General features: G+C 42.9%; 1 protein-coding gene and 2 long non-coding RNA genes across 6 annotated transcripts; 1 reads left to right on the top strand and 2 right to left on the bottom strand.

The window, feature by feature from the left end:
* The first annotated feature begins 36,548 nt into the window (after positions 1–36,548).
* Positions 36,549–105,764, top strand: TMEM150C (transmembrane protein 150C). Of its 3 annotated transcripts, XM_078068835.1 has the most exons (9): positions 36,966–37,056; positions 83,969–84,365; positions 89,641–89,730; positions 90,544–90,597; positions 90,716–90,748; positions 91,175–91,242; positions 97,745–97,872; positions 101,145–101,322; positions 103,565–105,764. In XM_078068835.1, the coding sequence occupies exons 2-9, from the start codon at positions 84,304–84,306 to the stop codon at positions 103,771–103,773; spliced, it is 822 nt and encodes a 273-aa protein (XP_077924961.1). In that variant the 5' UTR covers positions 36,966–37,056; positions 83,969–84,303; the 3' UTR covers positions 103,774–105,764. The 3 variants fall into 3 exon arrangements, with proteins under 3 accessions (XP_077924963.1, XP_077924962.1, XP_077924961.1); XM_078068837.1 differs by lacking the exons at positions 36,966–37,056; positions 83,969–84,365 and adding an exon at positions 36,549–36,795; XM_078068836.1 differs by lacking the exon at positions 83,969–84,365 and having other exon boundaries at positions 36,935–37,056.
* Positions 81,138–88,693, bottom strand: LOC118520123 (uncharacterized). 2 transcript variants are annotated; one of them, XR_013446400.1, is made up of 4 exons: positions 88,667–88,693; positions 84,934–85,053; positions 83,376–83,558; positions 81,138–81,959 (listed from the first exon to the last, which is right to left on the bottom strand). It is a non-coding gene; the product is annotated as an uncharacterized LOC118520123 (long non-coding RNA). The 2 variants fall into 2 exon arrangements; XR_013446399.1 differs by lacking the exon at positions 88,667–88,693 and having other exon boundaries at positions 84,934–85,387.
* On the bottom strand, positions 100,525–101,187 carry LOC118520130 (uncharacterized). Its single transcript, XR_004909553.2, has 2 exons — positions 101,060–101,187; positions 100,525–100,767 (listed from the first exon to the last, which is right to left on the bottom strand). It is a non-coding gene; the product is annotated as an uncharacterized LOC118520130 (long non-coding RNA).
* Positions 105,765–117,250: the final 11,486 nt, after the last annotated feature.

Below are 117,250 nucleotides of genomic sequence, written 5' to 3'. Positions count from 1 at the left end.
TTCTGGAAGAAAATGACGTTATGTGTATCAGCATTTAAAAGGAAGTACAGTTGACCCATGAACAATGTGGGGGCTGGGGGTGCTGACCCCCTGCACAGTTGAAAATTGGCCATAGAACTTTTGACTCCTCCAAATCTTAACTACTATTGACTTGAAGCCTTACTGAAAACATAAATGGTCGATTAACACATATTTTGTATGTTCCAATAAAGTAAGCTAGAGAAAAGGAAATGTTATTAAGAAAGTCATAAGTTGGAGCACCTGGGTGGCTCAGTTGTTAAGCATCTGCCTTCGGCTCAGGTCATGATCCCAGGGTCCTGGGATCGAGCCCCGCATCGGGCTCCCTGCTCTACAGGAGGCCTGCTTCTCCCTCTCCCACTCCCCCTGCTTGTGTTCCCTCTCTCGCTGTCTCTCTCTCTGTCAAATAAATAAATAAAATCTTAAAAAAAAAAAAAAGAAAGTCATGAGGAAGAGGGGCACCTGGGTGGCGTAGTTGGTTGGACATCCAACTTGGTTTCAGCTCAGATCGTGATCTCAGGGTCGTGGGATTGAGCCCCGCATCAAGCTCCACACTCAGCACAGCGTCTACTTGAGGGTCTCTCACCCTCTGCCCCTCCCCCTGCTCGCTCTCTCTTTCTCTCTCTCTCTTTCAAATAAATACTTAAAAAAAAAGAAAATCATGAGGAAGAGAAAATACATTTGCAGTACTGTATTATATTGAAAAAAATCTGCATGTAAGTGGATCTGTGCAGTACAAACCCATGTTGTTCAAGGGTCAGCTGTAATCAGAGAAGCAGCTCTATCTTCAAAATCTATCTATAATCTGTCCATTTCTCATCAGCCACTGCCACCTTCCTGGTCCAGGCCACCATCACCTCTTGCCTGTTTTTCCAAAATAGCATACAGGTTGGTCACCCTTGACCCTTCAAGTCTATACTCAACAAGCAGTCAAATGATATCTCGTCACAAGCTCTGATGACTTCTCATCTTTTTTGAATGAAAGCCAAGACCTCACCACTGTCTTACAAGGCTCCCTCCTCCCATTTCCTTCCCCCCCACCCCCCAATCTCTCAGAGTCATCTTTTGCTTCTCTCCTCTTTGCTGCGTCCACTTCAGCCAGATCAGCCTCCATGGTGTTCCTGAACTCACCAGGCATGCTTCTGCCCCAGGGCCTTTGTACTTGCTGTTCCCTTATCCTAGACAGCTCATGCCCTCTCTGTCCTACCTTCACCCCTGGTTTCATCAACTTCAAATCTTTTCTCAAAAGTCATCTTCTCAGTGAGGCGAGGCTTTTTTTGCCTGCTCTAACATCACAATGTTCCCTCACTTACGATTCCTCTTTCCTGCTTTTCTCCCCAGCATTTATCAACTTATCATCCTCTGACACCCTGTATAATTGACAATTTTTATTTAAATAACATAGAAAAGAGCGATCCCCATAACTCTGGAACACCTAGGGAGTAACTAGGCAGCTGATCTCTGAGTTATATAAACTAATAAAAGAATTCATACATGTCATTTAAAAATCAATTTGCTTGCGTTTTAGTTACCTCTCCATCTATAAATAGCTATAATTGATATTTATATATGTCATGACTAATCTCTCCAGAAGAGAAAAACAATTAGCCACTATGAAAGATAATCATTCGTTAGTTCAACGTCTTCTTATATCTTACTGATGGGGATCATATCCTGGTGTTAGATGGGCTCTGGATCTTTCTGCACAATGTGAGTTGTAAGAAATGTAAATTTTTTTATTTTTAAAGATTTTATTTATTTATTTGAGAGAGAGAGAGAGAGAGAGCACGAGAGGGGGAGGGGCAGAGGAAGAAGCAGGCTCCCTGCAGAGCAGGGAACCTGATGTGGGACTCGATCCTAGGACCCCAGGATCATGACCTGAGCCGAAGGCAGTCGCTTAACCAACTGAGCCACCGAGGCGCCCAAGAAATGTAAATTCTTATGCATGCAAATTAAAACATACTATAATTAACTAATACAGATAAGTCATCTTCTACAAATCCTATTTAATGAATTTAACCATTTGCTTTTCTGGATAACTAAATTGCATGGCATTAACCCCATGTTAATTCTGCAGTATTATGACAAATGTATTCTTGTTTATAGCTTTCATTAACTGTAAACTTCTCAAGCCCAAAGCATATGTGTGTGTGGAGGGGAATGAATCTTCTCTTTCCCTTAGTCTATCTGGCAGTCAGAAATTCAGTCCACAGATATTTCCAGATGACTTCATGTCTACTGATGCTGGGGACGCAGCATTGGGCGAGCTGCATAAGGACCCTTCCAGTGTAATAAGACAGGTTGGCACAGAGCCGTGAGTGTTATGAAAGTGAGCAGAACGAGCCCTTGGCATGTGTAACAGAGAGGGTCCCTCGGGTGGGGTCGAGGGTCAGGAAACACCTCTCTGAGAAGTGAGGTTTAACTCTTGAATTTTCTTGGCAAATGCAATGGAGAAGGAAGGACTTTTCAGGCAGAGGGAACAGTATGTGCAGAGAAAGACCCTAAAGTGGCAAAAGGATGATATGTTCCAGAAGCAGAAAGAAAACCCATAAGATGGGGCACCTGGGTGGCTCAGTCAGTTAAGCATCAGCCTTTGGCTCAGGTCCTGATCCCAGAGTTCTGGGATGGAGCCCCGAGTTGGGCTCCCCTGCTTCTCCCTCTCCCTCTGCCCCTCCCTCTGCTCGTGCTCGCTTGTGCTCTCTCTCTCAAATAAATAAATAAATAAAATCTTAAAAAAAAAAAGAAAAGAAAACCCGTAGACTGGAAAGATGGACACAGTGGGAGTCCAGGCGAGGACTATTAAACTTGATCCTAAGGGCAAAGGAAGGCAGTGGAGGGTTTTAAGTCAGGGATCGGTTTGCTCTGTGCCCTGTGGTCAGCTGGTCTCCGCAGTCTTTTGATTTTCTGACCATGTCCTTGCCTAATTGCTGTGCTGTTACGTAAGAACAATTCCGGACTCATTTTCCAGGACTTTAGCGAAACACGTTAAATCCATTTTACTCTCTATCATGCTTATTTGTAGGATATAAAATAGGTTTTCAATAACACCTAAAGAACCTAATTGCTAAGTCCTTAGGGAAAAAGTGTAAATTTCACCTGTAGTACCTATAGTGTCTACACTCTTCCATATTCTCCTACCAGGTGCAATGCGAGGCAGTGTGGCAGAGCACTTAGAAGAGAACGGATCCTAGAGCTGGGGTTCAAATCCTGCCTCTGTCATTTACCTCCTTGTGTGAATTTGAGCAGGTCACTTAATTTCCCTGTGCCTTGGTTTCCTCATTTGTGAAGCAGGAGATAATAATAGGAACTCATAGGCAGGGTGACCACATAATTAATCATCCAAACTGGACATTTGGGAGACAGAAGGGGGGCCCAGCATAGGCCGATGTGCGTGGAGCACTTAGAGTGGCGTCCGGCTCATAGTAAGGCTAGTGTCGTCGTTCCTGAGATGCTTTCACTGATTCCTGAGAAGACTAGAACCACCAACTGATTTTAAGCATCAACATGGTTGGAAGGGAGAACCAAGAAATATTTAAAACTCCATGAAACTGCGTCAGACTCAAAAGTACTGTGACTTGAAGAGGATTATCTTTTCACAGAAAACTAAACAAAGAGATAAAAAAAAATCTAAATAAAAGCAAACCATAGTTGTTCTCAGAAAGACAAATACTTTTGGTGGGCAATATTGGTTAAATGCTAGTGTAAGTACATTTTAAGATGGGATTTAAAATGATCTGACTTACAGACGTGGGGGTTAGGCTGTCAGAAGTATCAGTTAGGGGAGCACTTCATTTAGTTCTGATTATGAAAGTAATAGCTGCTTGTTATAGGAAATCTGAAAATGAAAAAAAGAAGGAAATGAAAAGTCATTCATTCTCCTACCACTAAAAATAACCACCAGGAATGTTGGCTATCTGCTCTCATGTGCAATACGCCAATTTTCCGTATGCTCTCTCTTATGCATACACATGTATGTGGATAGATCGATCTATCTATCTATCATCTATCTATCTATCTATCTATCTATCTTTTCAAAAATAAGGTAATTCTATAAATGCATGTGTATTAGTTTCCCAGACCTACCATAACAAAGTACCACAAATCGGATGTCTTTAAAAAATAGAAATTTATTCTCTCAGTTCTGGAGCCTAGAAGCCTGAAATCAAAATATTGGCAGGCCCATGCTCCCTTTGAAGATTCTGGGAAAGGATCCTTTCTTGCCTCTTCCAGCTTCTGGGGTTGCGAGCCATCCTTGGCCTTCTCCCTCTGATCTCTGCCTCTCTCTTCACATAGCCTTCCCCCCTGTGTGTCTGTGTCTCTGTGTGCCCACATGGCCTTCGTGTAACGATACCCCTCACTGGATTTAGGGTCCAGCTTCATCCAGTAGGACCTCTTCTTAACTAATGATATCTGCAAATACCCTATTTGCAAACAAAGTCATATTCGGAGGTTTCAGGTGGACTTGAATAGTTGGGGGACACCATTCAACCCAGTACAGCATGTGCTGAAGCCATCCGGCTATCCCGTGTAAGATGTGGTAGGCTTCCTCATCCTGCGATACCCCAAATGTAATATTTGAATCTCCTCTTACTGAGTCCAATGTAGTTCCTTCCATACTTCCCCCGAGGAATGTCTGCTTTCTTTCTGGGGCAGGGTGGGGGTGTTTCTGACATCATCCAGGACCCAGGGAGAAGAATCCAATCTCCCTAGAATCACGGGAACTATAGCCTGCGTTTAGCCCCTTCACGGGGTGAAGTGTGACCTAAGAGTTAACCACCCAACGCACCATTTTCTCAGGCCAGCATTCACACAGCTACTCCCCGAGCACATGCCTGCCTCCTAAGCCCTGCCTTAGCCTAGACTCATGTCTTCATGCTCATGGGCCTAGAATGATCACTGACACTGGTTGGCTCAGGATACAACAGGCTACTACTAGTCCTATCGCTTTCTGACCTCAAGGTAATTTTATTTTGAAAGACCCTTTGCTTTAACCTGACCATAAGCCATAGTCAGGGCCCTCACAATCTACCGCAAAAGATTTGTCTAATGTTAAGCTTCAGGTACAAGTTATTGGAGTCTTGTCACTTCCCCTTCAGAAGGCCCCTGGGCTCCGTATGCAAATGAGAGCACCTCCTTCCTGGAACGATTTGCACTAGGAGGCACTAGGAAAGATACCTGGGCTCAGTCAGAGAAAATGTACTGTCCCACCCTCAGGCAACGGGTGCCTGACTGCCTTCTTAATTTCAGAACAAGTGAACGACTATTAAATAATCCTTCCCATAAAAAGAAAAGTGTGTGTTGGGCGGCTGGTGGTCTCCTATAGACCTAGAGATATCTGGCATCACTTCAAAGTCCCCCCAGCATCACCCATGGGCTGCTTTGGAAACAGCATCCCATCATAATTTGCATACTATCTTATCCCATGGATGTACTATAACTTATTTAACTGTTCCCATATTTTGATACGTTTAAGGTGATTTCCCATCATTAGTTAACTGGGATAAAAATCCTCATTCACTTAATGAATATTTATTATGCATTTACCAGGTCCCAGTCAATGTTTTAGGCCCAAAGAGTCTAAAGTTCTTGTTTCTGGGGGCACCTGGGTGGCTCAGATGGCTAAGCACCTGCCTTCGGCTCAGGTCATGATCCCAGAGTTCTGGGATCGAGTCCCACATCGGGCTCCTCCTTGCTCAGTGGGGAGTCTGCTTCTTCCTCTCCCTCTACCCTTCCCCCCTGCTCATACACTCTCTCTCTCTCTCACTCTCGCTCTCACACTCTCAAATAAATAAAATCTTTAAATAAAATAAAATAAAGTTCTTCTTTCTGAGGAGCTTACATTTTTGTGACAGAGAAGGAAGACAACAAACAGTAAGTGTAAAATGTATGCCTTCATAATTACAATGAAGAAAAGTAAGGCGGAGCAAGATTAGAGAGTTAGGGGGTTGCTATTCCAGATGGGACAATGGGAGGGGCCTTATGAAAAAGCTGGTGTTTGATATACCTGCCCAATTTGGTGAACTGGATAGGTTCTTTATAAAGCCCAGGAACACTCCGGTGAAGTTCTGTCTTTTCTGTTTCTGTTGTTTGTTTGCTAACTACGTCACATATGACTATAAATAAAATGGACATCTCTCCATTAAGTAAAATCACCACTCACATGCAATTTACACCAGCACATGATGAATAAACTGGATTAAAAAATCAATGGTTGCTCATAAAACTACAATTAATATTATGTCTCCTCCGTGAATTATGGTGAGTCACCAAATGAAAGGAGGACATGGAAAACCATGAAAAGTGGCCACCAATCAGCGTTCAGTTTTGATATGACTGGATCTATTTGTAGCATATTCTTTTTTCTGAAGAGATTTGACAGTCTTTTGCCCTTCAATAGTTTGTCAACAAAAGTGGTACCAAATGAAGACTAGCAGAATGATGTGGACTCTAAAAGTGAATCTTTCACAACTTATCATTACAACTTACTTACTAAAAAGACCCAGTCTGTGTTTACAATGCTGTCTTGAATATCAAATATTTAAATATTTTTGTCACACTGAGAACCAAGCTCTTATACCTTAGTTTTATCATGCTGCAACATTTTAGGTAACCAGATGTTTAAATGTCCTGCACTTAATTTTTAAGTTGTTTGTGTGGGGGGGGAGGCATGTGCACTCTGGTTACCTAAGTAACCATCCATTAATGCTAAGTTTTGTTTGTTTGTTTTTTAAGTAGGCTCCACCCCCAGCATGGAGCTCAACACCGGGCTTGAACTCAAGACCCTGAGATCAAGACCTGACCTAAGATCAAGAGTCAGACACTTAACTGAATGAGCCACCCATGTGCCCCCGTTAATGCTATGTTTTAAAGTGATATGAACAGAGGACATAACTTTTAGAGGGAAAATCTCATTTTGGAGACTTTTCTTATGTTAATACCAAGTTGTTCTTACCTCTTAGAAGCTTAAGATATCTTCCTTCCCGGAAACTCCTACGTATTTGAACAGCAAAGAACGGCCATTTTGCCATGTAGCTTCTGGTGAGACACAAAGTGGACTAGGAGCCAGAAAACCTGGGTTAGCATCTCAGCCACTGACCAGCTATGTGATAATAGCTAGTTTTTACTGAGTCCTTACTTGCCACTCCACACCCATCGTTTCCATTCTGTTGTTAATTCACATTTTACAGAGAGGCTTAGAAAAGGTCAGCAACTTGCTCAGGCTCAAAGAATAACAGAGGTGGGATCTTACCCAAATCATCTTGAGGCTCCATTTTCTCCTCTGTCCCATGGAGTTAGTTGTCCAAGTTCAGTTTGTTTCACTGGAGAATAATTTATTAAATGCTCAACAAACCACTTTGAAAACATTTCAAATTCTAATCACAAAAGCCCTTGAATAGATAATCCATATTCATGGCTCAAAAACCCAAACAATATAAAATGGTGAAGAATCTGTTTCCCACTCTTATTCCTATTTATCTTACTTTCCTACCCATTTTTTTCTGTACAAGGAACCATCCAATTATTATTTATTTATGCAAATAAATAAATAATGAGAATAACTCCCCCTTCTTTATATGTTTAATCTCTATGGAAGGTATTCTTGTGTCAGCAAATACATAGCTTCCTTGTCCTTTTTGACAGTTGCCTAATACCTTACTGTGTAGATGTACCATTGTTTATTTAACAAGCTCTCTATTGGTGGACATTAGATTTGTTTCCCAACCTTTTGCTATTATAGACAATCAAGCCCAGAATTTTATTTTTGTGGAAAAACAAAGATAGAGTGCCTATGTGTGTATATTATGAGAGGAACAGTAACTAGGAGAACCTCTTAGGTCCCTGTTTTGTTCGGTGCTGTCATTCCTTACCCATTTTTGATATTTAACACAAGACGAAGTTCATCAAGCTTAACTAAAGGAACCTATATCTTTTTGGGGCACCTGGGTGGCTCAGTCAGTTAAGCATCTGCCTTCAGCTCAGGTCATGATCTTGGGCTCCCGGGATTGAGCCCCACATCAGGGATCCCTGCTCAGCAGGGAGTCTGCTTCTCCCTCTCCCTCTGCCCCTCCCCCACCACTCGTGCTCTCTCTCGTGCTCGCTCTCTCTCTCTCAAATAAATAAATAAAATCTTAGAAAGAAAGAAAGAAAGAAAGAAAGAAAGAAAGAAAGAAAGAAAGAGAAAGAAAGAAAGAAAGAAAGAAAGAACCTATACCTTCTTATGGAGTCTTCTCATCCAGGAGCCCTGAGGGACCAGAGAATTAGAGCCCCATGGATGTATCATTATCACTGTCACTTTTTACTAATCTTGTCTTGGGTTTGCTTATTTTAAAACTCTGCCTATACAACTAGATCCTTGTGAACATATTGTCCAAAGTCTGATATATTAGAAGAACTGCTTCTAGAAAAATATATCCTGGAATATGTGTTTCCTTTATCACAGTCTGAGCAATCATAAACCTATGCTGATTGACTAAGGACGTAGCCCAAAGACATCCATGACAGCTGACACAAAAAGAGGGAGGTAGGGAGGTAGGAGGAAAATCCAAGGCAGAAGGCAGGTGTCTCATGATTTTAGAAGGTCAGCTTCTCCCTACTTTCTTCTCTACTCTGTCGCAGATGAGGAGGAGATTCTAGAACTGACCTTTAGTAGGTTGAGTTTGTTGTGGCCTAAGTGGGTGATATCAAAGACATCCCCAGATTTCCTTCACCTCTCTTCTCTTAGTCACTGTGTGGAAGTCTTCACTTTTACTTCTCTTTGTCACTGCCTAAAATTCCACCAATTACAGATTCATTTGGGTTAAAAGCATCTCATTTAAAAGGTAAATCTCTTCAGTCATTCATGCCTTAAAGTAAATTGATTTACTCAGTTACCCTGTCCTAACAGCCAGTGTGGATCAGCCACGTACTAAGGGCTGGTGTGGAGGGGTCGGGGGCGGGGGGGAGTGAGGCGGGATGCTTACAGTAATTTTGGAATGGGGTGGGAGCAGATGAGTGGGAAGGGGGCAGCAGGGAGAAAGACTCTGGAGTTCCAGAGGTGGAGAACTCTCAACACTTGAAGAGAAAGAAGCAGGGAATAGAGACACACAGAAGCGAAGTCTGCTGGGCCCCAAAAGGGACATTGTCCTTTCTATAATCTCACCCAAGAGCAGCCCTGCTTATTTGGACATGTTTACCAAGAATGCATCAGTTGCTTCACTCTGGATCTTTCCTCTGTATTGTTTGTTTTTGTTTACTATTCCAGCTGTAAATTGGAATATAAAGCTGGTGAAGAAGGTACAATCAGAGAGTAATTACTGGTATATGTGGTGTTTGGCTGGTGGCATCCTCAATGACAATAGCCCCCTGGCACTGTGGTTTAACCACAGAATATTTTGTTTCATGGTCTGGATTCCAAAATTCTCAAGCATATCATTATGCCCACTCCAAGAACATGAAGAAACAACTTAGACTGGAGCGAAGATTTTTTTTTTTAAAGGGACACAGTGAGGGGAAGAAAAGCGATACATGCATTGGCAAAGAACTAAGTTAATCATTTCCCACATGATTCAACGGAACAGAATCTCAGCTTCAAGCACATCTTAGTTCCCCATCTTCCCTCTGCAAAGACTCCCCTAGTGGCTCAAGTCTTTAACAGAAGATGCCAAGCTGCCCCGTGAATGGCAAAGCAGCCTAATGCAACATCTGTATTTTGACAGATCAACTTCTAGGAATCAGGAGAGAAACATCATGTAACACCATGCGCACTGAACCCTTTGTGAGCCTGACAGATATTAAGCAATAGTGTGTCCTGCTTCCCAAACTTCTCCTGTCAGAGTTTCTGTTTTCAATTTTGTTTTGTTTTGACATCTGCATTATCCTCCGGGTCTCCTTCTGGTTTTCACTTCACCCCTATTTAAGTGTTTCTTCCTGGGGCGTCTGGTGGCTCAGTGGGTTTAGCAGCCGGCTCTTGATTTCAGCTCAGGTCATGATCTCAGGGTTGTTGGATCGAGCCCCGTGTCAGGCTCTGTGCTCAGCACGGAGTCTGCTTGTCCCTCTCCCTCTGCTCCTGCCCCCACTCTCTCTCTCTCTCTCTCTCTCAAATAAATGGATGAATAAAATTTTTAAGTGTTTCTTCTTCTCCTGGCCATAGCAAATACTGTACATGATCCCATCTTCCATTCTCTTCCCACAAACCACAAATGGTATTTCTCCAACAACATCAACTCACCTTCTATTTTATATTTACATTGTACCTCATTCTCATGTCCCTCTGGAAGACCCCATGGCTGAGCTGCAGGAAGCCAGATGGTGGGAAGTGCTTGCGGGGTATTTTAAGTAGCACTGGTGCACACTTCCAATGGCTTCTGACCAGGACTGCTTGGGTAAACTTGGTAATGGCATTTCATTTTCCTGTGCCTTGGTTTTTTTTCTTCTATAAAATGAAATTCTAAGAAGTATATCGCTTAAAAATAGTACTTCACATATAGCACTTATGCATGCACTATCTCATTTGATCTTAAAACAACCCAATTAGGGTGGGTATTTCTATCTACAAACCAATTAGACCAGGTTTGCTGCAAATGTTCCTGATTTAGGGCACTGTGAGGGCCTGCAGACACTACTGATTCCTCTACACTTTTCCTTCCTTGCCAACTCTGATTTTCCAGGTGTCCCTCCCTGGAGGAAGAAGACCTTCACCCAGCTCAGTAGTAAGCCCTGAACAACCCAACTCAATCATGACTTTATTCTCTTTGCCAACGATGTTCTCGGGGTGGCAAATGACCCAGTTCTAGCTAATGAAACAGGAGACCAGGTCTGCTGAGAGGCTTCTGGGAAAGTCTTCTAGATCTTAGAAAGACACGGGGACGAGACAGTCCTTCCAGACCTCAAGCCTGAGGTTGAGGCTTAGAACTATGGAAGCCATCTTGTGACTATGTAGGAAACTAGCCCAGAAGAACACCAACAAGTTAGGATAATACAGGGAACAGACAGAAGAACATAAGACTTTGATGATGGAACCACAGAATTAAGCAAGCCTAGATCCACCCTACCTTAGGCTTTCATGTTATATGTGGTATGTTTGAGTATTTTGGCTCCAAAGGGACTACTCAGCTTGCACCCATATGAATTTAGGTACTCACCTAAGGTCTCAAGAAACCTTGCCTGTGCATTAAAATCACCTGGGGTGATTCAAGACATGTTCATGCCTGGCCTTCACCTGCAGAGGTTCTGACACAATTCATCTAGGCCAAGGTCTGCGATTTGATATTTTTTTAAAGTTTCCCAAGCAATTTTAATGTGAGCACCATTGGTCTAAAAGCTCCAAAGGACAAAGAAGATATATTTTAAGACACATTTTCCTTCTTGCCATTGTCCTGCCTCACCCCCACCTCTCCTACCATGTTCTGAGCATCTCCCAAACATAGAGTGACCTGGGACAATCTTAGTTTATAACTGTTGCCATAACATAATTCTCAACTGCAAGCCCCCTTACCCTAAAAAATATCCCATTTTGGATGATTAGTCGCCTTACCTAAAAGGACTGTTAGTGCAGCTAGTTTAATCAAGACTCTTAACACTGCCTCTCGCCTATTTTGGATAAATGCATGCCTATCCCAATGTTGATAGGAAGCCCAGGTTTGCCGAGGACTCAGTTGGCTTGCTGGAGTTTTTAATAAGTGCTTCAGTCCCAACCCTGGAGGCTTTCAATTTCAGGTGGAAGATTGGGGGTTGCATGAGAATCTCAGAAGTCTTGTGGAAAGTTAAGTATTTCCTGAGTTATTTTTATGTGCTAAATTATTTGTTACCATGCTGGTGTGCATGTAGTCCCATCTGAAGGCAGGGGAATGGTCGGAATGATTTCCCTAGCTTCCCCCCAACCCCAGGATGCTCTGATAATGCACATCCTGCTGTAGCCCTTCAGAATTGGAAGAGGAAATTACACAGTGGGAACCGTTGAAGCAGAGGAGATCTCTTGATTTAAGATGCTGGAGTGATATTCAGAGCAGAAAGCTGAAGCATAGAGCAAAAGAAATTGACAGGTAGGGAAAGCAAAACCAAGGGAATGATACTGAGTTGCTTTACTGTGACCTAATGAAGGTTTTAAACCTTGCCTGGGATTAGCAAGGCACTTTGGAAATCATGCAAATAGCTTAGATGTGGGCATCAGAGGGGGGCAGCCTTGTCTACCAGGGCAGCCAAATGGAGTCCCAATTTCACAGAGATCTGTCAAATCTTTGGGGGGAAAACAAAGAGGATTTAGAGGATTGCTCCAGGAAGTTATATGAAGATTTGTAAACAGGAAGGGGCCATCAGGGCTACCCTCATTCTCTCTGGCAATGCCTTAGATGTTTAGAGAGATCTAGATTGCTTTGTGGGAGGGCAAAGCTAAAGGGCCTGAGGACTCTCTAAAAACACTGGCCAGTTGTTGAAGAAAGGAAATTCTTTAGAATGAGAAAATTAAAGGTGCCACTTAAACTCCTGGGTTCTTTGACATGAGTCAAGAAGGAATTAGAAACTGGAAGAGCAATTTTCTTGCTGTTGCCCCAGAGGCAAGAGATCTCTCCTCTACCTCTAGGAGAGAAGCAAGGTCAACTTTGGGGATTGTTTCAGCTATACACTGCGATGTAACAGACTATCTCAAAACATAAGGGCTTAAAACAAGAACCATTTATTCACAATTTTATTATTTATTAGGTCAAGATTAGTCTGGGACACTTATCTTTGTCCCATGTAGCATCAGCTGGGAAAACTTGACCAACTGAGGATCTACTTTCAAGTTGGCCTACTCCCAGAGCTGGCAGGTTGGGCTGGCTGTCAGCTGAGAACTCAGCTGGGCCTGGAAGCCAGGGGCCTTGATTCTCTTCCACATGAACCCGTGGCTCCTGAGGCGCACTCACAGCATGAAGGCTAGGTTCCAAGAGAGACAAAAGAAGCTCACAGTCTTATTTTTTTTTTAATTTTTTTATTAACATATAATGTATTATTTGTTTCAGGGGTACAGGTCTGTAAGTCGTCAGTCTTACACAATTCACAGCACTCACCATAGCACATACCCTCCACAGTGTCCATCACCCAACCACCCCATCCCTCCCACCCCCTCCACTCCAGCAACCCTCAGTTTGTTTCCTGAGTTTAAGCGTCTCTTATGGTTTGTCTCCTTCTCTGGTTTCATTTTGTTTCATTTTTCCCTCCCTTCACCTATGATCCTCTGTCTTGTTTCTCAAATTCTTCATATCAGTGAGATCATATGATACTTGTCTTTCTCTGATTGACTTATTTCGCTTAGCATAATACCTTCTAGTTCCATCCACGTTGTTGCAAATGGCAAGATTTCTTTTTTTGATGGCTGCATAATATTCCATTGTACATATATACCACATCTTCTTTATCCATTCATCTGTTGATGGACATCTAGGCTGTTTCCATAGTTTGGCTATTGTGGACATTGCTGCTATAAACATTAGGGTGCATGTGCCCCTTCAGATCACTACATTTGTATCTTTGGGGTAAATACCCAGTAGTGCAATTGCTGGGTCATAGAGTGAAGCTCACAGTCTTATTAAAGGCAAGTCTCAGAACTGGGACAGCATCATTTTCTCTGTGTTCTGTTGATCAAAGGAGTCATGGGCCCAGCCCATATGCAGAGGAGTGGAGAAATAGAGTCCATCTCTCAGTGACGAAAGTGACAAAGACTTGCCGCCATCTTTAATAAACTCCATGAGCCTTGGAAAAGGTCAGCCTTAAAATGTCAGAACAAATGGCTCTCGAAGTAAAACTTGAAGGCTGTCAGTGAGAAAGTGTCTAGAAGAAGGAAAAAGAAATTTGGGAAGTTCAATATTCCTGGTGATTTGCTAGGGAAGAGGTGACAGAGGCGATTTTTGTTATCACGGCTACCGTAATTCACGCTCCTGGTCTCACTCCTAAATTTATGCAGCCAGGGAAAGAAAACATACATATCTATAGCGGAAAGCTTCAAAATTTAGGATTGACGTGTGTCTTAAATTATTTAATTCAAAATTCTTAAGTTAAAATATTTACCATATGCAAGACAGTATAATACATCTTATATTAATTAGAAAGGTTTATAAAACATGATTTCTGTCTTCAAGGAGCTTTCCGTTGATTTAGCAAGCATTGGTCAAGCACATGCCAAACACTGTGGGAGGAGCTACCAGCTAGTAAATGCATAGATAGAAAACATCACTGCCTCTGCCTTCACAGAGTTCAGAGTATAGTAGGGGAAAGAGATATGAACATAATATTACAATGTCATGTAACAAGTCTGACCCAAGCTCTGTAAAGGATAAATAACACACATGTATAATAGAAGAAAAAATGAAAATATGCAATTCAAAATGTTAATTATGGGATTACAGGTGGACTTTTGTTTTCTTCTTTATACTTTGTTTTCAAAAATTAACATTACTTGTAAGATAGAAAAATGACACATATTATTTTTAAGCACAATGTAGTGTTTTTATAGAGAAATGTCCATCATGTGCTGGGAACTGAGATGGAGTCCCTAGTTCCTCCTGGAAAGAGAAGTGAGAAGTTCACATCACCCTCTTAGAGAGGTGACATCAAAGTAATGGCTTGAAGGGTAAATAGAAGTTGTGGCTATTATTTGTCTTTTGGGGAGTGTCATCTTGCCTAACCCTCTTATCTGGGGGTAGTTCTTTATTGTGTGTGGTCCTGTTGGGTCCATAGAGCTTTGTGCCCTCAAGGGAAGTCAGAGAGGTAAGAGGCTCCGTTTATACTTCTTTCTTTCCTAGAAACCAAGGCGTGAGTGCAAAACCTGGATTTCGCCTGTCAGACTCCTTGCCCAGGATATTGAATCTGGCGCTGGAGGAATGAAGACAGGATGGGCAGAAAGCATCTATAGCAGATGTGAGAGGGTGTGATGGTGGGGACCGGGGTGGCGAATGGCAGCAATGGCAGAATCCTGTTAGATAAGAGCTCTATCTCTTGTTCCTCCTTGGTCCCTTGTTCCTATCTGTATTCTAATCTTGGTTCCCTGGCCTCCTATTATTTTGTGAGTCCCCAGAACCCTTCCAACAAATTCCTTAAAAAGAGCCAAGCTTGGGTTGTGTTGTTTGAAGCGACTGAATGACACAAGAGTTAGCCGGGCAGGGGAGGAGGGTTGGTGAGAGAATCATAGTATCTGCAAACACAGAGAAGCCTGAAGGAGTGCATGCGGGGCCATCTAGAAGGAGCGAGCACACATACTCAAGTATATATATGGTGGGGGGGAGTACAGGCCGCATATTCTGGGGGTGCAAAGGAATCACTTCCTGATGGGTTCATTAGCAAAGATGCAGTGGATGAAATGGAATTAGCTTGATCGTGAGAGAAGAGGTAAGAAAAGAGTAGTTATTCCAGGCAGAAGGAAAAGTACATATACTCATTGAAAATACCCATGTATATTTAGGAATCTAGTAGTCAAGCAGTTAAATTTAGCTGCAGCAGAGAGGAGAAGCAAAGCAGCCGTAAGGTTGGTAGATACTAAATTCTACTGAGGTTTTATGCTAGGACATAGACTTTGGACTTTATTTGGTCAGTAATAGGGAAACATGGAAGGTTTGTGAACAGGGAGTGTCATCATGCAAGGGGCACTTTAAGATGCTAAATTCGGTGGCTGTGGATGGAACGGACAGTTAGGAAGCTGCCAGAATAAGCTGGGATGAGTTGCTAATGTCCTGAATTAGGCTGATGGCAGTGGGAATGGAAAGGACAAAGCCCAAAACATAAATAAGGATTTGTAAACTCACAGCTCCTCTGTTTAAAAAAAAATTTAAAAAGCTAGCTTTAAACACGCATATGCACATAATCACCGTGTTTCTAAATGGGCTCTATTTGCATATATACAGAGTACAACACACCACATATGCTGGCTGTAATTCTCTCCAACTAATAGAGCAGTGAATTTATTCCACACATTATGCAAAACAAATAAAATAAATATAGCCAGGCAAAAATGCTCTGTATCATTCCGTGGCAGTGCTTGGGCTGCATCTGTGTGTGTGCACGTGTGCGTGCGTGCAGGTGTGTGCGTGTGTACTTGGAATACAGTATGCTGCGAAAAGTTTAGACTATACATGGAATTCTCAAATTCCTCTGAAGAATCACACTGTTTTCCATAACTCTGCTCTTACTGCATTTGGGATTAATGATGAACAAAAGGGACTGTTGCTGAAGTAGGCGGGACTTCACTGGGTTTGCATATAGAAAAAACTCTGATCGTTCCAAGGACAGTGAAGTTTAGAAGGTATTTATTTATTTATTTGAGAGAGAGAGAGAGAGCGAGAGAGAGCGAATGCAAGTGGGGGAGGGGCAGAGGGAGAGGGAGAGAATCTCAAGCAGACTCCACACTGAACACAGAGCCTGATGCCGGGCTCAATCCCAAGACCCCAATATGATGACCCAAGCAGAAATCAAAAGTCAGACCCTTAACCAACTGAGCCACCCAGGTGCCCTACAAGGTTTCTTAACAAATACAATGAGCTAAGGCAATTATGTGATAGACTGAGATTCAATTTACAACCCTCCTTCTATTATCCAATCAAGCTTATTGATTCTACCTCCTAATTATACTTGAAATCCATACCTTACTCTAGTCTAACCCTTCACTATTACCCCCAAACTAAACTCAAAACCACCTTCCTGATCATGGTGTCCTAGTCAGGGTTAGGTCTGCCGTTAGGTCAGCCAACTTGTCTGCTTTCATAATGCCCCCTTGCCAACAAGTCTGTCCCCAGTGCCCCTTCTGAGTAAGCACACAATGAGCTTCATGACTCTGCCCCCAACGACATATGGACCTGACTCAAGACTCACCTAACATATTCTCTTTCTTGGGAATTTGGAATTAGGACCCAGTGACTCTAATTAAATGTTAAGTGTTGGATCTGAAGGTCATGTAGAGTCTGGGGCTTGGTACCATCTGAGGGAAGCCACAGTGAACCATGCGAAAACAGAGCAATGGGATTAGTCTACTGGGAGAGGGAGAGGAATAGATGTGCCAAGGGAAGTGGAGATGAGATCCCATTACCCTAGAAAAGATGAGAGATACAGAGATAGAGAGGGAGAGAGAGAGATGAGAGACTATTAGCTACTCTGGTTCTTAAGGTTTTTTGGGTTTTTTTTTAAGATTTTAATTTTAAGCAATCTTTACACCCAACGTGAGGCTAGAACTCACAACCCTGAGATCAAGAGTCGCACGCTCCACTGACTGAGCCAGCCAGGTGCCCCTACTTCCTAAGGTAGGAACAAGGAACTGCGATTCTTGCATCTTGAGGGGCCAGGGTGCACTTCCTCCTTGTGTTCTGTGATACTTCCCTGCATCTTTATAATGAGCTCTTCTGGATCGCAGCCACTTTGAAGTCATTCCTATTCTTTGCCCCAAACATGCCCTAATTAACCATCCCACAGCACCTATCCCATGCTCTATCTGGGTATTTACTATATCATAGTGTAGTTCTTTATTTGCCATTTCCCCTCCCTGTTGGGCTTTGAACTCCCTTGAGGACAAGAACGTCCTCCTGTTCATCTTCTGTATCCCCAGCCCTTAGGAGAGTCGCGGGAGCATAGCAGATACTCAGTGAATGCTTAAAGAGTACTTTTAGGGACGCCTGAGTGGCTCAGTGGGTTAAGCGTCTGCCTTCAGCTCAGGTCATGATCCCAGGGTCCTGGGATCCAGCCCCGCATTGGGCTCCCTGCTCAGCGGGGAGCCTGTTTCTCCCTCTCCCTCTGCCCCCTGCTTGTGCTCTCTCTCTCTCTGACAAATAAATAAATAAAATCTTTTAAAAAATAAAGAGTACTTTTAGAGTTAGGGGTCAACCCTTTCACAACTTGTGTCGACTCTACCTTATTGTAAACATTTTTCTACTGGGTTTTGACAGCATAGACGTTATACACAAGCAATTGCTTCTGAGCTTTCTAGGAGTCTCAGAGTGTGTCCTAGGAGCTGGAAAATACCAGACTCCTGGCCAGTGGGGACCTTGAAAGGCCATCATTCTATGAAAATCTGAGATAGTTCCATAGTGGAGGATCTGCCACTCTCTTTTTTTTTTAAATATTGTTTAACTTCACACGCACACACAATATTGTAGCAATACTGATGGAAAGCTAAACATTTTTTTTTATTTATCCATAAGGTCATCACTGTAATAAAATAACCTGTTTTCATATGTCCAAATCCCCTTCTAGTGCTTGTTTGTATGCATCTATATAACTTTCACAGGGTTATAGTGATCGTTTAGATGAATTTTTTTTCTTTTTCACTTAACAATTCACCATAACCCCAAGATCATGACCTGAGCCAAAGGCAGATGCTTAACCGACTGAGCCACCCAGGCACCCCTGCCATCTTCCTTTCTTTCTTTCTTTTTTTCTTTCTTTCTTTCTTTCTTTCTTTCTTTCTTTCTTTCTTTCTTCTTTCTTTCTTCTTCTTTCTTTTTTAAAGACTTTTATTTATTTATTTGGCAGAGAGAGAGACAGTGAGAGAGGGAATACAAGCAGGGGCAGTGGGAGAGGGAAAAGCAGGCTTCCTGCTGAGCAGGGAGCCCCACGCTGGGCTCAATCCCAGGACCCTGGGATCATGACCCCAGCCGAAGGCAGATGCATAACGACTGAGACACCCAGGCGCCCTGCCATATTTCTTTCTAAAGAAGGTGCCCCTAGCAGTGCATGAGCACGCTTTGCAATCTCTCCAGCCCCATGTCATTACTAAAAACATTCCAAGGAAAATATTTGCAGCTCTCCTAATCGTAATAATGATCATTTATTGAATTCGTTTCATGTTCCAATAGTTCATGGATCTAATATAATTCCCGCAACAACAATATGGGCTGGTTGTTATTGTCCCATTTTACAGAATAGGAAATAGAAGTTCCAAGATGTGAAGTAACTTGCCAGCCTCACACAACTGGAAAGTCATGGAGCCAGACTACTAATTCCTCCAGTTTAGATATGGAAACACATCTCCTGTGGATAACGCAACGCCATGGCTAGGAGAATCCTTTCCAAACTGAAAGCCTCTTCTCACCGGGGATGCAACACAGTTAGGCTCTGTTCCCTATAAATGCGATGCCTGCTCTCCAGCAAGAGGCTTACAGGAAAGTCTGGTGTTAGGACCCAGTTTTAAGTCTTTTCAAAGCATCTTTTCTTTCCTTTTCAACCCACACCATCGGACTCTCTTCCCAACACTCATCCCCGCCTTTATGGGTTAAAGCAGTGTTGGTTCATCAGATGGTATTTGGCTCATCATTTGGAAGCCTGTTCTCATACAGCTCTGTTACTAGAGTCCTCGTGTGGGCACTGTGGCAGAGGAGAGCCCATTCCTTAGCTTCTTATTACAGGTCAGTGTGATCTTTATAGAAGTAATACCTGTCCCTGCTTCTTTGACATTTCTATTTCCGGTTACTGCCGTAATTGCATACACAAATATTTAAGTATCTATGACTTTACCTATGTACAAACACATCAACATTCTTATAAATACTTCCTAGGTAAGGAATTATTCGCAATGAAACTGCATCTAAATAGGAGAAAGAAGTTGTCTTTGGTTGGGCTCCCAAGAAGGTGTCCTTGAGACAGGGGTTCATGAGCAAGTGATATATTAAGCAAATATTCCCAGGGGGAAGCCAGTGAGGGACAGGGGGAAGCAAGATAGGGAAGTAAGAGGCGCTGAGCGAGGGTGCAATTTCAGGTGCCGGTTCTGCTTCTGCCTGATCCCCAGGGGGGCTCGGGAGTGTTCGTTACACCTCAGAGTTTGTCTCCATCAGAGCAAGGGACTTCGATGTTGGTACCCCTGAGCAGTGAATCACTGGCTTTGCACCATTTTGTGGGGATGTAAGCTCTGTGCACTTTTGGCTCTCTGGGCTGGGGCAAAGCTGACCCAGTAGCCCTCGGGAGTCCTCTGAAGAAAGTTACAGGTACTAGATGCTAGAAGAGTAGCAGGCAGAAGTGGCATGGAACCCAAAAAAGCCATCCCACTCAGAAGCAGTCCTACTGTCCAGTGGGTAAGAGGCAGTCTCTGGAATTAGATCTGGATTTGCATTCCAATTGCACTATGCTAGATATATAGCCTGTCCTCACTAAGCCTTGGTTTTCTCCTTTGTAAAATGGGAATAATATCTTCTGGGGGAGGTGTAAAGGTTTAAGATATTTTATTTGAAGTATTATTTTGCTGACCACCATAGGCAGGTGCTTGATATGGTAGCTATTAGTTTCTGATTTGATATAAAGGTAACTTTTAAAATGTAGTCAGCTCAGCTGGGTCATATACATGAAAAAATCTTTTCTCATATCATGAAATGTGCATAAGTTATATAGAAAAATCACATATTTTTCCTGTCACTTCACCTGTGTAGTGAGAGAGCCATCAGTCTGGAAATCAGAAATAAGCTTCTTTTAGGCATGCAAGCAGGAAGAACTTTATTCTTGCCCACCAATGCTTTTTATTTTTCACTTTTTACAATGAAAGTCTTTGAACATAAACAGAAAGAGAGAAGAGAGCGTAATGAACCCCTGAAGAGTATAATGAACCCAGTTTCAACAATTATCAACTCGTGACCAATCTTGTTTCATCTACACCCCACCATTTCCCTCCCTCCCATATCATTTGAAGCAAATACTCGACTTTGTATCATTTCACCCATGAATATTTCAACATGTATCTCTAAAAGCCAAGGACTCTTTTTTAACTTTAATCTTTGAATTTACATACAGTAAAACTTCCCCTTTGCGGTGTGGATAGTTCCATAAATTTTAACACATGGATAGATTCATGTAACCATCATTACAGTCAGGATACAGAATAGTCCCATCACCCCTAGAGGACTCTTTTAAAAAAAATATCTGCAACCACAATAACATTATCACACCTTTAAAAAAATTGACAATAACAGAGGCACCCGGCTGGCTCAGTCAGTAGAGCATGTGACTCTTGATCTTGACAAAAGAATCATGTTTGTTTGGACCTATTGTCAGTTCAAGCCCCACGTTGGGTGTAGAGCTTCTTAAAAAAAATTGACAATAACATATACACTTTTAAGTATAAATATGATCCTATTTCTCTATAATCATTAGATAACACACTCTAATTCATAGCGTCCCTTTTGCAAAAGAAATGTTCATGTCTAGGCACTCATATGTGCCATACATAGAACATGTTCTAAGCATCCTTCACCCTTGTTTCTGACAAGAGGTCCAAACAAACATGACCCTTTTGCAACAACTCATTCATTTTCTTTTGTATACAACCTTCTTGCCCAATACAGATCTCTTTCTTTGATAGATATTTCATAACATCCTCAGTTCTCCCATTTAGTGGAATTATCTACCTTAACATGACTGTTTAGATGTATAGAAGAATGGGATTGTCTTAATCGGTTTTTTGTTGAATGAAACAGAGTTTTTTTTTTATGAAAAAACTCAAACACTGCCTTTATTTCTTAAGAAAATAGTTTAGAATCTGAGATCCAGAAGGGAACTTAAAAGCCATTCACTTCAATTTTCCCATTTCATGATTGAGAAAAATCAACTCAGAGAAGTTTAAAAGCTTATCGAAGGTACAGAGCTGGTTAGGAAAAGAGCTAGCTCCAGAATGTGGTCTCCTGGTCTTGAGGGCTCTTTCCTTGACACCGTATTATTGGCCATCCTGTTTCCTTCATTTTGTTGTCACCTGAGTGTGGGTTCCATTACCAGTTGCATAACCATGTACTATGAATAGCAATTAGAAATACTTTTAGTGGGGCGCCTGGGTGGCTCAGTTGGTTAAGCATCTGCCTTTGGCTCAGGTCATGATCCCAGGGTGCTGGGATCGAGCCCTACATTGGGCTCTCTGCTCAGCGGGAGCCTGCTTTTCCCTCTCCCTGCCGCTCCCCCTGCTTGTACTCTCTGTCAAATAAATAAAAATTTTTTAAAAAGGAATACTTTTAACTAAAAAAAAAAACTTGTTTATGAAATGTCCAGAAAAGGCAAACCTATAGAGACAGAAAGCAAATTAGTGGTTACTTAGAGTCGTACGAATGGGGACCAGCTGCAAAGTGGCACAAGTTGGAAATGTTCTAAAACTGGATTGTAGTGGTGACTGCACAACTCTGTAAATTTACTAAAAGTGTATGCTTAACACGGGAGCATTTTATGGTGCCTAAATTAAATTGTACCACCATAAAGCTCTTTTAAAAAAAAAGTTACATACAGATATTTAATTACCTCTTATAATAAGAAGTCGGAAAGAAGGTGATTCCCAACTTGGTTCAGCCGCTCCACATGTCATCAGGCTTGTGTTTTTAGTTTACCATCCTGAGTGTGTTGGCATTTTGTGCTCATGTTCATCCTTTCATGATCCCAGTATAGCCTTTGCAACTCCACATACACAGCAAGAAGAAAAATGGCATCAGTGAGTTCTTAGTTCCTGCGGATCTCCTTTGAAGAGGAAGGTCCTCAATGGACTTCTGGTTTCTCATTGGCCAGAACCAGGGCACATGCCCCCTATATGGAAAAAAAGACTGAAGATGTGAGTAAATAGCAACAGAGCATGGAGTTATCAAGATTGGCCTAGTGCTGGGGTGGGCCACATGGCCTTTCTGAACCAGAGAGGTTCTGTTGGTAAGAAAAAGGTGGGGAAGGCTGAGATAGATATCGGGTGAGCAGCCAAGAGCATCTCCCACACCAGGAGACTCAAAATGTGCTAAATACGTTATTATTTGTTCAGAGTTTTTATAGCATAATGGTTAAGAGCACAGACTCTGTAGAGAGATTGCTGGGATTCAGTTCCAGCCCCACCCAGCTCACTGTGTGACCTTAGGTGAGTTCCTTATCCACTTTGTGCCTCTGTTTACTTCCCTGTAAACTGGGGATGATGATGACACCCACTTCACACTGTTCTCATGTAAGAACTAAATGAGATAACCCATGTAAAGTGCCTAGAATAATGCCTGGCATGTAGTAAGCACTAATGAGTGATTTTCTTATGTATGTGTGTGGTTATATGAAAATGTGTTATCTTGGCATGTCTCATATTCCACAAATATTTATTGAATAATTAATATGTGCCAGGCAGTGAGCTAGACACTTGGATAAAACTATGAACAAGATAGACTGTTTCATGACCTTGCTTAGATTCGGATGGGAAAAACCAACAGTAAGTAAGTTAATAAAAAAAAGTTAATAAATAAGTTAATAAATAAATAAGCATTACAGATTGTGGTAAGTGTTGTGAAGGAAAGAAACCAGGCGATGAGATAGAGCACAGAAGGAGCAACTGTCTTAAATGGAGCAAATGAGGAAGAATTCCATTCGATAAGGGGGGAGATTGCATTAATTAATATTTTCCTTCAAGTATTAAGCCAACATGTATATGTACAACAGAAAGATAGGTAGAGCTGCCCTTTTAAGAAATTGGTTCCATTGCTCTAGTCTGTAAATTTTCAGAATGGGGAGGGGGCAGGAGTCTCCCTAAACTCCCATGAGGATGGTTTGGATGGAGCTCCATGGGACGGCAATGGTTGGTTGGGAAAAAGGCCAGAGTGGCCCAACCCCTTGCAGCTAAACCAAGGCCAAGCCAGACCTACTCTTCTGCTAACAAGGACAGTTGACAGTTGTTTGGCAACCTGTGATGCTTCCTCCCCTTTTGGTGTTAGAAGCTTTAATTACTCAACCAAGACTGCTGTTGATGTGATTTTGTAATCAGGTTTCATCTGTGTAAATCTATTAATGGGGAAGGACAGGGGTTCCCACAGGGCCTTACCTCAGCTCCATACTGCATGTGTGACCCTACATCTAAAGTCATAGTCTGTCAGAACTAGATCATCTAAGGTCCAAGCCCTTAATTTACAGCCAAGACTCAGGGAATTTGGCTAGCCCAAGGTGACACGACCAGCTGATGGCATAAGAGCCGACTTGTACTGTTCCCTGATTTGTATGTTCCCTGACAGGAGGTTGCTGGGTGGAGTTTAACTGAAGTGACTCGACTTGACTCCCTCAGGGGCTTCCTTCTCACACAGCACTTGGGGGCCTGTCATGCCTATTTATAATGAAGATGGCCTCTTGCAAAGTTGTGCTTTTGAATCCTGAACTTAAACTTGGTCTCCCTAACTCACAATTAGGAGGAGAGCCAACTGAGCCAGGGCAACACTGAAGACGCTGCAAAGCAAGGAGAGTTCTGTTACTTTCAAGTACTATACCTGGAGTGACAGAAACTGTTAACAAAGGGCAGCCAAGGAGAGGTCGGGCCACCACCCCCGGGGGCCGGGGGGGCGGGGGAGGATCTGGCCAGCCTGCCTCTTGGAGGCTCAGAGGTCTGTGGGTTTGAAAGTGCTGCCTGAGGGGGGACCCGGCAACTGGCACTGGGGAGAGATAGGATCTGCGGAGGCCAGGGGCTGAGATCGCCAGGCGGTAGTGTTGGATGCCTAGCTTTCAATTAATGGATTTGAAGGAGCAAAAGGTGAGAAAGATAATTAAGTGTGTCTATGCAGTGCTGAGCCGCATATAAAGATTGGACAGACTCATGCAGTGGGAGCTGTGGTCTGAGACTCAGGGCCTAGTTCTCAGGGACCTGTTCAGAAATAAACAGTCCGAGATTTGTTATTAACTTTGTGGAGACAGGCCCCAGGAGAGTTTGGAATTCCAGGGTGGATCAGACGCTGTGCTAATAGGCCCTGCTCACCTTCTTTCACAGGTCACTGTGGTTCAAATGAAGGTGGAGGCAGCCTTTAAGGAAAAAAAGGTCAGGAAGAGATGTGGGAGAAGGTAATAAATAGCTTGGAGATAAGATAGGGCTTTGTTAGCAATGGGGCAGTCCCAGCTTATTGGGGGGGGGAAGATGGGTTATTTTAAAAAATAATAACTTAGCTCAACTCATCTTTTTTGAGGCCAGTATTATCTTGATACCAAAACCAAAGACATCACAAGGAAAGAGTTGTAAATGACGGTACTTTGCTAAAAGTTCTTACTCATTTCATATGTTTATTTTCCTGCACGATAGTTCTGTTCCTTCAAACGCACTAATTTATCTTTGCATATATGCAACTATAAGGATCTAGAATCCATGTTTGTGTTAATGTGGCCTTAAACCCCATTTTCTTTAACAAATACTGATTCATCATTACCATCTACAAGGCATCGTACAGCTGACCATGAGAACATTCATCACATCACGTTGAAGCCCTCTCATTATGAGTCGACTCCCCCACCACACAGTAGGTCCTTTAAGGCAGCATTTGTCTCTCACTCATGCTTGTGTCCCCCCAGCATTTTGCACAGGCCATTCGCATAGGAATAGGCATCCGATACATGTTTGGGGAATTGTATGTCAAAATCTGTACACAACTTTAATATAAGGCTGAACATGCAAGAATCTAGTAGAAGCATGGGGATGGGGAGATGCATTTGAGGTGGACTTAGGTGGTAGGTTGTGGGGAGGGACAATGTAATGGGAAATAAGGCTGGGGAGTGGAATAGAGTCAGACAGTAACAAGCCCCAAAAGGCCATGCTAAATGACTATAACCTAGTTTTGTATCCAGTGGAGAAATGGAAGGATCTGGGGACAATGAAAGATCATTTTCATGTTAGTTTTTAGAAGGAAAAGTTTTGAAAAGCCCACATGTGTATCATTTAAGGGGCTTTCCAGTGCAAGTAACAGTAAACCTGATTCCAATGAACTTAAGAAAGGGAATTTGGTGGGTGTGTTGTCATCATCCTCAGACTGGCTTCTCTCCTGGTTGCAAGATTGCTGCCACCTGGGCTATTTGCTATTTCTCTCAACCTTTAAAGAAAAATCCAAAGTTTCATTCCGATTAGACCAATTTAGGTCTCACCCCCCATGAACAAATTCTTTTTTTTTTAAGATTATATTTATTTATTTGACAGAGAGAACACAAGCAGGGGGATTGGCAGGCAGAGGGAGAGGGAGAAGCAGACTCCCCACTGAGCAAGGAACCTGATGTGGAGCTTGATCCCAGGACCCTGGGATCATGACCGAGCCGAAGGCAGCCACTTAACCAACTGAGCCACCCAGGCGCCCCTCCCATGAACAAATTCTTGAGCCAGAGCCAGAGAAATAGGCTTAGGCCAATGGAGGCCACCCCCATGGCCAAGAGTGGATCAGTCCACCCAAACTGCATGGTGACTGCCTGGTAGGAAAGGGGTATTTGGAAAGCTGAGAAGGCAACAAATAACGTTCACAGCAAAATAACAAAATAGATGTGTAAGGATAAGGAAGAAATTTGTGAAAAAGAACAGCAAGGGACAATTTGCCTTACTTTATTAAAATTACCAAAATGGAATGGTGCTGGCCCGAAGAACCCAGAAATAAATCTAAGTTGACATTAAAATTAGTCCATGACAACAGTGGCAATTTGATGATGGTTTATTTAATTAAAAGTATGGTCATAATTATCAATCAAACTGAAAGGAGACCAAGTTTGATCCCTACCTTACAACATAAATAAAAAATTTCAAAGGCATCAGAGAATTAAAAGTAAAAGACAACAAAACAGAAAAACATTAAAAGAAAACTGGGAAAATGTTTGTGTAAACTTGGATTGGAAGAGACCTTCCCCAGTAAGACTGGAAACCTATAAACTATAAGAAGCTATAAGAAAAAGAAAGAAGGAAGTAAGGAAAGGAAGGAATTTTTTTTTAGGGTCGAATATTTCTCTTCGACCTTAGGAAGGAAAGAAGAGAAATATTTGACTTTAAAAAAATTAGGGGCGCCTGGGTGGCTCAGTCATTGAGCATCTGCCTTAGGCTCAGGTCATGATCCCAGGGTCCTGGGATCGAACCCCACATCAGGCTCCCTGCTCCCCGGAAGCCTGCTTCTCCCTCTCCCACTCCCCCTGCTTGTGTTCCCTCTCTCGCTGTGTCTCTCTCTGTCAAATAAATAAATAAAATCTTTAAAAATAAATAAATAAGTTAATTAATTAATTAAAAATATTTTTAAAATATATTATAAAAATATTTTTAAAATATATTATAAAAAATAAATATTTTAAAAATAATTTAAAAATTAATAAATTAAAAATAAATAAAAATATTTTTATGTCAAAAACACCAAAACCAAAGTCAAAAAAGTGATAAACAGAAAAAAAATGTTAGATATATAACAGAAAAAGGATTATTATCTCTAATATATCAAGACTTCTTAAAAATTATGTAATAGACTGGGGTGCCAGGGTGGCTCAGTCGGTGGAGCTCCTGACTCTTGGTTTCAGCTCAGGTCATGATCTCATGGATCTTGTGTAAGGCTCTGCACTCAGCCCGGAATGTGTTTGTCCCTCTCACTCCCCTGCTGCTTCTCCCCCAGCACTCTCCCTCTCTCTTTCTCTCTCTCTCTCAAATAAATAAATCTTTAAAAAAAAATTATGTGACGAAAAACAGAAGTGAGGAAAATGAAAAGAAAGCATCAAATTGGCAACTTTAAAATATTTAAAAACAGGGGCTCCTAGATGGAGCAGTCAAGCGTCCAACTCTTGGTTTTGGCTCAGGTCGAGATCTCAGAGTCGTGGGATGGAGCCCTGTGTCAGGCTCCATGCTCAGAGTGGAGTCTGCTTGGTGTTCTCTCTCACTCTCCCAATACCCCTCCCGCTCATACTCTCTCTCTCTAAAATGAAAGAATAAATCTTTAAAAAAATATTTAAGGGGCACCTGTGTGGCTCAGCCAGTTAAGCATCTGCCTTCGGCTCACGGCTCAGGTCATGATCCCAGGGCCCTGGGATGGAGCCCCATGTTGGGCTCTCTGCTCAGCGGTGAGCTTGCTTCTCTTTCTCCCTCTGCTGCTCCCCCTGTTTGTGTGCTCTCTCTCTGTCAAATAAATAAATAAAATCTTTAAAAAAGTATTTAAAAACAGTGATAACATTCAGTATTGGTGGAGTGTAGAGAAGCTGATATTCTCATACATTGATGGCAATGGTCTAAATTGTTACAATCTTTTTGGCAAGATACCTGGAAATAGCTACAAAAACTAAGATATATATACATTTTGAATCAGAAATCTCACATTTAGGGTTTTCTTTCAGAAATAAAAGCATATATATCCATATATATGGATATTATCCAAAAACATAAGCATATATATCCAACACATTATTTGGGTTTTTTTTTAATTTATTTAAGTAATCTCTATATCCAATGTGGGGCTCAAACTCACAACCCTGAGATCAAGAGTCGCATGCTCTTCAGACTGAGTCAGCCAGGCACCTAACACATTGTTAATAGTGGCAAAAAAATGGAAAGAAACTAAATATTTATAAATAGGGCTTTGTATGTGTTAAATAAATTGTGATACATCCAAATTATGAAATACTAATATTTCATAAACTGTTAAAAAATAACTCAGTGTTTGAGGCCAGTATTACCTTGATACCAAAACCAGACATCACAAGAGAAGACATCACAAGAAAAGATAACTACAAACCAATATCTGTTATGAATATATACCAAAATCTTTGACAACATTCTAGCAAACTGAATCCAGCATGCATGACCAAGTGGGATCTAGCAAACTGAATCCACGCATCATGACCAAGTGGGATTTCTGTCAACAATGCAAGGTTTAATACCCAAGAACTCAATTAATACAATACTTCATATTAATAGAACAAGGGACAAAAATTACATGATTATCTCAATAGAGAAGATTGAACTAAATCCAGCACCCCTTCATGACAAAAGCATTCAACAAACTAGGAATAGAAGGCAACATTCTCAACCTGATAGCAGCTATCTACAAAACCCACAGCCAACATCATGTTCAATGGTCAAAGACTGAATGCTTTCCCCCTAAGATCAGAGCACAATGAGGATGTCTGCTCTTGCCACTTCTATTCAGTTTCCACTGTAGGTCCAATCAGGGCAATTAGACATTAGGGTGGCTATAATTTTAAAACCAATTTCTTTTTTTTTTTTAAGATTTTATTTATGTATTTGACACACAGAGAGAGAGAGCACAAGCAGGGAGAGCAGCAGAGGGAGAGGTAGAAGCAGGCTCCCCACTGAGCAGGGAGCCCGACGCGGGGCTCGATCCCACGACCCTGGGATCATGACCTGACCCAAAGGCAGATGCTTAACGACTGAGCCACCCAGGCACCCCTTAAAACCAATTTCTAAAATAACACAATAACAATCATTGGAGGAGATGTGAAGAAATGGGGACCCTCTCAAATCACTGGCAGTAATGTAAAATGGTACAGTCACTTTGAAAAACAGACTGGCAGTTCCTCAAAAGGTTAAATATAGTCACCATGACCCAAAATTTCACTCCTAAGTGTATCCCCAAGAGAAATTTAAAAATATATCTACATTTTAAAAACTTATACACGAATGGTCATAGCAGCATTATTCATTCATAACAGTCAAAAGGTAGAAACAATCCAAAATGTCTATCCACAGATGAATGGATAAATAAAATATGGTATATTCATTCAATGGAATATTATTTAGCTAAAAGTGGGAACTAAGTACTGATAGATGTTACTTGGATGAACTTTGAAAGCATGCTAAGTGAAAGAATTCAGACACCAAACACCACATTTTATATAATTCCATTCATATGAAATATCCAGAATGGACAAATCCATGGAAACAGAAAGTAGATTAGTAGTGGTAAGGGGCTGGGAGAGGTGTGGGGGAAAGTAGGGAATGACTGATAATGGGTATGAGGTTTCTCTTTGAAGTGATGAAACGTTCTACAGTTGATTATGGTAATGGTTGTATAACTCTGTGAATATACTAAAAATCATTGAATTGTACACTTTAAATGGATGAATTGTATGGTATTGTGAATGACATCTCAATAAAGTTGTGATTTTTTTTTAAAGCGAGTTAGCTTTATATCTATAGACTTGGAGAGATGACCATGGTACACTTTTAAGTGAGAAGAGAGTTCTGAAGTAATATATACTATGATTCCATTTTTCTGTTAAAAATATGAACATATGTTTGTATGAGCATGAAAAAATTGCCAAAGGATATATACTGGGCTGTTAACATTGGGAGGTAGGAAGGAAGGGTGTGAAGACAATGGGAGACTATTAATTTTTACTTTACACAGAAGTGGATTGTTTTCATTTTTTTAAATGGGCATATAGGACCATGTATCCAAAAAAAGTGAAATAAAGGAAGAAAATAAAAATTATTTTAAAGATCTTGGGGAACAGCAAGAAAGGGAATTGGAGGAGGGGAGAGAGTGGAGGCAGAAGGAAGAAATAAGGCAATCGGGCTTGCTGGAGGTGATGAAGGCTTGCCCAAAAGCAATACAAATTAAAAGGAGACAGATTCCTAAGACTTTGTGTAAGTAGAGCAAGAAATAGGACTTTGTTACCAGGTGAAGATGAGATCACTCAAAGAGAAAAGGAGTTGTTGCTAATTCAAGATTCCAGGCTGGTCTAAAAATAAGGAGATGGTCCTAGAATTTGGCTTTGAGTTGGAGGTGTTGGCTGGCTCATCAGACGGAGACCCATGATAGATGAGTGCTTTGGGGAGTCATCTGGAAAGAGATAACATTATACAGAGGGAGAGACCAATGTGTTAGAAAAGAGAAGACCAAGGGCACGGTATTGAAGACCACATTACCATCCTGGAATTCCTGTGAAGGAATATGTGAGGAAGTAGTCAGAGGAAAAAGGGGGAGCAATCCAGGGGATTGCAATGACATGCCAGGAAGGGAAGGAGCGGCCAGTTTCAAAGAGGATAGGGTGGTGAAGCAGGAGACCACAAAGCAGTCAGTGGAACTGGGTGCCTGCAAGGTCATTCCTCGTGCATCCATAAGGGAGCATTTTCAACAGAGTGGGTGTGGAATCCAGATTTTTGGGGGCTGAGAATTAATCAAAGACCAGACTAAAGAGGAAGTAGCAGAGAACACTATGCTTTTGAGAAACTTCTTATCGAGGGGAAGGGAAGTAATGAAATAGGAATTTGACTGAGAAAGCAGTTTGTATGGAAGGCGTTTTTAGGATGGAGGAAATATGCCTGTGTTTATAGGCATTTGAGAGGGAAGGTTTAGACACGTTTAAGAGAGTCTTGGGAGAGGACAGAAATAAGAATAACAACTGGTATACTGAGTTAAGCTTGGAAATAGAACAAGGACTTTCATATTCTAAGAGTGGGGAGAGAGTGAGAGAGAATTATTAAAAATAAAAAGGTGGTGGGTTTTTTTGTTTGTTTTTGGTTTGGTGATTTTTTGTTTTTGTTTTTGTGTTTTTGTTTTTATTTTTTTTGTTTTGTTTTGTTTTGTTTTGGTGAAGAGAAATTGAGCCCCCATGCAGGGGTGATAATTAAAATAGTTAACAAACAGTGCAGAGGGTTGCGCTGCAGCAGGAACCAGTAGGCCCCCAACTCTCTTCCATGTTAACTCTAGTTGCTGGTCCTGGCAAGGTCTAGGGTAGAGGCTGGGGCAGCTGAGAGGCAGGCAGCAGAGTGGGGCAACAAAACTATAGGGCTTGAAGCAACATCTCTTGGCTAGAACTTTAGAAGACTGAATGAGAATGATCTAAATTCCGGGGCACCTCGGTGGCTCAGTTGGTTGGGCATCTGACTCCTGATTTGGCCTCAGGTCATGATCTCAGGCTCATGGGATGGAGCCCCAAGTCAGGCTCCGTGCTCAGTGGGGAATCTGCTTGAGATTCTCTCCCTCTCCCCTTCCCCGTGCTTGCGCTCACTCGCGCTCTCTCTCTCTTTCTAAAATGAATAAATAAATCGTTAAAAAAAAAGAATGATCTAAATTCCTCAAAAACAGTCATTTGTAACAAAAGAATATCATGCTATAAAATGATTCATCTTTAGCTTTCTGATGCAGAATTTTTTTATCAGATAGATAATGGATGGCTTCCATAAACTTAATGCATGTTGGCAAAAGGTCTAAAAGAGAAGGGATTGATTGAAATAAAAACTGGTCACACTTTCTGGCTTATGCTCTCTCAGCAAACAACAATCTCTTAGTTCAAATAGGGGAAATGGGGTCACAGTGAATTTCAAAATACAGAATCTGGTGTTTGTTCAAGGTTTCCCCTCTGAACACCAGTCGTAGACCTCTTTGCAACTCTGCTCTCCCACTGGAGGAAGAGAATGAGATAATGACACCTAGCACTCAAGAGAATACAGACAAGTGCTTGGGGATTCCCACATCCCAGCTGCCAAGTACATGATATGGAAACCGTCACCAAGGTGATCATATCAACCTCAGTCACATGTCAGCCTCCACAGGAAGGCACCCCTGTTTGTGTTTGTTGACATGTTGGAAATCCTTTACCACTCCAGAGCACTGCAGAGCTGCTGGTCTGGTGAAGCAGACTCTGAAAAATTAATATGTCCTTGATCTAGGACATGCTGTATGTGGTTGTAGCCTTTCAAAACATAGCATTTTCTGACTGAGAGATACCTTTTATCTAATCCTAGCCATTTAGAGATGAGGAAAATGTGGCAGCCCGCTCTTTAATAGAAGGTTAAACCAACGTTTAGATCCACTTGGATGTTTTACTCCAGAATCTTCACTTCTTTCTGGTTGGTAAGCTTCAGTTATAATGTATATGCACGTGAAGGGATTTATGGACACATATCACTTATTTGTGATTCAAGTAAGAAGCCAAAATGAGACATCCTCAGACACTTTGAGGTATAAGGTGTAGGGTGGAAGGCATTATTTCTGAATGTATCGCTGCTATGTTGACGCAGCAGGACTCATGGTATAGTCAGAAAACAAAACCAAAAACAAACAAACAAAAGAAAACAGCCTTATTCTCCTCCATCGTGCCTGTGTGAACCTGCTCTGTGGGGCTACTTTGTTTCCTGCCCCTCAGAGGAATTAATGTGTGGGCCTTATGACTCTTGGGGTCACTTTCAAATAACCAAAAGGGTCTCTGGTTACTTTTAGTCAAAAATACAGTCTTAGATCAGTAATGAAGGCGTCATTATAAAAAAACTCCATACTTCCGCGGCAAAGGGGAGTAATAGTTGGCTTCTTCTGTGTTTCTTCCAGCCTGTGGCTTCTCCCCTCCTTCTCACTCATGAGGCTGCCCAATCTTCTAGGGTTGACGCGGGGAAGAGAGAGAGCCAAAGAGGCAGAAAGAAAGGCTTTGGGGGGCTCTAGCAGGCATAGCTTCTCTGGCCCTAGCGGATGTTTCCAACTGACACTTTCTCTCATGGGCAGTTTTATAGGTTTGCCAAAGCCGCCCCTCACCCCTACCACCCTGCTGAGGAATCTCTCGCCACCCATTTCCTCGGCACGAGCAAGGTCATTTTGCCTCTGACTGGTTGCCTCAGAGTCTTCCTCTGGGCCCCGAGCCATGTGGAGGCAAACCTCTGGCTTCTTTCTGCCGAGGTGTCTGCCTTTCCAGGCAAGCCTCTTGGGTAGGATCAAAGTCAAGCCCACACTGTCTGTCTCACTCTCTTTAGACTTGTCTTCCGTGGGAGTAAATTACTTCCCCTACCGTGGTCTCTACCCCGTGTTCAGGCCACTTTTGCCAACTCTGGCCCTTTAGATTTCTCAAGCATGAGGCAGACACAAGCCCATGGCATTCCCCAAACGGCAGGGGACGCATCCCGAGCTCTCCACTGGACCTAAGCTGAGAGAAAATCCCCCTCCGACCTGCCCCTGGGGGTGCATAGGAGGGACCTCTTAGAACACCTTCAGTTCCTCTACAGAAACCCTTCTCTGATCCAAGCGGCCTCACCAGCCTCCACTTCAACCTTTGCACATCTTCCAGGTAAGTGAGATGTTAAGGGGACACCCCTGTGCGAGTCCCACATCACGGTCCTGTGCCTTGCTTGGAAGGTGAGAGGGGCTGACGACTAGTATCTGGGTCCTCTGTCAAAATGGAAATAAAATAATAGCTCCCATTTTAACAACCTGTTACCAAATATATTCTCTTTCTCTTTCCAATTGCCCCTATAAAGGTTCCTAAATAGGTAGATGTTGGAAAAGATCAAATGCCGTTTCAACACACTTTGCATAATTGTGCTGTTTATCAGAGATTACTTGAATTATCGGTGGTTGGAGAAGGGTTGGCAATAACTTTGTGATACAGAGATTTTTATTACAATGAGATATACTGCAACTCAATCCACAGCAAGGATCCCAGAATCCTGGGAGTGCTATTTATAAGTTGTGCTTCCCGTCTGTTTTTCCAACTGAACAAGGGAAGTGATCTGAATCATAAACAACAACAAATTGGCCACCTAAGAGAAAGGAAACGAGCAAAATATAGACTTTCTTTATAATCCTACATGTTTTGTTGTGGTTTCCATTAGATAACAAGGTCTCTTATATCAGAAGAACCATGGCCCCTACTCATATAGATGGACACCTGTGCTCTTCACTGGACATTGGTCAGCAGATTTGGTAGAGCAGCACGGTGTCCAAATCATGGTGCCTCATCGTGGTCCTGGAGAGTGATTATGTCTCTGAGTATTGATCTCCATCCTGCCCCACGACGTCTATGGTTGGCATCTATTGCCAGGCCTTAAATCCTGTTCTTTCTGTACTTAGCCCTTTCCTCAAAGCCTGAAGTGTTTTTGGAACACTGTCAACAAATCATTTAAGACTACAGGACGACTTGGGGCGCCTGGGTGGCTCAGTTGGTTAAGCGACTGCCTTCGGCTCAGGTCATGATCCTGGAGTCCCGGGATCGAGTCCCACATCGGGCTCCCTGCTCAGCAGGGAGTCTGCTTCTCTCTCTGACCCTCCCCCCTCTCATGCTCTCTCTATCTCATTCTCTCTCTCAAATAAATAAATAAAATCTTTAAAAAAAAAAAAAAAAAAAAAAGACTACAGGACGACTCTATGTACATTTTTTAAAAAGACAACCAGTTCTAGGAAAGTATTTCGATCTTACACCCATACATGATTTAAAATATTGAAGGTCGTATTGAGTACACAGTGAACACATTTTAATGGGTGCGATTCCAAGAGCAATAAAAGAAAGATAAAAGCATAGATAAACTTATGTGTTTTGGGTTTTTTTTGAAGATTTTATTTATTTATTTGACAGAGAGATAGAGCACAAGTAGGCAGAGCAGCAGGCAGAGGGAGAGGGAGAAGCAGGCTCTCCACTGAGCAGGGAGCCTGACATGGGGCTCGATCCCAGGTCTCTGGGATCATGACCTAAGCCAAAGGCAGACGCTCAACCGACTGAGCCACCCGGGCGCTCCGATAAACTTGTTTTGTTTGTCATCGTTCTCTTGAAGCTTCACTAGAACTCTCATGACATTAACAGATCTAATGGATCTGCTTACAGCAACCAGCTCTCCTTCATGGCCACTATTTTAACATAATATTTTAGCTGTCAATATCACTGTCAGGAATACAATTTATTTCACACTTCGGGTTTATTTGGATGGACATTTTGGAGATGAAGGTGGCAGTGATTTAATGCTGCTGACAAATGGCGCTGAGCCTGCTATCCTTACAAATTCAAGTTGGTTTCTTAAGCAAAAGTGGGCCTGGCTCTAAGTGAAAATGAAAATGTTCACATAAATTAAACATAGTACAGGGGTTCTCAATCTTTCCGTGGAGAAAAGGACAAGTAAGGACATTCTATAAATTCGGGACCCTTTTTCCAAGAAAGGCAGTGACTTAGTCATGGGCAGGTCAGAATCCCACCTCTCCTCTTCCAGCCCCCCCCCCCCAGGTTCTGACTGGGGGATCTGAGGGGGAACCAGGGATTTGTCTTTTTCTTAAAGCCTTCACTGGTGTGATTCTGGTGTGCAGACAGTGTCGAGGGGATCACAAACTGGAAGGATCCAGAACTTTTAAAAGAATGGACTGGAAGAAAGTCTAGCTAGAGGGTTCCTTCAGGTATTGCAGAGAGAAATGTATGGCATAGAGGGGGGTGGAGTGAGGAGGTCCTCACATCGGAGCTGGGGTTCATTCATGGATGGGACTCAAGCAAGTCTTAACCTTGAGGGACTCACAGATCACTTTGAGAGTGTGATGAAAGATAAAGTTACTCTCCTCAGAATTTCTGAAGAGATTCTAGATTAGAATTAAGTTTTTGTTATTTTAACTAGATAGATGACACTCGCATTCCTTCAGGTAAGGTCCCTGGTCTCAAGAAGCTCACCGTCTAGTAGCCAAGCGGAAACAGTGACAATAAATCAATATACACATAGGTAAGCAAGGATTGCAAGAGTTGTGGGGGAAGGGAGCGTTCTGGAATGTTTCAACGGATGAAAAGAGATGGGCGTGGTACGGAGGCCCCCCAAAGGAACTGCGGTCGTCCTAAGGCGGGTTGATAAAGGAGGTGCTACTGTGGGAGCCCCGCAAGGCTGCGTGTGGAGTAGAAGGCCACAGGGCGCGTGCGGTAAAAATGGCATCGCTCCACGCTGCTGCCCCAGGTCACTGACGTGGTGCCACCGGTAGGCTGAGGTCGGGGTGGGGGAGTATAGTTATTAAAATGCGATGAGTACAGTTTTATCACAGACTCCGAGGAGACACGGGGAAGAGAGCAGGCTGGCGCTGGGAGGGCGGCCTTGGAGTCCGCTGCGCCCCGCCGGGGTCAGAAGTTGGCCCGGTGTTTGTTCTTCCCGAGGACAGAAAACCGCGGGAGAGCGCTGAGTGGCGGAGAACTACATTCGGCCAGTGGGCATGAAAATGACTTTGAGCTGCTATGTGCAAAAACCCTAGGTGTGTGGACAGAAGGGAGCCAGCCAGAAGGTTACAACAGGTCAAGAATAAATAACCACCAGGCGGAGGATCCCAGATTCTGTCCTTCCTTTTGTTGGGTAAGGAGCGCCAGGCACACGCGTCCACAAAGGCTTTGGAAAGAAGCGGTTCGGCAGACCCCACGCGGCTCCAGTCCCGGGTAACTCTTAGGGGCCCCGAGGGGTGCCGGCAGCTGGAGGCTCGGGGGGTGCCGGGGGGCTCAGCTCTCAGGGCCTCGCGGCGGGGACCCCAGAATAAGTCGGGGGCGGGCCGCGGCGCGGCGGGCGGGGGCAGGCGAGCGAGCAGATCCCACCCCTTCCTGAAGGAAGCGCCCTCCTCGCCGCCGCTGCCGCCGCCGCCGCTGCCGCCGCCGCAGGTCACGGCCCCGCGAGGCGACCGCGGCCCCGCCGCACCGGAGCAGGTAGGCGCGGCATCCGCGGCGCCCCCTCCTCCGCCCGGGCCGCCGGGCAGCCAGGGGGCGTCGGGCCCGGCTCCGCGCCCAGCCCGGAGGCGGAGACCGGAGGCGGCGGGCGCTGCAGCGGGACTCGGGGCGGCGGGGTCCTCCCGGCTGTGTGTGTGTGGGGGGGGGGCATGCTCCGCTCTGCCCCAGCCCCGGAGCGTCCCGGGCGCGGGTCCACCCGCCCGAGCCCCCGTGGGCGAGGCGCGGGGGTCCGACAGCGCCCCGTGGTCCCCGCCGGCTCTCCCCCGCGCGTGAGCGCCGAGCCGCCGCGCCTCGGTCCCCGCCGCCGCCGCCGCAGTGCTGTCCGCCGAGCCCCTGCGCCGCCCGCCGGCTGCGGCTCCGTCCGGTCCTTTGACAGGTGTCCCCACCCCCCGCCCCCTCCGGATACCCCGGCCTTCTGTTGTCGGGTGGACTCTGGTCGGAAGCGACCCCAAATTTGGCCTCCCGGACTCTCTGCCACTCGCTGTTCACTTTACCGTTAGCCAAGTCAGGCTGGCTCGGGAAAGGAGGGATCCGGGAAGGAGGCACTAACTTGCCTGGCCCTGTGCACCGCCCTCCACTCTAAATGCACAGTCTTGCTTTCCTCTCCTGGGGGCACGCTGAGAAAGACGTGGGGTTTTCTGTTTCTCCGCGGAGGCAGCGGTGTTGGGGGGGGGCGGCGGTTACCGAGGCCGTTTGGTCATCCATTGCAATAAAAGAGTGATTAGCTTTGGATTATGGAGAAAGACCTCGTTTCGTGGTTTTCTCCTCCTTTAATGAATCAAATCGAGAATGAGTGTTTTTCCCATTTGAAATTCATGTTCCCTTTCTCTCTACTCATCCCTCTTGTCCGTTCACCCCTACCTCCAGAGCACTTTATTATATCCCGAACACTTCGCTGATTTTGTCAGGTTTATTCCGGCCAGAATGTCTTTCACGGCTGAGCCAGGATTTTGACTGCAAATGTGAGAACATAGCCAGTTGGGGTGGAAGCCTTTCCTTCAGTGAACCCATTCTGACTTACTACATGCGAGGTCTTGTTTGGGAACCAGAAATACTAATGCTATGTTAAAAAAAAAAAAAAAAGGTATTGGATCCATTACAGTAACGAAGCCAAACGGTAATATTAGTTTCTGCTTCTTCATTTCTCTGCTTGAATCAAAGGCAAGTTTTTTTATAATGCAGGGCTGTAACACCATCCTGGGCTGCAGTTCGTCAAAAAGATAGGCGAATGTGAATATATAAACTCCGTGGTAGCAGTTAATAAGTTGACCTACTTAAAGTTTTCGAGAAAAAATTGTTAGGCTCATATATGTGACATTTGCAGATCAAAGAATTTTAGTCTCAGCTCTCATGCATTAAATCCCAAACTTCTTTTTCTATGTGTCCTAGAGACACCATGTTTCTAAGATTAGCTATAGCTGTCATCTCTTAACTAGAAATGTGAGTTTAATCTTCAAAGCATAGCATAGGAATTTTAATGGTGTGTCCTTCATTTATACATTATTTGGTAAATGTTTTGCGAGCTCCCCAAGTTGGAAGCTCAAAAACTGGACGTGGTAAATAAAAGGATAAAGAAATTTTGCTAACAATGATAACTAGTTGGTAGATGTTATGACATTGAACAAACACATTAAAGGATTTGGAAAGTGCATGTTTATTAAATCTGCCGTTAGCAGAAGGCAATCTGTTTGGATTATTTAAATTGATGTTCAAGTGCCTTTATGGCAATTGCTTAATTCACGTATTTCTCATCAAATGCCTTTTACAGATTGCTTTGTGGAGGAAATAGTTTGCTCTATGGAATAATTTTTTGTATAAACACAATAATGCCTAATGTTTAGGCTTTGTTCTAGAACTACCACAATCATGCGTACAATGACCTTGCAGGGGTTTCTGTGCTTACTTTACCTGCTGTGTGATCATCAACAGGGACAGCACTTTGCTTTACACTCTTGTCTGTGCCCCTGCTTTGTTTCCCCTGTGACCTAAGCACACCTCTGCAGTACAATGGCTAGATTAGCAGGGCAGCCTGCAGTCATGAAAGAGGAAAAGCTAGCTGGCCCCTGCAATTTTAGCCATTTGCTTTCACTATAATCTGGCCACTAGGGATCATTTCAGTAACCAATTAAGCCACACAGACACTGACAGGATAATGTATTACCTCTCAGTTTTCCCCTCCACCAGAAGAATATGTAGCACTCAGAATCCACACTACAGTGCCAATTAGGTTCTGTGAGGCTCAAATAAGATTTGTGCTAAAGTTCTCAAAAATGTGATACAAACACCCAAGTGTTACTGAATCTGGGTTTACATTCATGACAAGGCTAGGAACACAGTCCGGTGGGTAATAAATGTTTTCCTTATCCTAAGGTTAGCAACAGAAATGCATCCCTACTTATTTTAACTGCAGACTTTTCTTCCTGGATCTGATGGTGCCTTGTGTCCTGATGGTTTTTCATAGATTGTTCTAAGTACTTTCAAACTAGCTTATAAGTTAGTAGAACTTTAACAAGTTGTTGTTATCACCAAATATCATTTCCTGGCAGGGTTGGATTTTGAAAGATAGCTTGTGGCAATGGAAGGTCTTAATGCAAAGAGATTTTAGACAAGCCAGTTGGAATGATAGTTTGAGATAATAATGCAATCTTTGGGCACTGGCCTTCAAATATCAACCTCACTGCAGTTCAAGTCAAGCCAGCTCTGTTGAGTTGGGTTTGGAACTCTTTTACCAAGTAAGAAATTAGCATTTTTCTTTTAGCATCTGTAAATGGCCTTTCTCTATATTAGTGCTGTCCAATGAAACTTTCTGTAGTTCCATAATTTGTCCAAGGTGCTAGCCACAAGCCAAATGTGGCTTTTGAGCACTTGAAATGTGCCTGCTACAATGGAGAGATTCAATTTTAATTTTTATTTAATTTTAATTAATTTAAATAGCCACATGGGACTAGTGGCTATCATGCTGGACAGTGCAGCTCTAAATTGTCTTTACCTGTTTCCTGTAGAGATAACATTTGATGGCAATTCTTTTTTTATTTTAAGATTTTATTTATTTATTTATTTATTTATTTATTTATTTATTTAGAGAGCATGATTGGGGGTGGGCAGTGGGAGAAGGAGAGAGAGAATCCCAAGCAGACTCTGCACTAAGCATAGAGCCCGACTTGGGGCTCGATATCACAACCCTGAGATCATGACCTGAGCTGAAATCAAGAGCTGGACGCTTAAGTGACTGAGCCACCCAGGTGCCCCTGATGGCAATTAGTCTTTAGAAGAAAGTGGAAATAGGCATTGATAGAACCAGGAATTAAGATTTCACTCTATCATCCTGTTGTTACAAAAAAAACACTAGCATTTACTCTAAAGCTGAAGTTCCATTCCACTCTAAAAATAAAGTTTCCCTTTTTAATTTATATATATTTGCTAGCCACAAAAATAAACATTGCCCAGAGTTGTTTAGATGCTTGGCCCCATGAGTCTGTGTTCTTGAACTTCCTTGAATTTGGCTCTCTTGCACATTATAGAATCATTTATTCTTAAAGTCAGCTTCTGCACTTTAAAATTTTTCAGGGGGAGGGATATTTGAAGAGAGGTAGAAGGTGGGGTGATGCACAATCATTCCGCCTTCTAATCCCCATTCCTCTCTAACAGTCACAGAAACCCTGTGAAAAATCCGACAAATGAGTACCCCTGCCTCAAGGAGTGGCTGAAGCCACTTGGGGATGCTTGCATAAATTTAAGAAATGTTCCATATAATCCTTTTTTTTTTTTTTGAGATTTACACAATAACATGGTAAAGCCTCTAAGAGGAGATACATATACTTGTTTAACTTTTTTATTATGTTCCCAAAAATTTTTCATACAACCCTTACAGTATTTTTTAAACCGTGTATCCTGAGTCATGGAATTGATTTAAAAGGTTAGGGTCAGCGTTTTTTTGTTTGTTTGTTTGTTTGTTTAATGAAATGGAATATATAGTAGAATAGGAATTCTCCCTATGCATCCCTCTTAGTGGGGGCTGCTAGTGATTGATGAAATTTTGGTTCTCCCATGTATGGCAAATACAAGGCCACAGGGAGGGTGGTGATTAAAAGCACTACATTAACAGGACCCTTGGGTTCACATCCTGACTCTGCACTGCCCAGTCCATAGATAGTGAGGACTTTATAATCAGGGTCATTATTTATAGTATTATTATATAAGTGTATATATGTCTCTTAGATCATGATATAAAATACTGCCTCTGAAACTAGGCTTGGGACCCACTTTGGGGAAACACTGATCTAAGACCTGTGTAATCATTAATAATAACCCGCAAATCATTGAGTACTTCCCAAGGGCTCCCCACTGAGTGCTTTACATGGATTATTTTGTTTCTCCCGACAGTCCTATGAGCCCTGCCACAATCCCACAGTACCTCTGTCCCAGGAAGTCAGAGGGGCAGGATCTGAGCTCCAGGCAGTCTGGTGCCAGATCCCACGAGTTCAGCCACCTCACCTTCCACATTGCAGTGTGACAGTGATACACAGAGGGACCCCTGCAGACCTGTGAGGCTCATTGTAGAGCCTTGCACAAGTGTAGAAACGAGCAGACCACAGCTGTTTTGTGTGTAAGATGAGTCCTGATGGGTTGAGAGGGGAGTCACTGCATTATATTTAGGCTAGGAGAGACCTCGCAGCTGCCAGCCTCTGGCCTCTAAAAGTGAACGTCCTGGGTCAGGAAGCCTGGGGACCAAAGAAACCCAAATGACCCTGAGACTGACTACAAATTGTACAGGCTTCCTTCCCTCCTAACCACTCGCTAACTTCTGCACACTGCTTTGTAGCAAATCATCACAAATGGTCTAAATAGATAAGGTCCATCCCATAAATCTCCCACTTTTTACTACATTCTAAATTGTCTTTCACAATCACTCTTTGCCTGTAAGTGCTTCATGATATGTATGTATTTTAATATGTAATTGACATATAACATTGTATTAGTTCCAGATGTACAACATAATGATTAGATATTTGCATATATTGCAAAAAGACTAAGTCAGTCCAGTTAACATCCCTCACCACATATAGTTCCAAATTTTTTTCTTATGATGAGAACTTTTGAGATCCACTCTCCTAGCAACCTTCAAATACACAATACAGTATTATTAACTATAGTCACCATGCTACATTATATCCCCAAGACTTTTTTGTAACTGGAAGTTTGTACCTTTTGATTTAATTTTTAATATAATAAATGGAAAACAATGTTTTTTTAAGAATTTTATGTACAGGGGTGCCTGGATGGCTTAGTCAGTTAAGCGTCTGGCTTCAGCTCAGGTCATGATCCCGGGACCCTGGGATCAAGTCCCGCATCAGGCTCCCTGCTCAGCGGGAAGCCTGCTTCTCCCTCTTCCTCTGTCTGCTGCTCCCCCTGCTTGTGCTCTCTCTCTCTGTCAAATAAATAAATAAAATCCTTAAAAAAAAAAAAAGAATTTTATGTACAAGGAGGGTCTTAAAATTGAGGCTGGAAATCTTTTTTTTTTCCCTCCCCTAGTGCAATCTAGAAAGTAAAACCAAATTCATTTTGGAAGTAGATTTCAGTTTTCCCTAAAGGTCAAACTAAATATAAGTGATCACATGTCCATAGACTTCGTCAGGTAGAATAGAAGAGGCAACAGCTTGTCATCATGGTTACTTTTCTTCTTTAAAAACTACAGTATGTCCTTGAGACATTCGTTCAAGGCTGCAGAGGCGTCCACCTCTGGAGACCGTGGTACAGACTCTGCCTGAGGAGTACAAAGGAGTCCAGTGAAGTGTCTTTGGAAAAGTGTTGAAAGTCGTCTAATACTTTTAGGCAAGTGTAGACAAAGCTTAAGAAGCAATTGTGATTAACTATGGCAGTAGAGGAAATTAGCCTGTAGTTTAAATGGTGTTATTGAACTCTGCAGTAATCATAATGAATTACAATAGTTTTCAACTGAATGTAAACATAAATGTCTCCAAAAATAGCATAGCCTTACTGTTCATCAAACATTTCATTTATTAACAAAGTAGACTTCTTCCTGTTTTTTTTTTTACACTTATAATGACTTAGCTGCCAAATAAATATTTTAAATGGTAATAATTGGAAGTTTTAAAGCAAAATTAAAACTGTATATAGCCGAGGGGCACCTGGATGGCTCAGTTGGTAGAGCATGTAATGTTTCATCTGGGGGTTGTGAGTTCAAACCCCATTTTGGGGGTAGAGATTACCTTAAAAAAAAAAAAAAAAAGGGCTTCTGGGTGGCTCAGTTGGTTAAGCGTCCGGCTCTTGATCTCAGCTCAGGTCTTGATCTCAGGGTCATGAGTTCAAGCCCTGTGTTGGGCTCTACACTGGGTATGGAGCCCACTTTAAAAACAAAAAACAGAGGCACCTGGGTGGCTCAGTCGTTAAGCATCTGCCTTTGGCTCAGGTCATGATCTCGGGGTCTTGGGATGGAGACCCACGTTAGGCTTCCTGCTCAGTGGGGAGTCTGCTTCTCCCTCTCCTTCTGCTCCTCCCCCACCCCCACTCATGCTCTCTCTCTCTCTCTCAAGTAAATAAATATAGTCTTTAAAAACAAAAAACAAAAGCAAAAGACAAACAAAAACAAAAAAAAAGAAAAAAACTGTACATAGCCAAAATGGACATTATAGTATTTAAACTGGTCTGATTAATAAAACAGTCTTTCAAATTATCTTTCATTCTATTGATTCATGAGTGAAAGGTGTTAAAATTAAGAAATATTGATACCATTATGAAGCATTTACAGAAATATTATTTTTTACTGCACTTGGAGTGTTTGTAAATTAGAATTAGAATTCTGTAATGTAATTGTCCTGGAATTTCTAGTGGAAATATATCTCCTGGAATTCCTAAATTCTACTTTTCACTAAAACTTGAAATGTATTTACATAGAAACACTAGTAACTAAAATATACTTACATGCAGTGGCAGGCATATTAACTTACGGGTGACAGTTTTTCTTTCTTGTGGTATTATGTTCCCTCATGCCCTAGACTTACGTCATTTTGAAAAATTTTCCAGTCTTGTCAGTGACAGCACAGTGTTCACAAGAACAATATTTGTCACCCTGTAATTTTAACAGCTAATAGAATTGTTCCTGAATAAGCGGATTCTTTTTTCTGTGACATTTGATTGGTGTTTTTCCATTTTAATTTGAGCTTATATGTGACATAAAAATTGATGTATATGAAAAGGGGTGGGTTGCCATTTGTATACCAAAATTTTGATTTTCTATGTATGCATGTAAAAATAAAGACAAAGTTTTTCCATTGACTGATTTGGGGAAAGGATACCGTTGTGATCAAATAGTGGCACATGGTGATCTTTTAAGATCAGGCCATTGAACAAAGTGAGCGTTTACTTACAGGGCCATAAATTTGGCAGTTCAGCAATGGTGTTCTTTATTAGCTATTGGACAATATTTGTGCCATCCTTAGCATGGTCCCTCGCCCAGAGTAACTTTTTTTTCTTCACTGTTACTTCCTCCTTATTCATAACACAGGTTTTAACTCATTTCATCACATGGGAAATGAAAGAGGATTGTTCTGGATGATTAGCGTTTCTAAGAGCTAGAAAAAGCCTTAGGAAGTTAGATAATTTATTTCTTAGAGTCTTTGCATGACCACAGTCATCACAGAAAGATGATGTGTAGACTCCATTCTACTTTTAGCCTATGAATATTTTACACCAGTTGACATATTGTCTATCCAGGCTGACTTCACAGGACTCTGATGTGGAACCTAGGCTCATTTCAGGTTCAAGTATCGCCTGGTTTGCTTGCTTGTGGCACATTTACCTTGTCTTTCCAGTTAAATCATTGTTTCTTTGCCTGTAGAAATTATATTATGTAAATTTTTTGTATCCCACGGGATTGTCTGGGGAGGGAGGTTGGCAAACTATTTTGTAAATAAAGTTTTATTGGAACACAGCCCTGTCCATTGGTTGCATATTCCCTGTGACTGCTTCCGCATTACCACCATAGGGTCAAGTAGTTCCAACAGCCCATCTGGCCCATGACGCTGAAAATCTCCACTCTCTGGTTCTGTATAGGATAAGTTTATCAATCCCCATTCATGTGATACTCTTCTTATGGCATCCTTGAAGAAAATGTGGGGGAAAATGGCCTATTACAAATTATATATGGTGAATTGTTCCCTGTAGGAGCAGATTTCACATCTGAATGACTAAATGAGTGACTAATATCTTCCCTCTTCCTATGGCACTATCCATTGGCTGTGAAAGAAGGTGTCATCAGCATAGGCTTAGGTATCTTACAGATCTGGCTCACTAGCTGTGTAACCTTGAATAAGTTACTTAATCCTTTTCCAGCTGTTATAGGTACTGTGGTACCTATTGTTGGGAGGCAATTCTCCGTGCGTCCCATGCATTTTGACCGGTCTTTACAAAGAGAGGCACCGGCTGCACTTTTGTCCTGGGCTGTCTTTTCAAGCATGTTTGTGTAGTAAACAGTCTTGGATGATAGAGGTAGTGTTGTCCTCAGAAGCAAGGGGCAGGCATGCTTCCATCTAGTATAACAGATGTGAGTTGCCCCAGGTCGGAGTCCCTCTCCAGGAATGCTGCTGTGTGTGCAGGTGTCACGTGGCCCTCTTTGTGACACCTGCAGGCATTGGAGCTGGAGGATTAAAAGAAAATGCAAATACTCTGGCTACTGCTATTGCCGAGAGTAAAAAAGTCCTTTTCCCTGTCCCAGGAGCCCTGGGTCTTCTGCCAGCATCCATGAAACTGTGGCAGGATGACTTGTGCAAATAGCATAAAATCCCAGACCTTTCCAGTTCTCAGACACCTATTCTGTGGGGTTATTATGAAACTTGAATAAGGTAATGAATAGAAGACATTTAACACAGTGCCTGGCAGACAATAAGTGCCCAATAAATGTTAGCTATTAATTATTATCTAGCTGTTTATTAACTCTGATGTGTGAAGGGGAGTCCCAGTTTTGTGTGTCCAACTTATATCTTAAGATAGTGGTTTTTCAAATTGTAGGTCACCAGGGCTATGAAAACAGTGAAGTAGATTAATTTTTCTAATGAAACAGAAATTACAATATAATAGAATAATAAAGAAAATATCCAAGTGCAGAATTTATAGTAAGGAAAAATATTGATTTGTAAAACATTTCAATTATATACATATGTATATGTATATTTGATTGTGATATGAAGTATTTTTTTAAAGATTTTATTTATTTATTTGACAGAGAGAGACACAGCAAGAGAGGGAACACAAGCGGGGGAAGTGGGAGAGGGAGAAGCAGGCTTCCCACTGAGCAGGGAGCCCAATGTGGGGCTCGATCCCAGGACCCTGGGATCATGACCTGAGCCGAAGGCAGACACTTACCTGAGCCACCCAGGTGGCCCTGGATTGTGATATAAAGTATTTTTGTTTACTGTCAGTCACGGTCAAAAAAGTTGGAAAGCCACTCCTGCCCTAATACATATATGGAACTATTCAGAAGAACTGTTGTTGATGAGAGCATAGAATTCCTGTCTTCATTCTCATTCTGGAAAAGGGGTATAAAGGGCCACTCTCACTCATCAAGGTGTGGCTGCTGAGAAGGAATGACTGGAAGTTCAGTTTGTTTACCCTCTGCGAACCATTTTGCCCATGATTAGCAGAAAATGAATATAGCCACAGGTTATTTTTAGAAGAAAGGGCTTTGTTGTTGTTAGCATTTGCCAGTAGAACTTTCTACGGTAATGGAAATGTTCCGTTTCCGCACTGTGCAATACAGTAGCCAGTCTCTATTGAGCACTTGAATGTGCAACTGAGGAACTGAATTTTTAATTAAAATTTTAAAAATTTGGATTAATTTAAATTTCAATAGCCACGAGGGGGCTCTTGGACAGCACCATTTTATTTAGATTGAACACAAAGTTGTGCTTTCCTCCAGTACAATTAACTGTGTGGTTTGGCTTCGGTTACTGCCCCAAGGTGCAGCGCCCTTCCACTGGGTGGTTCAGACAACCACTGACCCTTGCCCATGACCAGCCTGGGAGGACACTGGGGTGAAGACGTGCTGGAGGAGCGGCTACCTTGGACAGCGCCATGGGCCAGGAGAAAATGTCAGGTTGCTGGGGGTAGAGATTCTCAACCCTGGCTGTGCAATAGAGTCCTCTGAAGAGCTGTAAAAATCCAGGCTGCGCTTCAGACCAAATTAGACATTTTTTAAATGTTCCCGGGGTGCTCTTTCATTTTGTCAGCTGGGCAGCATCACCGGCTGGCAAGACAGGCTTGCCCGTGGTCGGATGGGCAGGCGAATGGGCACACAAAAGACAGTGGACCCCTCTCTTATCTTAAACATAAAGACTCCAACTTATCTTTGGTGTTGAGAGCTGATCTGTTTCCTACCTGGTTGCCCTTGCGGCAGAAGTCCCCTTGCTCAGTGGGCCAAAGTGCAAATTTGTGTATGACAAAATTGAGCTTCAAAGAAGGAAAAAAAATAGGCTCTTACTGACCTGATTCACATGTGCAGTACTTTTCCATTTATATATCCAGCAAACGTTTATAGACGCCCTCCTGTGTGTTTGAGATAAGCCGTGCTTGCTCAATCTAGTAGGGGAGACTGACACATAAATAGTTATCGTATAGTAGAGTAAGCATAATATGAAGAGAAAAACCACTGGGTGCCTTGAGAGCACCCACGAGGCGGTAGCTATCCTGGATAGAAGAGGAGAGACATCAGGGGGTTTCTAAAAGACACTAACGCAAGTTGAGTCTTGTAGGATCAGAAGGAGTAGTCATATGAAGAAGGGGAAAATGGACAAAAGAACAGATACAGCCTGGGAGGAGGCCCTGGTGTACATTTTCTGTCCCTCTAAGACTGAACCCCATAAGAGGGCTCCTTCCTGAGGGAGACCCTCACTGCAGTTTTAGCAAACCTCCTGGGATATCCTTATCCTAACTGGGCTTTATCATTTATTCATTCACTCATTTATTCATTCATTCAACAAGTGTGATTTATTGGAGCACCTGGGTGGCTCAGTCGTTAAGCGTCTGCCTTTGGCTCAGGTCGTGATCCCAGGGTCCTGGGATCAAGCCCCACATGGGGCTCCCTGCTCAGCGGGAAGCCTGCTTCTCCCTCTCCCACTCCCCCTGCTTGTGTTTCCTCTCTTGTTGTGTCTCTGTCAAATAAATAAAATCTTAAAAAAAAAAAACAAAAAACAAGTGTGATTTATTGAGGTGTTACTGTATGCAGATATCATCTAGGTGCCGGTAGATAGAGCAGTGAACAAAACAGACAGCGTTCCTGCCCTCAGGGAGCTTTATATTCTATTGGAGGAGACCAACTAGAAATAGATAAATAAGGAAATAGTATAGTGTGTGACAAATGTGTTATGGAGGAAAAGGAATCATGGTAAAGAATTTGGAGAAGGTGCTCTGAGAACTAGAAGTCTCATAGCATGCTATCTCTCTGCAAATTTAATAGCATTTCTTACCACTTTTCTGAAACTGGACCTGGGTCCTGCAGTCTTTCTCTTTCCTTTGTTCAAGCCTGGCCATCCACCAATGTCCATAACCCTGTGACCTCCTACTTCTTCGACCATCTAACTGTGTCAACAAGACCTCTCGCACCCACCTCCCTTACCCCCATATATCGTATCTTGTGTTTTCATACCTTCTTAACATTTTCACTTCTGTTCCTCTGTTGATTCCCCCCATTCTTTTCCTCTGCACCCCAGGGAATCCATGGTTAATAAAGCCCTTGACCTTTTGGCTGACTGCTCTCTCGCTCTTCTGTATGGGACACTGCATTGAAAGGCGTGTGTCATCACCCACTTTAAGGCCAAATGTGGTAAATCACCTTCCACCCTTTCTCAGCACTGCTCTCTATCCAGCTCCCGTCACTTCATTCATTTCTTGAGGAGCTGAGGACCTGGCTCCGCATCTCCTCTGTCTCCCTTCCTCCCCAACTCTTGTCATAACCTTTGGCAATGGCACCATCCTGGATCATCTGACCATAAATCTGGCCTCAAAATCCACTGGACCTTTTTAATAAGTTCACCTCCAACTAAACCATAGCTGTTTGCTCCCAACCCTCCACCCAAATTCTTGTCCAATTGGTACTTTTTCACCTCAGAAATTTTAACCTTTAGTGTACCATTCTCTTAGCATCACTGTGTATCCTTCCAGCTGCCCCATTCCCTACTCCCTCCACCTCTTTGACTTCATTGAGGTGTCCAGTCCCTTGACTTCCTTCAACTGCCCCAACTCTTCCTTATATATGCAAATACAGTCATGTCCATCTTCATGTCCTTTCCTCAGAGGCTGTGGTATCCATTTTTCCCCATATTTAAGGCCAGCCTATTACCTGAACCCCAAATGCCATCCCTTCTGGCTTCTTTCAGGACCTTTGCTCTGTTAATATTCCCCTCTCCTCTGTGGTACTATATTTCTGCCCTTTACCGGCCCCTCCCATTAGCCAAGCACTCGCAGGTTACTTCCATAAAAACAACTTTCTTACATTAAGTAAGTTAAGATAGGTCACTCCAAGAACACTATATAGTAATCTGGAATATTGATAGAGGTATATATATATATCTCACATGGAAAGATGATCACAAAAATAAGTTAAAAGGCATTAAGACAGATTTATTAACTGATTTTCTTTTTAAAATTTATTTCTCTATTTTTTAATTTTTGTAGTAGAATACACATAATATAAAATTACTATCTTAACCAATTTTAAGTATACAGTCAGTGGTGTTAAGTTTATTCACAATGTTGTGCACCCAATCTCCAAAACTTTTTATCTTGCAAAATTGAAACTGTACCATTAAACAACTTCCCCTTTCCGCCTCCTTCCCCAGTCCCTGCAACCACCATTCTGCCTTCTCTGTGAATTTGACTAGTCTAGGTACCTCATGTAAGTGGGATCCCGCAGTATTTGTCTTTTTATGATTGGCTTATTTCACTTAGCATAATGTCCTGAAGGTTTCACCGTGTTGTAGGATGTGGTGGAATTTCCTTCCTTTCTTAAGGTTGAGTATTATTACCTTGTATGTATATACCCCATTTTTAAATGATTCCATTTTTGAAATTATTATTAGTATAAACACACACACACATAGAAAAGATTGTATATCAAAATGTTAACAGTGGTTCTCTCTCAGTTGTGGAATTCTGAATACTTTTCATCTTTTTCCTGATCTGTGCCTTCTAAAGTATTTACAGTGAGCACACTTCCCTGCAGTAAAAGCCAGAGGAGACCGGCCTTCAGTGGCTCTTCATCAGCTGCAGTGGAGTCACGCCCATGATTGGCACCTGCCCTCCCCCCACCCCCCAGCTCATCTGTCACCACTCCGCTCTGAGCACCACAAACCCCTGCTTCCTGCATACACAGTGGTTGGATGCCTTGGAGCCCCTAGGCATGCCACTCACTGTAGCTGCATGGGAGGCCTCCACATCCCTGCAGACTCAGCCCAGGGTCATTTCCTCCTTGCTTGCCCACCCTCTGCCCTCAGTGCCGGGTCAGTTCCTCCCTGAGGAGCTCCCTAATTCCCCATACCAGTCTCTGGTGCTGCACTTCTTTCCTGATTAACTATGAGCTGCTTGGGGGCAGGGACTCTGCCTTTATCTGTTTATTCTCAGCAGTTAGCACAGAGCCTGGCAAACAAGCTGAGCAGCGTGGGGAGCCTCTGGTCACTCAGAGGGGCTGGATCACAGGATGCTGAGAAATGAGGCTGGAAAAGTAGAAGGAAGACTTGCCCTGAGGCCCTTTTTCCACTACCCATTGCTGCCCCTTGCATGAACAATGTAAAGATTTAAAAATACTTTCCATTTTACTAAAAATAAATTTGATTTTCTAAAAGATTTTATGTATTTATTGGAGAGAGAGAGATAGCAAGAGAGAGCAGGGAGGAGAGGGAGAAGCAGACTCCCCCCTGAGGAGGGAGCCCGATGTGGGGCTCGATCCCAGCACCCTGGGATCATGACCTGAGCCGAAGGCAGACACTTAACCAACTGAGCCACCAGGCGCCCCTACATTTGATTTTAAAATCATTGAAAGACACTACATTTTTATCTTAATAATACTGGTGAACTCCAGCCCCTGTCCCTGGTCACACTGACAGTGCCCGGTCTCCTGTGGTGCTGGGCTCATAATGCATGTTTGGTAAATCCCTGTTCATCTCCTTGATAACCCTCCCAGCTCCCTATGATCAAACCTCTCTTCCTTCAGTTCAGCTGTTTCGACAAGCTGGAACAGGAGTTATTGAGAGGAATGGGAGGCCTTTATTATCACCCCCCACACGTCATAGGATAGTGACTAGCAGCCTACGCTACGTGTATGATTGATCCTGATCAAGACCCTTTGGAGAAATAAAGAAGTAAAAAGATGTACTACTGGCATGGCTTTGAGCACCCTGGTGAGTAGAGACAGCTAATGAATGCTTGCTTGCTGCCCTTGATCTTGCCAGCTACACTGGACTGGCAGCTAACATCATAATGTGAGTAATAGTTGTTCACACGGAGGAGCCATCATGGGCCACACAGAGTTGGTAAAACCCATTTCAGGGGCGCCTGGGTGGCTCAGTCGTTAAACGTCTGCCTTCGGCTCAGGTCATGATCCCAGGGTCCTGGGATCGAGCCCCGCATCCGGCTCCCTGCTCAGCGGGAAGCCTGCTTCTCCCTCTCCCACTCCCCCTACTTGTGTTCCCTCTCTCGCTGTGTCTCTCTCTGTCAAATAAAATCTTTAAAAACACGCACACACACATTTCATAGGCTGGTACAGTTAAGTAGTTTTGGATGGTTCCCTTCCATGTAAATGGAGGATTCTAGGCCTCCTTTAGGGGACATGAAAGGGGCAGAAGGGAAAATGAAAAATAGTTTTAATTACTGGGGAACTTAATCAGTTGGTGCCATCTTCAGCTTCTCAACCCACAGGGATTTATATTGGTTTTTCTTAAGGAAAGTGGCCCAGTGTGAGTGATTCACCCAAAGCACTTGAAATAATTTTAGCAAAAATTATTAACGATAGGACACTTAGTGTTTGAAATGATACATTTTTCAACTGTTGAACCAATGTGTTGTTCATTGGCCTGTTTGCATCAGAATCACAGTGGCTTCCTTTAACGTTTCCTTCTTACCAAGACCAGGTTCTGCTGAAAGCTTGGCCAGACTGGATAGCCCTGATGATGATACTGTTGTTTTGTTTCCTTTTATTTTTGCCCAGTAGGCCACCAAAAGGAAGTTAGAGCATTATGCAGAATAAGCATTAGACTTGGAGATGTTAATAGTCTTCAAGTCCGAACCGCCCTCTCTACTGCCTGTGTGCTTGGATAAGTTACTTAATTTATGGAAGCTTCGAGTGTCTGTTGTTCATCAGTAAAATGTGGATTTAGTATTTGTCTGCCTTGCTGACTAGACTGCAAGCTTCTTCACAGTAGGGGTTGTGGCTCAGCCGTCCTTAGAAGCTCAGTACATGGGACGAGGCCTGGCAGGTAGGAATTCTGCAAATATTTGTCGAGCAAATCAGATTCCTCTTACTTACTCACCTCATAGGTTGTTTCGAAGAGCAGGTGGGACGCGCAGCAGTAGAATGTAGTGTTGAGAGCAAAGGCTCTGGAGTCAGCCCCCTGGGTCCCGGTCCTGGCCCCAGCATTCCCAGCATTCCCAGCAGCGTGACGTCGGGCAGCTTACTATCCTGTGTGCGTCTGTGAAAGCCCATGCGGGGACCTACCTCCTAGGGTTTTTGAGTACTAGCTGGGCCTGGCAGTCAGAGGGTCAGGACTCTACACATACCAGCTCTTGGTATGACATGTGAAAAGCTCTTCAAATTGCTGCTCAGGTAAAGGTGACATTTTTTCAGTGAGGTCTTGCCAAGTATTGGACGCTCTGAAATACTTTCAGTAGTGTGTCTTTCCCTATCTTATCGAGTGGTGATTCCACTCTGTTTCACGTTCTCTAAAGCCCAGGTAGGGTACCTTTCATGTGGGCCCTTTAATCAAGACACTCATGCTCACCCTGATATAAAATATAAGGTTCAGAGAAGGCCCAACCTTGGGCTGCCCAGGCCTAGACCTGCTGCCTGCCCTTTTCCCACTATTTGCTGTACAGAAATAACTCTGGTCAAGTCCCAGGCATTACAGATTTGTAAGATCATGTTAAATAATAATGATTTCATATGTGACAACACTTAGTAGTTCCCACGCTGGTTTCCCTGCTTCCTGCCTCTTGGCCACTTGAGTCTCTCGTGTGCAGTGCTGTCTGCTCATCTTCCCAGCATCTTACTTTCATAAGGTCTCCCTGACCCAGGAACCCCCCTGAGAAAGTATCTTATTTATGGGACCAAACCCAAGTACTAGCGACATTCAAGGCCATGCGTAATTGGAACCCATTCTATCTATTGCTTTATCTATTTATTTTATCTATTCTTCTTCTTCCAGTTCCTCTCTAATGTAGACTTTTTCTGCCCACTCACCTGAACACAGTCTTGGCTTCTTACTCTCATTTTCCTGGTTCTCACACCAAAATGCCCTGCCGGGTCCGTGCTATTTATTTACATTTGCCCACTGCTTTGATAAGGGCCCACCTGCTTTGTCAATCCTACCTCTTGTTGAACACTGATCAGCTTCGCCCTATATGTTTGCATTTCCTTATATTTAATTTAGAGCTTTGTTAGGTGCTATTTAAAAATTCTCATTGCAGACTCAGATTGTTCACTTGATATTATAAGCTTACCAGTTAGGCATTGAGGAAAACTGTACTTGTTTTATATGTATAGGTAAAAAAAAAATTAATTAAAAGCTAACATTTTCCTCTTGGCAGCTGTAATTCCACGCCACTGCACATAAATAAAGCCGTACGGTCCAGACCAAATATGGTAAAACAAAAAATATTGTTGAGCAGGCAGGGCTACTATTGCTGTTATGGGACTCATCAGTCACCACTTCCTGACTTTTATAATACGGGACACTGTGGCTGCTTTAGTATAGCAACGTTTCTTCACTATTAAGCCATGGATAGAGTATAAAATTAAGAGCCAGAACCCTGAAATCATTTAAGTACATAGTGGGAATTCAGTAAATATTGTGAACATATTAGTCTGTGGCTTACTTTTGGCTCCTCACTGATGGAGACTGATTTATACATGTCAGTTCACTTCTCTGTACTAATTTAGTACGTCTTCTACAATACCAAGATTTCATTCAACTTAAGATGTAATGAAATAAAATTGTATTGTTAGAGTACAAACATATTACATGTATCATGAGCATCAACATCTCCTTTTCCTTTCTCCCTCCCTCTTTTCTTTTTCTTCTCGTTCTCGTGGATGGCATCTGAAATGCAGAGAGAGCTTTGGGCTAGGAGCTGTGCGGATGTGTAGAGGAGTAAAACAGTACCCTCTCTCTCTAAGAAATCACAGCCTAGCATGGGAGACACACATGTGAACAACTGTGTTCTAACTAGAATATGAGATTAAATTAAATAAAAGTAAATGGTTACGGGGTGCTTGAGTGGCTTGGTCCGTTAAGGGTTCGACTCTTGATTTCAGCTTAGGTCATGATCTTAGGATCCTGGGATATAGCCCTGACTAGCCTTCACGCTCAGCGAGGAGTAGGCTTGAGGATTCTCTCCCTAGCCCTCTGCCCCTAACCCCCCTAAAATAAATAAATAAATCTTAAAAAAAAAAAAAAGGTAAATGGTTACATAAAGCAAACCAGGGAAAATAAAGAGAAAGAAAGGGAAGCTTGAAAAGTATATAATTTACAATAAATCATACTAAGTTTCTAGTATGTGCCAAGCTCTGTGCTAGGTAATAATTATGTGACTGTATCCTCACAGCAAGGATAGGAGGTAGGTAGGTATATTAGTCTACTTTTCAAAAATAAACTGGAACACACTGCAAAAGAAGCAGAGCTGGGATTGAATTCTAAACCACTCTTTTACTGTACCAACCTGTTTTTATGCCACTATAAAATAAAGTTTAATCAGTAAATTAAAAGGTTTCAAGGGGTACTTTTAAATAGCCACAAAGCCTTGCAGGGGCTCACATTCCCCTAGAAGAAATTAGCCAGGGTAAAAAGGAATAAAATGCAAAGAAATAACAGGCAGAAAAAAAACAACTTTTTAAAGAAAATATCCTTCAGTTTTGAAGCCTCTAAAGTAATGAATGCTAATCTCTTCTTTATTAATAGCCAAAAGAATAGGCAGAGACATTGAATGACTTATTTTGTGAATCTCCAAATAAAACTAACTTCCTTCAGGATTATTAAATAGGTTTTAAAAAGGGACTTAAACACAAATTCTTATATGTAGTTGTGTTTTAACCACAATGTGTTTCATTCCAGATGAACTATAGAAACCCTGTCAAATTCCAATTAATCCCCTTGAGTTTTTTTGTTTTTAATTGAACTCTGGATATCTCTAAATTAATGTGGCAAGAGTGGCTTTCTTCGCGGTACTCTAATTAACCCTCCAGGAACATTTATTTAAGTTTTTGTGTGTCTCAGAGTTTTGTGGGGTTTTTTTCATGTGCATCTCTTATTATAGATAGTCTTAGATATTTTATGTTTTTTTAATGGTATTATAAATCTATTGTTTCCATTTTTTCTGTATAATTAAAAGCTGTTTGATGGGGCGCCTGGGTGGCTCAGTCGTTAAGCGTCTGCCTTCAGCTCAGGTCATGATCCCGGGGTCCTGGGATCGAGCCCCACATCGGGCTCCCTGCTCCGCGGGAAGCCTGCTTCTCCCTCTCCCACTCCCCCTGCTTGTGTTCCCTCTCTCGCTGTGTCTCTCTCTGTCAAATAAATAAATACAATCTTTAAAAAAAAAAAGCTGTTTGAATTTTCATCTTTTATCCAACCCTTCATGTGAACATTCATTAATTCCAATAATATTTTAATTCTCTGGTCCTATTATTGCAGAAAATAATTCCATTTCTCTGTCTCTTATAACCAGACCCCTTACTTCTCTTTCTTGTCTTACTGAATTGGTAAAAACTGCCAAAACAGTGTTAATAATCATGGTAACAGTGTTCATTCATGCTAGTTTTGCTTAACACCAGAGAATGATACTGGCTGATGGTTTGTGAGAGATACTCATAGAATCCTTTAAAAAAAGATTTTATTTATTTATTTGAGAGAGAGAGCAGAGCAAGAGAGAGAACATGAGTGGTGGGGAGGGGCAGAAGGAGAGGGAGAAGCAGACTCTTGATCCCAGGACCCGGGAATCATGACCTGAACCGAAGGCAGACGCTTAACCAACTGAGCCACCCAGGCGCCCCTCATAGAATCCTTCTATTCCTAATTTTCCTAGATATTTTGTAAGGGATGGGCACTCAGTTTTATCAGATGTCTTTTCAATATCCTATTGATCATATTGATTTATTAACATATTGCATTACATCGATAATAATAATTATATATATCCTGGGATAAACTCTCCTAGGTCATGGTTTATTTTTCTTTTAGTATACTGTTGACTTCATGTGATATTTTCCATCTGGGACTTTTTACTCCTGTTATCCATCAGGGTTATTCACACATGTAAGCATGCATATTATATACATGTGCATTTGGGGGTCACATTGTGCATACACTTTTTGTATTCTGAATTTTCTATTTATGTACTATAAACATTTTCCTATGGCATTAGAAATTCTTCAAAACATATTTTTTAATGGCTGTACAATGTATTATAGATATATTATAGCTTATTTAACCCTTCCTCTTTTTTTCATTGCTTTAAGTTCTTCCTAATTTTTGCTGTTACAAATAATGCAGAGATGAACATCTCTACATATAAACCTTCACTCCTATCAACAGTTGTTTCCATAGTGTATTAGTTTCCAAGCACTACCACAATCTTAGTGGCTTAAAACAGCAGAAATTTATTCTCTCACTGTTCGAGGCCGAAACCCAAAACCAGGTGTCAGCGAGGCCATGCTCCCTTTGAAGGCTCTAGGAAGAGAATCTTTCCTTGCCTCTTCCGGTTTCTGGTGGCTCCTGGAGCTCCTTGGACTGTGGAGCAGCACTCCGGTGTCTGCCTCTGTCTTCACATGGCCTCCTTTCCTGTGTGTGTCTCTGTGTCCTCTCCTTTCCTTATGAGAACACCAGTCATTGGACTTAGGGCCCACCTAAATCCATGATGATATCTTCTCATGGTACTTCATTACATCTACAAAGGTCCTATTTCCAGATAAGGTCGAGGGTTAGGACTTGGACATGTCTTGAAGGGGACACAGTTCAACTCAGTATACTTTCTGTGAGTAGAAATACAAAGTGAAAGGATAGGAGCTTTCTCAAGCCTCTTCATACTTAGGACCATATTGTTTTCCAGAATGTGTAAGAGGGCCTGGCTCATTTATCATCCATGGTATAGAGAGTACCCATTCGTCTACATCTTCACCTGCATTAAGTATTACCATTTAAATATATATATATATTTACCTCTCGGATAGGGTAAAAAAGGAAACTCATTATTTTTAAATTTCATTCCATTAATTGTTGGGAAAGTTGACAATATTTTTATGTACTTATTATGGACATTCGTAAATCTATAAAATCTTTGTTCAAGCCTTTTGCCCATTTTTCTTTTGACACATTAGTTGTTTTCTTATTGATATTGTCATTATATACGAAGAATATTAGCCCTTTGTCATATTGCTTGTAAATATTTTCCCAGTTTGTCATTTACCTTTTAATTTTACAAAAGTTTAGCCGTATGTGGTCAAGGATATCAGTATTTCTCTTGTGATTTCTTCGTTTCTAAAGTTCAGAAAATGCTTCCCTAGCCAGACATTGCCTAAAATATTTACCTAAGTTTCCCAGCCATGTTAGAGTTTCAAGTTTTATATTTTACTCTTTATCTATGTGTATGATATAAGGATCTAAATAGATGGGGTTTCCCCCCATTTTAAAATTGGTTTTTCCCAGCACATTTATTCAATAATTCCTGTATTCCTCATTAATTCCTTTAAAGCAGTGGTTCTCAAGCAGAAGTGATTTTGCCTCTCAGGGACATCTGACAATGTCGGGAGACCTTTTTGGTTGTCATAATAGGGATAGGAGTGTTATGGGCAGCTAGGGGCTAGAGGTGGGGATGGTGCTGAACATTGTACAATGCATCCCTCTCTCCCCACAAGAAAGAATTATCCAGCTCAAAATGTCAACAGCGCTGCTGTTGAGAAACCCCTCTTTTACAGTTTATTTTAGACTAGCAGGCTTTCACCGTATTAGATATTAGTTGTTGTTAAATACGGAAACCATAGCTGCTACTCACTCCAGAACCTACTACGCAGAGTTTCCGGTGTGAGAAACAACTCAGTCCCAGGTTAGTGCCTTCATTTCCTGGGGCCGTTCTTTCGTTTTTCCAAGGAGGAGGCCCTTTTTGATTACTCTTTTTACATGCACAACGCATCTCCTGACTGGAGGTTTCATGGCCTCTCCGCATTCTGGTTTTCGTGTGTACTCTGCTGTCGATGGTGCGATCCGTTTTCCTGATGCCTCAGCATTCCCACTGGCAGGCAGTAGGCACCCTGCAGAGGCCACCAGCTCAGTGTGGTAGGCTGGCCCCTGCTCCACGTTCCTGTCTCTCCGGCCCTCCCCTGACTGTGACCTAGTGACATTCAGGTGCACCACGAAGCCCCCTGCCGCCCTTCGCGTGTGCCCTCCCCTCCAACCGCTAGTAGCGCCGCTGGCGGGCAAGGGCTCACTCCCTCTGCGCCCCCCTGCGCGGTGGCGCGGCGCCCGGGGCTCCCCACCCACGTGGTCCCCCGCCTGTCCTGCCGCCTCCCTCTTCTAGGACTTGGGCAAGTTGTCGGTCTCTTTCACTTTCATACTCCCCTTCGCAGTGTTGTTCCACGCTTGCACCAGATTCATCAGCCCCCCGCCCCCGCAAAAAAAAAAAATCAGTAACAATTACTCCTTACATTTGGCGAGGAGGATGGGCTGCTCTAAGTAAGAACGGAAAACCCCACGGAGATGCCCTTGGATGCTCACGGCTGACGGCGTGGCTGTGGCGACGGGGCCCCACCTTTTTGGACTCACGTGCGCTGCCTCGTCTTGCCCGGGACAGCGCTGCCCCGAGCCCCCATCCGAAGGTGCGGGTCCTGTCCCAGCCCCCGTGGGACCTCCCAGGACCCCGCCTCCCAGCCTGAGCCTGGCAGCAGAGGGAAAGGCGTCTTGCGGCTCCGGGGCTGTCATTTCCCAGGCTGTCCGGAGCCTGTGCTCCGTAGGGAAGAGCCCCTGCTGGTGTCTTGGTTAGGGCACTGCGGAGTGTTAGTGTGCCCTAACCCCGTCTGCACAGTCCAGTGTGTCTTTGAGTGACACTCAAGAAGGGAGAGTACGGCTCCATTCCCATTCTGTGTCAGACGCCCCCCACCCCGCCCGCCATCGGAGAGTCCACCGTGGGGCCCTGTAGGGGTCCCTGCTCCCGGGGTTGGTGACCCCTTCTCTGCTGCATCCCTTGCAGCTGTCCCTTTCTGGCGCCAACCCCATCCATGCAAACTGGTGGCTCCACGTAAAAAACAGAAAGAAGGGGTGGGATGGGGGAGGGGAAGCGGCGCTTTGATCCTGCCCCCCCAAAACACGAGGAGGTTTCGCAGCTCCTTTGAGGCTGCGGATCTCCCGGTCAGTGCCTGGGCACTTTCAAGGGCTGCTACCTACTGACATGTTGAGAGTGTCCTTAGAATTAAATTGTCACAAAACAAAGCATTTAAAAGACAAAGTTGAGGCCGAGATTGCTCTCCTACTTGTAGATCCTAGCCTTTCAGAAGTTGATTGGGACCCCCTAGAGAGGGAGTCCCCTCACAGCCGGGGTCACTCTTGACCACCAGAAACTTGTCATGTAGGCAACCAAAAATGGAGTAAAAATTTTGAGCTGCCTCAAGAGTACTCGAGAAGGTTTTGTGGAACAGAACAGAGGAGGAGGGTTAGCACACAGGCCCTGTGATCCTGTGGTTGGTGTTCGGCTGTCTGGAGATACCACTTCCAGCCGTCTTTCTGCTTATTCTTACCAACCAGAGATAAAAACTAAAGACCTAGGCTTTCAGGTGGCTAAAAGCCTAAAACAGGGGGAAAAAAAAAAAAAAGCAGAGGTGATGGGGGTGGGGAAGAAACTGTCCCCTTAGGTAGCTACAAACCCAAAAGGGAAAAAAGAAAAAAAGGAACTTTAAACCTTTTGTACTGAGCCAATGGCAGGTCTAGCAAACACAGTGCTAGTCCTCATTATTTAGTAAATAAATAAATAAATAAATAAACCAAGACCAGGGGAACCTGGGTGGCTCAGTTGGTTAAGCATCTGTCTTCGGCTCAGGGTCCTGGGATCGAGCCCCTTCTCCCTCTCGCTCTGCTCCTCCCCCTGCTTGTGCTCTCTCTCACTCTGTCACATATATAAATAAAATCTTTAAAAAAACCAAAAAACAGGAACAACAAAAAACCCTAAAGATAGGGGAAAAATTAAAGTATTTAAATAAATTATGTATATGTGTATGTGTGTGTATAACTAACTTAAAACAAGTTTCTATAATTTGATCCAACTGGAATCCAAAATTTAGATAGTTTTTATAGACTGAAGAATTTATTTTATTTATTTATTTATTTAAAGATATTATTTATTTAGGAAGAAAAAAGGAGAGAGGAGAGGAGCAGAGGGAGAGGGACAAGGAGTCTCTACACCGAGCCTAGACTGAGGAATTTCTATAACAGAAGGATTAAAAGGGTGCTGACTGGCTTTCATGCCTCTACAACCTATGTTCTTCATTAATTTTAACATTTGCTAAAATGCACCAATTTACAAACTTCTTAGGCTTAATACTGGGGCTCAACTTAGAGTTATACCTGGGCATCCCACTGATTTTTTTTTTAGATTTACTTATTTGAGAGAGAGAGAGCAGGAGGGAGAGGGAGAGAGAATCTGAAGCAGACTCCACACTGAGCACAGAGCCTGACACGGGCCTCGATCCCACAACTGTGAGTTCATGACCTGAGCTGAAACTAGGAGTTGGACACTGAACCGGCTGAGCCACCCAGCCGCCTCCATCCCACTGAATTTAAACATATGCCCTGATAACCTTTTTTTTTTTCTTCCCTTTTGGGTTTGTAGCTACCTAAGGGGACAGTTTCTTCCCCCACCGCCCCATTTTAGGCTTTTAGCCACCTGAAAGCCTAGGTCTTTAGTTTTTATCTCTGGTTGGTAAGAATAAGCAGAAAGAGGGAGGGAGGTGGTATCTCCAGACAGCCGAACACCAACCACAGGATCACCGGGCCTGTGTGCTAACCCTCCTCCTCTGTTCTGTTCCACAAAACCTTCTCGAGTACTCTGTATCTCAAGGCAGCTCAAATATGCTCTAAATATAAAATAGAGGGGAAAATAAGTATGCATCGCTGTAACTGTAGCCTTGCCTAAATCTCCCATAGCCCTAGTACTCACTGACCTAAAATATCCCATGTTAGACATAGATGCTTGGGTATAATGAATAATAAATTCAAATTAACATAAGTTTTGGGCTCTTTACAAATTGGCTTGATAAATGGAACCCCATGGATCCCAGTTAAGATTGTTAATATGGCCCCAAATAAATTAAAATAGGACCTTCAAAGATTAAAACTTATTATATAAAACCTAATAAATAAAGGAGTGATTATCCCCACAGCTTCTCCATTTGACAGTCTAATTTTGCCTGTTCTTCAGCCTGAAAAATAACTAATGGTACCTCCTGATGGATTACTACAAGCTCAGTGCTGTGGTCCTATCCACCCAGGCCCCCGTACCCAATACCCAATATTGTTGAAATTACGGATTCTATTCAATCAACAATCGGTAAACATTTTGCTCTTATAGATTGGCTGACGTGTTCTATTCAGTGCCTGTTCAATAGTCTCAGCTGCAGTTTGCCTCCACCTCTGAAGTCCCCAGGTACCTTTCCTCAGCTGCCCACGGGGTGTTTTTATAGCTTCGCCATCACACAGTCTTTCCGACCTTGCTGACATCCACCCTTCTCCAGGAATTTAAATCGATAACATCCTTTTTCAAGAAGGCTCACTTGATACACATATTAATGACACTTAAGACTAATATCATTTAGTGCTTTTTGAGTTCTGGTAATATACTCCTCATTTACCAATTTTACTTAATTAAATTCAACAGGGGAGGTGCCTGGCTGGCTCAGTCAGAAGAGCATGTGACTCTTGATCTAGGGGTCGTGAGTTCGAGCTTCACGTTGGGCGTAGAGATTACTTAGATAAATAAACTGGAAAAACTTAAAAAAAAAAAATCAACAGGCACTCCTGTTGGTGTCTTCAAAAACTCCTTCACTGTAGAGGTTTTGGCAACCTCTTCTCATGCCTCCTGGAAATCTCTGGACCATTTATGATGGTCACTGGTTGCCCCTGGGCTTCTCATGAAAGAAAACTGCCCCTTTCCATCTCATGTTACACTCCATCGAGACCTCAAATGACTGGCTACCTACTGGGCTGTCCTGGAAATAGAGACTCTCCCAGATCCTGAGCCTGGGATGCTCCTACCAGCTGCACCATATGCTTTGGATTAAACAACACTCCACAAGCTTGCTCTGTCAACGGAGGCCTCCTAAAGACAAGATGGAGCCAAACCTGGGCCCTCTGGCATATTCCCCCTGCAGGAGGGGGTGACTTCCCCGTCCTCAGTTTCTTGCCAGACACCAGGGTGCTAAAGGAGGTTACCACTCCCCCACAGCCCTTGGCTACCTGGAGAACCTCCTGCGATTAACTGAGTGAATAGCAGTGGGGGTTCATGTCCTGTACAAATGGCACTACTCGCCATCACACAGGCTGGAGGTCAGGAGAATGTTGTTGCTTTCTATCCCTCAGCCAGAATGTCCCTGATAAAGAATGGGACCCAAGAAACAACATACTTGGCCAAACATCAGGCTGTCATCTTAGCGCCAGATATCCTGGCCAGTTATGGCCCCATCCTCACATTTATTATAAGCTGTTGGGCCATTGCCTAAAAATTACCTCCTTCAGGGAGAATATTTTAGAAATCTCTTGCCTCACAAATAGCCAAAATATAAATTGAAATCACACATGCCTCTGCATGTATTAAGGCCACAATACACGGCTTTGCCAGACACTCCTTGTTCCTTTCAGAGTTACAGACATTACTGGTAGTAACAAGACACACATTTTCACTTTTCAAAATACATAACGCTGGACTCTTGAAAGAAGGTAGTCAATAGAACTTTCATGATAGGTCCCAGGTAATTGGCTTAACTGAGAGACATATGGTCTTCTCAAACAACTCCTTTTCAAACACTAGTACAACAAATTAAAGTTCTCTATCTTGCCCCAGGCCTTAGCTTATTTTTTTTTTTTATAAAGATTTTATTTGTCCATTAGAGAGAGAGAGAGAACATGAGCGGGGGAAGGGGCAGAGGGAGAAGGAGAATCATGCTCCCCACTGAGCAGGAAGCCCGACATGGGGCTCGATCCCAGGACCCTGGGATCATGACCTGAGCCGAAGGCAGACATTTAACCCCCTTAATTTATTTTTATAAAAGTTCAATCTTATCCCCATCTCATAGGGCTGGAGGCCAGATGAGGGGCACATACTCTCCTGGGACTCATTAACCATAGATTGTCCCACCAGCCAGAAAGCTTGCTTCTCTGATAGGGGACCAATTTGAACCTAAACTCCCACCAAAAACTCAAACAAAACCCTGTCAGGTGTGGCTGTTGAGTATCGGTCTGGTAACTGCTGGTCTGGGTGCTTTCACTGGTTTATAGTCTGGAGACTCACTCAAGTGGATACCCAATCCCACATCCCAGACAACATTGCCCTGGCCCAGAATCTCAGCTAGAGACGACATGGCCCCAGATGATGTTGCTCCAATCCAAGACCTCACCAAATTGGAGGTGACTTCACTTCTTACGCTAAAATCTCCACCCCAGGAACCCCATGGCCCACCTCTCCTATGGCACAAAGTGGACACAGGCTATTTTGTGCTTTTCTGCCTGAGTTTGCTGTCTGCTTTAGCCCATGATTCTCATATACTCCTTACTCTCTGCTAAAACGTACACCCAACACTTCCATGCCTCAAAGGAAATTTGGTACAGGTTACTAAAACTGATGGAGATTCTTGCTTTCCTCAGGAGGCACCTGCCAGGTATCTGTCACCCCCACCCCCTGGGGAGAGGATCACCCACTCCCTGATGCCTTTTCCTTTTCCTACCCACCCCTCCCCCAGATATCCCCCATAATCTCTTGCCTTGTGTCTCCAACCATGACCACCACAACCACTCTTTCCCCTTGGTTGAGCACAACACCTCTTTCTCACAGGTACATTATGCTCTAAATAATGACACCTTCAGGTACTACTGTGGCCCAAACTCAGAGACCCAGAACTTTATGTATGTTTCCATGTTGACTCAGCCACATGTTTCCCCACTCCGACCACACCCTGCAGAAGCAGTCGGCGTCCGCACCAGTGTGGAAGCCTTTCTCAAACAAAATCAAATGGTAACTGCCAACCAGCACCTTTCAGCAGCCCTTTCACATCCTTCCAGGGCTGCACAAAACATTGTCCCTGATGCAACAATCCATGAGTCTCTAACCCAAATGGTAACAGACTGGCCCTCGACTATTTACTAGCCAGGGAAGGAGGGCTTTGTCCATTCAGGGTACTTCCTGCTATATGACATTATTAACTCTGGGCAGGTACAGGCCAGACTACAAGGAATGGGCCAAGAGGTAAAGATTTCTCATAAAGTAACCAACATCTTCCAGCAGATTCCCTTAAAATCGGAGATGCCGGGTCTGTTTGTTGGCTATTGCCTGCAGAGTAGGGTGCCTGGTTGCACTGATTCTCATCAGATGCCCAATAGGACTTTTCTGAGCTGTCACCCTTACCAAAGTTTGCCTTCCAGGGGCTAAGCCAAGCTGTCCCACTCACCCTTCACATCTCCACAACCCAGACGCAAGTGTTAGCCATCCCAGTTAGTATTGTTAATGATGTTGAGGCACCATAGGATCGATTGCATTATAACTTTTAAAAACTTCATACTTTCCCGATGCCCCAGCATCCCTACTACCAGGCTATGAGTACCCTTGCCCAGGCAGCCAGGTGCACCAGTGTGATAAAGCTGGTCCCTGCCACGAATATGCCTTCTCACCCTCCCCGGACTGTGACATAGTGACGTTCAAACGCACCAGTGAAATGCCTTCCCTTCTTTTATTAGTGCCCTCCCTTCTGACCCCCGATTAAGGCACTTGCACATGGGTTCTCCCTCTCCCCCCGCTCCCCTCTCTTGGCTGGAGTGGGCATCCTCCCATGTAGCCCCCGAGTGGAATGTCATACCTCCCTCTTCGAGGACCTGTGAGTATAATCAGTTTCTTTCACTTCCGTACTTCTCTCCATGGTATTATTCTGGGTGCACACCTGACTGACCAAGCCAAACCAAACAAAACAAAACAATAGAAAAAAATCATTTTGGGGCGCCTGGGTGGCTCAGTCGGTGAGCCATCCGACTCTTGATTTTGGCTCAGGTCATGATCTCAGGGTTGTGAGATCAAGCCCCGCATTGGGCTCTGTGCTGGGCACGGAGCCTGCTTAGGCTTCTCTCTCTCTCTCTGCCCCCCCGTGCCCCCAGAAAAATTAAATAAATAAATAAATAATTTTTTTAAAAACCCATTTTAAGTAATATAATTACTCCTTACACACATGTACCTGTGGCCTCCCTAGTCAAGTTGCTTTTCTTGCACATAGCGTCAAATCGTTCCAAACATAGCCTCCATATTGGGTTTTAAAAGATGCAGCCGGTTTCTGATGACGCAATAATTGACACATGGAAACAATTTTACTTTTGTAACTTAATGCAGGAATCTGTCTTGGGACTCTTCAGTTAATTTGTTTGTTGCTTTTTGTAAAAAAACCACATTTTTATTACTGAAGTTTATGATGTACCTTATGTATATCCTTTAAGTCTGTGATCTACTTTGACATATGTTAGGGCAGCCCCCTTATTGACTCCCATTCTAGATGAAGTTGGAATCTTACTGAAATTTTATGAAACCTACATAAAACTGTGGTTGCTAAACTTTAATGTGTATTAGAATCACTTGGGGAGCTTGGTAAGAAGACAGTTTTCTTGAAAACTTCCCCCTCCCTCTCTCGTGATTCTGTTAAGTCTGGGTTCAGCCCAAGAATCTGCATTTTAATAATCATCAAGGGATTGTAAGGCAGTCATCCCTAGACTCCATTTAGAGACACACTGCTGTGAGCAATTTGCACAGAATTGACAACTTCTTACAGTCTCTTCATTTATTTGGATCTTCTTTTTACCTTTTAGCAAAGTTCTTCCTTCAAATGTTACATCTTGCACACTGTGAATTTTTTTTTCCTATTATATCTTGTAATTGTTATTGCTAGTACACAGAAAAGCTATTGATTTTTAGATGTTTGTTTTTTATCCAGCCACTTGGCTAACTTCTCTTGTTAAATCTAATAGTTTTTCAGTTAAACCCTTTGCATGGGTGAGGTGAGGGGGAGATTGGTAAATCAGCTCAGCACCAGGGAACACTTGATTTTGCCTCCTCCTTCATAACATTATACCTATCATATCTAGTTTATGTGTCACTGCATTGCCCAGAGCTTCCAGAACGTTGCTAAATAAACACTCAAAGAGCCCCCCCCCCCTTAATTTGTTCCTGACTTTAAGGGAATGCCTTATTATGGTTTCACGGTTAAGAATGGTTCTGGCTATTGGTTTTATTTTTATTATTATTTTTTTAAGATTTATTTATTTACTTTAGAGAGAGAGTGAGTATGAGGCCAGGGAGGGGCAGAGAAAGAGGGAGATAAGCAGACTCCCTGCAGAGCAGGGAGTCTGAGGCAGGGCTCGACCCCAGGACCCCAAAATCATGACCGGAGCCGAAACCAAGAGTTGGACGCCCAACTGACTGAGCCACCCAGGCGCCCTGGTTCTGGCTATTGATTTTAGAAAGATCTTTTTACATTTATGGAATTAAAATTTAAGGGAATAGCTTACTAAAAAAAGAAAAAGAAAAGGGAAATAGCTTACTGTTCCTGGTCTTCTTAATGCTGCTGCTGCCGGGACTTTTTTAAATAAGGAACAGGCGTAGAAACTGTAGGGAGGAAAAAGGCTTTGTTCTTACCCCCTCTTAAATTTTTCACCTGGGACCCTGTAAATTGGGATGACAAAAGGCAGATGAACAAAGGAAAACAAAGAAGTTTATTAGCATGTGAACTCCCACTTATGCCGGAGCAACTCAAAAGGGTGGGGAGAGCTTGTGGTCTAATACAATGTTGTATGTCATTTATACCACAGTAAGAAAAACAAATTAGGGGTCCATATATCTAACTTCCCAGGGGAGAAGAAGGGGCACTTCTGGAAAAGCAGACAACTTTTTGGGAAGACCTGTGGGCCCTTGGGAGAATAGACAGGAGACATGCCAGTGTGTGTGTGTGAGTCATTCCTGGTGGGGGATTTATGACAATTGATTTCTTTGGGGAGGCTCTTATTATAGACAGATAAGGAATTTCAGGAACTCCAATGCCTTCACCCCAAAACAATTCTTATGTCAAAGAGGTATGCTTTGGGGTGGCACATCCTGCCCGATCCCCTTCAAATCTTACTTAGTGCCTTTCAGTGTCTATTTAAGGAGTGAAATTGTTTTTCCTTTTTTTTTTTTAAAGGATATTAATAAAATTTCTAACCCATCAGGGCTCCTGGGTGGCTCAGTTGGTTAAGCATCTAACTCTTGATTTTGGCTCAGGTCATGATCTCAGGGTCCTGGGATCGAGCCCCACATTGGGCTCTGCGCTCAACAGGGAGTGTGCTTGAGATTCTCTCCCTCCCCCTCTACTCCCCACCTCTCTAAAAATAAATAAATAAATCTTTTAAAAAAATTTCGAACCCATCTTTACCCTTCTGAAATAACTCCTACTTAGTTGTGGCTTATTCTTCTTATTCATTTATTCTGAATTTTATTCCCTACAGTTGCAATCTCTAACTGTGAGATATTTTCATTCTAAAAAGTAGCTTGCCTGCCAAACTACAGTTGTCAAAACCAAGGTTTTAAAGATTAGGGTAAGGCACTGACTTCAGTTTTGAATATGAACTAAATTCAGTAAAGGGAAAGTTCTAGGAGGCAAGCTCTTCCAAAACAAACCAAATTTGTTGATATTAAAACCCATGCAGAGGGGCACGTGGGTGGTTCAGTCAGTTAAGCGTCCGACTTGATTTCGGCTCAGGTCATGATCTCGTGGGTGGTGGGATCGAGCCCTGAGTTGGGCTCCACACTCAGCTTGGGGAGTCTGCTTGAGGCTTCTCTCTCTCTCTCTCTCTCTCTGTCCCTCCCCCTGCCCGTGCATGCTCTCTCTCTCTCCCCCTCTCTCTAAAATAAATCTTTTAAAAAAATATTAAAACCTGTGGATAGGTACCTTTTTTCCTGATTCACATTCTCTAATTGATCAGAAAACATTTTTGTGGTTTCATAATTCACTGAGAAGACTGAATATGCTTTGAAATCTCCCTTGTTTTTTATTTTTTTACAAATTTGGCTAAATATTCCTTAAACTATGGTCATTTAAGAAAATTATTGAAGTACCTACTGGCATGTTTTGAAGAGGCTTCCTGATGATCGATCCATGTATAGAGAAGACAGAGCCAAGAGATCTTTCTGATCCACTGAATAGATGTACCTACAAGATCTAAAGACAGCAATAATTGTTGTCTTGGTTTTTGTTTTGTTTGTTTGTTTAAGGGCATAAGCTATGGATATGTAAAAAAAAAAAAATCAAGAATTTGTAATTTTTGGTAAAGAATTATAAAACTTGATGAAGTTTTATATCAAAAATATTTATTCTGGGGCACCTGGATGGCTCAGTCGGTTAAGCGTCCAGCTCTTGGTTTTGGGTCAGGTCCTGATCTCAGGGTCCTGGAATTGAGCTGCACAGGGGGCCTCCCGCTCAGTGGGAAGTCTGCTTGTCTCCTTTTCTCTCTGCCCCTCCCCCTGCTCACACACGTGTTTTCTCTCTCTCTCTAAAATAAATAAATCTTTAAATATATTTATTCAAATATTCAAATCCTTATTCAAAAATATGAGAGATGATATCTTTTTATTCAGAAATAAAATTAGTCTGTATATTTTTTGGAGATATATTCATCAGTTTTTGGTATCAGAAATACCCTACTTTCAAAAGAATTTGGGTAGCTTCCCATAGTTTTCCATGTTAGAACATGAGTATAATATGAGTTAGAACTAGAGTATAATATATTTAGCTTTAAAATTGGCTTTTCCTTAAAAGTTTGAAACTGTTAAAGGATAATATTTAGAATTTGGCAAATTCGTGACTCTCCTGCAGATATAAAAATGAACATGTGTTACAGACTTTATTGTAGTCATTAATCAGTGAGGGAACCAGGCAGATGTTATAACCAGTTCAAAGAGAATTTTTAAAAAATTTATAGATCAACAGTGTTGAATTATAGATAAGCAGTACTGAAATGAATGAATAAGTGAGCGAGTGGAAGCAGAAGTGGGTTTTTCACAGGGGAATCAGTTGAACTCCCACCAGGCAGAACAGAATCTGCATGTCCGTAGGTAAGAATGATTTTATCTTGCTCTCGCTTACTTAGAATTTACAGTTGTAAACTACCTCATGTGCAGAACCCTCCCGGCCCTCTCAGACAAAATTAATGACTTCCTCCTCCGTTTGCCCATAGTACTTCATTCCTGCCAATTATATCGCACTTGTTTTATTATAGTTAGCTAAGAGTACTTCCTCCTCCATAGATTATAAGGTCTAGGGTTATTGTTGCTCTTTATATTTTCCAGCACCAGGCACAGTGTCTGGCATGCAGGAGATCTGTGTCATAGTATCACAAATTACTTTCATTTCCTCTGCTTCCATGAGCCCTTTTCACTCTCTCTTACCCTTTCTTTATCTTCCTGGATCTTGGCTTCTGGGTGTGACTAAATCATCAGCATGAGATCTTACCACCCACAAGCATTGTTTTCATTGGATTCACGGTTTCAGCCTCTTCATATCTATCAGACAGGGCTCAAAGAGAGAAGCAAAACCACAAATGGAGATAGATATAGATATATATATAGAGAGAGATATAATATATATATGATTGATTACAGGGATTTGAATTGAACACAAGTGTAGAACCGGTTAAACTGTGCAAAGCTATTGTCTTCCCTTCCATGCTTGAAGTCCACTGCGTAGACACTGGGAAGGAAGAGATGCATGAGAAGGGGGCGTGGGGGAAAGTGAAGGAAGACTGAATCCCATGAGCACACAGTGGAACTCATGAGCATGAACTGGAACCCACGAGGACAGACTGGGACCGAGTCCATTCTCCTGACTCCAACCGTGATGAAGCAGATGTCCCACCTGAGAAGCCGGTGCCTCCCTCATGGAACGACCACACTCCTGACCCAGCAGTTGGAGAAGCTGAGGGGGATCTGGGCAGAGGCGAGCAGCTGCAGACCCAGCGCTGCCCCGCAGCAGGAGGGAGCCCGCAGATGACCAGCCATGTGTGGGAGCTACAAAAGCACCTGCCCCAACCCTCCGACATAAAAGCAGAAAGGCTCTGTGCACCTAAAATCATTCCCAAATAAAGCTTGTTTGGTGTTTTGTTTTTTTTTTTTTTTAATGGCTCCTGCTTCACTTTCACCTCTAAATCTCTCTCTCTCTCTCTTTTTTAAAGATTTTATTTATTTATTTGACAGAGAGAGACACAGCAAGAGAGGGAACACAAGCAGGGTGAGGGGCAGAGGGAGAAGCAGGCTTCCCGCTGAGCAGGGAGCCCGATGGGGGGCTCGATCCCAGAACCCTGGGATCATGACCTGAGCCGAAGGCAGACGCTCAACGACTGAGTCACCCAGGAGCCCCTCACCTCCAATTCTCATGTGAAAATATCTCTTGTAGCCCACTCTTAGCCAGAAACCTACAGGGAAGGTAATTCTGGAAAACTTAACAAAGCCAGCACAATATCCATGTGTCTGATTCCGAAATACCTGAGGTTTACTCTGTGAACCGAAAAATCTGAAATATGGGCAATATTTTGCCAAAAAAGCCACTGTGGGCTGGTGGTGAGGGAAAACCCTTCGTAGATTGGCTGGCAATGGAATTGGTTCCAGAAAGATGGGTTAAGAATTCCACGGGGGAAGGCTAAAACATCCCATGGGAGACAATCACGATTCACAACAGAAGACCCTCAGTCGCCAGTAAAAGGCATAATTATGCTGAGTTTATTGTCTTTCCTGGGGTGAGATAGATTTGAGAAAGATTTTCAATAAGATTTCAAAGCAAAGCCATCTAAATTTAATTAATTAGAACATCATCCACGCATTATAGTTCATTGAGTTTTTTTAAGAAGTGGTGAGTGTAATAAAGGATAATAGAGTTTAGTAGAAATGGCAAGAGCGGGGACTCAACCACTTACTAGCTGTGTGACCCTGAGCAAGATGTTAAACCTTTGTAAGCCTCTGTATACTCATTTGTAAAATGGCAATAGTAATGGTCTCTACCGCACAGGGTTCTTACGAGGACTTGAGAATTCATATAAAGTGCTTAGCAGAATATTAGGTGCATAGTAAATTAGCTGCTGCCAATATCTTATCATCATCGTTGTGGTCGCTATTATTTTATTATTGATCTAGGAAATGCTTTCCAGGCAGGTTGATTTCCAGAGTCTCAGTAATACCTTTGTCCACTCAAAGCGGCAGGCCAATTTAGCAGATGGGGCTGGCGTTGACTGTCCCAAGAATTTTTCTCTAGTTATTATTATTTTTTTTAAGATTTTATTTATTTATTTGACAGACACAGCGAGAGAGGGAACACAAGTAGGGGGGTGAAGCTACCCACGGAGCAGGGAGCCCGATGCGGGGCTCGATCGCAGGACCCTGGGATCATGACCTGAGCCAAAGGCAGACGCTTAACGACTGAGCCACCCAGGCGCCCCTCTAGTTATTTTTAATGCTTCCTTTAGTTGCTCTTAACCCCAACCCCAAAATGCATTCCTCCACTTCCCTGTAAAAGATCTCTTTCCTCTGTCTAAGAAATGGGCCTTGCCGCTTTTCGGATCCCCTGCTCTACCAGATGTCGGGTGAGGATGGTTTTAGAACCCAGGGTGCAGCGGCTGGAGACACAGGCACCCTACGGGTCGGTGATGTGGGCAGCAATGGTCCTCCGCAGGGAGAAACGAGATGAGGTGAAAGCGACTGATGGCCTCCCCGAAGCAGAGGTTAGGGACTTGTGTTATGAGGCCACAGAGAAACAGACTGATGTCCACCTCCACCATGGGTGTCCTCCTATAACCATAAACGGGAGCTGTAAGCCTTTGTCGGCCTGAGAAAGAGAGAACTGGGTATCTCTTGATCTTTGTTGAACAATTACAAACAAAGAATGGAATGTTATCCTTTAATTAAAGAGCTATTCTAACCTCCTTCTTTATCCTGATTATCATTGAGTTTCCATAAATCTTTATCTCCTCTAAATCTGCAGTCTCATTTTCTTTCCCCCGCCCCCCATCTTAATTAGGTTTTCTGGTTTGTGGGCATTTTAACTGGAGAAAAATCACTGAAGTATAATTTGGAAATGATAGTCCCTTCTGGTTTTACTACTCGATCCAGTATTGATTGGATCCCCAGAATGTACTTTCATTTACATACCTCTCTTTTAGAACAAAATCTATGGATCCCATCAATGCGGTAACTTTTTCTCCTTTACTGAGCCCAAACTCACATTACTCCAAATGCGAAAATTCCCTCAGTGGAAATAAATTAAAGGGTTTCTATTTATTGAAAGATGTGTACTGCAGGTACTACCTCGGATATGTTTCTAAGAAAGAAACGCATCAAGTATTCTTTCTGCTTTCGCCTCCTGACCCCCAAAGTATTTCTTGAATCCGTTTCTTTCATGACAGCTCCTGCTTCGGTCCAGGATGTGGGTGTCTCTCTCCAGGAACATTGCAGTAGCTCCCACGCCTCCCCCCCACCCCACCCCCCCCCCCCATACTTCCATACCGCAACCCCACTGAAATCCTCTTCACTGGCAAAATAGGTTCCAAACTGAATCATGTTTCCGAGGCTTTGTTCAAGCTCTCCCTCCGCCCAGAATGCCCTTTGAAGCTTTGTTTGCTGGTGAATTCCTTCAGGACCATTTTAAATGTTACCTCCTCCTTTCATCTCTTCCCAGCTCCCTCAATTGGGATTACGCATGCCTTATTTTGGGCTGGGTAGAGCTTGCTGTATTACAAAAACTGTTACATTTGCATTTGTAATTATTTCATTGTGTCTGTCTTCTCTAGACGCACTGGGGGCAGAATCCTTGCCTTCATGATTGTACCTAACCCACTCACTCCCTGGTGCGGTACCTGAGGCAGGGAGGCACTTACTTGCTTAATACTTGTGGAATGAATGTAAATACGTTTTTTCAGCTGGGTATACAAATAAGAAAGGAAGACATAATAAAGAAGACAATTACTTGGATATTTTTCTGAAGAAACTAGAGAAAGCTGCAAGTACTGGTTTGCAATTTAAAAGAAATGGGCTATTCATTCACAGCTAGAGGATGAAATTCTGGGCTCCCAGCACACACTTCTCTCTCTTTCGAAATGCGTAGTGCCTACCTAAATGTAAAATGAATGTCTTGGAGAAAGAAAAAAAAATTTTTTTTTTTTTTTGCTGTCCTCAAAAAAGAAAATCAAAGAACAAAATGGGACTTCTGAGAAAAACTTAGCTTGTGCAACCTAATTTTGAATTACAGTCATGGTTTAAAGTTTGGTCTTTTTTTTTTTATAAGATTTTATTTATTTGTTTGACAGAGAGACACAGCGAGAGCAGGAACACAAGCAGGGGGAGTAGGAGAGGCTTTCCAAGAAGCAGGGAGCCCGATGTGGGGCTCGATCCCAGGACCCCGGGATCATGACCCAGCCGAAGGCAGACGCTTAACGACTGAGCCACCCAGGCACCCCTAGTTAAAGTGTTTTAATAAAGCAGGTCATTTTGATCCAACATGCTCTTTCCTCTCATTCTTTTAACATCATCTAGAATGCGTCAGGATCATGCAGCTGGCTATCCGGATGGCCTGTCGGGACAGTACCCGTTGTGATTCTATGCATTAAGATGCCAAAATTTCTTTGTCCCCCAAATCAGTGTAAAGCATCTCTTTATCTTTGTAAATCTATCATTTAATATTCATCAGGAAATAAAATTGTGAGTGCTCATGACCTCTAACTGATTGCCAGAATATGTTCTGTGGTGTTTTATTGGAGCTTATTCCCATCATGTCAGCCCTTTCAAGAACATTGAATGTTGTGGTCTCTCCACATTGTCTCGCGTTGGTCAGGTGTGGATTTTGGTGAGGTAACAAGGACAGGGCACACCCTGGCTAGCTCACCATTCCCAACCAGAGAACTCCCAAAGAGAAGTGTGAATAGAACATGGGCATGTGCTTCCTGTGGCCTCCTCGCCTCTTTCTCTACCTCCCATGTCTTTATGTTTCTGGAGAATACTGTAAACACATAGTGAATTTACTCCTAAAGCACTGCCTTCACCTTATTGCTCAATAAGGTGATGCCCGCCCCCCCCCCCCCCCCCCGTTACCCAAGAATGTATTTCCCCTCAACCCCCTCCCCAAGCCAGGGTGGCGGGCTCCTTACAGCCTGGCTGCAGATGCCTCCCCAGCCTTGCCTCCCACCTCACATCTCCTCAACCAAATTCTCCTCACCATCAGCCCCGCTGCCCCACAGACTCTTCTCCACAAATATTTTCTACTCCCTTTTCAGGCAGTTTCTCTGCTAATAGCCTTCTGTTCCCTCTCAGTATGTTGCAATTATATTCATTCTCCAAGGCACAGCTCAAATGTCACGTTCTCCACAGACCCTGTCCTCATCCCCATAGTCAATCACTCTTACTGTGTAGACATAGATCTTCGTTTTCAATGTATGCACAGCAGTCGTCAGCTTACTGCTTATGCCATAGTTATTTGTGGCCACATTTATGTTCCCTTGAGCCAAGGTTCCGGCTTTTGTTTTACTCTTTTAATTCCTGTGTTTCCCATTTCCAAGCATAGCGTCTTTCATTCATTCTTCACCAGATATTCATTGAGCACCCTACTATGGGCCAGGCCTTGTTCTAGACTCTGGGGATAAAACAGGAAACAGAAGATAAAATTTCTTCCCTCACAGAGCTTACATTTAGTGAAAGAAGAAGGTCTGATTATAAAATAAATGGATAAAATATAGTACAATGTGCCATGGAGAATAAGGGAAGAGACTGGTGCAGGGAGTTCAGGAGGTAAGGGGTAAGGGTGATTTAAAATCGGTTTTCAGGGAAGCCCTCCCCACGAAGGTACCATCTTGATGAAGATTTGTGGGCGTGAGGGAACAGTCATGTGCATTTGTGGGGGGAAGCGCAGGGAGGGTGCCAGGAATATCCAAGGTCCTCACGGAGGCCAGAGTGGTCGGAGGCAGGGGGAGGTAGAGGACCAAGTCAGAGGGGAGTGCCCTCCGAGGTGGGGGCCTGGGTGTTTATCCTTAGCAGGGTGTTTGAGCTAAAGAATACCATGATCTGATCTGTGTTCTAAAAGGATCTCCCTGGCCGCTGTGGTGAGACTTAGCCAGGATCAGGACCATTTTTAGATCAGGTTTTCCTAGCACGTTGAATGTGGGTGTTGTTGGAGAAATTGAAGTGTCTAAGGCGACCCTGAGGATTTTGGTCTGAGAAATAGGAAGGATGGAGCCACCCGCTAATGGAGAAGTAGAGACTACAGGTTTAGGGGAACGAGATCAAAACAACATCTGCATCTACTGACGTTTAAAGGTGCCCACAGTTCATTAAGTACAAGATTTCACGTGTACACGTATGGGGAGAAAAACCTGGAGGATGGACGTTTAACTGTTAACAGTTAACTGTTTCGGGCATGGCATTGCTGGGGGCTTTCACTTCCCATTTCCTAACTTTTAATTCCACGTGCATGCAATCCCTAAGTCCAGGTGATTTGAGAGCAACAAGATGTGTGAGACATGGCCCGGGCCTTGGTGTGTGTAAGAAGAGGGCAGAGCGCAGAGCAGGTGAGGTAGGGTGATCGTACCTCGGAAGTCTGCCCACATCCCAGGCCTCGGCTCACAGCTTTGCACATTTCTTTCTTCACTCACCAGAAAGTTCAAACCTTGGAGGCCAACTCACAATAACAATCAGGATAGAAATGTATTCACGGTGGGCTTAAAGTAACATTATTTGCTTAGGAAAATCCTTTCTTGTCAGTAACTCCATTCAGAAAACCGTATTATAGGGGCGCCTGGGTGGCTCAGTCGGTTAAGCGTCTGCCTTTGGCTCAGGTCATGATCCCAAGGTGCTGGGATTGAGTCCCGCATCGGGCTCCCTGCCCAGCGGGGAGTCTGCTTCTCCCTCTGCCCCTCCCCCCCGCTTGTGCTCTCTCTCTCTGGCTCTCACTCTCACTGTCGCTCTCTCTCAAATAAATAAAATCTTTAAAAAATAAAAATTAAAAATTAAATTAAAAAAATTTTAAAAATAGAAACATTCCGGTCCTCTTAGCGGCACACTTGCAAGTCCTTGTTGGGTTGTGTCGGGCTCTACACGCTTCACGTCCTTGGTTAACTGTGGAGCCACCTTTATTGGTGACCTTCCTCATTTTGCTCCTAATCCTGAGACACACACTTATTTATACCCTGAAACCTTGTAATGCTTACGATTAACATGAAGTGACCCCGTCTGTGGGCATGAGGGGTTGGGGAAGACCGAGAAGGTTGATAATTTATGAGGTCTGTTCCAGGGGGTTTTCTGGACAGGGAGCTGTACGGAATGAGAAACTGTATTAGGTCACCTTGCACAAGGTGTGTGTGGCAGGCAGCCCGGCTGTGGAAGAACAGGCATCAGGCAGTTAACTACGTCTTACGAGGCCCCGGTTTCCACAGTTCTCATTCTGGGGATGTGGTGGTTCTGAGTGTTTGGGGGAGTTTGGGTTCTGAGTTGTTGATTCATCCTTCTGGCCGTGGGAAGGATGCAAGATGATGTACGACCTTCTTCAGCACCAGTCTGAACCCTCCAAAGCAACCTCTGCTCCCATCTCTTTCATGTGGTTTTTGTCTTTCCAAAGAAGTCATCAGTATAATTTCTAAGAGACTGTTGGGAGGATTTTTGTATGAGGTCATACCCTGCTTCACCAACAGAACATTAAAAGCCTAGCCTACATTCTCTTTCAGGTTTCTCACAGAATTCCTAAGTAGTCACCGTTAAGCTGGAATAAATCTGTAATTCTTCTTGTTTCTCTTGGATCACAAATGGGCAGGGCATCAGTGAGATTTAGGACAGCTACTTATAATAATAGACTTCTAATTATTGAGTGCTTGCCATATGCTCACCAAAGAGCCTTATATGTATTAACTCCCTTAATCCTCGTGGCAGCCCTAGGAAATAGGTACTATTATGATCCCATTCTTTAGATGAGAAGACTGAGGCTTAGGGAGGTTAAGTGATTTGCACAACATCACCCCACCACTAAGTGGCAAAGCCTGGACTTGAAACCAGAGAATCTGGATCCAGGACATGTGTTCACGGTTCTGGCTGTGGTCTGCATTCCCACTCTAACAGAGGGGGGACGAATTATCATTAGGGCCATCACCTTTGGTATAAGGCATCCACCGAGCAGCTGCTAGTCTGCTGGCCCAGGACATCCAAGTTCAGGGTTTGGGGTTCGATGGTCATGTGCAGTAGCCTAGCATTTCTAAGCCTTAGCATTCTACCGCTAGACGTATAAGATTCTGCCGGAGTCTCCTTCTCAGGGTCCCCATCTCTTGGACTTAGTGGACTTCTCTGTCCTTTGGGGATTTCTTGTTTGCTCTGGTTTGTTTCATATTTGGTTGTTTCTCTTCACTGCACCAGGCCTGAGGTGCAAGAGGGAATCAGCATCCTGAGGAGTCATAGTTTGTCTTGGCACTTGGAGCTGGGACTCTGGGTCAGAAGAGGCCGCCGTGATGCTCTTTCAAAGCTGTAGGCTAGGGACTTTTAGGCACGAGGATTTCATTTTCAATTAGCTGCGGTCAGACTGCTTTACCGAGTTGTTTTGTGTTTGTGTTTTGCCTTAGGGATGGGAAGGCATATGAAGTAATTGCATATGGTGGAGGCTCTAGAAAAGGTTCTTTAGAGCTGCTGAATCAGGCCTGTCAAGAGTAAACACCTCATTGTCATCTATAAAATAAAATTAATAATGTTTACCTAGCCTTTTTCAGACCTCCCAGGATACCGTGAGTAATCATTTGATTCCGGGTCTATAAAATGCAGCTAGCTCTTTAGGGGGAGGTATGGGTGTGTATTTATAAAACCTTCGTAAAAATTATATATGAAAGGGTAGTCACTGCTAATAAGTAAGGAAGCCATTCCCTGGCCTTAATTCTTCCACCTCGTTAGAGAAACCACCTATTTGCTTGGAACATCTGATTCAGCAGGGCAGAATTCTGTGAAATTATTCTTGCCTAAGAATCCATGTACCTCTCAAGGAGCTCATGGACAGAGGGACTTTGTCATTTTTATATGGAATAATGTGAGGTATTGGATAAGATATTTGGCCTGTAAACAGAGCATGTGAATGCATTTAGAGTATCTGAATGTCAGCTAGAATAAAAGAGTCAGCTGTTGTAACAAGAAAGCCAACAATAATGTGGCTTAAAAATGAAGTTTATTTTTTTTCTCACGTAAGAGTCCAGGGTGATGGTCCCATATCATCGGAGGAGGAGAGGTTCATGAGAGCCAGGCCATGCTCAGCATAGCTTCTTTCTTCTGCTCATCACCATCTCAGCCCATGGGAAATGAGTGTTTGAGAGCTGTGTGCGCCGGGCCAGGAAGATCCCACTGGCAGGAATTTAGTCACATGGTGACTTCACAGCCCACAGGGGTTTGAGCAGTCAAAGGCCTAGCTATTCCTCGAACATGGAAGAATGGATCTTCATAGACAGCTAACATTCCAGGCACAGTCGGTCCCTCTGGCCACCAGATATCATTGAACACCCTGTTTCCAACAGGTAAAACACTCTCTCTTCATCCCAAGCGAGACAAGCAAAACCCATCCATTAATGCACCACCTGAAAGTTCTCGATCTCTGGGTAATGCACAGTCCTTCCCATCAAGCTTGGATGTGGTTCCTCATGGTCTGGCAGCCTGTGAACTGAAAGGCACGTGATCGTCCCTCTACAGTCATACTCACACTCAGCGTACAATGGTAGAGCAGGGGGTGGAAAACCACAATTAAAATTGCCATCTGAAAAAGAGGAGAAGGAAATGCACACAGCTGCCCCCCGCCCACAGCCATGCTGGAATCCCGGAGCAGGCAGCGGGAAGGCTCCCTGCCCTACAGAGGGAGGTTCCCCGGTGGGACCCTGATTCTGCTCTTCGGGAGGTCCCCTCGTTCCTGGCTCTGTGTGTCCCTTGGCCCTGCCCCTGGGGGGGCATATTCCTATCTTCGTTATCCGAATCTGAAGTGGGTGTTGGGATCTGCCCTCCTTGGTGGCTGTCCAGCTTTCGCGGCACATTGCCTGCCGGTGCAAATGTAGAGGTCTGCGAGTACAGCGGTCACAAGGTTTTATGGGCTTGGCAGCAGGACCTTCACAAAACCCACAGTTCCCTCGCAAACTCCACTGGCTTCGGGTCTGTTAATTTCCAGGCAGTTCACATACCAGCAGTCTCTCCCCAAGCTCTTTCCAAGTCATGGCTCTTGGGCCTGCTTTATTTCTTTGCTTCCATGCTTTCCTCTCTCAAATTAATGGCAGCCGTATTGGGGCCTCGGAAACAAAAGACTTTGGAAGGAGGGCAACATGCTTTTCTCTCATCTCTAATCTCATGCTGTATGAGGTGTAGAAGCCACGGGCCTTTCCAACTCTTCAGGGCTCCAAATTTCTACACTCTTCCCAGTCTTTTGCATCTGTCTCTTTGCAAAGCCGTCTACCCTGCCCTAGGCTTGTCTCTTTCTTATAATTCATACTAAGAACGAGAACAGCTAATTCATACTAATATGCAGGCTCTTTTCAATCATTTCTCGTAAAGTTTTAAGTGCAATCGGAATGTGATCTGCTTTCCAAGTCAGACATATCGGGACAGTTTTGTTTTCTTTCTTTCTTTTTTTAACGAATCAAGAAACTTTGTTGACACAGACCAGATTTTTGTAAGACATTTTCCCTATGTCGGTTTCTTTTAACTGTGGTAAAATATCATAACATAAAATTTACCATGTTAACCAATTAAGTGTGTGATTCAGTGGCATTCAGTACATTCCCACTGCTGTGCAACCATCACCATCACCCATCTCCAGAACTCTTTTCGTCTTGCAAAACTGAAACTCTGTCCCCATTAAACATTAACTCCCCATTCCCCCTTTCTCCCCAGCCCCTGGCAAGCCATTCTACTTTCTGTCTCTATGAATTTGACTACCCTAAAAGTCCCCTAAAACTGCAATCATACACTATGTGTCCTTCTGTCACTGGCTTATTTCATTTAATAAGATGTCCTCAAGGGTCATCCGTTTTGTAGCATGGGTCGGAATTTCTCTCCTCTTTAAGGCTGAGTAATATTCCATTGTATGTATGTATGTCTCACATTTTGTTTATCCCTTTCCCCATCGATGGGCATTTAGGTTGCTTCCACCTTTTGGCTATTGTGAAAAATGCTGCTGGGAACATTTATGTGCAAATATCTCTTCAAGTCTCTGCCTTCAATCCGTATGGCTTCATAGCCTGAAATGGAAGTACTGGATCATATGTTAATACCTGGTGTAATGTTTTCAGGACCCTCCACACTGTTTTTCACAGCAGCTGCACCATTTTCTGTTCCCAGCAATGGTGCACAAGGGTTCCAATTTCTCTACGTCTTCGCCAACACTTGCTATTTTCTGGGGTTTTTTTTGTGTGTGTGTTTGATAATAGACATCTTAATGGGTGTCTTTTTTTGATGTGCTATTGTTTCTTTTACTTTTTTTATTATGGTGAAATAGATATAACATAAATTTTGCCATTTTAACCATTTTTAAGTATACAATTCAGTGGCATTAATTACATTCACAAAGTAGTACAACCATCACCACTCTATTTCTAAAACTTTTTCTTTTCCTTTTTTTAAGATTTTATTTTTAAGTAATCTCTCCCCCTGTCGTGGGGCTTGAACCCACAGCCCTGTGATCAAGAGTCACATGCTCCACTGACTGAGCCAGCCAGGTGCCCCCTCCAAAACTTTTTCATCATCCCATTGGTGAAGTGTTTAAGAGTCAATTTTAGACATTATGACAATTGATCCCTAAATGCTTCAGTATGTGTCTCTAGAAAACAGAGACCTTTTCCTCTGTAATACAATACTATTACTGTATGATACTCTACTATTGTGATATGAACACTAGTCACTCACATTCCCCTAGAGAGAACTTACAAATAGGGCCACCCTTCCTTGAAAAGGAGGCTGCTAATTATAGTGGAGTTGAGCATCCACTTGCCCAGTTAAAATGGAAGAAGGGAGGATGGATTCTGGTGCTTTACCAACCTACAGCAATAATGCACTAAAGGCTTCACTGATTCACATTAAACAAATTTTGGTGGCTGGTGATACTGGGAGTTTGGTGCAGTGTCCCAGTGATGTTATCGAGGAGTCCGTTCTTTCCATCTTCTGCTCTGCCACCCTCAGTATGTTGTCTTTGGATCATTTTTGTTGTCTCATGGTTACATGATGACTAACATGACACTAGGTATCATATTTTCACCACAGCATCCCTAGTGGGAAAGGAGAAGAGTGAAAGAAGCTTTCCATTACCAGGGATGCAAACCCTTCTCATTTGCTCTTCAGCAAGTAGAATTCCCCTTGACTCTCACTGGCCAGGTTCAAGAGATCTGGAAAGATATGCATTGCAGGAATGACATAGCTATGATTGGCTTAGACCAGTAATGACTTACATCAGTGAGGGCTGAAAGCATCCCAGTCCTGATTAAAACTAGACAGTCACCTAAGAGGAGAAATGACTGGTGGGTTGGCAATAAATCTGCCACATGGGCAACATTTTTAAATATTGTTAAAGATATAAATGGACTCTGGGGAAATTCTTAGAAATTCTAAGAAGATATCAAATTGAAAACCTGGTAGGAGGGGCTTCTTTCTGGGATTATTCCATAAATGGTGTGGGGACAGTGTCTACCATCTGTTTCTGAGAGAGTTCTTTGGGCCACTAGCATGAGAGGATCCCTATAGTGATCTGTCAATGGAATGATGGTAACTGCTTTTAGAAATCAAGAGAGCACTGGGGATAAACCAGTCACCATGGTTCTACTTAGAAATCATCATGTTCTTTTGGAGATGGTAATATTTTACAGAAATCTTTTACTAATTAATATATTTTCTCTTGCCGGTACTCACGAAAATCATTTTGGGGCAAAATCGACCTCATTGATTGAAAAATATTGTTCACATCCAATTAAAGAACATCATATGTTTTAGGATGACACCAGGTCACCCAAATTATGCTTTCCCAAACTTAGGATTCAGCGAAAGCAAATTTTTACTGTCAGCATAATGAGCTGGTTGTACTGCAGATTTGTATCTGAGAGCCTATAAACATTTTAGCAAAACAAAACAAGTAGTCCTTGTTATTACCCCTTATTATTGTAAATGAATTACAAAATAACACAAGGCTTTCACATTTGCTCATGACACGACCGGAAAATAACTTAAGATTCCCAAAAGGTTAAAAAAAAAATCAAGGATGCTCTTGGTTCATAGACACTGTGACAATCCCAATTATTAGTGGGTGACTCGTTAATCTTTCCTGTTCCATTCCAGCTGGCCCTGAGAGCAGAAAGAAAAAATTGCTTTGGCAGGGAGCTCACTTCCTGATAAATTACAAAATTAAAAAGACAAAAAACAAAAAACAGATAAAGATCCCGAACATCACTTGCAGTGGAATATGGTTAACTTTTATTGAAAAGCCATCAAATGCTAAGCAGTTATCAGTGCTTTCAATGTATTTCCAACCGTCATAAAAACCTTCTGAGTAAGTACCATTATTATTCCCACTTGACTGACGAAGAAACTGAGGCAGAGAGAGATTAACAACCAGGCTCGCACAAGCAGTCGTGGCAGAGCTGAAACTCGAAGACATGGTCATCTGGCTCCAGAGTCCTTGAGCTACAGCTGCCTCCTCACTATGACCTTAGCTTGTGCAAAATCCTTCTGACTCATAACAGGCAAATCCTTTCCAGCCCCAGAAAATATTATCTTACCTTAGGGACATTTTATTATAAGTGGTTTCTCACCAATAAAGTTGTAAAATCTGTAAATGAAGATGATCCAGTGGGCTTTACTTTTCCATTTGTAGATTGGCAGAGTTTTACCATCGCTGATAGACTAGAGGGTTTGTCTTCAAGGATTACCATTGGTAACAGTATGCTGTATTCTTTGACCTCAGTAGCTTCATGAGGTTATACCGTAAGAACCATCTGTTTGGAAATTTGATGATAAAGGTATAAATAATTATATGACCTCAAGTTTATCAAGACCCCTTTTTCGAGTCAGTTAAAGTAGTTGGAATCTTGGGTGCCCAGGTAAAGTGTGCTTAAAGTAACACTTTGTTGGGGCGCCTGGGTGGCTTAGTTGGTTAAGGTTAGGCTTCTGCCTTTGGCTCAGGTCATGGTCCCAGGGTCCTGGGATCGAGTCCCACATCGGGCTCCCTGCTCAGCAGGAAGCCTGCTTCTCTCTCTGCCTGCCGCTCCCCCTGCTTGTGTCCATTCTCTCTCTCTCTCTCTGACAAATAAATAAAATCTTTTTTTTTTTTTTAAAGTAACACTTTGTTTGCTTCCATGAGATTGTAAGTTTTCAAATGGCCAGGTCTTCTCTTGATGATTTACAGCTGGAGGACTTACAGAAGAACCGAAGTGTCACCAGCGGGAGCCACCACAAATGTTTGCGACAGGTCAGGTTCTCTCTGAGGAAGAAGGAAAGCTTCAGAGAAGCAGGGGACAGAGCAGCATTTTCAGCCTGTGACTCTGTGCTGACGAGTCTCCACGACGCAGTCTCACTCATGCCACAGATGGGGTGAAAGAGAGTGAAGCTCACTCAAACTTTGGGAATATTTATTGCAAGAAAAGGACACACAATATACATGTGCAGAGTACAGAGAGCTCGTATTGGCTCTCTAGGAGGATTTGACCATCTGGATAACAGCTTTGCAAATCATTTGGATAAATGATACCATTTGGAGGAGAGCCTTCCAAACCAAATCTAAATGCCAGAACCCCTTCAAGAAGGTTTGTGCAATTTTGGCTCTTTTCCTCCTGTTGTCAGAAACTCATTAGGTGCCATTGTTCCAGATAGAGTTTACCATTTGGGACACAGGAACTATCCTAAGTTTCTTTACTCTGAGGTATTATTGGAAGATTAATATCAATGGAATAAATATTACACAGAATAAAAAAAAAAGTATAATTCAGAATGCAAAGATAAAAGTATCTTAGGAGCATGGAGTGCTCCTTCCCCATGCCCCCTCTTTTCCTTAAAAAGGCAAGGAAAAATGTCCTCTCTTAGCTGGTAGGTACGGTATTCCTATAGCTCAGGGAAAGGGTAGAATGTGTCCTTGCTAGGAAATGTAAGTAAAGTTTGGGTGATGCTTTCTAATGCACCAGTTTATTTTGATGGTGTCTGGAAGGATAGAAGAAAGAGAACCATCTCCGTTTTAACTTTTAATTCTCAGATAACACTGAGGCAGTGAAAAGAGTTAATTTAATAGACCTATTCATTTATTCTTTGCAGAGGTACTTCCAGTCAAATATCTAAACTTATTAAGCCAGAACAGCTCAGAGGATTATGAAACCTCACCAAATCAAACGTTATTTCCTGCCGCCTCCAGAATCCTCCTCCAGTGCAGAGAGTAGAGAATGCATCAGTGTTGTTTCTTTACTGCAGGTTTCTTTGGTCACATTATAAGCTGCATATGGGCTAAAGAAGGGCAAATGGATTATTTTGGACAAGAAGAGAAAAAAGTATATGTAACAGAGTCCTCTACTGTGGTTAATACAGTCCCACCAGGGAGGGAGAAAGAAGTAACAGGACCAAGATATGTCAGATGGGGCATTGATAGGTTAACAATACCAGAAACAATACCAAATAACTCAAAGATGGATAGGGAGGTGATGTAGGTAAGGGAGCCTTCCACACACACACACACACACACACACACACACACACACTTCGTTGTTCTGTTCTTAAGCTCATGCTTATCAGTTGCCAAAACAACCTGGCATGGTAGGGTGTATTATGACTAAAGTATATGTTCTCCATTACAAGACTCTTCCTTTACTATTTCAGAAAACTGACTTAGATCATCACATATTTCCTGATCCTTGTCAAAGTGATTTATAAACTGTCTAGGGTCTAACCCACTTCAATAAGACAATAGAGATCTATAGTTTAAAAAGACATAAACATGGGGTGCCTGGGTGGCTCAGCTGGTTAAGCATTGGACTCTTGATTTCAGCTCAGGTCATGATCCCAGGGTCCTGAGATTGAGCCTCGCGTCAGGCTCTGCGCTGAGAGTGTTGCCTGCTTAAGATTCTCTCTCTCCCTCTCCTTCTGCCCCTTTCCCCTCTCCCCAGCTCACACTCTCAAATAGATAGATAGATGATACATACATACATACATACATACATAGATATAACCAGGGGTGCCTGGCTGGCTCAATTAGTAGAGCATGTGACTATTGATCTTGGGGTCATGAGTTCAAGCCCCACATTGGGCATAGAGCTTACTTAAAAAAAAAAAATTAAACTTTTGCCCTGCAAAAGACCCTGTTAAGTGCCAAGACAATTCAATGGAGGAAAAGAGTCTTTTAAACCGTAGATGAATCTCCAGGGAATTACGTTGAGTAGAAAAAAGTCAATCCCAAAGGTTGCATACTATACGATTCCACTTGTATAACATTTTGAAATGATAAAATTATAGAAATGGAGACAGGATTCGTGGTTGCCAGGGATTAGAAAGGAGGGTGTGGGGAAGGAAGGTGGGTGTGATTATAAAAGAGCAACAAAAGGAATTCTTAAGGTCCTGTAACTCATGCCATATTGGTTCCCCTTTTAGGAGCAACTGTATGTTCTATATCTGGACTGTGGTGGTGATCATACAAATCTACACATGTGGTAAAATTGCATAAAACTAAATACACACAGAAAGGAGTACATATAAAACTGGTGAAATCTGGATGAGGTCAAGGATTGTATCAATGTCAATATCTTGGTCGTTGATATTGTACTATATGGTTGGACAGGATGTTACCATCGAGGAGATAGAAGGATATACAGGATCTCTGTGTATTATTTCTTATAACAGCATGTGAATTTGCCATTATCACCACCCCGGCAAGAACAGCGTGACCAACGTAAAATTCTGAAGAAGCTCCACAGTAGTTCCATTGGAAGCTAACGATACCATTATCCATAGACTTATTCTTTTTACCTCCCAAGGCATCCCTTTAGGTTAAGAAAGAGCAATTTCATCTATCATTAGGCAAGCCTTACCGTATGGTTTTCCCAGAATTTGGTATTAGTTTGCCCTATGAGAATTAAACTAGTAGGGGCGCCTGGGTGGCTCAGTCGGTTAAGCATCTGCCTTCGGCTCAGGTCATGATCTCAGGGTCCTGGGATCGAGACCCACGTCAGGCTCCCTGCTCAGTGGGGAGTCTGCTTCTCCCTCTCCCACTCCCCTTGCTTGTGCTCTCTCTCTCTCTTCTCTCTCTCTCAAATAAATAAAAAAATTTTAAAATAAAAAGAATTAAACTAGTAAAAATAAAATAATTTAGGACAGTAGCCATTAGCCATCTTAGATGCTTTGACAATAAGAAGAGCAATGCACACTGAAAGATATCAAAGGATCTCAGGGAGGATGTCTGCATTCTTCTAGAAAAGCAGGAGCCCAGAGAGGAAGATTGTATTAAGCTGTCCTGAGCCCTGCCTTGGAGGGCAAGTACCTCGGCCTCACACCGGCATTGATCTGCTTGGGACGGCTGCCACTTCCGGAGCATGTATTATGGGTGAGGTGCTCTACCTGCATCGTCATTAATTCTCAGCACAATCCTCCCAAATATGAAGTTATCAGCACACTTACTAAGGCTTAAGAGATGAAATAACAAGCCAGAGATCACACACGTGGTGAGTGACAGAGGTGGATTTCAGGCCTATGCACCACCATACCATTTCCATTCCACCATACTGCTCTTTAGAGGCAGCAAGCACATAAAACTGTTGTAGCTTGATGCCATGCTCTTAGAATTAGCTCGTTAACTCTCTTAATTCTACTTTCCTGCTTCCACATTTTGATTGCCCAGATAGAGGTTCCAAAAGGGGAACCAGTGTGAGTATCTGTCCATTTGGCAGTTGTATTCCCCCCTGTACATGAACACGTTGGCATTGATTTGTTCACCGCTCTATTGTAAAAATGCTTAAGAGGCATGGGTTCCCTGCAGGCTGATGATTCTTGTACGCTGGAGCATTCTGTTCCTGCAGACAGATTAGATACCGTGCTTAGGTTAACCTCTAGGGTACTACTCCCGTGTGAGGGCACAGTCTTTGATGTCCTCCCTCTTTTAAAATTCAGTCTTCATGCAGCAAGTTGGGGAAATGGTGTTACAGATGTAAGTAACTGGCCCAGACCCAGAGAGTTGATTACTGGCAACGTTAAGGTTGAGAACTAGGTCTGAACTCTTCTTCCAGTGTAACCATTTCATCTGTGCTCATGCTGTCCGAGCATCCGATTTCAGGGGCAGATGTGGAATAATGGGTTTGCATGCTCAATCCACATTCCAGTTTTCTGTACTCATGCTACATCTTTGGCTAATGATGAAATTATTTTTTTTTAGCAAAACTGATAGCTTTATTATAAGCCCACAATTTTCTGGACATAAATAAATGCACAGACACTGACTAGCCATAGTGGGTGTGCTTCAAATGTTCATCATCCTTCTATATTACACAAACTGGGTAGGCACCACTGGTTCCTACAATAGCTTTTCTATATTGAATAGACTGTTACATATAAATAGTTGTATTCATGAGACTTCACCTCAATTATTTCCACTACCTGGTATGATATGTGGCACAAGCAGGATGTCAATCCTTGTGGATTGGATTGGATCGGAGTAGACTGGATTAAATTGATTGAAAGTGGTTCTAATGTCTTTTTTTTTTTAAAGATTTCATTTATTTATTTGACAGAGAGACACATCGAGAGAGGGAACACAAGCAGGGGGAGTGGAAGAGGGAGAAGAAGGCTTCCCGCTGAGCAAGGAGCCCGATGTGGGGCTCGATCCCAGGACCCTGGGATCATGACCTGAGCTGAAGGCAGACGCTTAATGACTGAGCCACCCAGGGGCCCCAGTTCTAATGTCTTTCAACTCTTAGCTACTGTCATTTATTTAACATCCCTACCCAGACAGCTGTTTAGACCATACCACGATGGGTCACAGATACATTATTAGGTTCGGGTGTGTGTCCCCTCACCTGAAAGATCTACTTTATCAGGCAGGTGATTTCTGGTAACCAAGACCTTCCTGACACCTTACCGGTCGCCAGCCTCCAGGGAGGGCCATGTTAGTTCTCTGATCCCAGGACTTGGGAGGTCCAGGGAGTGTCAGCGTGCAAAAGCAGATATCACGGAGGTGCTCAGATATGTAGCAGTACTGGTTCAACTTGTAAGCAACTGGTGGTTCACTGGAAAACTCAAAATAATGAGCAGTGATAGCTTCTTAGAGATACCTATTAATTACATTATTCTTCTGTTTGGCAGGTCACCTGTGGAGGTCAATTTCTCATAGACACCCCTGCAGCTTCTCTTTTTCACTTCCATTTATGTGGGGAATCTTTTTATTCATTTATTTTTGCTTTCAAATATAACATCCAAAATGCCTGACATCTGTTCTTGTTCCCCACTGTGTTCACTGGAGTTAATTTAAAATTATTCACAATGCATTGTTTTCCTGAAATTCATCTTTAGAGTCTTTGGAGATAGTTGCTCAATAACATGTCATGAGAAAAGTTCAGATTCGCAAAGCATTTGTCATTTCCTCCTGCATTGCTAATTTATTTAGTAAGCATTTGTTTCTACCATTCTTATCTGCCAAGCTGTAGACATATGTACATGCCAGATCCATAGAGCCATAAATCCAAAACTGTTAATAATCACACTAAAAGTAGGTTGGAATAAGCTTTGGTACCTAGCTCTTCTGAAAGTCCTAACCCAAACCCTTTTGTCCTTGCTTAAAAATATTGATGCTCATATAAGGATAACTGTGTTTATGAGAAGTTTCCCATTTAGTTCTCAACTAAGGCTCTGGAATATTTAAGCTAATGCTGGACAACTATCATCCTTGTTAACTGTTCATGGGATTTCCACGAGCGTAAGTGGCAGTAATAGATTGATTTGGATCCTGGTTTCATAAAATACACTTCTTTTCAGTTAAAGTAAACTCCCTTTCCGCCCTGAAAGAGTAAGGTGAATTTTTGCCTTAGTTATTAATGCCTGTTGATTTTATTTCAGTGGTACAGGCATGGATGGGAAGAAGTGCAGCGTATGGATGTTTTTACCTCTTGTATTTACTTTGTTTACTTCAGCTGGATTATGGATAGTGTGAGTATTCTCTTATTTAATTATTTAAGGACTCGGTGCAGTGTAGATCAAAATGTAGTTTTGATAGTATATGGCATAGCTATATAAGTGTATTTATAAATACTTTAAAATAATGTTTACTAATTCGACCTTGCTAAAGTCCCCCTTTGTCTTCCCTTCTATTACCCAAAGTAAAGAGCAAGAGTGAGTAATAAATTATGCAAAGCAGGTAGTGAAGAATACTGGTTTTATTTTGTGTTCCCGTGTTCTTTCGGTAATGAACGTTCTATAAACTGGTGATAGGGATTCATTATTTTCAAGATTTGCTCATTATTCTCACATGCTAAAGATTCCATTCACAGTCCAGTGCATAGTCCGGTATGACTGGGTTTGGTACTCAGCTTATCACAAAATGCTCCCACACTTGCTTATTTCAAGTACTATTTCACTTCCAGCAAATTATTTTAGTTCCTTGCTGTTCACTGAGAGAGGTGGGCACACTCCTGAGAAATTAGAAAATTTGAATTCTAATTTTAGTTTCCTCAAAGTTATAAGGTCTTATTTCTTTGTTTTCCCAGTTTCCAGATTATAATGATTACCATCAATTTGGAGGGTGTTTTGAAAATTCAAGAAATAGTATTAATAATCACATTTGAATTGTAAAGAGCCTTGTAAGTGATCTGTAGGTAAACATTATAGCAAAAGAGATTTTTCCCAGCTGGGAAAAACAATGAATATGATTTAATGTGACTAATCTAGTAAAACTGGGAAACAAATGAGTCTTTTAAAAAAATTTTCTTTGTTTTATAAACTTTACTTGTTCTTTCTTCGTAGATACTTTATAGCTGTGGAAGATGACAAAATTTTCCCATTAAATTCAGCTGAAAGGTAAAGCCAACCTCTGGGTAATTCGTTGTTTATCAACAGACTTAATAAAACTTTGCCACTGGTGAGGTTAAATTATGCACAAATGACTGTGCTTTAACTTGCGCTTTTTCTTTTCCAGGAAACCGGGCGTGAAGCACGCACCTTATATAAGGTAACTCGATAGCTCTTCTGATCTGTTGGATCCTAGGAGAAGTTGGCAGGTGACTTAGTTTGGGCTACTGGGTGGCTAATAAACAAAAATTTATGTCTCACAGCTCCTCGGGAGGCTGGAGGTCCAAGATCAGGGCGCCAGCAGTCTTGATGAGGGCCCTCTTCTGGGTTGTAGATGGCCATCCTTTGATTGTGTCCTCCCACGGCAGAAAGGGGACGACACAGCTCTCTGGGATCTCTTTTATAAGGGCACTAATCCCACTCAGAAGGGCTCGACCGTCATGACCTGAGCATCTCCCAAAGCCCCACCTCCTCATAGCATCACATTGGGGGTTAGGATCTCGACAGAGGAATTTTGAAGGGACACAGACCATTGAAGGTGGCAGATTTTAAGATAGTAGTAATAAAACATGTCATTATTTTCAAGTATTGCAGGTGACGAGCCTCCTGCAAGCTGTGTGTTTAGTCAAGTCATGAACATGGCAGCATTCCTAGGTAAGAAGAGTGAAAGAATGCTTGATGTGCTTTGTACCTTTCTTTTTTATTTTAAATCCTCCCAACCCACATCAAAAGCACGGTGGGCTTAGCTGATAATTTGGTATCATATCATGTCAATATGCTGAAGCTGGCTTTTCGTTTTGAGGGTCTTTTTTCTCGTACTTTCATGTTCACCCTGCTTACCTTACATCTTCTCTTCCCCTTATCATCTTTATCATTTCAGTGTATTCTTGACTTTATTTCTATTGCCACGTGAAATACTGTATTTCACGTGCCATAAAATTCCTGCATGACAATGTAGTAATGGTGCAATACATTTGTGTTAAAAAGAATGCCTTATTTATTCCTTCACTGGCAAGGATGACAAATGCCTGGGCTTTGTGATAAATGTTGATGTGTGGAGACACTGTCTTTAGATCTAAAGGTCAGCATTAACATGGGTGATGCCGTCTCCTGTACATATACACACATACCAAGATGGCAAGTGGAGATGTAGGTTAAAAAAAAAAGAAGAAACCTTTGGTACTCAGGTCTGGTCCCTGTTCCGTCCTTTTCCTTCAGGGCCCAAGACCATCATTTCAGTGAGTGTTTCCTTCTGAGGATTGAGGGAACCAGCCATTCTCTCTGTCCTTTCCCACGTCCCCCTTGTATACCATCTCCCCAAGGCCAGTCTCCTCGGTGTCTTTCAAAGGGTCAGCTAATATCATCGTTGGCATGCTGTAGGGGATGGGCCGGTGATAGCTAAATTTTTCAACAACTGCTTTCTGGAAATGGTTCTTTTGGATGGTGAGAATTTCAGCCTTGGTGGCATCTGTCCCCCAAAGAGGTGACCTATTATTTCATCTATGTAGAACTCCACCCCAAAAAAGTTCTTCTCATTTTTAAGATGTTATTTTTTTAACGTTTGCTGTAGGAAAAGGAAAGACCTATAGAACTCACTGGAAAATCAAGGGAGATGGTTGGTCCAACATGCAACATAGGCACAATCTTGATATAGAAGGCTCAAAATATGAGAAACGTGGAGAACGTTCCCAGGGAGGCCCAGGAGGCCTCTCTTGAACCCGTGGAGTTCAATGAGAAGCACACTGGGGGACTTGTCTGCGGTTACTAAAGTTCCTCCCTGGAGCTAACTCTATGTGGGTCAAAACCTTTCACCACCCAGGCGTCCCCAAAACATAGCCCATTTTGCCTGAGCAGGAGATGTGTGGAAGGCATGGACTGCCATGCCACCACTAAGGAGGAGGTCAGATACAACCGTGATGCCGAAGTTGCCGAGTCTTTGAAGAACTCTCCTCGTCGTGTCCTTGGTAGGCAGGATTTTCATGTCGCGGCTATTCCCCGGTTCTGGAAAAGGCAGTACTTACTGCAGCTGACGCACACGTGCGCACCAGTGTCAGTCCTGGCCGGTCAGGTTCTGTCTTCCCTGCCATCAGCCTCAGCTATCATGAGCTTTAATTCTCATCTTTTTTTTCCTACTCTTGACACCAAGGCATAAATGACTGCTAAGGAGCTATTTGCATTTAAGAGAACCCCCCTCCCCCCCCCCCCCGAGAGAGAATCTTGAATTGCAGGGTCAGGGACCTTTCCCAGTCAGCCTGCAGTCACACCACGTAGGGCTGCAGGTTGGTACCTACTCATATGCTCTTCCCCACGGGGTGCAATAATAGCAATAATTAATAGCAGTCATTTATATTCCAGGCATAATGCTAAGTGCTTTGCAAATACCACCTCATCTAATCACGAGACACAGGAGACTGCCCTTATTAAAAAGCTGTCACGAGCTGTTTGTCCTCCACTTGGGCTTTGAAGACACCAATGAACATGTTGGAAGCCACATATTGCTTCCTTCACATTCTTAAGACAAATTGATATTTCCCCATAGTCTTTAGTGTGTAATCTTCAAAATGCCAATTTGCACAGCTCACAAACGTATCCAGGTATAAAGCTTATGATTAACTAATTATAAAAGCATTTCCAAAAACAAAGTAATGAAAACAAGCTCCCCTCTTCCAGATGACATCCGTCATCATCTTATTCTCTGGTCCTCCCCTGTTCCAGCAAGAAGCACTTAAGCCTTTACTAGTGCTCGCTCTGAGGTATTGCAGTATCCAGTGTTTATTCTTTATTATCTTCCAGCATTTTCGGTGCCATCTGGTAGACACGAAACTGATGAAGATTAGTGTTCAGTGGGAGGAAACCAACAATTATTTATTTATCAACCCTGGGAGTGAAAAAGAATCCATTTACTAATGATTCTTGCTCCAAGTGGAGGAGGCTTTCATCTCCCCAGGCCAGTCCCTGTTAGACCTCGGACTATTACTTTAGATGGCATTATTGACTTTAAGGAACAACGTGGACTGCCTAGAAATCACTGCTTTTTGGCAGAAATCTAGATTCTAATTTACAATCTACAAGTGAGTCAGTGTAGCATTTATTAAAACCAGTTAGCAAAGATCTTCTGTCTTTTTGATGTACTAATCAAAGATCGAACTCAATTATTTTCTTTACCCAATTAGTTATGCACTTTGTCCCAAATCCACACTTTTATTTCCCCAGGGCGGCGGGGAAAGAGACCTAAGACAAATTTCTTGAAAGGAATATTCTTTTCTGCCCTGAACAGGTTGTGAGGATAAAGCTGATAGGCTGAATGATCTCAGTCACTTAATAGCAGCTCCTCCCCCTCCTTCAGCCAAAACACACTGATTGCTGGGTTCTACTGCAGTCATAAATAGGAATTATTGATGCACAAACAATAAAACTAAACAAATGAACAAAGAATTTGGCCACGCACCAATTTAGAACTGCAATGAAGAGCTGCTGTTTTGAGTTTGAACTTTAAAAGCCCAACCAGAGGCGCCTGGCTGGCTCAGTCGGTAAAGCGTGCGACTCTTGATCTCAGGGTTGTGAGTTCAAGCCTCACATGGGTGTGGAGCCACTTTAAAAATAAATAAATAAAAATAAAGGCCCAGTCAGCCTCATAATAAAAAATTTAGTAAAGAAAATAGGCAATTATTCTACTCTTTGTGTTCTTTTAATATAAATAGGGGATACTTATATAGCAAAGGACTATTCCAAATACCATAAACAACAGAAGGGTGGGTTTTAAAAATCTTTTCTAAAACTGTTAATAAAATCTAAAAAAATTTTTAAAGATTTTATTTATTTATTTGACAGAGAAAGAGAGAGAGAGCAAGCAGGGGGAGCGGGAGAGGGAGAAGCAGACTCCCTGATGAGCAGGGAGCCCCATGCAGGGCTCGGTCACAGCACCCTGGGATCATGACCTGAGCCGAAAGCAGACACTTAACCTACTGAGCCACCCAGGTGCCCCTAAAATCTAAAATTTTTAATGAAACTAAAAGACATATCTTCTGATCAGAACATTAATGTAGTAACAAATTGTTCAGTATATATAAAGACAGCTTTGAAATCACCCCACTGCCCAGAAGTCTTTCTCAAGCATGTATAATTAAATCATTACTTGGTTGAAAAGGACTTAATAACCGATAATCTGAATCTTGCCTCCATTAAACCTGTTAATAAAACTGTTAAAGGACCAGAAGCTTGTAATTTCCACCACCTTAAAATTTCGATTAGAATCTTTTTTTTCTTTTTTTTAATGTAGCCTCTATGACCAACGTGGGGCTTGAACTCAGAACCCTGAGATCAGGAGTCACACGCTCTACTGACTGAGCCAGCCAGTTGCCCATAGAATCTATTTTTGAAGGAAAATCTGCCTAGTCTGAGCTGATTAATAATGGCGTTAATAGGTAAAGAGGGCCGAGTGTGGTGTTTGGAATGCCATCCTGGAAGTTAGGAGTGTTGGGTTGAATTCATGTCTCCAAGTAGGTTTCTGTTTCCTGCTTAATTTCATCATCTGTTCATGATAAAATGATTTATCATCATATTACAAGTGGGAAGGCTAGCAGGGCTGAGACCAGAAGATGATACGTGTCCTGTGTTTACCAGGGAGAAATGAGTAACACAGAATATGGCCACTGACGCTCTTGCACTGGGCGCAAGGGAACAAACTGACCCGACAGGTCAACAAGGAGAGCCGTCTGTGTCTGCTTCAGCAGTGCTTTAGGGCTTGAGCCGAAGTTCTAGTACAATCCTATTCCCCCAAATTAAATGACATCCAGAGCTGCTAGAGTAATACTTTCCACTAGTCATTTTAAGTGTTTTTAAAGATTTTTATTTATTTATTTGACGGAGAGAGATTGAGTACAAGCAGGGGGAGTGGCCGAGGGAGAAGCAGGCTCCCCACTGAGCAGGGAGCCCGAAGCGGGGGCTCGATCCCAGCACCCTGGGATCATGACCTGAGCCGAAGGCAGACGCTTAACCGCCTAAGCCACCCAGGCGCCCTCACTAGTCATTTTTAAAAGAAATGAAATGTGCTGTCTTGGTATGTGGTCATTGTGTCCTAATATCCATACACAGTTAATAGCAAGTGTCTCCTGTGGTGCCCTGTGTTGAGGATTCTGGTCTTAACCTAGTGACCTCTTTATCTGATGATCACTTAGGGCTTATGTGGAATTTCTCCTTTCCGCTTCCTCCTCCTATTCCCATTTTAAAAAGTAGGAAGAAGTTGTGCTGATTTTTTCATCCTCTAGGATACTTGTTGTCATTATTAATAGACTCTGATATATTATAATTTCTAACTAGGTCCCTCAAACCATTAGGTTTGGACTCTTTCAACTCAAGTATCATTTATAAATTCTATGACCTCTAGTGGGAGTTAGATGAAGCATAAATATACTAAAAGCTAAATCAGAGCTGAACAATTTGAGATTTTATAAATTACAGTTTACTACTATTTTGTTTCTAAAATCCAAATCTTAACCAAGTTGTATACACCACTCTGATCAGAGGTACTTGGAACTGAAAATCAACTTGCTGAGCTTAACTTTGTAACTTCACATTATGACATTCAGCAAATATAGGAAATGCAAATTTATGGAAGGGTTTTCTTTATTAATGACTACTAATAAGGGCCTATAATGAAGATAAAAACCTTTAGCAAGGGGCACCTGGGTGGCCCAGTCGTTAAGCGTCTGCCTTCGGCTCAGGTCATGATCCCACATGAGTGGGATGTGGGATCCCACCTCGAGTCCCACATCGGGCTCCCTGCTCGGCGGGAAGCCTGCTTCTCCATCTCCCACTCCCCCTGCTTGTGTTCCCTTTCTCACTGTCTCTCTCTCTCTCTCTGTCAAGATAAATCAATGAAATCTTAAAAAAAAACAAAAAACCTTTAGCAAATAATTACCTACTTAATTGCTGTATAAATAGGATAATTCTTGAATTTCTAATTGTCTTCCCTGTTAAACCTTAATGTCAAAATAAATTGTCTTAGGAAGTAGAAAGTGCATTTCCTTATATGTAGATATAACTTATATTAACTGCAAGCACTCTTTTTCACTTATTTGTAGACTAACCTCTCCCAGCTTTTCATATAAATATGAAAATACCCCTGCACTAAGCAATTACTAAAAGGGGATTCTTATATTCATGGCTTGGGTATGGACCATCCTCAAGGTTACTATTAGAAGTCAGGTTTGAGGTGTGCCTGGCTGGCTCAGTTGGAAGAGCATGTGATTCTTGATCTCAGGGTTGTGAGTTCGAACCCCACATGGGGTATAGAGATTACTTAAATAAATAAAACCTTAAAAAAAAGAAGTCAGGTTTAAATCTAGGTAAATTCCTTCATTCTTTCTGATTCTCCCATAACAATTTGCTTCAAAAGATGGAGTGGGCTTTCAAAGTGAGTAACATCATAGAAGTATTGAGCTTTCATCATATAATCAGCGTGATTTTTAGTACATACCAAGCCTCCAGATCCATGTTAAAATTCAGATTTCATAATTTGATTACTGTAACTGCTCTAATTTAGATCGACTATCCTTGTCCTTTGACAGTGGACACCTCCAGATAGAATTAGAGGGAAGTGGGAATAAACCAATAATCAAGGGATTTGTACACTTGCCTTGTCTTCTTCCTATCCCCAGGAATGATTTCTGGCACAGGGACCAGCAGGTGTGTCTGGAGGTGGACCCATCTTCTTCCCTGTGTCTTCCTGCCGTGTCTGCTCTAACACTGTGAAACTAAAGGGGGGGGGTGAATTAGTGAACTCTTGAGCCATGGATTGTCTTTATTCCTGTCTTAATTGTTGTGTGAGGCCTCTGCGATGTTCTCCTAAGCCAGTGTGTCCTGGGATGACCTTGTTTTTGAAAACTCTGTGAACAACCCTTGCACCACTCAAATAACATATAGCACTGCTGTTTCAACTCCTCTCTGCCTCCCCCAGGGTAGGCATAATAAAACATCCAAATAATCATAAGCATCACGTGAAAAATTTCTTTTAGAAATTATCTGCCATTTCAGAGACTTAAAAATGCACCATGGCGCAAAGTTTAATCTTGCACATTGGAGCTTTAGAACTCTGCCTCAGAATCTAGCTGCATGATTTAGATTTTTAAATGTTAACATTTTGTTTTATCCCCAGCTCTCGTGGTAGCTGTTCTGCGCTTCATACAGCTGAAACCCAAGGTTTTAAATCCATGGCTGAATATTAGTGGATTGGTGGCGCTGTGTCTGGCCTCCTTTGGAATGACCTTACTTGGTAATTTTCAGGTACTTCATTTGGCCTTTTTCACCTCCTTCTCCCCCTTCGCCTAGAGGATGGTCATAGCCACTGATTCTGCACAAATCTTTTAAATAATGCTAGTGGTGGTTCCTATTAAGCACAGGTCCTCCAGCAGTCAGTCCTTCTGTTCTTCGGGCCCGTCTGCTGATGTTCGCATTGCATGTGTGAGGGTGCTCACTCTGCACTGGAAGTACAGCACAGCTATGGGGAAAAGTAGCCTCTACAATCGCTGTGTATCTTCTACAGAGGATTTCAAAGTGCTTTATACTTTTTCTCATAAAAATTGTCTCCTGATGTAACTTTCTAGAAAACTAATATGATCATGGCCTTTCTAAAATTAAACACTGAAGGGGCCCCTGGGTGACTCAGTTGTTAAGCGTCTGCCTTCTGCTCGGGTCGTGATTCCAGGGTCCTGGGATCAAGCCCCGCATCGGGCTCCCTGTTCAGCGGGAAGCCTGCTTCTCCCTCTCCCACTCCCCCTGCCTGTGTTCCCTCTCTCGCTGTGTCTCTCTCTGTCAAATAAATAAATAAAATCTTTTTAAAAATTAATTAATTAAATTAAACACTGAATATCCTTTTTGGATGAAAGCTTGCATTTCATAAGAGCAAGCTCACGTGGGACTCAAGTTTGCAAACACAGAATTTCTCTAGAACACCTAGGACTTGTATAAAGATCTACTAACACTAACTCTTCTGCCCAGACATTTAGAAGCCCGAGATCACAACATTTAAGAATCATTTCCCTAGGGGTGGCTCAGTTGGTTGAACATCTGGCTCTCAATCTCAGCTCAGGTGTTGATCTCAGGGTCATGAATTCAAGCCCCGTGCTGGGCTCCACGCTGGGCATGGAGCCTACTTAAAAAAAAAAATTCCCTTGCCAAGACCATCATCCACCTCTGGACTCGAACGACTCCATTTGTAAGACAGACGAGGAGCCCCCCCGCACTGGAACAGTGGTTGTCTGATTGCCCATGGCTCGTTCCCTTCCCAGTGTCCTCCAACCTCTGCTTTATATCCTGGTGAGAAACTTCCTCCATCCTGACACCTCTCCCCGTCTGTGGAGTGAAATCCAAATGGCAGAGGCATTTAAAAATATAGGGTAGTGGATTTTCTAAAACTGTCTCTCGTTCCACCCCTCAGTCCCGGTAATTCATTACACCAGGAAAACTCATTCCCCAGCACTTCGCCTGGCACAGAGGAGCAATGGAATAGTTACTTTTGAATCGATGGGTCGTTTGACAGATTGGCAGTCCCACTCGTTCTTTTACTACTCTAGGGCCCATCCCCTATCAAGCCAGACTTACTGAGTGGCTGCTGCCTGCCTGTGCTGTAGGGGCTGTTTATAAACCTATTAACCTATTAACTCTATAAAAACCAGGGCCTGGATGGAAGTTACTGGGTAGACCTTTTGGTCTTTCCTAAAGTCCAGAGATTGGGTTGTTTTGGTGAACCACAAATACTCAAAACCATGAATGATGACACGACATACGAAGAACACTTTCTGGAATATCTACAGAGAATACAAAGGAAACAACAAATTAGTTGCCTGTGAAGAAACCAAGTGGCTAGCGTATGGGATGGGAGACAGAGTTTTCCATCTGTACTCTATAATTTTTTAAAGTTTGAACCATGTAATTATATAATCTATTTTTTAAATTAAGTTTAAAATAATAAATGAATGGACTGTGTATATAACATGGAAAACCAATTGCCTAGAAGTAAAATTGTATTTGAGGAATTGTTATTTAAAGTAAGATTTGGGGTGCCTGGGTGGCTCAGTGGGTTAAGCATCTGCCTTCAGCTCAGGTCATGATCTCAGGGTCCTGGGATGGAGTCCTGAATCAGGATCCTTGCTCGGCGGGGAGTCTGCTTCTCCCTCTGCCCTCACCCACCCCTCGTGCTCTCGCTCTCTCTCTCTGACAAATAAATAAAATCTTCAAAAATAAATGAATAAATAAATAAATAAATACACGTGTCCTCCGCATTAAAAAAATATGTAAATAAATAAAGATTTGAAAATATGTCTTTTGAGCTAAGAGAGAAAAAAAGTGGCTTCTTCCAAAGAGGAAAAAATACTACAGCCAAAAACAATAGAAAAAATTGTAAAAGGAAAGCAATATTGATTTGATGCAACCATTATTCTCACAGCAATGTCAAACAATAAAACATCTGAAGACAATGGCAATTCAAAAAAATATTTTACTATGTTGTAAGAGCCGTCTCTTCAACTATAGATTTTATTTTCTTATATGTGTAACTAAAAAATATATAATTGCTAAAGATGTTTTAAGGGACCAGTATATTATTTTTTTTAAAGATTATTTATTAGAGAGAGAGAGAGAGCGAGCGAGCACAAGCAGGGGGCAGAGGGAGAGGAAGAAGCAGACTCCCCGCTGAGCAGGGAGCCTGACACGGGGCTCAATCCCAGGATCCTAAGATCATGACCTGAGCGGAAGGCAGACATTCAACCGACTGAGCCACCCAGGCGCCCCGTGACCACTATATTAAAAAAAAAGTGACCAGTATATTTTTGACATCAGTAGGCAATGATTTGGAGTTACGTCTTTAACCCTCAAATGAAATAACCCAAATGGGTCTCCTGTAACCTATTAACTCTATAAAAGCCTTGACCAGGAATCTTCAAACACTAATGTCCTTTAATGGATCTACAAATATGGAAAAAGCTTTTAGGTGACAATTTTCTTATTATAAAAGGAAAATTCAACAAAATCCCATTAACAATGAATTGGTCACATTACACAGTCCAGTTTTGTAGGAGTAAGTGTTGTTAGCTGTCTATGTCAGTAAAATCTTGACCCGCTTAGAGTATATCCTCTTCGATCACTAAATACACAGGCAGATCCCGGGTCTCATTTCTTAGTCTGGAAAACAAAGTTTGGGGTGTATGTTTGTAGAAACTGACATTTCTCTTTTTGGTGTAACTGTTTTTCTTTTGCTTTTCTACACTTTTCTGGAAAATAAATTCAAGGATAGATTACCCCTGCCTGAGTGGGTTATTCTAAACAAATATTTTGAGGTCTGGGGGTACTATTTATTTCCTTTTCTCCCCCCTCAGAGTTCAGACCATTTGAGAACAGACACAAAGAGCCAGTGAAGATGAAGGACTCCACTCTTTCCAAAATCTATCATCCCATTATTGAGACATCACTTTACCTATTTTTTTTCTCCCTCAGGTGTTCCATTGGCCATCATGTCTTTTCTAAATGGGCCTCCTTGTCATTATCTGTTCATCCCTTAGCTCACGAATGATGAAGAAATCCACAATGTCGGAACGTCCTTGACCTTTGGATTTGGCACGTTGACCTGCTGGATCCAGGCTGCACTGACGCTCAAAGTCAACATCAAGAATGAAGGACGGAAAGTTGGAATTCCACGAGTTATTCTCTCAGCATCCATCACTCTCTGTGTGGTCCTCTGTATCCTTTGAATGTGAAAAGAAGGTGCTTTGACAGTGAGAGTAAAACCCAGACACGTAGATGAGAAAATCGCCATTTCCAATTGGTTAGGATATTGGTCAGATTATCTCAGAATCTTAGACAAAAGACAACAGTAATGGATATAAAAACAAAAACTCTCAGGCCTCTTTTTTATGCCAAAGAGGAGATGGAGAACTAAAAATAAAACAAGCTCTGCCTTCTCAAAATTGTTTCTATCTGTAGCAATGGTGTTCCTTATCATTAATGATGTAAAAGTTTCCCTTGATGAAAAGCATAACGAAGATGCATAACGAAAATGGGGATTGTTTTTCCCTTACATCTTAAAAAAAAAGTTAATTTGTGACTTTATTAACGGCCCTGTTATTTCGTTTAATTTGCAAAGGAGAACGTGGCAGGCCTCCTGTGTCACACCTTGGACTTCAGCTTATCCACTCAGTAACGAGCAGAGAAACCAGGAAAAGCTTAACCCCAAACACATCCCAGGAGACTAGCCCGGGAGGGAGCACGGTGACCCCACCTACCGGTGGCGTGGCCCAATAGAAGCCGGCCAGTTCCAGTGCGACCAATCAGATCAGCCACTCGTTCTGTGGGGCAGAGTGATCTTAAGTGTTCACTCCAATGGGTTCTCCTCAGAAACCAGAGAGGAAGGGAATAAGGTTCATAGCTAACCCCATTACATCTTCGGGCACGTAATCGCCAACATTTATTAGGCTCTTACCATGTGCTAGGCGTTATTCTAAGCACTTTAAATGGATCAACTCTTTTAATCCTCCTTTAACAAGAATAGTAAGGACAGAGATAATTTACCCAAGATCACACTCTGTATGCAGTGATCTCGACTTAAAACTCAGGCACAGTTTGAACTCTTCCCCACCACACCCTTTCGCCTTAGGAAAGTGGCTTTAAAACATGAAAACGTTTGTGGTTCGGAGATGTCCTGTAGTTACTGGAGCCTTTGAGGTCTTTATTTCTTCTTTCCTAACTGCCAACCATGTGACTGGTTTTTTGAAGTTCTGCAGCACCTTAGAGAACAATTAAGGACTGGAGAATCAAGCCAAAACTCGTGCTTATGGCTAGCCACTTGATAAAATATTTTATGAGTAGAAAGGTCAGAATTCTGGTATGAGATTTGAAGATTTATCCCTTCCCCACTAACTTAAGTAATAATATTGCTTTGCCGTTATCTTGAGCCCTCAGTCAGAAGAGTATGTACAGACTTTATTTTGCGTTTTCAGCTTATACCAAACAATCCTGACCTGTGTTGTTTCTGAACATTTGGAACCCTGTCTTGGTTCCCAGGTGAACAGATCCAGGCCTTCTCAGGACAGCAGAGTCTGGCTGAAGTAGTTTCACCGTATTCTTTTGCTCTCTGAAAATTTCCCAAGATTTTAAGTGTAAGTTCTGAAGATAGAGCTAATTCCAAGGGAGCATTTCTGATTTTTCTTAAAAAATATATTTAGACCTTGGCCTCTTGGCTTCTTACTAAAGCATGCTTTGAAACGCTCTCCTTCCCAGCTCCTACCGCCTATATACTGGTGTGTGTGCGTGTACACTCCATAGAGATTCAGGCATAGGAGTCTCATTTGTTGTTTTAATAGTGAAAACTAGCAGAAAAGGAGGAGGGGCCGCTTACACATTATTAGCACCGTAGAGACAAAGCTTCGATGTAGGTGATTAGTGATTTGATATGTTCAAAATTGTTTCTGCAGATAGAAAGATGACTATGAATCCAGTCACTTGCAGTGATTTTTTAAAGAGAGAGTTCTTTTTCTGGCCAACTAATTTTTGGGGGAATTTTAATCCTCTTGCTAATCTCACAGATTAGGCGGCGGTACAGCTGCATGCCTGGCCCGGGAGTCCGAGTCCTTGTATTTGAATTCCGGCTCTACCAGTTAACACCTCGGTGACCTCAGGCAAGTTACTTGACCATCTGGACTCAGTTTCCCTACTTTTAAATGAACTGATGATAATAGGATTGCTGTGAGGATTAAGTTAGATTTTCCATGCAAGCACCTAGACGGATGTCTGGCACAAAGGAAGAGCTCAGTAATGTTACTTCGGATTATTCACGCAAGTCGTGTGTTCAGCAAGCTGTCAAGCTAAGTTCTGCTGATGGGGGCGGGCGGGGAGTGAGCCTTTTCTTGTAGCCTGTCCCTGTCCAGAAAAAAGCCCAGTTTTAATGAGGCTGATGGGGGTACTTTCCTTGACTGCTGCTCCCCAGATTTCATCCTCATGGCCCAAGGCATCCACATGTATGCAGCCAGGGTCCAGTGGGGTCTGGTCATGTGCTTCCTGTCTTATTTTGGCACCTTTGCTGTGGAGTTCCGGCATTACCGTTACGAGATTGTTTGCTCCGAGTACCAGGAGAATTTCCTAAGCTTCTCGGAAAGCCTGTCCGAAGCTTCTGAATATCAAACCGACCAGGTGTAACCTATCAGCTTTTCCTTGCCTGTGAGGTGGGTGTGCTGGGAGAAGGAGCCAGGAACACCCACAGGACTTGGTCCATAACCTCATCACACATTTTACACACACACACACACACACACACACACACACACACACACACACGTTCATGGCCACATTTGCCAAATGAGCTTTTCAGGGCAAGTTACTTCTTTAACGAAAAAGCACAAGCCCTTATGTGTCGAAATACATGCTGTTACACTGAAAATATATGCACGACAGAGCAAGAAGCTTGTGCATGATCACTTCTCTTTTCCCTCTCTCCCCCAGTACTCCCTGCTCTTCTCATTCTTTTCACGTATTTCAGACATTGTGATCACCCTACCACAGAGTAGGGCGGGCCAAATGTAACATGGGAATAATGCCAACTCCCAAAGTTGCCTTCAGATCCAAAGGGCTTGGAACCAGCTCATGAGGAAGTTCTGAATCTGGCACTAATACTCTTGAATGGACTGAGTATCATCAAGAACTTCCCCATAAAAACTCCCTTCGTCACTGTTCAGTGGTCAGCTGTTTGGAGTCAATGAGAGGAATATGCTACAAGCCCACTACCACGATTTGGACTTTACCGTGACTGAGAAATATTTCCAAATGTGAATATTCGTAGGGACGTGGTCTGCCAGGCATGGAACAAGATGGGGGCAGTGAGGGTATGGTTTCGTTTTTGCTTCCATAGTATGCTATGTATGGCTTTTGTTTTATATTTCATAGTTTGCCTTCTTTTTTTCTTTAAGTAACACCATGGGTCTCTCAAGACCTCATGGACAAAGAAGATGTAGGCCAAATGCAAGAGCTGAGCTTGTTTTAGGTTCAACCATGATAAAAGCAAAAAAAAAAAAAAGGTGACCTGCAGGCTTCATTTGCTGCTTTTATGTTCAAAGCTAAGAAAATGTTCACAGAAAAGCACAAAGAAATATTTGTGGAGGTAATAAGAAGAGCTCCTGCTGGACATTTACAAAAGGAGTCTTAGAGCATCTTGTTTTAAGTCCCGATCAAGGGAGAGCTACTTAATATGTATCTATAGCTCAAATTTAGTATTTGGTGGGGGAGGGGGGATTTAAGGGCTTTTTCACACTTGGAATTTGTAGAAACCAACTAAACAAATCGCCCTTCCCCCAAACCAACTGGCATGGCTGATCCGTTACTGCCCAACATACACGTTTCACCCACGAAGAGTTTAGAACGCAAACCATAGGCCTAGGCTTTTGAGGCTGTGCTTCATAAAGAGCAGAATTCCGAGTTCAAAATGCCCTGGAGTGGGCCACGTTGACAGACCCTCCATGAGTGCACTTTGTTTCAAGAAGTCCCCACATGTACTTCACAGGACCCTGGGATCTCATGGAATATAATGTGAAAAACATTGTTTTTTAATTCAACCCAAACTCAGATTCTTGAGGAAGGGGTCCATGACTTTTCATCTCTGTATTTCTCTCTGCCTCCCAGCACAGTGCCTGGCACGTAGAGGTGCTCAACAAATGTTGTTAAATAGAGTTACTGGTAATTTAAGCGTAGGAGAAAGGAGTATCAGAGAAAGATTCAAAGATGAGAGAACAGGTGACTGTTTCAAGCAAGACAGGAATGGAAAAAATCCTAGAGAAGGATCAGGTCAGGGTGAGAATACCTATGAGTGACAGGTGAAATGTGAGGAAAAGAATCAAGCAGAGAGCATTCTCCTAGGAAAAAGGCATCTTACTGTAAATAGTCCAAGGTGACATTTATTATTTTTGAATACTGCTTTTGGGTTTGTTTTTTCATTTTTATATTTTAAAAATTTTATCAGGAAACAAAGATTTATGAAGTTTTCTTTTACTCTACACAATCCAAATTAAACAGCTTTTGGTGATGCACTGTACACTTTCTTAAGAGTATATCTAAATAGCACAGTTTAGCAAAATCAAGCAATGACTGGCATTATTCATTGGGATCTGACCACTAAATAAAATTCTTTTATGCAGAATTATGATTTGTCTCTTACACTAACATTTCTTCTGTGATACTGATACTAAAGTCCATCAGACATTCTGTTGAAAATATACTTCAGTGGGGCGCCCGGGTGGCTCAGTCAGTTAAGCGTCAGCCTTTGGCTCAGGTTATGATCCCGGGGTCCTGGGATCGAGTCCCGTGTCGGGCTCCCTGCTCAGCGGGGAGTCTGCTTCTCCCTCCCCTTCTGCCCTTCCCCACCCTCGTGCTCTCTCGCTTTCAAATAAATAAATAAAATCTTAAAAAAAAAAACAAACCAGAAAATATACCTCAGTGTTATATTGGTAGCATATTTCTAGCGTGTTTTCCAATACCCACAGCCAATTCTCTGATTCTCTGGACACCAACTGGATGTCCTACAATTCAGTTCAATTCTAACACTACCCAGAGTTACTGTCAGTCCCACAAGACTGCCCTCACTCACTTCAGATGCTAGTCCCAAGTACTGGGTCCCAGGTTACCCACACTTCTTTCCAACTTGGTTATTAAATTGGTAGGGAAGGGGGGGGTCCCACAACTCCCTTCTAAGTTAGATAATTTGCTAGAATGGCTCCAGGAACTCCAGAAAACACTACTTCCATGCGCCTGCTTATTATAAAGGATACAACTCAAGAACAACCAAATGAAAGAGTCAGATAGGGCAAGGAAGGGGAGAGATGCAGGGGTATGCCATCCTCCCAACAATTCCATGTGCTCACCAACCCAGAAGCTCTCTGAATCTCTCTGTGCAAGAGTTTACAGAGCTCAATTTCCAGCACCCTCCCCCACATCTGCTTCTGGAGGTTGGTCAAGAGGTCTAATCCCTTGGTCTTTCTGGTGACCAGCTCAATCCTGAGGCTATCTGGGAGCCCCCTCCCTAAGTGACCTCATTAGCATAAAATCGGGCTTATGAATAACACAAGTCACTTCTACCACTAGGGAAATTTGAAGAGTTTTAGCAGCTCTGTGGCAGGAACCTAGGACAAAGACCAAATATATTTTTGTTTTAGGCCACATATATAAATCAAGATCAAGATTATAGTACTTCCTAGGAGTTAAGAACCACGGGATTCTTCTCAGAGGCCAAAACCAGGGACTCTGTGTTTGGAATGAGCATGCCTGGAGGATCTAATGCAGACAGCCCAGAGAACAAAGTTTGAAATGAACTAAACTTCGTTTTGGTAGTCCAACTAGGTCTCTTGAAGAAAAGTTCTCCTCCTAGTTAGGAGAGCAATATCTCTAAAACAACGTTAACATTTTAAAGGTTCCATCGTTTTCTATTGAATGGAGAACTGACTGTGGGTGAAGTTTGACCACCTGTTACTGGGTCTTCTTTGCCCCTGGTGTGGGAAAGTGAAACTTTCATATCCTAGACTTGGTCATCTGCTGGTTATAATGGAGACTGGAACATTAGTTCATTTTTGCTTAGGCATTGCGTCATTTGGGGTACGTTGGGTTTTGCTGTCCCAAAATAAAAGGAATAAAACTTAAGTTCACTTCTCATACGAGAGGTCTATCCAGGGTTGGCAAGGGGACCGTGCTCGGTGCTATGACTCGGACCCTGGCTGACAGAGGCTTCATCCCCACATATGCTTCGCCGCCGTTGCCGACAGAGCACTGGTTCTCGACGATTCTACTAGAAGTGACAAACATCATGTAGCTTACATTTCATTGGTTAGGACACATTGCACAGTCTTATCCGAGAGCCACGCTCTCGCCATGCGGCCAGATGGGAGGAACATTTTTGTGAACAGCCTATGACTGCCACAGGGTTCACATTAAGTTTTTAAGACTTCTTTGGTCACTGTCATTCCTTTGAAGCAGGAGTAATGAAGAATCAGTGAAGAACCATCATCCTAAAGAAATTGGGGAAAGGTGTGATCTATGGAGTTGAGATAGAGCACCAAATCACAATATGAAGAACCATGCAAATAATAAATGAGAGAAATGCAATTCCACGGAACATCTTGACCACATCTACATTGTTTCCCCAGAGCAATGGGGATCAACAGTTTGGGGGAAGAGAAGCATTCTGCATATGAAAGAAGCTGGATTTCACAATCCTCAGCTTCCTATCAGTTCAGATTCCCTATTATGAGGGCTCCAACAAACAGCAAATACCCAAATATGAAGTCCAAAGAAGGGAGCATGTGTGACAAGGCTAGGTCCCTCACTGGAAAAGCAAAGGTCTTTTCATCAGCATAAAATATGCTTTTATTTCTCCTATCTTAGAAAAAAAAGTCCCCAGGTGCCTAGCTGGCTCAGTCAGTAGAGCATGCGACTCTTGATCTCAGGGTCATGAGTTCAAGCCCCATGGTGGATGTAGAGATTACTTTGAAAAGATTTTTTAAAAGTCCCTATTTGCTGTCTCCAGTCCCTCTCTAATTCTCTCTTGAACCCAGCCTAATCTTTGGAGCTCTTACTTCTGCCACTTCGTGGAACTGCTTTACTCATTCTCCAGAGACATCGTGATAGTATATACGATGGTTAGTTCTTTTACAACCTTATCTAGACCCATAAGCACTACTTCGCAATTTGATCAATCCCTCCCTTCTCTGCTTAAAACGTTTTCTTCACTTTCCAGAGATCATTCCCTCTTAATTCATTTCCTGCTTCACTGTCCATGCCTCTGCATCCTTTGCTGGGCCTTCTCCCTGACATCTTCACATTGGAGTGTCCCATGCCTCCGTCCTTGGAACTCTTCCTTTCCTATCTACATCCACTCTGCTGGTGACTTCATCCAGTCTTCTTCTTTTAAATGCTGCCACATGCAGACCTCTCCCAATTCACCGGCTCAGACTTTTCTCCTGGATATTCAACTAACTTGTGACATCTCCACTTGTCATGTCAAGTACAGTAAGTCCTAATCTTTAGACTCATTCCTCCCAGAGTCTTCCCATCTAAGTTAAGGACAACTCATCTTTCAGTTGCTCAGACTGAAACCTTAAAGTAATCTTAAAGTATCTCCTCTTCCTCTCACACCCCACATCTGCCAGCAAATCCAGTCTGCCCTATCTTCAAATTATTCTAGAATTCATCCACTGCTACCCCTTGGTCCAGGTAACTTCCATCTCTCATGGACTTATGTAATAGCCTACAAAAACTAGTCTCTCACTTCCATCATTCGCTCCCTTCAGACTGTCCTCAACACAGCAAAATGCTCTTGTTAAAAGCTAAATGAGATCATCAACACTCCCCTACTTAAAACCCTCCAATGGCTTCTCTTGTACTTAGGCTAAAAACCCCAAGCACTAAAATGCCCTGCAAAGGCCAAGAAGACCTGTCTCTCCACCTTTCATTCTCTTTATTCCATTCTCTCTGCCTCTTTAGGTTCCTCCAGTAGCCAGCATGCTCTGACCTCAGGACTTCTGCACTTGCTGAAACCTCCATCCTGGACGATCTTCCCCCAGACATTTACATCTCACCTTCTTTACCTCCTCCAAAGTTACCTTCTTACCGAGGCCTACCTGACCTCTAAAACTCAACCCCCTCAAGCGGAACGCAGCACGACTGCTCTTTCCAGCTTTATTTTGCTCAACAGCATTTTATAAACATGGTCCTGTGATTAGTTAAAATTCTAACGTGCATAACACTGTCTTACACGTTTTACTTAGTTCATTATCTCATTCTCTCTACCCCAAAAATGCAAGCTCCATGAGGGCAGGGATTTTTTTCTTTTTTTAGGGCAGAGATTTTTGCCTGCTCTGTACCTGAGGCAGAGGAAGGCTTGGACTCGGTTCCCATCAACCCTAACCACCCAAACCCAGCAGTCCCACAGAGCTCTGCCCTTTGAGTAGTCCATCTTCTACCATAGCTAAAACTCTCTGCCCCTTGAATAGTATTATCTTGCAGGAATGTGAAGGGAGGATGCTCACTGAAAGGAGGGACTACAAAGACTGGTGAAGACTGGACCAAACCAGTCTGTGCCAAGATGGACCCCAGTGCTGAACTTCCTCCACCTACTTCCTCATTATAAATACTAAAAATCATGCCCAGGGTGGAGAGGTGACATGCTAAGAGAGACGGGCGAATCATACAGAAGCATGTTCCGTCCACTGTGCCTGCACCCCCAACCTCCTGTCTCTCCCTGCCCCAACGTGCTTAGATGTCCCCCTCTCCCACCTCAACCCCCCTGAAAACTCTCCCTGGCCTTTGGGCTGAGAGTCAGCCTGCAGGACACTTGCCCATTATGCTGTATCCCTTGTGCATAAGCCCTCACAAAAGCCTTGCCTGGAATTCCCTCTGGCCTCCTGTCAATTTCCATGGCTTAGGGAGCCCAAGGACCCACGTCTCTCACATACCTGGTCACTAAACAGTGCCCGGCACAGAGCTCAGTGGTTCATAAATACTTTCACAATAAAGGACTGGTAGCTGCCCGCTTTTCCTTTTTTTTCTCTTTTTTAAAGACTTAATCTCTTATATATGAGCTGCTTGGGGCACCTGGGTGGCTCAGTTGGTTAAGCGTCTAACTCTTGATTTCGAATCAGGTCATGATCGCAGGGCTGGGAGATGGAGCCCCGCATGGGCTCTGCACTGGGCGTAGTGCCTGAGGATTCTCTCCCTCTCCCTCTGCCACCCCCTGCTCGCACAGTCTCTCTCTCTCTCTCTCAAAAAAAAAATGTGAGCTGCTCAACATTCAAGTTATTTAGGAAACAATGGTGATATAGTGAGATTTCAGAGGATGCAATCGTTCTCCTGCTTCCCATAGCAAACAGCTTTCTGTGTCTTGAGGAAGTTCTACATTATAAAAAGGGTCATTTCTTATAATGTCTGCTGTAACTAGTACATGTTAAAGACCCACGTTCTAAATAGGGCCTGAAATAATCCTCTACAAACTCTGTCAGTACCAGACTTCCTCTCGTGTAGCTTCAAAAATAAAATAGTAGGGATAACTGGGTCCTTACCTCATGAAAACTGCATTTTTTCATGTTTTTATGGTAAGAAGCTGAGCTGACCCTGCAGGCTATATTCAGATTTTTAAACTTAACTCATCAAAAACTCTCCCTACAAATGCTGTTTGGGTCAGGACAAAGAAAAAGCTGTAAGCTGTTGCATGAGTATTTCCAGAGAAAGCAGCACGAAGGGATTTATTTAACAGTCAATATTAGAATAATATCTAATACCACTAGACTTCTGTAAGCCAAATTTAGCTTTGTAGCCAGGGACAGTTAAGAGGAGCTGGAGGAAAAGGGCTTGGACCCAACACAGGAACAAAGTCAGGTGAGGGAGTAACAGTACCCCAGAGACAGACTGGGTGACTCACCTTTTGCATTGCCCTGGTAGGAGACAGTGGTCTCAAATTACAGGGGACTTCCAGATCATATCTCTAATTCTGTTAGGGATGGGAAGGAAGGAACAAACTGGTGGAGGCATGAGGAAAAAGATAATGGGCATCACTTGTTGCCTCTGTCAGGAGGGTGAAGGGAAAGGAAAAATCAGACACTCTGTGTTTCCAGGCCTGGGCTTTTGGGAAGATGGGGACACTTGCAACGTCTAGCAGAACAAGAGATGCCGCTGTCTGGAGGGAGGGGTGAAGAATGCCATAATCTCGACACTCCTAACTGCTGCTTCGGCATAGCCCTTTCACAGCCCAGCTATACTGGAAGGGAGGAAGAAGTGTGTCCCCTGCTCAGCACCATTTAACCCACCAGTGACTGTTCCAATTACTGTGGTTGCCCAACCAATCACCAGAAAACGCAGCGGCATAAAATCACCATTTACTATGCTCGCAGAGGCTGGGGGTCAGAAATTCAGACAAGGCATGGCAGAGACAGCCCGTTTCTGCTCCTCGAGGTCTGGGTCTCAGCAGGCAGACTTGAGGGCTGGCCGTCAGTTGGGGGCCCTAGTTCCTCTCGTCCTGGTCTCTCCACCTGAGTGAATTTGGGCTCCTTCACAGCATGGAAGCTGGCTTCCCCAAAGCAAGTATCCCGACCCCAGCTCCTACAGAAAGGATATGGATGCTGTAGCCTTTTTATAACCTAGCCTGGAGAGTCAAAGTCCTAGCGTGAAAAGAGCAGGTGGGAGGACAGCAGTGAAAACGGAGGAGTAAGGAACACCAAAGTCCTTCCCTCCAAAACACCAACATACACACTGGCAAAACCCGCCAAAATCAACTCTTTCAGCATTCTGGAAACTAAGTAAAAGCTTGCAGCAACCAGGGGGATGCTCAATCAAGAAAATCTAGCTGACTCTCAGTAAAAACAGAGAGCTTTGTGGTGTTTTAGCTTATCCTGGTCCCACGCCAGGCCCCCAGCTCAGTGGTGGCCTTGAAAGTAACAGCCTGTATTTCTGGTGCAGGAAAGAGTACCAGAAGGAGAACAATGGGCCTCATTCACTGGGAATTATGCTTTTGAACTATGTATCAATCAGCCTGGGCTGCTATAACAAAATACCACAGACAAGGGGTTTTAAACAACAGAAGTTTGTTTTCTCACCCTTCTGGAAGGCTGAGAAGTCCAGGGGTTCTGGCTGATTTGATTTTTGGTGAGGGTTCCCTGGTGTGTCTCTTTTTCCTCTTATACAGGTTATCAATCTGATTGGATTAAGACCCCACCCTTACAACCTCACTTAACTTTACCTCCTAAAAGCCCAAATCTCCAAATCTCCAAATAGTTACACGGGAGGTGAGGGCTTCCCAACATACGAATTTGAGAGAGGTGGCAGTGGGGGGCACGAGAAACCCAATTCAGTCCATAGCAACCTGTTCGGTGGCTCCTTGGAGGACTGGCTCAAAGGGTTCACCTTTATCTTAGGTAACTAAGAATTCTGCCAGTGCCAAGGGAGCTACCGACGGGCATGTGTCGAAACCATTTAAAGGCAAATGTGTTAGTCACAGCTACCTGGAGCAATGGATAACAGTTAGGGCGAACAATCGAGGAACGGAAAAGCTTGAGAGGAAAGAGTAGAGAATGAGATGCTTTGGCAAGTAAGGGCTTTGGAAAGCTCTGACATTTCCCGGGTGTTATGCGTTGAACTGTCACCCCCCAAAAATATATTGAAGTCCTAATCCCCAATACTTCTGAATGTGACCTTAACTGGAAATAGGCTCAATGCAGATGTAATTAGTTAAGATGAGGTCGAGCTGGAGTAGGGTGGGCCCCTAATCCAACAGTACCCCAGTGCTTGTGAGCCAGCCACGTGAAGATGGAGAGGAAGAGGGCAAATGGCTCACAAAGATGGGAGGTGGAGCTACAGCAATGTGTCTATGAGCCAAGTAACGCTAAGGCTTGCCGGCTGTCATGAGAAGCTCAGAGGCATGGCAGGCTCTCCTTCAGTGCTTCCAGAAGGAACCAACCCTGCCAACACCCTGATTTCAGACTTTCGGCATCCAGAACTGAGATAATAGATTTGTTTCTTTAAGCCACCCTATTAATTGTTCTTTGAAGCCCTAGGAAACTAATACAAATAGGTCAGTTTTAAAAGAAGGTATATTTGTTTGTAACTCCTTTTTTTCCTCCTGATTTAAAAGACATGACACAGGGCGCCTGGATGGCTCAGCTGGTTAAGCGACTGCCTTCGGCTCAGGTCACGATCCTGGAGTCCCAGAATCAAGTCCCACATCTGACTCCTGCTTCTCCCTCTGACCCTCCCCCCTCTCATGTGCTCTCTCTCTCAAATAAATAAATAAAATCTTAAAAAAAAAAAAAAAGACACAACACAGAGCAGTAATTCTAAATCTGGTGATGGGCACACAATGTACAAAGATGTCACTTGGACCACGACATAAGCAGGGGGAGAGGAAAGCTGGCTGGGAGTAAGCTGGATGTGTATCTTATTACCAGACAAAATTGAAGGGACAAATGGTTCAACAATAATAGATGGAGCACTCAGTATTCTGCACCTCAATAATGGACTAAACAACTAGAGAGAAGATGAATGAGGCAACAGAAGACTGAAGCAACACTATCCACCAACCAGACCTTAACAAACACCTCCAGACCTCTACCCGACAGCAGCCAAATATGCATTTTTCTTCAGTGCACAAAGAACATTCTCCAGTACAGACCATATGCCAGGCCACAAAACAAATCTTGATACATTTTAAAAGATCATACAAAGTATGTTCATACAAAGTAAATGGCATGAAATGAGAAATCAATGAACAGAAGGAAATTTAGACAGTTGACAAATATGTGGCACCTAAACAACGCCCTCTTAAACAACCAATGGTCTAAAAAGAAATCACAAGGGAAATTAGAAAATACTTTGAGACGATGAAAACAAAACGCAACATACCAAACCTACAGGATGCCGTGAGAGCAGGGCTGGGAGGTAAATTTAAAGCTATGAGTACATTGAAAAAGAAGAAAGATCTCAAGGCAATAACCTAACTTTCCCCCTGGAGGAACTAGATGAACAAACTAAATGCAAAACAAGCAGAAGGAAAGAAAGAAGAGAGTGGAGATAAATAAAAATACAGAATCCGTGAAACTACAAGTTGGTTCTTTGAAAACAAAATGGATACAAACAAAACTGATAAACCTTTAGCTGCACCTTCCCTCCTCAACTTTTGTTCCTAGCACTGAAGACACTGCACTTGTCTCATCCAAGGGCCACGGCCATTCACAACTTACTTGAATTCTTGGCGGCATCAGACACACCCAAGCACCCCCTTCTTTACTGGGCTCTCCTGCCCACTCTCTTGGTTTTCGTCCCTCGGTGCCAAACCATTTCTAGCTCCTTTGCTGCCTCTCTCCTTGCTGTTCTCTACTGTCGGAAACTAAGAGCTCTGTCCAGGTTCTCAATCAACAAACTTTTCTTATTTGGCCACAGCTCAAGGCTTTGTTGTTGTTGTTCACTGTTTATTGACTGCCTCCCCCAAGAACGTATGCACCTGGAGAGTAGGATAGGACTTTGACCCCTTACAGCAAATTCATTACAGATGCCCTTAAATAGAACAAATGTTAACAGTTTGTACATTTTGCCCCCAGGATTTCTCCCAGCTGCCCCGATTTCTTTTATGCATGTGCACACACAGACACATAAGACACGTTACATGGTTTGTTTGGTTTTTTAAAAACACATACCTCAACATTGATATTTGAATGAATGACTTGGGCTAAATCTAAATGACTTGGGCAAAGAAGGTGAATTCTACTCCTGCTGGTTACTCCAATGTGTTAGCAAAAACTGAAAATGATTCTTAAATATTAGGTTAAAGATAATAACATTGTGCCATCTGGGGCTCAAGTAGTGGGATAATAAATTTGGCACATATTATATTCAACTCTGTACTCTGATGGGAATTTTTTTTTTTAAGATTTTATTTATTTATTTGACAGAGAGAGACACAGCGAGAGAGGGAACGCAAGCAGGGGGAGTGGGAGAGGGAGAAGCAGGCTTCCCGCTGAGCAGGGAGCCCGATGCGGGGCTCGATCCCAGGACCCTGGGACCATGACCTGAGCCTAAGGCAGATGCTTAACGACTGAGCCACTCAGGCGTCCCCTGATGGGAATTTTAAACCTGAAAACAAGTCCTTTTTCATACTGCAGTTGGAAAAACTGGCTATCCAAAAATGGGTTTTTGTTATTTTTATGTGACTTAGGGAATAAAGGGGAAGAGGAATATTAATGGGTGGATTTTATTCAGGATTATTGCCATTTTTTCCAAACTGCTCTGACTCCTGCAACATCATGCTACAGGCTTTTAAGGATAATGAACTTTACTCATTTGTCTCTCCTAAGGCCACCTGTTAGCTACATCTGCTATATCTGGTGGCCTCACACTTGATAAGGTCTCTGGAGAAACAGCACCATCTGCTGGGCAAAGACTGCTGTGCATCCATCTCAGCAAATCGCCAGCTGCTCTCAATCTTTACTTTTCCTTGTGCAACTCCAAACTGGACATCAGTTCAGGTTAGCAACTAAGGCTTGTCTTCCAGAAGGCCAAACAGGAAGCCCTGCTACTCTAGAAATGCTGATACGATCAGAGAAACCCCTTTGTCTGAGGCTCCCCTTCTAAGAAATCAATTTGGGTTTTGGGGGCGCTTGGTTGGTTCAGTTGGTAGGGCTCACAACTCTTGATGTTGGGGGTTTTGAGTTTGAGCCCCATATTGACTGCAGAAATTACTTAAAAATAAAACCTTTAAGGCACCTGGGTGGCTCATTTGGTTAAGCATCTGCCTTCACTCAGGTCATGATCCCAGGGTCATCAGCGGGGAACCTGCTTGTCCCTCTCCCTCTCCCTCTCCCTCTGCCCCTCCCCACCCCACCCCCCCGCGTGTGTGTTGTGTGTGTGTGCGCACGCGTGCTCACTCTCTCTCGTAAATAAAATTTTTTTTTAAATAAAAAAAATAAAATCTTTCAAAAAAAAGAAAAACTTTAAGAAATCAACTTGGGTTTTGATCCAAGATTGGAAATCAGTGCCATTGTAAGAAAGCACAACTGAGGTAGATGTGGATTAACAAACAGGAATAAAACAGGCCACAGTTTTAAGAAGCCTTTCTTCCCTATATTCTCTGCAAACAAAATGCTGAGAAAATTTAATGCCTTTGATCTCTTTTTGGAAATTCCAGAGAGTGAGATTTTTTTCCTCCTTCCCTTACTAAGGACCATGAATTTTTCTCCATTTACCACCTAGCTCACTACTTGCTTTTTAGGCATTTTTCCTTCCTCTTGACCAATCTATACCTCAAGTTCTTCCTAAGATCCTTTTCCATAACATTTACTTGTGAATGAGTTTCTTAGGGTCTAAGAAATATTCAACTTCTTTTTCCCTTCTTTTCACCTCCCACTTTGACAAACTGAAATTTGATATTGGAATGTTTTCTTTATTCCTGAATCTATTCTCAATTACTTAAAATAAATTAGTCTTGGGATGCCCGGTCCGTCTCTTGATTTTGGCTCAGGTCTGATCTCAGGATCGTGAGATCGAGCCCCCATTGGGCTCCGAGCTCAGGGAATAGATTCTCTCTCTCCCTCTCCCTTTGCCCCTCCCCCCTTCTCTCTCTTTCCCTCTCAATAAGTAAATAAATAAGTTTTTCTGTTACCCTTTTCATCATGGACAGGAAATGCCTCTTGCTGTAGACTGAATTTCTATGTCCCCCTCAAAATCCATATGTTGAAATCTAACCCCCAAGGTGATGGTATTTGGAGGTGGGGCCTTTGGTGGAACCCTCATAAATGGGATTAGTGCTATATGTATGTATATGTATGTATATATATATACACACACACACACACACACACACACACACATACATATATATATATATTTTTAAATGTGATCTCTGTGCCCAACATGGGGCTCAGACCCAGGACCCCAAGATCAAGAGTTGCATGCTCTACCAACTGAGCCAGTCAAGGGCCCCGGATTAGTGCCCTTATAAAAGTAGCCCAAAGAACGCTCCTTCGCCCCTTCCACTATGTGAGGTTATAGAAAGAAGACTTTGGTCTGTGAGGAAATGGGCTCTCACCAGACAGTGAATTTGCCAGCACCATGATCTCAGACTTCCCAGCCTCCAGAACCATGAGAAATAAAATTTTGT

The sequence above is a fragment of the Halichoerus grypus genome, chromosome 3 (assembly GCF_964656455.1).
Source record: "Halichoerus grypus chromosome 3, mHalGry1.hap1.1, whole genome shotgun sequence".
Lineage (NCBI taxonomy): Eukaryota > Metazoa > Chordata > Mammalia > Carnivora > Phocidae > Halichoerus > Halichoerus grypus.
This window is presented reverse-complemented; position numbering and strand designations above follow the sequence as displayed.

What these genes read in the sequence shown, in the direction of transcription:
- TMEM150C (XM_078068835.1), top strand. Translation starts at nt 84,304, where the DNA reads ATGATACCATTTGGAGGAGAGCCTTCCAAACCAAATCTAAATGCCAGA. An exon ending in GAACATGGCAGCATTCCTAG is followed by an intron (nt 91,243 to 97,744) that starts GTAAGAAGAGTG and finishes TTTTATCCCCAG; the next exon opens with CTCTCGTGGTAGCTGTTCTG. An exon ending in CCTTACTTGGTAATTTTCAG is followed by an intron (nt 97,873 to 101,144) that starts GTACTTCATTTG and finishes TTCATCCCTTAG; the next exon opens with CTCACGAATGATGAAGAAAT.